This window comes from Pogoniulus pusillus, chromosome 11 (assembly GCF_015220805.1).
Source record: "Pogoniulus pusillus isolate bPogPus1 chromosome 11, bPogPus1.pri, whole genome shotgun sequence".
In the NCBI taxonomy this organism is placed as follows: Eukaryota; Metazoa; Chordata; class Aves; order Piciformes; family Lybiidae; genus Pogoniulus; species Pogoniulus pusillus.
The window spans coordinates 9,811,726-9,951,886 of record NC_087274.1 but is presented as its reverse complement, the minus strand read 5'-3'; the positions used below and the strand labels follow the sequence as shown (position 1 = coordinate 9,951,886).

Sequence of the window (140,161 nt, the reverse complement as noted above, 5' to 3'; positions counted from 1 at the left end):
TTTGTCACTAGTACTTGCTGTGGCAAGAGCTCTCTTTCTTCTTAGCAACTGTAATTGAGCCTGCTCTGCCATTGTTAGACCAAGGTATGAGGTGTCAAATAAATACATTTGCTTTAGCTATATACTAAAGTGATTCTTCCACAAAAATACTATAAAATGTTACTGGGATCCTTTAAGGACTATTTTTGGGTGGTTTCTTGCTCCTTAATTGACTTCAGCTGCAGATCTGTTCATTGTCACGTTAAGTTTTGGGAAGAATTGCTGCATATTCAGACCCTCAGCTCTGAGTAGCTGTTAGGAAAAATTGTCTTTCACCTACAAGAGCTAACAAGAGTCTTAAATATGAGCAGACTAGAAGCAGTGCTGTAACACCTGCTGTGGCTTACACTCAGCTTTTGGCAGAGAAATAATAGTAGCTGTGAAGCCAGCTTGTGCCATCCACTATTCTTGAGTTAAGTTACTTCACAGTGTTGTGTTAACACAAATTAACTAACCTCAGTGCCTCCTGGATGGTTTAGTTCAAGCAGAATGTGAAGCAAGGTAAGAAGGGATGGGAGTCAGTAAGGTTTTGCCTGATTAATCTGCAATTTGGGCTAGTAAGTAGCAGAAAAACAACCATCGATCCAGCTTGGAAAAAAATTGCTGCCATCTGGTGGCTCTTGGCCAATATTGCTGCTTGATGTGGGAAGACAAAAATCCCACGAGGCCAAAATTGCTGGTGGGATTATTAAGACTGCTCAAAGCTCATCTCTTTGAGGCTCTGCAGTTACCATGTTGGGTAACCTAACCTGTGTAGATCAGGGTATAGTATGCTGTATTTTTGCAGTAGCACAGAACAACCACAAAAGCCTGTTTTTTTCCAAGAGCCTCTCTTTGAGCATGGCATTTTGCATTGGTTTAAATGCACTCTCTGTAAAAGAAGTGGCATTTTGATACTGCTGGTTGGTTATAATCTGTTTGACACAGTGTTTGCTCGTGGTAATGGTAGTAGAAAGAAATCTTTAAGCTTTTGAACTGACAGCAGTTGTTTTTTCTCCCTTTCAGTTCAGTATCTATAGTAAAGTTGCAGGCTATTGTGGGAATCTTAGCTCTTTTGGTATCTGGGGATGCAGAGAGGCTCTCAAGAATGCCATAGAGTGATTTGGGTTGAAAGAGACCCTAAAATCATCTAGTTCTAACCCACCTGCCACAGACAGGGATACTTCTTACCTAGAACAGGTTGTTCAAGGCCTCATCCAGCCTAACCTTGAGCACTGCCAGATTTGAAGCCTCCACAGTTTCTCTGGGCAACCCATTCTAGTGCCTCACCACCCTGATGGGGAAGGATTTCTTCCTAATGTCTGATCTACATCCAGCCTGAAACCATTACCCCTTGTCCTGTCACTTCTTGTCTTTGTAAGCAGTCTCTCTCCAGCTCTCTTGTAGCTCTCTTCAGATACTGAAAGGTTGCAATAAGGTCTATTTGGAGCCTTCTTCAGGCTGAACAACCCCACAGCTTGTGTGGAACAAAATAAAACCCTTAGATATGTGACATTCCAGAGTTCCTGAAAAGCAGAAGTCTAAACTATATGTAGGGATTGTCATGAGAAGCAGGACTAAACCCTAGTGCAGTGTCACTTCAATAGAGCTTTTGTGAACTGGCACAGGAGAATATCATCATTAGAGTTTAAAATCTCCTATTTGCTCCTAATATTTGAATGTATGCCTTGAAAAGGTACTTTAGGGAAAGAAAACAACAGCCTTTAGGCATAACTTTTTAATAACTTTGATCTCATCTATCCATTTTGTTTTGTTTCTTCAAAGGTTTGGAGTTAACCTTCTTTTCTGGAGTATATGGAACATGCATTGGTGCTGTGAATAGGTTTGGTAGCGAGGAGAAAAGCCTCATTGGGCTCTCTGGCATTTTTATTGGTGTTGGAGAAATTCTAGGTGAGTCTTATATTTACTACCTTCTAGTCCAAAAAGGGATTAAGATGATGTAGCTATTGGAAATGTTTATATTTCACTCTATAGTGATTTTCAAGCTTCCAGCAATGATTATATGAAGAAAAGAAGAAATGTTGGAAATAAAATTGTCAGTGTGGTTCCTTACTGCACTGTGAGTTATGCTATACCCTGTAAAGAGAATGTGGGCCAAGATGTGAAATAGTGGGGACCATGAATCCTAACATTTTGTGTTCTTTTGGGGTTAGTACAAAGACATAAATAAGATTTAGGGTACAGTGTTGTTAGGGAGCTTTCAGCATTTGCATATCCTGTTTTTAAGTAGCATCTGCTTAGATTTTCGTTAGTTTTTAAGTGGTGCAAGACACTTATTAAATATTACAGTAATGAGTTCTTTTAAAAAAAAGGTTAGGTGGTGTTAAATAAGAACTGATCATTGAACAAAATTGAATGCAAGGAATGTTTACTAAGTAAATGATTCTGGTTTTGTGCCTAAACTTAAGGACTGCGGTGTTTAAAGGCAGCTTGGATCCATAGAGATGCTGGTTTTGTTACTGGCAATTAAGAGCTAAGCACCAGGTCATCCATGTTCACTGAGCACTGTTGCAGTGCTGGAGGAAACAGTGGCTGCTAGGAGAATATTGCAGAAAAGCTGAATATCTTCTGCAGTCATCTGATAAATCTCTTGCCTGCGCTTCTCAGGTGTGTCTGGCAATCCAAAGGTTGTGCTGCTGGCAGCTCAGGCAGAATCATAGAATCAGTCAGGTTGGAAGAGACCTCCAAGATCATCTAGTTCAACCTAGCACCCAGCTCTATCCAATCAACTAGACCATGGCACTAAGTTCCTTAGCCAGGCTCTTCTTGAACACCTCCAGGGATGGTGACTCCACCACCTCCCTGGGCAGCCCATTCCAATGCCAATCACTCTCTCTGTGGAGAACTTCCTCCTAACATCCAGCCTAGACTTCCCCCAGCACAACTTGAGACTGTGTCCCCTTGTTCTGTTGCTGGTTGTCTGGCAGAAGAGACCAACCCCACCTGGCTACAGTCTCCCTTCAGGTAGTTGTAGACAGCAATGAGGTCTGCCCTGAGCCTCCTCTTCTGCAGGCTGCACACCCCCAGCTCCCTCAGCCTCTCCTCATAGGGTTTGTATTCCAGGTCTTTCGCCAGCTTTGTTGCCCTCTGGGCTCCTCTTCCTATCTCTGTCTTTCAGTTAGCCACTATGGGCTTTACAATCAGAGTTTGTCATCTTTCATCTGTTTTTTTTTTTCATTGCAGCATCTTCAGTTTGGTTCTGGACATCTTCACTTCTGATGTAATCATTCAACCTTTTCCACTTGCACAGGTGGAGGCATCTTTGGTTTGCTGAGCAAGAACACTCGTTTTGGCAGGAACCCCATTGTGATGCTGGGCATCGTTGTCCATTTCATAGCCTTTTATTTGATTTTTTTCAACATGCCAAATGATGCCCCCATTGCCCCTATGGAAGGAACAGATGATGTTGCTTACATGATTCCAAGGTATGCAAATGTTTTTCTTCAGTTATAGCAGCCAAAGATGCATGTAAAGAGCTCGTTCCTGCAACAGAAAACTCCTGGAAGCTGTCTTCCTTCTCCATGTAATGACTAATGCCACAGAAAAGGCCTTCAGGAATCCTCTTTATTAAAAGTAGATATTCTAGCAGTGTGCACCCCAATTAGGAGTTTAAATGGCATAAGAATAAAAAGCATGAACCATAGAATCCTAAAATCTAGGGGTTGGAAGGGACCTCTGGAGATTGTCTAGTCCAACCCCACTGCTAAAGCAGGATCACCTAAGGCAGGTAGCACAGGAATGCATCCAGGCAGGTTTTGAAAGTCTCCGGAGGAGACTGCACAACCTTTATGGGTAACCTGCTCCAGGGCTCCAGCACCTTCACAGTGAAGAATGTTCTAATCATGTTGAGGGTGCTCCAGCTTGTACCCATTGTTCCTTGTCCTGTCACTGGGCACCACCAAAAAGAACCTGGCACCTTCATCTTGACAATCACCCCTCAGATATTTATAGGTATTATCCAGATCTCTCAGCCTTCTCTATTCCTAAGTTACCCCAGTTCTCTCAGTCTTTCTTCACAGGAGAGTTGTTCAAATCCCTTTATCATTGTTGGACTCTCTCCAGCAGATCCATCTCTCTTGAGCCCAAAACTGTACAGACTATTACAGGTGTGGTCTCACCAGGGCACAGTAGAGGGGGAGGAGAACCTCCCTAGACCTGCTGGATACTTTTCTTGATGCACCCCAGGTTAAGTTGGTAGCAATTTTGTCCCTGGGAACTGACATTCTTGACATGTAGTGCAGTGGTGAGACCAGGAACTCTTGTGTGCTGGGTGGCAGGAGTTCAGTTTGCTATAAACCAACATTTGGCTTAATTTTACTGCAGCTGGGAGCACCTTGCACTTTCATATTGCTTTCCAAAGTCATTCAATGGTTGTTGCCTGAGTCTACCTGGAGCCATGCTGTGCTTGTCTCACTTAGGCTTGGGGGAAGACTGCAGGGATCTTCATCTCATCATTGCAACTTACTTCTGGGGTGTATTTTCCCAGTTTGTGTGAAATTGCACTTTTGTCACTTTGTGCAGACAGCTGCTGACTTGCAGTTTTGAGCATTTGTGTCTGTGCTGGTGACACTTCTTTAGCTGAAGCATTTTACTGCAAAGTCAGTTGGTGTTGCTGTAACATTCCTGCAGCTTCTATGAACTCCTCCTGTGTTTCATCACTGCCTCGTGAGTGCTGTGGCTCCAAGCACCAAAATGAACTCTCCTAGTGGTTCTAATTCACTGTAGAACTGACTGCAGGTCATAGTTACAGAAGTCTTGGCATTTAAGAAATGAAAATCTGATATAACTCTGCCTTTTGCCAAGCAAAGTGTCTCCAGCTGTTTTCCAGTGAAACTTCTAAGTTTGGTAACTGTCATCCCTTGGAGCTGCCTTCAGTACCTTAAGGAATCCTACAGGAAGGCTGGAGAGGGACTTTTTGTAAGGGTGTCTAACAATAGGACAAGGGAGAATGGTGTGAAGCTGAGGGAGAGCAGGGTTAGACTGGATCTTAGAAAGGCATTCTTTGTTATGAGTAACTCCAGAAGAGGCTGCCCAGAGAGGTTGTGGATGCCTCCTCCCTGCAGGAGGCTGGATGATGTCTTGAGCAGCTGAGTTTAGTTGGGGGATATCCCTGCCCATGGTTATAAGGTTGGAGGAGATGATCTCTAAGGTCCCTTCCAACCTAAACCGTTCTGTGATTCCCTTGTTTCTTTCCAAAGAAGCCTGCCAGAAATATTTTCTTGGTGTGTAAGCTGCTTGAAGTTACATCTTCTAAACTTGATCCACTTTCTCCTCCAGCAAAGAGGTGGCCATATTCTGCAGTTTCCTGCTGGGCCTGGGGGACAGCTGCTTCAACACCCAGCTCCTCAGTATTTTAGGATTCCTCTATTCAGAAGACAGTGCTCCTGCCTTTGCCATCTTCAAGTTTGTGCAGGTAATACAGCTCACAGCCTTTTGAGAGTGACTGTTGGTTTGTTATTGAAGTGCTGCTCTTGTTTTGTTAAGGAGCTAGGAACAATTATGCTTCTGCAAAGGATTTCAGCTTGGTTTTGTCTTTCATGGGAGACAAAAAAGATTTTTAGGTGGGAGTAGCTTGACTGTAGAGCTTGGTGTGGTTATGTAATGAAGCTGCTATTAAGTTTGGAGGGAACTTAGTGGTGGGAATTGTAGTTTTAAAGGCAAAAGTCTAGTCCAGTTAACTGGATTGATTTTATTTAAATCATCATTTACTGAATTTATTTACTCAAGTCTTTATCAGAGGGATGTGAGTTGAAAGGAGACAAGTTGTGTAAACAGTAGTTCACGTGTTTGTGGATGTTGTATCTTATCACTGGGAGTTTCCAGGTGGCTGTGCAGACCCAAGAATTAAATTAGGTGTCTTTCAGCTGTCTGAATGCCAAATTAAAAGCATCTATGGTAGCTCAATGAAAAGTCTTCCTACAACATGAATACAGATGCTGTGTTTTGGATAGATCACTTCACTGACTGGCACTGATCTTGTTTGGTGACTGAACTTTCCAGGTCAAGCTCTGTGTTGATCAGAGGTATGGACACAGAAATGGTGGTGCAAAGCACTCTGTGTGCATGGTCACACCAGCAGCAAGCTGATGCTAGAAGCAGAGCTCAGCTTAAATCTAGTTTAAAAGATGACAGCTGCTTGCCTCAGAAAGCTCTTTTCTTTTCCTTTGTGCACAACTCTGTTTTTATATCATTCTCAGTGCTATGAGGATAGGCTGAGGGAGCTGGAGTTGTTCAGCTTGGAGAAGAGAAGACTCGGGGGAGACCTTAGAGCTGCCTTCCAATACCTGAAGGAATCTTGTAGGAAGGCTGGAGATGGACTTTCATGAGGGTGTCTAGCAGCAGGGCAAGGGGGAAGGAGAGTAGATTTAGACTGGATCTTAGGAAGAAGATCTTCAGTAGGAGGGTGGTGAGACTGAAATAGGTTGCCCATGGAGGTTGTGCATGCTTCCTCCTAGGCAGATGTTCAAGGCCAGGTTGGATGAGGCCTTGAGCAACTGAGTCTTGTTGAGAAGTGTCCCTGCCCAGGGTGGGGAGTTTGGAGCTGATGATCTCTAAGGTCCCTTCCAACCTCAGCTGTTCTGCAGTGATTTGGTGGTGTGTCAGAATCTGAGACAGACATAGAATATCAATATTCTTTAAATGAGTTCTAATGACAAATGTAATTTAAAAGAGAGTAGAATACAAATAAGACCCACTGCTTGTCAAAACCTCCAGCTGTTCTGCTGTGCAGTAGTTTGTGATGCTCTGAAACTGTAAACAGCTTTCTGGGCTTTGTCTTGAAGCCTTCCTTGGTGATTTTGCTTCCAGACAAACTGTTTTCAAATACCAGAGAACTGCACTTGGGATGCTACAAACACTTCTGCGTTCTCATTCTGCAGTGAACACTACTTAAATGAGAAGTAAAAACTACATCTGTTGTGTATCAAAACATATGTTGAGGTTTGAAGATTATTTTATCTCCTAGAAGCTTAGTGCTGAGAGTTGCATATTAAGCTGTAGTAGTACTTGTGGAAATCCCCACTAATAATCTTTTTTATGTGTTTTCCCTCAGTCCATCTGTGCTGCAGTTGCATATTTCTACAGCAACTACTTCCTTCTGCAGTGGCAACTCCTGATCATGGTGGTTGTGGGCTTCTTTGGAACAATTACCTTCTTCATAGTGGAGTGGGAAGCAGCAGCAGCTCTCGCTGCCCGTGGCTCAGACTACAGCAGCATCTGATCTAGACACCATGCCTGGTCCTGTGTAAGGAAAAACACTGTCAAATGATGAGAGATGAAAAGACCAAGTTGCAGCAGAGCTTAAGCTGGAGGGAGCTACTACTAAATCACCATCAATCTAACAATGTGAAGCATGGGAAGAGGAAAAAAAAGAGCCAAATTGGAAAGGCTTTTTTCCCCCTCCTTGCTTTAATCAACTGAACGTGGTGTGCATGTTCTTAAAGCTGTGCTGTGAGAAGTGGAAGGAAACGTAGACATCTGAGTATTGAACAGTTCTCTTCTGAGATGTACCTTTCAGAATGTAATTGCCTAATTTCACTCCACCAGGCACTACAGAATTAGTTTCTTTCTTTCTTTTTTTTTTCCCTCCCTCTTAAATTATTTTTCCTATATTCTCATTCTGCAAGCACTTCAGTTGTGGTATGGAATGAGTGATATTTTTATGAGGCACATGATATCCCAGAGTGTGTCTGCACAACAGAAATCAATTTAGGACATTGGCTTTTTTCAACAATTAGATATGTAGAAGTATTTCTGTGAGGAGTTTTGCTGCCTTATTCTGTACCACCCAGCTCCTGCTTCGTGTGCTTGCATTTTACCAGGTGCAAGGGGGTGGGTTGGTTGGTTGTTGGATTTTTTTTTGGGGGGGTGGGTTTTTTTGCTTGTTTCTTGTTTGTCTTGCTTTGTTTCTGCTTGTTTACAGAAAGGGAATGAGGCTGTATTGTGACAGGAAAGGTTTTGGAGGAATTTAAGGAATTAAGGTGTCTGTGAAGTATTGGTCGTTGAAAACAGCTTCTTGGTTCAGCATCTCAGGATGGAACTGTTGGGATGGCTGCTGAAACTCTCTCAGGGCAGTGCTATATGAAGGATCACAAGTCATGGCTTCCCTCCCAGATTTCAAGGAACTTTTCCTCATAATCTCTGATGAGAGCACTGTCTAAGTACAAGCCAAGTGCAAACCAGATTCAGAATGTGAACTGCAAGGAAATAATCTGAATAATCTTGCAGTGTTTGTTTAACTGCATAGTCTAAAAATACCTGACAGGCTTGATGCAAATGGTTTCATTCAGTGTATTTTGGGAAGCCTGTGCTGTAATCTTATGCTGCCAAATGGCACAGTAATCAGACTTTAATCCAAATATGTTAGAGATGATGTCATTCAGGCAGCAAGTGCAACTCACCTTCATTTTTATGTCTACATGACTCTCTAGGACTTGCAGTTTTGTTTCTGTCTAGTGGGCAAACAAGATGTGACTGGGAGCCGTGGGGACCAGGAGAAGATGGTTGTAGAGACTCCATGTAGCTATTTTCAGAGAAGTTACCACTTGCCAACCTTTTTTTGTGCCCCAGTCAGGGTGTTGATGTCTTATCTTTAAAGACAAGCTAATAAAAGTGGACTCAGTATGCATCAGTATCTCCTGCATGTCAGAGCTACATAGGTGTACTCAAGGTTAAACTTGATGAGGGACCACAGTATCTCCTGTGACATTTGCTGTCACTTCTGCTCTTGCAGGACATGTAACACAGCTCCCAGGAAGCACCACAGCAAAACAGCAGAAAGGGATTATCTTATAGACGTATGGAAAGGGATCTTCACATTCATGGCAGGTTTTTGCTGTGAGGTGTTAATGGGAGGATGAGAGCACACCTGAGCACTTGGCAAGCAAAGAAATCTGTGAGACCAGCCAGGAGGAGAGAGCCTTTGTGTATTCCCAGGAGGTGAAATGAATGATGTAAAAGAGAATGAGACAGAGCACACATTTATCCAGGGGTTACCTGAGCCATTCCAATTTGTCAGGCAAACTGAAAAGGCATTTGGTATTCCATCAATATATATTCAATTAATGTGACTAGCAGCACTCTAATGCATCTCAGCCTCTCCTGTCATCCTCTGACTTGAAGTGTACTGTAAAAAGTGTAGCTGATGGGATGCTGCTAGTGGTTAGCATTCTCTTGTTGCTACACAGGATGTTAGGGGTTGGAAGGGATCTCCAGAGATTGAGTCCAACATTTGTATTTTCACTCCAGTACCCAAAGGGATAAAGAGAATTTAAAAAATATCTGTATTTTTTAAGATAAGGAATTACTGAGTCTTGTCTGCAAAGTCTCTTCCTAGGCCTCATTTTCCCTTAGGTATTCAGTGAGAGAAAGAAGACAGTCAGGAACCTAGAAATGCTTTGAAAACAAAGCCATTTATTTTAGCTAGGTTACAGCTCTTGGGAAGCTGCTTTTTAAAATGGTCATCCTTCCTGCTGAAGCTTTGTGGTGTGGCTTTGTGGTGTGCACAAGCCATGATATCCACTGTTGTGTTAAAAATGAAGTGGCTAAGTTTATGTGGTTTCATCAAGCCTTTTGAGACTGACTTTCAGGGATCCTAATGAACTAGGACTTGTGGATTTTTAGTACCTCTCTGAATCTGGTGCTTTGCAGTTTAGAAGTGTCAGGGCTGGAAAGAACTCTGAGGGTCATCTAGCACCAATCCCCCTGCCATGTGTAGGGACCACCTCACACTAAATCAAGTTGCTCAGAGTCCCATCTCGCCTGGCCTTAAATGCTTCCAAGGATGAGGCTTCTACTTGGTCTGATGATCATCTAATGTTAGAAGGCTGTTTAGAGCTGTTTCTTGAATTGTTAAAGTGAGTTGTTAACTTCTGTGGCAAATTTGGCAGGGAATCATGAAATTCTTCAAATTGCATCATGGATAATCTTTTTTTTACTATTAACTATGTAAGTATTGCTTTGACATCTGCTCTTGAGAGACTGTTCTCAGTTAATCAAGCTGACAATTGCTCATGATTGTTTTTCACTTCCATTTCTTTGATTTGACAGAAGGTGAAGAATCCACCCAGCTGTCCACAACTGTTTGGTCATAGCCAATGCTGACATCCATTTAGGAGTACATCTCTTAATCTTTTTATCAGCATTTACCAGCCCTGAGCCTGCATCCTGTTCATTTCACCTCCCTGGCCTTTGAGCAATCCCATGTTAATCTGAACTGGGAGCTTACTGTTAAATTAAGTGGGATTTGAGAAGTGGCTTTGGCAATATTTGTGATATTGTGGGTTTGGTTTATATTGAGGATTTTTATCTTCATAAGCAAAAAAGACACAGGAAGTTGCTTGGATTTCTTCAAAAGAAGTCTTCATTTTGTTCTGGTTCTTCCTTAATCCTTTCAGGTTATTAAGGTTTAAATCTATCACATCCCAAGATTTTTTTTTCATACAAATGCTAAAGAGGAAATGAAAACTGAGTGCTTCCAGCACTTGAGTGCCAAAAGGATGATGCTCTAAATTAACCTTTAAATGCCTGTCATACTTTAGTCTTGTCAGTTGGCGTTCATTTTGGTATGAATGTACAGAAAGAGGAAACTTCTACAGCTGTGGATCTGGTTCATAATTAAGGGATAGGCTTTTATCTTGTGTTAATTTAATAGATTCATGAAATGGTTTGAGTTGGAAGTGGCCTTGAAGATCATCTAGTTCCAACCCCCTTATACCAAATTGCTTGAGGCCTCATCCAGCCTGGCCTTGGCCACCTCCAGGGTACAATTTCTGTTAGCAAGTTGAGGTGAGGAAGGACCTCCACTTGGAGCATGTCCTTTGTAAATCAGTCTAATCTCTGCATTTCTCCAGAAACAGCTAAAGTCAAACAAGAAGGCTTCTGCTGGTGTAGTTCTTTCAGTTATGACTATTTTAAACTCTACAGGAACACCCCAAAAACTTCCCAGTGAAGTTTGCTGGTGTGATCTAAGTGTAGAAACCCAGAACTCCAGCACTGTGACAGTTAACCAGCCACAGAGAGCTCTGCTTGACTTCAAACTCCACAAGTTTACTGAAGCTGGGGAATGTGGCTCCCTGGACACCAACCAAAGTGCCAGTAATTAATTGCTGCAGAGGTTGCCTAGCAGCTTGCTTCTGCTGGAAGAGTAGGTGGGTATGAAGAGAAACCTCCTTGTTTTCTGGGGCAATGATTAATTGTTTGCTGTCAGTACAAGTAGGAAACAGTGTCGTGAACATCATGCCGGTAGACACAACACTCAACTTTGACTCCAATTGTACAAGTATGTTAATTAAAACAGGACCTCACCATCAGGGTTGTTTGTTTTCTCCTAGGAAAATGTGTTTCCAAAGGCTTCCTACACATCACTGCTTTCCTTGGAAGTCTTGGAGCTCCACTCGTGCTAATTGAATGGCAGCAGTGGTTAATGCCACGTTTTTCCTTGCTCCTTGGTAGGTCTTCTACTGTGCTGGCAGAAATAGGAAATGGGAGTGTTTAAAGCTGGGGATGAAGTTTGAGATTTAGCTGCTTAACAAGGTGCTTGCTGCTCTGATACCACCACTCTGGTTCAGAGGCAGGGTTGAAACTGTTTCTAGCACTTGTCATGGATAAACTCAGAATGATGCTTTAATAAGTTTAACTTCAGGGGTTGTTGGTACCACAGAGAAGCACTAAGGATGTTTGTTCCACTCATTTGAAAGTGCAATAGAGAGCAAATCTGGGACTGAGAAATTTCTCCATGGGGATGTGAGGAGCTGCTGCTGTTGACTCAATTTCTTTCTCTGCTCTCTTGGTTATTTCCGACGTCTCCTCTGCCAAGCTGTCCTTTCTCTTGTTTACATTTTGGCACTGCAGAAGTCCAATTTAAGTGATGAACATTTTCTAACCTTCATGAAAGATGTCTTGGGGTTAGAATTGGTGATAATTGTGAACAGGCTCACGGTGATGATCCTAATGAAAATGCTGATTTCCAGTGAGTGCACCAACTCTCTGCTGCATTTCTTTGCACGGGCACAGCCACGCAAATAAAACTGAATCACAAACAAACAATGCTGTTGTTGCTCTGCTTGTTAAGTTGTCAGAGGTGCTCTTGTTGCTGTTTTCCAAAGCTCCTGTCGTGCCTGTAAAAGAGAAACACATTCCTAACTGATGGATCTCAGAAATGCTTTGCTGGAAAGGCTGATGGAGACGGGGCTGTGCGGCTTGTAGAAGAGGAGGCTCAGGGGTGACATTGCTGTCTACAACTACCTGAAGAGAGGTTATAGCCAGGTGGAGTTGGGCTCTTCTGCCAGGCAACCAGCAACAGAACAAGAGGACACAGTCTCAAGTTGTGGCAGGGGAGGTCTAGGCTGGATGTTAGGAGGAAGTTGTTGGCAGAGAGAATGATTGGCATTGGAATGGGCTGTTCAGGGAGGTGGTGGAGTCACCATTCCTGGAGGTGTTTAAGACTGGATGAGGTACTTAGTGCCATGGTCTAGTTGACTGGATAGGGCTGGGTGCTAGGTTGGACCGGATGATCTTGGAGGTCTCTTCCAACCTGGTTGATTCTATGAAAAGGGAAATGTTTGGTTTAGTGCTGAGCAGCCCTTTTGAAGCACCTAATTGTAGTGGTGGTGTAGGCTAGTGAGATGTCTTGGGGACATCAGTGTGGCTGCTTCTCTCACAGCCTGTTTTCTTTCCCAGTCCTCTTAGCCTGTCTCAAGGAGAAATGTGCCAGTTCTGGGGGGAGCAGAGGAAGGGTGCTTGGGGGTTCTTTCCCTGTTCCTCTCTCAGTGCCCTTCCCTTGACTTTAAATGTGAATGGGCTGCCCAGGGAGGTGGTGGAGTCACCAACCCTGGATGTGTTTAAAATCATTTGGATGTAGTGCTTGGAGTTTAGGGTGCACCTTGTAGAGTAAGATTCCCAGCGGGATTTGGTGATCCTGAGGATCTTTTCCTACCTGAAGATTTCTGTGATTCTCTGAATGGCTTTCTCCTAACCCAAGTGTTGCATTCCTGAAAGACTCCCCAGGAGTTACTCAGAACTGTGAAGTTTTTGGGACCTGGTTAGCTAAAATGAAATGTATGAATGGAGGCTGTTGTCCAGTCGAGCTGCATGCATGGCTAAGAGATGGGATTCAGTCTTGGCTTCACACTGTGATTGAAGGGCAGGGAGTGGCAGGGAGCAGCTTTGCTAGTGGTCATTTGGTTGGATTTTACATGGAAATGTGACTGCAGATCCAAAGATGCTGAGGGCAGGTTGACAAGTGCCTCATGCATTATGGCCAGCACAGACACATTTTGCCTTCTACATATTTCCCCCCCCTCCTTGAGATGTGGTAATTTGCAGATTCATCAAAATCCAGTGTGGTTCCAGTGTGTGGTCTCTGGATGGCCTTGGTGTTCCCATTCCTAAGAGAGACAGTCTGCATTGGATAGCTGACTGTAAAATCCTTCATGGGAACAAATGGAAAAGAACCTGGCAGCATAGCTTTTGCTGTGCACAGCCTTTTGAATCTTGGGATGAAAGGAGGCTTAGGTGTTTGTACTTCAAAGTTAGATCATGGAGGGAGGGGGGGGGGCAGAAATGAGTTTGTACCCTAAATGAAAAGAACAAATCATTAATTCTGTCATATTAAAAGGAAATTGTGATTTGTTGAGGTCATTTAGTGAAATTAGCTCCAATTAAACACCCTCACTAAATGCAGTGGTGACTGCTTATTGTCAGAGCCACTCATCTTGTGGTAATGCCTGACCTGTGAGAGTTTGTTGTGATTATTAATCTTGGTAAAAACCCAATTACACAGATAATGGCCTGCTTCAATGAGCCTCACCACCACACTGCATCTGTTTCGTGTTCACAGGAGTCTAACTGTGGTACAGAGCATTTATTTACCAGCTTCTGTGCTGGGGAGGGAAAGGATTTCCTCTGTGGCGATAAAACAGTGGAGGCTGCCTGAGGCTGGGGACCATGGGGTGGAGGGTGCCCCAGGGCTGTAGGCTCTGCTCCTTTGCCACGGAGTGCTTGAGTGATAAAGCAGGAGGTGAAGAGTCAGAAGTTGCTGGAATGCCTCTGCTTTGTTCAAGCAGCATGCTTTGGTGGAGGAAGAGGCAGGTGGAGGATGGCAGTGAGTGCCTGGCCTGTTCCCTTGCTGAAGTATCTTTCACTCAGAGAGTCATTGTACTTGGAAAAGACCTTTCAGATTGAGTCCAACCATTCTCTAACTCTACCAGGCCTGGTGCTAAGCTGTGTCCCTCAGCACCACATCTCTGTGTGTTTTAAACACCTCCAGGGATGAGGCAATGCTGTTTGGGCAGGGGAAAGGACTTGATGATCTCTGGAGGTCTCTTCCAACCCCTTCTCAGTGGTTCCCAGTGACAGGACAGAGGGCAATGGCATAAACCTGAATATAGGAAGTTCCAACTAAAGATGAGAAGGAAGCTTCACTATGAAGCTGGCAGAACACTGGAGCAGGCTGCTCAGAGAGGTGGTGGAGCCTCCATCTCTGGATACTTTCAAGGCCTGCCTGGAGGTGTTCCTGTGTTAGCTGCTTTTGGTGATTCTGCTCTGGGGATACAGTGGGGCAGGATCAATGTTTAGAAGTCCCCTCCAAGCTCCCCCACTTGGTGATTCACATTCACATGCCACTGGTACCTCAGTGCAGAGCAAAGGAGAGCAGCAATCACTGGCAGCTCCTGATGACATTTATGAATAATTACAATAATTATACTTGTAAGAGCTTAATTCTGCAAATGCTCAGACGTGTGGGGAAGACACAAAGTGCTGCCCTTTCACAGCCCATGGCAGAGGATGGGTCTCAGTGCCCTTGTGGGGGTTGATCCAGAGCCAGCTTGCCACAGCCTGTGCCTGCACTCTGCTTTCGTGCCAGTGCTGCTGGGATTTGATATCCACATCCAAAATGGCTAGAGGGGAAGGAAAGGGCTTTCTGCACACTGGATTTCATGTCATGCAGAAAGCAATTGGATTTAGAAATTTGCTAGCTGGTACTGATGCTGTTCTGCAGCAGACAAACCACCAGACTCAGGGTTTGGAACGTTGCAGTACTGGGAGCTTCATCTTCAGGAGTAAGACACCTTTGTACAGGCTGCACCTTGAATACTGCATTGAGTTTTGGGCCCTACACTACAGGAAGGACATTGAGGTGCTGGAGTGTGTCCAGAGAAGGGCAACAGAACTGGTTGAAGGGGCTGGTGAGGAGCAGATGAGGGAACTGGGGTTGTTTAGCCTGGAGGAGAGGAGACTGAGGGGAGACCTCATTGCTCCCTACAGCTCCCCCAAAGGAGATTAGAGTGAGGTGAGGGTTGGGCTCTTCTCTGGGGTGACCTCATTGCTGTCTACAACTCCCTCAAAGGAGGTTAGAGTGAGGTGAGGGTTGGGCTCTTCTCCCTGGCATCAGGTGATAGAACAAAAGGAAATGGCCTGAAATTGTGCCAGGGCAGGGTTAGGTTGAATACTAGGAAAATTTCTTTGCTGCAAGAGTGGTCAGGGATTGGCACAGGCTGCTCAGGGACGTGGCAAGCTGAGAGTGTCATCACCAGCAAGGACACAGGTCCACAGTGTCCAGAGACAGTAGCCAGAGTCAGCCACAGCCAGCAGTCGCTAGACATCAGTGAGACCTGGTGAGGCTTAGCTGTGGACATGCATCTACTTTGTACCTTAAACAAGGACAAACAGCAACACCCTGAGCTGAAACATGGTTCTAGAGGGGAGCAGGGGATTAATGCAAGGTGGAAACAGCCGTGTGTAGGTGTGCTTACAGCTAGGCTGCAATGTTAAAATGACAGCTGCTTAGGCTGCAGAGGAAAGAGAGAAGGAGTCATAGGACAGTCTGGGTTGGAAGGCACCTCTAAAGGTCATTTAGTTCAACTCCCTCTGCAGCAAGCAGGAGCATCCTCAACTAGATCAAGTTGCCCAGAGCCCTGTTGAGCCTCACTTTGAATATTTCCAGTGATGGGGCCCCAGCCACCTCCCTGTGCAACCTGTTCCAGTGTTCCAGCACCCTCATGGTAAAGAACTTGTTCTAACATCCAATCTAAATTTGCTCTTTAGTTTGAAGCCATTGCCCCATGTCCTGTCACTACATCCCTTTGTGCACAGTCTCTCTCCATCTTTCTTGTAGCTCCTTTCAGGTACTGACAGGCTGCTGTTAGGTCTCCCTCTTCTCCAGTCTGAACACCCCCAGCTCCCTCAGCCCATCCCCATAGCAGAGGTTCTCCAACCCCCTGATCATTTTCCTTGGCTCGCCTCTGGACCTGCTCCATCAGCTCTGTGTCCTTCCTGTATTGAGGGCTCCAAAGCTGGGCACAGCACTCCAGATGAGGTCTCACCAGAGCACAATCCCCTCGATATCCTGGCCACTCTGCTTTTGATGCAGCCCAGGAATACCCTGGTAAGTTCTGAGCAGCTGAAAGCACAGCTTGATGGTCAATATTTCCAGGAGAAGCTATATTTAGCAAGAATGATAATGGCCCTGGGTCACTGGCTGAAACTCTCAAAATGAACTTGTTTGGTCTCTGGTGGAATTACAGGCTTAGGGTATTGATAATGCTGCAATGTGGGAGCCTGCTCAATATTTTCTGCTACAAAGTACTGCTGTGCGATGCTTCATTTGCTTTTCCTCTGCTAATAAATTCCTTTCCTCATCCTTTCCCCCTCCCCCCCCCCAAAAAAAAGAAACAAAAAAAGGCTTTGTGTGTGAGATAAATATTGCAGATCAGGAGAATTTTGAAGCAGAAGAGGAAGTGGTATGCCCAAGGCAGCAGGCATCCTGCATGATGGAGCTGGGCTTAGCAGTTGGCTGCTCCCAACTAATCCTGTTTGCAAATCTGCTGTCAGTGCTGCTGTCCTGGGAGCTGCTTGTAGCTGTGAACTCCTCTTCTCCTTCCAGGATGTAAAATGGTGTCCAAAAACTTCACCCTTCCCCTGGGAACGTCTTTACAGGATGATTAAACAAGGACTGTCTGTGAGGTGCTCAAGGGACTTGCTGGTTTGTGAAGCTGTTGGAGGACCTGCAGCAGCTTATCCCTGGCTGGCTCTCATCCTACTTTTACTGGCCCCTCTACAGGTGAAATGCATGAGCATTCAGCCTGAGCAGGGGAACTGTGTGGTGCAGAGGAGTGCTCTGTCTGCTCTGTTCAGCAGCCTGGGGGAAAACCTCCATGGAAAAATACCTTGAAGAGGGCTTCTGTCTCCAGGTGCTGCAAGGTGCTGGATGTGTGTGTGAGCGGTGTGCTGCCTGCCCTTGGATGTCCTCCTGAGGGCTTGTGGGTGCATGCTGAGTGCAGAGCAAAGCTGGATCCCATTTACCAGGCAGGAGCTGAGGGCCAGCACCAGACTTGGAAGCGTTACATTGTGGTTGGAGTGGATGATGTTGAAGATCTTTTCCAAGAGAAGTCACAGAATAACGGAAGGTTAAGGGGTGGGAGGAACCTCAGAAGCTCATCCAGTCCACCCCCCCTGCCAGAGCAGGGTCACCTAGAGCAGATCACACAGGAAGGCATCCAGGTGGGTCTTGAATCTCTGCAGAGAGGTGGATTCCATGATTCTGAGCAGCCAAGGACTCTCCAGACCTGAAGAACCCAAAGCAAGGGCCTGGCTCTCCTCAGCATAGCTGCAGAGGGTGCTCTCTGCTTGTCTGGCTCCTGTGCTCCTGCCTGCTCTGCAGGCAGCCTCCCAAAGTGTCCTTTCCCTTCTTGCTCCCACAGCCAGCAGCTGCCTTTCAATTAAACCCAGCTCAGGTCAGCTGTTAACAAGCAGCCTCCCTTGTAACTCCAGGAGGTTACCAGACAGCACAATCTTGAAATGCATCTTAAAAAGAGAAAAGATTGGGCTGGGAGCTATGGCTGTTAAATTTCCCTCTCTGAGCACTCTTTCTGCAGAGCTGGGGCTTGGGTAGGAGCCTGTGGGGCCTGGGAGGTGACAGGGCAGGCAGAATGAGTTGTTAGCTGTTGTACCTGCAGCACTTCAGCTGATGGACCCTGATGTCATAATTAATGACCACAGAAGGGCTCTTAGACCTTGTGCTGGGGGATTTAAGCCAAATTCTAACTCCTAGAAACCAGGAAGAGGTTTGAGTGAGGACAGGTTGTCCCCTGTGTTAGTGAAGGGTTTCTTGCAGCCTCCTGAAGCAGTCAGACCATGATGCTCTGAGACTCAGGATGCAGGATACAGCTGCTCTGGTTTCTGCTCCCAAGCAGGTAGTGATAGGAGGAGAGGAAATGGCCTTAAGTGACCACCAGGGAAGGTTTGGGTTGGATATTAGGAAAAAAAAATCTTTGCTGCAAGAGCAGTCAGGGATTGGCACAGGCTGGCCGGGGGGGGGGTGGAGTCAGCATTCCTGGAGGTGTTCAGGAAACCTATGGCCATGGCACATGGGGACTTCCCCTGTACTCAGCACTGGTCAGGCCACACCTTGAGTACTGTGTCCAGTTCTGGGGCCCTCAATTCAAGAGAGATGTTGAGGTGCTGGAATGTGTCCAGAGAAGGGCAATGAAGCTGGTGAGGGGCCTGGAGCACAGCCCTGTGAGGAGAGGCTGAGGGAGCTGGGGGTGTGCAGCCTGCAGAAGAGGAGGCTCAGGGCAGAGCTCATTGCTGTCTACAGCTACCTGAAGGGAGGCTGTAGCCAGGTGGGGTTGGTCTCTTCTGCCAGACAACCAGCAACAGAACAAGGGGACACAGTCTCAAGTTGTGCTGGGGGAGGTCTAGGCTGGATGTTAGGAGGAAGTTCTCCACAGAGAGAGTGATTGGCATTGGAATGGGCTGCCCAGGGAGGTGGTGGAGTCACTGTCCCTGGAGGTGTTGAAGCAAAGCCTGGCTGAGGCACTTAGTGCCATGGTCTAGTTGACTGGATAGGGCTGGGTGCTAGGTTGGACTGGATGATCTTGGAGGTCTCTTCCAACCTGGTTAATGCTATGATTCTATGGTTTAGTGGCTGTGGTGGTGTTGGGTTGACAGCTGGACTTGATCTTAGAGGTCTTCTCCAGCTGGAATGATGTTATGATTGTAAGCCACTCTGATGGTGTTTTTGCATTCCACCTCTGTGGCACTGATCACAGTGAGCCTTCATTACCTGGAGGTGCTCAGTGCTGGAAGATGTTGGGTTTGTCCTCATAACAGAGGCCTCTCTAGGGTGTCATTTACAGAGCAGCAGGGAAGGACTGGAGTGGTGGTGTTTGCTGTGAGGCACTACAGGTGAGCAGCTCCATCCTGCTGCTGTCACAGGGTATACAGCAGGAGCTGCTGATGGCATGGGAGAAGAGCTCCAGCTATGAGTCAGTAGGAGCTGCTGTCCCCACTTGAATGGCTGCAGGTCCTGGGTTTGGAGTCAGCATGTCTTGGAAACCTGCTCCAGAGGAACTGAGAGAGGTGTGGGGCTGACCTCCCGCTCCTCTGGGAAAGACTGGAGGTTTGGAGCAAGTCCTAGCTGTGGAAGAAAGAGGTTTGGAGATGGGGGGGAGTGACACAGGAAAGGATAGGGAACTGTTTGACAGGATGCTGACCTGGATGAGCATTTGAGGATGAGGTTGATCCCAGAAACTTTGCCAGCAGCTTGTGGAGTGGCAGCTTTATCTTGGTTCATGAGGGTGAGATTCTCAGGCTGCTACCTTCCAGGATACTCTGTGGAATGGGAGGCATTTTATGATGCTTCTGTATTCCCTGTGAGTCATCCAAAGCCTGGCTGGGGGCAGGGGGGGCATTTCGTGTGTGACCTCGATAATACTGAGCAAACAGGCTCAGAGAACTGGAGCTGCAGGGTCCATGCTGAGCCTCAGGTGCAGCAGGAAAGGTCCCAGCTCCCTGCCCTGCTTTTGGGTGGAGATGAGTCACAGCTCCCCAGCAGGTGTCAGTCCTGGCCCTGTGGCTCTGTCTCTGCAGAGTGCTTGACCCTTGCAAAGCACCTGCAGATGTGTGGGTGGAAATAAACAGGTGCAAAGAGCCCATGGGGAGCAGAGGAAGCCTCTTCTAGCTGGCTACAGCTGGCAATAAAGTCCTGAGCGTGGCAGCATTTCCCCTCCCCGAGGCATTGCTATTCCACCCACCAAGCTGGAACCTGTAGCTGGGGCAGCCCTTAGGCAGGGTTAGCTGAGCACACAGCACTCAGGGCATCCCCTGCTAGGACTGCTTTGCAGCAGCACCCCCTGGCAGAGTTTGCTGCTGCTCTCTTGGGCACGTACAGCTGCTGACCTGCGTTTGGCTTCCCCTTATCTAGTAGAGAGGCAATTCCAGCCTCTGTAATTAATGATTCGCTCCTGCCAGGGTCTTGGGTGAAGCATCAGCAGAGGAAATTGGCTGGGCTAAGTGGTGTCTATGCTTGGATCCTGCCTGCAAAGGCAGACCTGAGCCAGCTGAGATGAATTGTAGCTTGGCTGCTGAATTCATTTTTCATCCTCAAGCCTGAAGGCAGAGCCGGGAATAGCTCCTGTGTAATCTGAGCGGTGCACTCGCCAGGCTCCTCCTCTGCCTGGAGCCTCATCTGTTGCAAGTGTCTCACACACTGATGGAGAAAGACCAAGGCTCCTTGGTGTGTGTCCCTGGGGGTTACCTGTGCTTGGGTTTTTTGATGGCATTTGAGCACCAGATGGGCCCAGGCTGCTCCCCAGGGAGGTGCCAAGGTATGGGGCTAATTCTCACAGGGCAGCTGGGCTGCTAGGGGACCACACAGCTGCTCTGATCAGTCCAGTACTGCTCCCAGGGAGGTGCCAAGGTATGGGGCTAATTCTCACAGGGCAGCTGGGCTGCTAGGGGACCACACAGCTGCTCTGATCAGTCCAATACTGCTCCTAGGGAGGTGCCAAGGTATGGGGCTAATTCTCACAGAGCCACTGGGCTGCTAGGGGACCACACAGCTGCTCTGATGGGGAGTGCTGGCAAAGAAATTCCAGAGTCCATCCAGGCATGATGTCTGCTTTGTTTCCACCCACTGTGTTTGCTTTGGAAGGGAGTAAGGGTAGAATGTGCTGGCCAGGATGGGGCACACTGAGCAGCAGCAGGCAGCTCAGGACATGGCTTTTAGAGGAGACACATGGCCAGTGCCACATCCTCTTCCTGCTGCTTCTCCAGGAGCTTCTGTGGGAGATGCTGAAGTCTGGGAGAAAGCAGGTTTTTGGCCTGCTTTTTCTTTTCCCCAGAGCCAAATACTCTCCAAATTACCAGGCACAGTGCAGCCTGAGGCCAGACTGGGCTGGCTGGCAGCTTAGGCCATATGGGGCTGCGCTGCTCCACTCGAGAGTGCCACCAGCACCCATGCAGCAGCTCTCTTCTGAGCACCAGTCAAAACTTGTGCCTGCAGAGGAAAGAAGCAAAACCTCCCCTGGTGGATTGGGAGTGATGAAGGTGCAGGTTTCCTCTCTGCTTTCCTCTCTCTCTGCTACTTTTTCTGCTTCTCATCTGCCTCCCCCATCACCTCATCTCTTTCCTTGCTCCTTCTTTCCTCTGTAGCTACTGCTAGCTAGGTTGCTGTGCTCACATGTATCTCAAAGGCTCATCAGTGTCACCTCCTGCCATGGCCATGTGTGGTGCAGATAAGGCAGTCTGATGAGCTACGCTTTGAGCTCAGAGTTTCTAACCCTGGCTCCTTTGCTGGCCTTAAGCAGGTGCCTCAGAGCACATTTTGGCTTGCTCACTTGCAGGGCGAGACCATTGCTAAACCAGCCCACCCCTGGGGCAGCACAAGGAGTGTTTGGTGGATCAAGTTCAACGAAGAGCAGTTTGAAATGAATTATTCACACTTGCTGGCCAGCAACATGCTGCTGGAAGCACATGTTGAGGCTGCATAAGGTAAGTGGAGAGCATCCCCTTTCTCTGTCCGAGCTGAGCTGTGGAGCTGGCCAGCCAGCCCCAGCTCCCAACAACCAGTGAGCATTAAAATCAACCCTTCACAGGACAGCTTTGGAGGTGCTGCCTGTTCCCCAGACCTGGGAAGAGCTGGGCTTCTGCAACCTCTGTTGCAAGAGCAGCCAAGAGGAGTTTGACCCTGTGATGGTGCTGGGGATGCTAGGGGCAAGCCTCCTCTACCTACACCTCCTTCTGCCCTTGGTGCCTAACTTCTAAGGTGCTTGCATTTGCTGTTGTTGGCAGATAAGGGCATTTTGGAGGCTAGACAAGGGCTGCAGCAGCTTCCCATTGCATTGATGAACCTCTGCCAGTCCACTGTGAAGGAAGGAGTAGATCTGCTCAAGTGCCCCGGGGAGGAAAGATGCTGAGTGCCTTCAAACAGGGTTTAAGCCTGTGCCTGTGTGAGAGACAGAGTGTTGTGTAGAAGCAGCTTTTCCTGGCCTTGCAGCTCATCTGGTTAATAAATCTCTTGTAACATCTCCCCACAGAGAGCCCCTCAAGAAATTGGCTAACCAGGAGAAAGTCAAGATCAAAGATAAGCCTCCTAATCTATTCTCAGCAGAGGCAATCAGACTTTCCATCTGCTACCAAAGGCTCCTGCAACAGACAAGCGGGAGCCAGCCCCCTGCCGCCTGCCTGCGCAGCTGCTCGGTGACCGCTGCGCCTCCGCTGCCTCCCTCTGCCTTCAGCCTGGGGTCACTTTAGAGTAGTTGGGCTCACGTTCAAAGCCTGAGCCTCCCCTTGCAAGCAGCCAGGCAGAGCTGATGGGCTGCAGCAGAGGCACACACCTTGGCTGCAGAACAAGCACCAAGTGGTTTGCAGAGCCAGGTTCCGTGGAGCGCTGTGAGCTCTGCTGCGGAGAGAAGAGCCCTTGCAGCCCTTGCTCAGCCAGCCTGCAGGAGGAGGAAAGGGAGAGAAGAGCCCTTGCAGCCCTTGCTCAGCCAGCCTGCAGGAGGAGGAAAGGGAGAGAAGAGCCCTTGCAGCCCTTGCTCAGCCAGCCTGCAGGAGGAGGAAAGGGAGAGAAGAGCCCTTGCAGCCCTTGCTCAGCCAGCCTGCAGGAGGAGGAAAGGGAGAGAAGAGCCCTTGCAGCCCTTGCTCAGCCAGCCTGCAGGAGGAGGAAAGGGAGAGAAGCTCTGATGGTGGGGATTTGTCAGTGGTGTGGCTGGGAGCGTTCAGTTGTCTTTCCCCCTCCCTCTGTATCACAGTATCACAGTATCATCAGGGTTGGAAGAGACCTCACAGATCATCAAGTCCAACCCTTTACCACAGAGCTCAAGGCTAGACCATGGCACCAAGTGCCACGTCCAACCTTGCCTTGAACTGCCCCAGGGACGGCAACTCCACCACCTCCCCGGGCAGCCCATTCCAGTGTCCAATGACTCTCTCAGTGAAGAACTTTCTCCTCACCTTCAGCTTGAGGCTGTGTCCTCTCGTTCTGGTGCTGGCCACCTGAGAGAAGAGAGCAACCTCCTCCTGGCCACAACCACCCCTCAGGTAGTTGCAGACAGCAATAAGGTCTCCCTGAGCCTCCTCTTCTCCAGGCTAACCAATCCCAGCTCCCTCAGCCTCTCCTTGTAGGGCTGTGCTCAAGGCCTCTCACCAGGCTGCCCAGGTGGTGGTGGAGTCACCATCCCTGGAGGGATTGGAAAGGTGTGTGCATGTGGTGCTGAGGGATGTGGGTTAGTGGCAGTGGCTTAGCAGTAGTGGTGGGATTGAGCTCTAGGCAAGCTGTTGGACTTGATGTCTCTTCCAGCCTCAGCAGTTCTGTGATGCTATGATGATGTCTGAGCACAGAGCTGAGACTTGCAGTCAAGGCTGTGGTGTGCAGTGTCACCTTTCCTTCAGGAGCATCTTTCCTGCTCTTTGGGTTGGTCATCACAGAATCCCAGAGTGCCTGAGGTTGGAAGGGACCTCTGGAGGTAATCTGGTCCAACCCCCTAATTAAGCAGGGCCACCCACAGCAGGTTGCCCAGGATTATGTCCAGTTGGCTTTTGGATGTCTTCAACGATGCTCCACTACCTCTCTGGTCCTCAGATGATCAGCATAGTTTGTGGCTGACTCCAAGAACAGCAGGACAATCTCTCCTGGGGGGCTGATCCAGCTGAAGGTGTCCCTGCTCAGTGCAGGGGGGAGTTGGCCCAGATGACCTTTAAAGACTCCTTTCATAGAATCAGTCAGGGTTGGAAGGGACCACAAGGATCATCTAGTTCCAACCCCCCTGCCCTAGATCTGGCTGCCCACAGCCTCATCCAGCCTGGTCTTAAACACCTCCAGGGATGAGGCTTCCAGCACCTCCCTGGACAACCTATTCCAGGCTCTCACCAGCTTCATGGTAAGAACTTCTTAACATGCAGTCTGAATCTACTCATTTCCAGCTTTGTTCCATTTCCCCCAGTCCTGTCACTCCCTGACAGCCTAAAAAGTCCCTCCCCAGCTCTCTTGTAGCCCCCTTCAGATACTGGAAGGCCACAATAAGGTCACCTCAGAGTCCTCTCCAGACTGAACAGCCCCAACTCCCTTAGTCTCTCCTCACAGCAGAGCAGCTCCAGCCCTCTGATCATCCTCGTGGCCCTTCTCTGGACACCTTCCAGCACTTCCATGTCTCTCTTGTAATACCAGAACTGGATGCAGTACTCCAGGTGGGGTCTCACCAGTGCAGACTAGAAGGGGAGGATCACTTCCCTTGCCCTGCTGCCCACACTTCTCCTGATGCAACCCAGGCTCTGGTTGGCTCTCTGGGCTGCAAGAGCACACTGCTGGCTCATATTGAGCTTCTGCCACCAGCACCCCTAAGTCCCTCTCCTCAGGGCTGCTCTCAAGCCAGTCACTGCCCAGCCTGGATTGGTGCCTGGGATTGCATATCTGTGCTTGGGATTCAACTCAAACCATTCTGTGCTTCTACCAAGCCTGGTCCCCAAGCTGCAGAGGCTTTGCCTGCCTTGGTGGTCCTCGTTTGGGTGGCAGTGATGGAGATCTGGAGTGGTGGAGTTGCTGGAGATCTGTCAGCAGTGCAGCAGGTGCCCAGCCACGCAGGCACACTTTGCTCTGTTCCAACCTCATTGCCTTTTCCCCATCAGCTGTACACAAAGGGCTGGGACACCCCACACCATTTCCACCTTCCTGTTCTTACTCCCTTGGAAATATTCCTTATTCTGAGTGGAAAAAAAAAAAAGGAAAAGCCTGTCCCAGGTGATTTCAGCATTCCACTTGCTGCACAAATTGAGCTAAAGAGGGAAAATAACAGCAGGGGAAGAAAGGTTTAATTTAGTAACTGCTTTCCCATGAAGTAATTATTCCTTTAAAAACCTGGGATTCACTACAAACTCTCACAATTGCTGCTCTTTGGTGGTCATTATGGCTACAGAATGGAGCACTCCTTTAATTAGGAAACATTTGGCATGCCTTTAAATAGCTTTTTAATTACATTAAAAGGACACTCTCAAGGTGTCTTGCATCATTTTTTAATAGACCTGGATGGGTTTTTTTACCCCTCGCAGTCAAATGCAACTCTTTGGGTTTGATTGGCTGCTCCAGGCAAAAACTGGAGAAGCTTTTTCCAGTGGCATCCTGGCCTGGATCAGGAACAGTGTGGCCAGCAGGACAAGGGAGGTTATTCTGCTCCTGTACTCAGCACTGGTCAGGCCACACCTTGAGTACTGTGTCCAGTTCTGAGCTCCTCAATTCAAGAGAGATGTTGAGGTATGGGAAAGTGTCCAGATAAGGGCAATGAAGCTGGTGAGGGGCCTGGAGCACAGCCCTGTGAGGAGAGGCTGAGGGAGCTGGGGGTGTGCAGCCTGCAGAAGAGGAGGCTCAGGGCAGACCTCATTGCTGCCTACAACTACCTGAAGGGAGGTTGTAGCCAGGTGGGGTTGGTCTCTTCTCTCAGCCAGCCAGCAACAGAACAAGGGGACACAGTGTGAAGTTGTGCCAGGGGAGGTCTAGGCTGGATGTTAGGAGGAAGTTGTTGTCAGAGAGAGTGATTGGCATTGGAATGGGCTGCCCAGGGAGGTGGTGGAGTCACTGTGCCTGGAGGTGTTGAAGCAAAGCCTGGCTGAGGCACTTAGTGCCATGGTCTGGTTGATTGGACAGGGCTGGGTGCTAGGTTGGGCTGGATGAGCTTGGAGGTCTCTTCTAACCTGCTTGATTCTGTAATCCTAAGAAAATGGGCTGGTTTGGAGCTGAGCTGTAGCCTCTAAGCAGCCTCTGCTCCTCAACTTGTTGGCAGTGGTGCTTGTAGCTGCTTTGCCTCCTGCTGCTGGGCTGTGGGGTGGTGGAGGTGTCCCTCTCTGAGTATTGCCACCCCCAGCTCGTCTCCTGGGGATGCTTTGGGCTTGGTGTCAGTTGGTCCTGACCCAGCCATCCCTAAGGGTCACTGCATGCTGGACACCCTGTGCTGAACCAGCCTCTTTTGCCCCATAAATCACCCCATGGTGATCAGGAGCCTCCCTGGTGCAGCAGATGCCTGTACTACAGCTTTGCAGCTTACAGCTGCTCCAAGGAGTAGCTCTCCTAATAAATCACTGGAGCTCTAACTAAGCTTGATGTGAGCTCCAGGAGGAGATCCAGCTCTGGGCGAGTCCCCAGGCTGCTGTCTGCCTTTGGCCACGCTGCATGCTCCTGCCCCAGGCTGCCAGATGCTGTTGGCAGAGGCCAGATTCGATTAACCCTGGGCAGCGCTGGGGTGCTGCTGGTCCCTCCCTCTCCCCCTCCTGGTGTGGGGGATGTTGGGCATGACCACAGTGCTGGGAGATGATAAATGAGGCTCTGAGCAGCAGTCCCAAGTGTGGCAGAGGTTGTTTTGCCTGCTTCCCCCTGCTCTGCCTCCCAGGAGCTGAGCTCTCTGCCACCCTTTCAGGGGAAGTTTCTCTAATTGAAATAGATGGAAGCTGCTGCAGGCAGAGGCAGCCTGGCTTGAGCAGAGGCCTCCTGGGATGTCCCCAAAGGGAAAGAAATGACAGGAAAAGCCCAGAGCGTGGTGGTGGTGCAGCAGTGCTAATGTGTGACACAGGGTTGGCACAGGGATTCACTGAGGGCATTGTGTTGGTCCTTTCTGCCCTCATCTGAGGCTCTGGTCCTCAGGCCCTTTGCAGGCTGAACAAGCTGACTGAGATGCCTCTTGTTTAATTCCTGTTTGTGTTTCAGACATCATTGCTGCTCCCTGGGGAGCAGGAGCTGCAAGGAATTAGACTCTTCAGTGCCTTTGCATTGTTGACTTTAGAATCATAGAATCAGTCAGGGTTGGAAGGGACCACAAGGATCATCTAGTTCCAACCTCCCTGCCATGGGCAGGGACACCTCACACTAGATCAGGCTGGCCAGAGCCTCATCCAGCCTGGCCTTAAACAGCTCCAGGGATGGGGTTTCCAGCACCTCCCTGGGCAACCCATTCCAGGCTCTCACCACCCTCACGGTGAAGAACTTCTTCCTAACATCCAGTCTGAACCTACCCATTTCTAGCTTCATTCCATTTCCCCCAGTCCTATCACTACCTGAAATAAAATAAAGTCCCTCCCCAGCTTTCCTGTAGCCCCCTTCAGATCCTGGAAGGCCACAATAATGTCACCTGGGAGACTTTTCCTCTCCAGACTGAACAGACTTTCTGCTCTGTTGGGTGTGAGCAGGCTCCCCTGCTACATCCTCTTCCAGCATTCTCTGAGTAACTCTTCTTGGCTTCCTCAGATTTCCTCCTCACTCTCATTTTTTCCTCCTCACTCTCATTTTTTCCTCCTCACTCTCATTTTTTCCTCCTCACTCTCATTTTTTCCTCCTCACTCTCATTTTTTCCTCCTCACTCTCATTTTTTCCTCCTCACTCTCATTTTTTCCTCCTCACTCTCATTTTTTCCTCCTCACTCTCATTTTTTCCTCCTCTGCCTGTCCCTTCCTCCTGCTGTTCCCTCTCAGCTCCCCACAAAGTCCTTTGTTTCTCCTGCAGTGAGTGTCCCTTGCTATGTGGCCCTGAGTTCTGCTGAGCCCGGAGCAGAGGGAGCTGCAGGGTGCTGGGGGGCTGTGGGGCTGCCTCATGCCTGCTCCTGCTCAGCCTCAGCGAGCCAAGCAGCAGAGGAGCTGTGGCCTTCCCTCCATCTCCCTGCTGGGAGCGATGGCTGCACAGCTCATCCATCCACCTCTCCTGAAGGGAAGTGATGCCCTGTCCTGCCTCCCACCTCGGCACTGGCTCCAGTTTCCAGGGAGACAGCCACTGGGAAAGCAGTGGAAGCGCTGGAGCTGCCAGGATTGCACAGCTCAGCATCAGGCAGTGGCTGCCCAGGGGTCCCCTCTTCCACCACCTTCTGGGGGACAGAGGGACCCACTCCCCGGGGAGCACCTCCTGCCTGTTTGTCCTGCTGAGCAAGGCTGTGTGACAGCTTCCTGGGCAGAGGGGACGGTGATGTGGGAGATGACCTTTTCCTGAGTCCCTCCTTGGGGCCATGGAGCCTCTTTGCTTTGCAGGATCGAGCTTGGAGAGGGCTGATGGGACCAGAGCAGTTGTGCTATGTCCATGACTACATCCCCTGTCCCTTCTGCCCTGGAGCTGCTGTGCCCTGGAGGTACTGGAGGAATGGATGCAGGGCTGGAAGGGTAAAGCCCTGGGAATCAGGCTGCCCTGCTGCTGCTCCTTGCCCTGTCTGTAGTGCAAGGGGGAGCCAAAGTCCCCGAGATGTGACCTGCACACGGGCTTTGTCCCCACGCTCACCACTGATGGAGATCCTTGGAAGGGAACAAATGGTGATGAAAAACCACGACGGTGGCTTGGCAAAACTCCCCGTTGAAGAGAGCATCTGCATACATTAGTCAAGCTCAGCAGCGCGGGGGGACATTGCCTCAGCACTTTCACCTCAGCTCCCGGAGCTTGATTGTCCCACCCGCTGGGGAGGTCCTGAGCATCTCAGCTCTCCCAGCTCCTCCCGTGGCTTTCCTTAGATTGCAAACTGTTCTCCCTCCTGCCTCGACGTGCTCCCCACGCCAGCTCCCAGCGCTATTAACACCTCTAATTAGAGCCGCTTATTGATCTGCTGCTGTTTGTCTAAGTGCAGATGATCAAGGCAGAGAAACCGTCCAGCCTCTAAGTGAATCACAGCTGCCTGCCTGGCAGCCTCCACACCAGCAGCCTGCACACCAACATCCTGCACACCCAGCAGCAGCCTCCACACCAACAGCCTGCACACCCAGCAGCAGCCTGCACACCAACATCCTGCACACCCAGCAGCAGCCTGCACACCAACATCCTGCACACCCAGCAGCCTGCACACCAACATCCTGCACACCCAGCAACATCCTGCACACCAACATCCTGCACACTCAGCAGCCTGCACACCAACATCCTGCACACCCAGCAACATCCTGCACACCAACATCCTGCACACCCAGCAGCCTGCACACCAACATCCTGCACACCCAGCAACAGCCTGCACACCAACATCCTGCACACCCAGCAACATCCTGCACACCAACATCCTGCACACTCAGCAGCCTGCACACCAACATCCTGCACACCCAGCAACATCCTGCACACCAACATCCTGCACACCCAGCAGCCTGCACACCAACATCCTGCACACCCAGCAACAGCCTGCACACCAACATCCTGCACACCCAGCAGGCTCCACACCAACATCCTGCACACCCAGCAGCCTGCACACCAACATCCTGCACACCCAGCAACATCCTGCACACCAACATCCTGCACACCCAGCAGGCTCCACACCAACATCCTGCACACCCAGCAACATCCTGCACACCAACATCCTGCACACCCAGCAGGCTCCACACCAACATCCTGCACACCCAGCAGCAGCCTCCACACCAACATCCTGCACACCCAGCAACAGCCTGCACACCAACATCCTGCACACCCAGCAACAGGCTCCACACCAACATCCTGCACACCCAGCAGCAGCCTCCACACCAACATCCTGCACACCCAGCAACAGGCTCCACACCAACATCCTGCACACCTGCAACCTGCACACTCAACAGCCTCCACACCCAGCAGCCTGCAGACCCAGCATGGTGCTTTCTGGGGCTAGGGGAATGGGGAGGCCAGAAGCCAGAGAGGGAAGAAAGGGCAGGACAAGGCTGTGCTGCCACCAGCACGGCCATGCCTCTCTGTGCAAGTGTCTCTGGTTTGCACCAGTGTTTTCCTCTCTGACAGTTGTTGCATGAGTGTGGTGTGAGTGCAGGATCCCTCAGGAGCAAGGTGTTCCTCCTGTTGGTGACTGTGCTCGTTGCTGCTCCTCTGGAACTGCTTTGTGTCAGCAAGAAAAACCCAGTGGTACAGTGGGTGCTGCAGAGAGGAGGTGGTTTCCTCTGGGCACCTGCCCCATGGGAGCTGAGCCCTCAGAAAGCAGTATCAGCATCTAGGGGGTGGAGGGATGGATAGAGAGGTAGGTGGATGAGGGGGTGGGTGAGTGAGTGGGTGGATGGGTGGAGGTGTGGAGGGATGGACGAATGCTCACTGCTGAAGAGCTGTGAACGTGAGGCAGGCCCCGAACTCTCAAAAGCAGCTGGGCATGGGAGTTGCCCTCACAGCTGGGGTGTCAAGCAGCAGGATCCTGCTCTCTCCTCCCGGTGCAGGTAGTGGAGAGGGCCTGAGTGCTTGCACCTGTGTAAAGCTACCAGCAGGTGAGAGTGATTCCTGGTGCCGAGGCAGTGCTGGTGTAAGCAGAGAGAAGGGAAGGATGAACGCAGCACCACCAGGATGTACATTTGTGCTCTCTCTCCTGCCAGTGGCTTGGCAAGAGGCTGTGCAATGACCTGCACATGATGAAACAGACCTCCTGAGCTCCCCACCTCGCTGTGAACTCGGCAGCTCCTTCCAGACTGTGTTCACTGACCAGGAAAGTGGCGTCTGGCTGAGGGGTGAAGCTGCCAGGTGCTGCAGGAGGCAAGGTGCTGGCTGTCCCTAAAGCACGGCAACCTCCTGGCACCTCTGACCACTGGGCATCCTGGGCACAGGCTGAAGAGGACACTGCACTCCAGAAGGAGCATTTCCCTTCCCCCTTGCCATCAGGCTTTATTAATTCCTGGCTTGGTGAAGTCTCTATTAATAATGGCTCCAGGATCTGGCTGGTAAGCTGGGTAATGAGATTCTCTACCTGCTGTTCCTCTGCTGCTGTGATTGTGTTTGGAGGACAAAATTCTATGTGGATTAATTAAAATGAAAAACAAAAGGGGGGGGGGGGGGGAGGTGGTGGGGGAAAGAGCTGGGGGGGCAGGGAGGGGAGAGGAAGATTGTTTGAATTATTTACTAGTTTCCAGGAGACAAAGCAGTAATTGCAAGTGTCTTATTGCAGGTGTTTGGAGAGGGGATGCTCCCTCCTGCAGGCGAGCAGCAAAGTCTGGTTATTTACTGGTGTTGGAGGAGATTTATCAACCCTCAGGAATGCCAAGTGCAGCTCCAATTGCTCCTCGATTTGCTGGTTCTCATTTTCTCCTCTTGGGGTTGGAAATTCAGAAGAGCCTGGCTGCCAGACAGCTTTGGCATGGGAAGGTGTGGGAACAGGCTGTGCCTGCAGGCTGCTCTCCCCTTGTCTGGGAGTAAATCTAAGAGGGAAAGACCCCAAACCTTTGTGCCGTGAGGAGCTGCCTGGGTTTGGTCAGATTCTCACCCCTGCCAGGGCTCCTTTGGGTCGCACAGATGCCACTGCCTGCTCCTCCCAGCCCTCTTTTCAGGATGCCCATCATACTGAGGGATCCTGAGCATGAAGCAAGGGGAATGCCCCTGGCATGGGGATAAGTTCTCTCAGATTTTCTCCCTGATGGACACACCTGGGTTTCTAACCCATGGTTGGATCCAACCCCATGGAAAAGTCACAGGATCACAGGATGCCAGGGGTTGGAAGGGACCCAAAGAGATCATCCAGTCCAACCCCCCCTGCCAGAGCAGGACCATACAGTCTTACTCAGGGCACACAGGAACACATCCAGGCAGGCTTTGAAAGTCTCTGAAGAAGGAGACTCCACAACCTCTCTGGGCAGCCTGTTCCAGTGCTCTGGGAGCCTTACAGTAAAGAAGTTCCCCCTTGTGTTGAGCTGGAACCTCCTGTGCTGCAGCTTCCATCCATTGCTCCTTGTCCTGTCCCACCCCTGTCCTCACCCCCAGCCCAGAGATGTTTATAAACCTTTATTAAACCCCCTCTGAGTCTTCTCTTCTCCAAACTAAACAGCCCCAGGTCCCTCAGCCTCTCCTCACCGGGCATGTGCTACATCCCAGCCTTCCCACTCTGCTGGGCTTTGGTGGCCAGGGTGGCTTGGGCAGTGTGCCCCAGCCCTGCTCTTTCAGTGTGGGCATGAAGGATTGCTCTAAAATCAGGTGTTGAGATCCTGTCTTCATCCACAGGCTCTCTTAGCTGATGGATCAGCAGCGTTTTGGGGAATTGCTCTGTGCTTTTACTGCCCTTTTAACTCAACTGCTTCTCCCCCGATTGCCTCTGTCCACCTGCTTTCAACCGAGCTCCTCCAGAGTTGCCTAATTGACTTCAAAGGGAACGGAGCCCGCTTGAAATTGAGTTTTGCATTCCTCTCAGCCTCTGTTGACTGAGTGCTTGGTGACCTCAGCTCCAGCTCCTGCAGCAGTTTGCCTGCCCTGGTTTGTCTACAGGGTAAGCAAGAAAGGAGAAGGAAGAAAGGGGGGGAAAAGGACTGAAAAGAAAGAAGAGAAAAGAAAGAAAAGAGAGGGGGGAGAGAGGAGGGGAGGAAAGAAAGGGGAAAATAACTGAAAAAAAAGGACAGAAAAGAAAGGAGAGGGGAGAGAGGGGGAGGAGGAAGGGGAGGAATGAGAGTGGAGAAAATAACTGAAAAGAGAACAGAGAAGAAAGAAAGGAGAGGGGAGAGAGGTGGAGAAGGGAGAGGAGGAAAGAAAGAACTGAAAAGAAAGAATAGACAAGAAAGGAGAGGGGAGGGAGGGAAAAGAGGGAGGGGAGGAAAGAAAGGGGGAAATAACTGAAAAGAGAACAGAGAAGAAGGAAAAGAGAGGGGAGAGAGGTGGAGAAGGGAGGGGAGGAAAGAAAGGGAAGAAAAGGACTGAAAAGAAAGAACAGAAAAGAAAGAAAGGAGAGGGAGAGAAGGGAAGGGGAGGAAAGAAAGGGGGAAAAGAACTGAGAGGAAAGAACAGGGAAAAAAGGAGAGGAGAGGAAAGAAGGAGGAAAAAGAGAACTAAGAAGAAAGAACTGAAAAGAAAGGAAGGAGAAGGGTGGAGGGAAAGGGAGAGAGGAGGGGAGGAAAGAAAAGGAAAAACTAGGACTGAAAAGAAAGATGAGAGAGGGGGAGGGGAGGAAAGAAAGGGGGAAAAAAGGACTAGAATGAGAGAACAGAAAAGAAAGACAGGAGAGGGGAGGAGAGAGGGGGAGGGCAGGAAAGAAAAGGAAAAAGAAGAAAGGAAAATGGTGCAAAAAAGTCCATTTGGTAATACATGATGTGATTAATATTCCTTTGTCTTCATAGTCAAGTAGTGAATCCTTCTGAGGAGACACAAGTGGAGGTGCCTCGTTGGAGAGGAGTTAATCTTTAAAGCCAATAAAGGTTTAGGGCAGAGTAATTGCTTTAAGATTTGATACTTCAGACTAGGCAAACTTTGAATTTTTAACCCAAGGACCTTGGCAGTGGAGGTGAATGAAGATGAGGAGTGATGGCATCTCGGCATCCTGAAGAGACTTTCCAGTGGTGCTCTGTGCCCTGGGATGTTCTTCATGCCAGTGGTGCTGCTCTTGGCTCAGTGGTGGTGGAAGATACATGGAAGGGCACCACAGAATCAGTCAGGGTTGGAAGGGACCACAAAGACCATCTAGTTCCAACCCCCCTGCCATGGGCAGGGACACTCTGCCCTAGATCAGGTTGGCCACAGCCTCATCCAACTTGGCCTTAAACACCTCCAGGGATGGAGCCTCAACCACCTTCCTGGGCAGCCCATTCCAGGCTCTCACCACTCTCATGCTCAACAACTTCCTCCTCACCTCCAGTCTGAATCTCCCCACCTGCAGCTTTGTTCCATGTTAGAGCTGGATTCTGTCTGTCCCCAGAAGCTTGAGCAGTGAGTAAAGGCAGTGATGAAGAGCAGGGTGTAGGGTGCCAGACCTATCAGCCTGGGCTTTTTGTGGCTTTGGCTGCTCTAGCAGCCAGCTCCATCTAGAAACACTAACAGGAGAAGCAGTTGGGCAGTCAGGGATTTGGTGTCACCATTTGTTTGTTGTAAACCATGGCACAATTGTCCCTGAGCAAGCAGCTCTGGGCAGTGTCTGCCAGCACCCCCTGTACTTTGTGTCCTGCAGGGATGCTTCCCTACCCTCCAGTTGCTAAGCTCCAACCAGATGAAATAGGGTTTGTTTTGGCTGGGAAATGAGTGTGCTGGTTTGAGCCTAGCTGGGATATTTCAGTGAGAGGAATTAGATGATAGGCTGTGAAAAGGAAACAGTGGTGATGTCTACTTCACTCGTAGGCTTGCTGAGATGTCTGAGAACATGAACACAGATAAGAGAGTCGCTGTCTGGGCTTTGGGCTGAACTTCTTTCTCTCTCTAACCTGACCTGCTTGTGTGACTAATCCCTCTGCTTCCTAACCCCCTTGGCTGACCCTCCAAACTACCTTAAACATAAGGCAAGGGCTGGAGTAAGGGAGAAGGGTGGGAGGAAGGTGGAAGGGGTGGTTGGGAGCCCCTCCTGGGGACTGGTTTCTGGGAGGGCTGAATTCTGTATTACCTTTTAACCTTGTCTCTTTCTGTCTAGAGCTGTATATAGACAGTAAATATCTGCTTGTGTGTTGTGCTAAGCTGTAACCATAAAGCTTCATTCTTTAATTTCCAGCTTGGCTGAGTCCAGTCTGGGTGATTTCCAAAGTGTGGGGGGGAGCAGGTAACACCCAAACCATCACAGTGGGGCAAGGGAAATCAAGGCAGTCCCTCTGAAAACTTATTGGTGTGTGATTGGGGTGGGGGTTTTTTGGGTGTATTTGAGGGGTTTGGGCGTGTTCAGGGTGGGAAGGAGGTTGTGTTTTGGAGTTTTGACCTGCTTTGTGCTCCTTCAGAGGTGATTGCTGGGTCACAACAGGGGCTTGGGACAATAGGATGAGAGGCAATGGTTTTGAGCTGGAAGAGAGGGTATTGAGACTGGAGATTTTCCTGTGTGATCTGGTATAGGTGATCCTGCTCTGTCAGGGGGGGTGGACTGGATGAGCTTTTGAGGTCCCTTCCAGCCCCTGACATTCTGTGGGAAAGAAGATATGAGGAGGTGAAGGAAAATGCAGAGCTTACAGGATTTAGCCAGTTGATGATCTCGAGGGTGGGTTTTGGCAGGCCCAGGTTGTGATGCAGGTCTGCCTGGCTTTAGGAGCTTCCCTTTGCCTCTCTCCCAAGCAGGGATGCTGCCCACTCATTGCCCCTGCTGAACACCCCCTGGTTTGGACCCTGGCTGGTGGGGCATGGGTGGTCCTCTCCTCTCACAGCTTGCATTGGCTTGGCCAGATCCATCATGGGGCATGAGGCTGGAGGAGAAACACTTTTCTCTGTTGTCCATTTTCTCCTTTCTCTGCTGCCCTTGCTGGGGTGAAGGGGCAGGAGCCATCCTGAAGCCAAGCCACCCACCAGAGCAAAGCCAACAAAGCAGCTAATTGCTGATGATGATTCACCAGGTTGGTTACTGGAGTGGGAGCTGGAGGACAGGGCTGCAGTCCTCCAGGTGCCTCACACACATGCAAGGAGTGTTCCCCTCAGCAGTCAGGGGCTGGGAAACATCCCAGGGCATTAGGTACCTCTTCCTAACAACATCTGCCTCTGGGAAGCACGAGCCCTGCCAGGCTTCTGCCTGTGGTCCAGGCAGCTGGAGGGTGGGCAGGAGCAGCCCAGTGTGGGGTGACAGTTCCCCTGGTATCAGCCCAGACTAAAGCACCCTGCTGTGGGTGGGAGTCACAGAGAATGGTCTGGATTGGAAGGGATCTCCAAAGATCATCCAATCCAAACCCCTCTGCAGTCAGCAAGGGCATCCTTAACTAGATTATGTTCCCCAGAGCCCTGTCAAGCCTCACCTTGAATATCTCCAGGGATGGGACCTCAACCTGAGCAACCTGCCCCAGTGTTCCACCACCCTCGTGGTGAAGCCCTTGTGGGAGGTGGGATCTTGCTCCAGGCAGCCTCAAGAAGGCAGCCCAGCCTGAGTGAGGGTCGGCAAAGCACAGCTCCCCCTTACCCTTCCCTGCTGGGAGGGGCAGAATTCAGAATCACAGGAGGGCTCCACTTGCAGGGCACCTTGGAGGTCATTTAGTTCCAACCCCCTTGCCACAGCTAAGGACACCTCCCACTAGCTCAGCTTGCTCAAAGCCTCACCCAGCCTGGTCTTAAACACTTCCAGGGATGAGGAATTAAATCCCAATCGTTTCTGCTGCTGTGATTTTACAGTGTTTGTATGGGAGGGGAGCACATTAGTGATGAGGTAGATCATTATGTGCTTATATTATCAGCAGTAAAGCAAAGCTGCTTTTAATTCCACCATTGTCTGATGCATTTCTCCACTGTTTTCCTTTTCATCCAGGCTTTCCCCCCTCCTCCCTTAGGTCTCCACTAATAGGAATTGCTTTGTTGTTAAACTCAATTTCACTCTTGACTGGATTGAAATATGACCATTTCCTTTCTCAAATAATAACAATAACAAAAATCTGAAGTGATTTGCACTGCTTCTGTATGAAAAGTGGAAGGGTTTTGTCTTTGTGTGGCCCTACCAGGTTGAAATGCCTGCAGGTTTCAGGGCTTTGTTTTGTGATGCTCTAATTGCAGGATCTCAGCTCCTAGCTGGGGGCTTCCCAGTGATTGCTTTGACCTGTTTGGATATATCAGGGCAGGATCTGATTTCTTGGGTGGTTTTGGAATTCTCTTGTGCATGGTGATGCCATCAAGACAGTCAGCTTGTTTGGCTGAGCCGTGGAGGGGGACACACACTGGCCTTGCAGTGTCTGAAGGGGGTCTACAGGAAGGCTGGGAGGGACTATTGACAAGATCTTGTAATGACAGGAGGAGGGGTAATGAGATTAGACTGGCTGAGGGGAGGTTTAGACTAGATGCTGGGAGGGAGTTCCTTACAGTGAAGGTGGTGAGACACTGGCACAGGTTGCCCAGGGAGGTTGTGGCTGCTCCCTCCCTGGAGGTGTTTAAGGCCAGGTTGGATGAGTGACCTGTTCTAGTGGGAGGTGTCCCTGCCTGTGGTGGGGGGTTGGAGCTGGATGATCCTTGAGTTCCCTCCCAACCTAAACCATTCTATGATTCTATGATATCAAATCCTCAGTGGGATTGCTGGGGTGGGGAGGGCAGTGCACACTCCCAGAGACAAAGCTGGTGAGGGGCCTGGAGCACAGCCCTGTGAGGAGAGGCTGAGGCAGCTGGGGGTGTGCAGCCTGAAGAAGAGGAGGCTCAGGGCAGACCTCATTGCTGTCTGCAACTACCTGAAGGGAGGCTGTAGCCAGCTGGGGTTGGTCTCTTCTGCCAGGCAGCCAGCAACAGAACAAGGGGACACAGTCTCAAGCTGTGCCAGGGGATATCTGGCTGGATGTTAGGAGGAAGTTGTTGTCAGAGAGAGTGATTGGCACTGGAATGGGCTGCCCAGGGAGGTGGTGGAGCTGCTGTCCCTGGAGGTGTTGAAGCAAATCCTGGATGAAGCACTGTGATGGTTTGGGGGTTACCCCGCCCCTCCCACACTTTGTATTTGCCCCAGCTAACTCAGACGGACTCTGGGAATATAGATGAAGCAATTTATTTACAGCTAGCAGAATTTACAAGCAGCTATTTACAATATATACAGTTATATACAATTATATACAGAAATATACAAAGGATAAACAATACAAAAGCACAACTCCCCTCCCAGAAACCTGAGTCCCCAGGAGGGGCTCTCAAACCACCCCAACACCTCCCCCCGGCCCTCTCAACCTTACCCCAGTTCTCAGGAAGAAGAGAGGTGCGGCCAAGAGGTTAGGGAGCAAGGTTAGTAGGAGCAGGGTTAATGAGATGTGACCAGGTCTAAGGCAAAAGCAAGAGTGAGAAACAAAATGGAGAATGTTTTCTTCTTCTTCCCAGAGTTCTCAGCGTGACTGTGAGAGAAGTAGACACAATTGTTTTTCATTTCACTGCCCGTTATCTAGTTCTTCTACCAAAACATTCCAGCTTGCTTCAAACTAGCACAATCCACCCCTTGTCTACTTCGCTCAGAGTATCGCTGAGAATTTTCCAATCTAATCTAAACCAATATTTACACTAAAACTATATATACAAGTTCAGTTCACACTTCAATCAGATGTAGGTGATTCAAAAGCTCAGAACAGGGACTCCCAGGTGACGTTGGGTTCGTGCTCACGTACTGTAGATTCTATCGTAGATTCTCTCAGTGTTGGGCGCCGATGTTACCTAGAACAGAAAACTCCTAACAGCTTGAATTTAAACTCTCTCAGCTAAGGTTAGATTTCTCTGTGGAATACACTGGATTTCACCATTCTCCTGCATTACCCAGTATGTATGACCAGGACCTTCAGCAGAAACCACCCCTCGGACAGGTTTCCCTTCGCCCGAAGGAGAAAATACCCAAACAGTTTTCCCTAACAGATTCTTTTCACGTACAACAGGAACTTTATCACCGTCTACTGTTTGGACCAAATCTGATTGTGCAGGTCCTGCTCTGTTTACTGAACCTCTACTATTTACCAACCAGGTAGCTTGTGCTAAATGTTTGTCCCAGTTTTTCAGAGTTCCACCCCCCATGGCCTTTAGGGTGGTTTTCAGCAAACCGTTGTAGCGCTCAATCTTCCCTGAAGCTGGTGCATAGTAGGGTATGTGATAGATCCATTCAATACCATGCTCTTTGGCCCAGTTTTTTACAAGATTGTTCTTGAAATGAGTACCATTGTCTGACTCGATTCTCTCTGGAGTTCCATGTCTCCACAATATCTGTCTCTCCAAACCAACAATAGTGTTATGTGCAGTAGCATGTGGAACTGGATAGGTTTCCAGCCATCCAGTGCTGGCTTCTACCATCGTCAGCACATACTGCTTGCCAGAACGTGATCTAGGTAAAGTGATGTAGTCAATCTGCCAGGCTTCTCCATACTTGTACTTTGACCATCTCTCACCATACCATAAGGGCTTGATTCGCTTAGCCTGCTTAATAGCAGCACAAATGTCACAGTCATAGATGACTTGGGTGATAGCGTCCATGGACAAGTCAATTGACCTATCACGAGCCCATCGGTATGTTCCATCTCTGCCTTGATGTCCAGATGAGTCATGGGCCCACCGAGCTAGGAACAGCTCACCTCGGTGTTTCCAATCAAGGTCAATGTCAAGTTCAGAGTTGGTATCAACTTGAGCAATCTTAGCAGCTTGGTCTGCCTTCTGGTTGTGTTGATGCTCCTCAGTGGCTCTGCTCTTGGGCATGTGTGCATCTACGTGCCGCACCTTCACTGGAGTTCTCTCCAGCCGTGCATCAATGTCCTGCCATAGATCAGCACACCAAATAGGCTTTCCTTTCCTCTGCCAACCATTCTTCTTCCAGTCCTTCAGCCAACCCCATAGAGCATTGGCTACCATCCACGAGTCGGTGTAGAGGTAAAGGATAGGCCAATTCTCACGTTCAGCCACATCAAGAGCAAGTTGAACAGCTTTTACCTCAGCGAACTGACTGGATTCTCCTTCTCCATCTTTCGTTTCGGTAACTCTCCTGGTTGGACTCCAGACCGCTGACTTCCATATTCGCTTGTTCCCAACAAGACGACAGGAACCGTCTGTGAACAAAGCATAGTTCTTTTCCTGATCAGAGAGATCACCATAGGGAGGAGCTTCCTCAGCACGAGTTATTTTCTCCTCTGGAGGTTTGGAACAGTCTGTGCCTTCCGGCCAGTTGGTGATCACCTCCACCAGACCAGGTCGGTCAAGATTACCCATTCGTGCTCGTTGGGTTATCAAAGCCATCCATTTAGACCAGGTTGCATCTGTGGCATGATGTGGTGATGAACCTTTGCCCTTGAACATCCAGTTAAGAACTGGCAGTCTAGGAGCTAAAAGCAATTGTGACTCAGTTCCAATCACTTCAGAAGCTGCTTTCACTCCTTCATAGGCTGCTAGAATCTCTTTCTCTGTTGCAGTATAATTCGTCTCTGAACCTCTGTAACAACGTCCCCAGAAACCAAGTGGACGACCACGTGTCTCATTTGGAGCTCTCTGCCAAAGACTCCAAGTTGGACCATTGTCACTGGCAGCCGTGTACAGAATGTTTTTAATGTCCGGACCAGATCTCACAGGTCCCAGGCCCACTGCATGGACTACTTCTCGCTTGATCTGATCAAAGGCTGCTTGTTGTTCAGGTCCCCACTCAAAATTGTTTCTCTTACGAGTCACATCATGCAGAGGTTTGACAATCTGACTGAAACCAGGAATGTGTAGTCTCCAAAATCCCACCACACCAAGAAAAGAAAGTGTGTCCTTCTTACTGGTGGGAACTGCCATGGTAGAGACCTTGTCAATCACATCCTGAGGAATGTAACGGCGACCATCTTGCCACCGCACTCCCAGAAACTGAATTTCTTTGGCAGGTCCTTTGACCTTGTCTCTCTTAATGGCAAAACCTGCTTGCAACAGAATGTCAATGATTTTGTTACCTTTCTCGAAGACTTCCTCAGCAGTTTGGCCCCACACAATGATGTCGTCGATGTACTGGATGTGCTCTGGAGCTTTACCTTTCTCCAGTGCATTGTGGATGACTGAGTGACAGATGGTTGAGCTGTGTTTCCACCCCTGAGGCAAACGGTTGAACTGATACTGGATTCCTCTCCAGGTGAATGCAAACTGAGGTCTGCACTCCTTTGCTATGGGAATAGAGAAGAAAGCATTAGCAATGTCTATGGTTGCATACCACTTAGCCTCCTTCGATTCCAGCTCGTACTGGAGTTCCAGCATGTCCGGCACAGCTGCACTCATGGGTGGCGTCACCTCGTTGAGGGCACAAAAGTCAACTGTCAGTCTCCAGTCGCCCGTAGGTTTACGCACAGGCCAGATGGGACTGTTGAAAGGTGAATGAGCTTTCTCGATGACAGCCTGACTCTCCAGTTGACGAATCAGCTGATGAATGGGCAACAAAGAGTCACGGTTAGTTCTGTACTGCCTGTGATGAACAGTTTGAGTTGCAATTGGCACTTCCAAGTCCTCTATGTCATGATGTCCCACAACTGCAGATTCATCAGAAAGTTCAGGTCTAATAGACAATTTCAATTTATCATCCTCAATCTCTACAGATGCTATTCCAAAAGCCCATTTGTGACCCTTAGGATCTTTGAAACAGCCTTGTCTCAAAAAGTCAATTCCCAGAATGCAAGGCGCATCAGGACCAGTTACAATAGTATGTATCTTCCACTCTTTACCAGTTAAACTGATCTCAGCCTGTACCTTAGTTAACTCTTGAGATCCACCAGTGATTCCAAAGATAGAAATGGACTCTGTCCCTTTGCAATTTGATGGCAATAAAGTACACTGAGCACCTGTGTCAACTAAAGCCCTGTATTTCCGAACTCTTGAACTGCCAGGCCACCTAATGAATACATTCCAATAGATTCGGTTCTCTCCACTGTCCCTTTCCTCCTCCTGGCTGGAGGCAGGGCACCCCTAATGCTGAACATGGCATGTAGGGTGTACACAGTGATTGGTGTTGTTGCGAGAGGAATTGCAACTGTTGGAACAATTGCAGTTGATCTTGACATTGACTCTTAATTCCCAGAGCTAATTTCCACTCACTGAAATATCTAGCCCCACGTTGGGTGCCAATTAAAAAATGTGATGGTTTGGGGGTTACCCCGCCCCTCCCACACTTTGTATTTGCCCCAGCTAACTCAGACGGACTCTGGGAATATAGATGAAGCAATTTATTTACAGCTAGCAGAATTTACAAGCAGCTATTTACAATATATACAGTTATATACAATTATATACAGAAATATACAAAGGATAAACAATATGAAAGCACAACTCCCCTCCCAGAAACCTGAGTCCCCAGGAGGGGCTCTCAAACCACCCCAACACCTCCCCCCGGCCCTCTCAACCTTACCCCAGTTCTCAGGAAGAAGAGAGGTGCGGCCAAGAGGTTAGGGAGCAAGGTTAGTAGGAGCAGGGTTAATGAGATGTGACCAGGTCTAAGGCAAAAGCAAGAGTGAGAAACAAAATGGAGAATGTTTTCTTCTTCTTCCCAGAGTTCTCAGCGTGACTGTGAGAGAAGTAGACACAATTGTTTTTCATTTCACTGCCCGTTATCTAGTTCTTCTACCAAAACATTCCAACTTGCTTCAAACTAGCACAAGCACTTAGTGCCATGGTCTGGTTGACTGGATAGGGCTGGGCAGCCCATTCCAATGCCAATCACTCTCTCTGCCAGGAAATTCCTCCTAACATCCAGCCTAGACCTCCCCTGGCACAACTTGAGACTGTGTCGTCCCCTTGCTCTATTGCTGCTTACCCTGGGCTGGGTCCCTTCTCTGTTTCCTTTTCCCTGCCTGGGCTGAAGCTGGGCAGGGCTGCCCACTGTTTTCCCTGCAGGATCACGAGTCCTCCCCAGGGGAGCTGCAGCCCTGTTAGTGCACTCCAGCAATTCAAACACACCTCCCCAGCCCTCTGCACAGCTCTCCCTCCCTCTTTAATTTTTAATTGCTGCTCTTGTTTCCTCTGACATCTCCCTTTGCAGCAGGGCAGCCAGGAGACCTTTCTGACTGATAAAGCTGCTTCAGGCTTTCCTTTTACCTCCTGTGTTTTCCTCTTGGTGAAGGCAGGAACATTGCTGGTTTTAATTAACACAGTAAGAAAAATAATCTAATTCCTTCATTTTTTTGTCTTTTTCCAGGAGGAGAAAGGGAAATTCACCTTCTGCTCTCAAAACACACAATCCTGGTGGGAGCTGTGGAGTGATTCTTACCTCTGTTGTTTTCCTTTGCTGTAAATGAATTAGCAGCTAATGGAAGTGGAAAATCCACGGTGCTGACCAGCTTCCAAGGACAGGAGCTTCCCAGATTCCCTGTGCAAGGCCATGCTGACACTGATCTGTGCTAACAGGAGCTGTAGAATCCCATGTTCTACATCTGACCTGGCTGTGCCCCTCCAGCAGGTACCCAGGAGCTCTGTGTCCTGTGCTACCAGCAGTGCTGGGCTCCCAGCTGCCATCCCAGGGAATGACTGGGCAGAGATCAGCATCTGTCTGGGCTTATGTTGCAACCCACCGAGCCTTCAGCTGTGCAGACAAGCCCAAGGACCAGAGAGTAGCCCAAGGGACCATTATGGTAGGTCAAACAGCCACTGGGGTAGTGTCAGGTGCCCTCTTGGAGCTGTCCTCTAGCTGGGCACCACTTGTGGGTTTCCAGCTTTGAAGGGAAATGTTGCATCCTCTGGAGGCTGATAGTCACAAGCCAGTGGATGAATCTTCAACACCTGCAGCCTCAGTGCTCTGGCAGCAGCAAGACCACCTATGCCACTTGCTGCTGGAGGTGTCCCATCAGCCACAGTGCCTCCCAGTTCCCCTTGGTCCTTTTCCTCAGTCTTGGAGATGCATGTGGCTCCTGGGCTCCCTCTGCATGGGGATGCACTTTAGGACACTGCTATTCCCTCCCTGCTCTATACCTGGTGCTCTCTCCACACACAACCTATGAGCGAATTCAGGGCTGGTTTTGCTGCCCCTGGGCAGCAGGGCTGCTTGTGTGAGCATGGCAGCCCCAGCACAAAGATGCAGGCAGCTCTGTGCCAGTGGGGCAGCTGCTGATGCTGGTTGGTACCAGGCTCAAAGCTTTCCTGCCTTGTTGCTACAAAGATGGACAGAGGCAGGAACACAGTAACTGAGGCTGAGCCAGGGATGGAGGTAAGTTGTTTTGTACCAATGAAGAGCAGCCTGTACCCAGCAATGCTGCTGGAGGGGGATGGAGAAGCCACTGTGGCTAAGTGATCTTCTGCCCACAGCTTTTGGCCATTGCAGCTCTTGCAATCAAATTATATTTCTTATCTCAAGGGCAAAACTGTGTGTGAGGAGAACTTGAGAAAGTAGCTTGTCATAGCACATTACAACTCGGTGGTTTGCTGTGATTCTCCTCCTCTGTGATCATTATTTTTCCAGGAAGGCTCAGAAGCTTGAGGCTGGAGAGGAGCTGCCAAGACAAAAACATGGGCAGAGTCTGAGCCCCAGGCTTTGGGAAGCGTGGAGGAGGGATTCTGGTGTGAGGGCTCTTGGGTGGTCCTGGGGTGCCTTTGCAGCCCCAGAAGCACTGAATCATTGCTCCCCAAAAGCTGACGTAAAGGCTGTCACTGTGACTTGTCTGAGGGTATCCATGGGTGTGCTGCCTGCAACCTACAGGTCAGTGCTGACAGTCAGGCTGTGCCCTTTACAGGGATATGATCTTCTGAGCTTCATCATGGTGCTTTACAGCTCACTTTGCACTTCTATCCCCTTTTCTCCAGTTGTGGTGGTTTAAACCATCACGTTCTGCCCAGCAGTGGCTGGGTCAGGGAGCACTGGGACTTGGGGAAGTCTAGGCTGGATGTTAGGAGGAAGTTGTTGGCTGAGAGAGTGATTGGCATTGGAATGGGCTGCCCAGGGAGGTGGTGGCATTGCCATTCCTGGAGGGGTTCAAGAAAAGCCTGGATGAGGCACTTTGTGCCATGGCCTACTTGACTGGATAGGGCTGGGTGCTAGGTTGGCCTGGATGAGCTTGGAGGTCTCTTCCAATCTGGTTGATTCTATGATGATTCTATGAAAGAACAATTCCTCCAGACCAGCTGAAAATTCCTGAGGTCCTATACTGAGCCAGTGGTGCAGGGTGAGGATGCTGCTCTGGTGTCCAAGCTGCAACCATGGTTCTGCCCCAACTTACAAGCAGGACTGTGCTGTGGCTGTCTGGAGCCTGTGCCAGAGATGCTCCATGCCTGCCTCTGGCTGGGCAGGGGATCTAACTGGTGGAAAACTAATTTCTTTCATACCAGTAGACTGCTGAGTTGGTTCTCTCCATTCCCTTCTGCTGCTCAATTTGTAGCAGTAGAATCATAGAATTCTTTTGGTTGGAAAAGACCTTTTAAGCTCATGGAGTCCAATCAGTAACTCAGGTCACCAACAAACCTTATTGCTCAGCACTGTATCTTTTAAAGCTCTCCAGGGATGTGGACTCCAGCACCACCCTGGGCAGCCTGTTCTAGGGCTTGACAACCCTTTTGTGGAAGAAATTGTTTCTCAAGTCCAACCTAAACCTCCCCTGCTACAACTTGAGGATGTTTTGTCCTGTTACTTGTCACCTGGGAGAAGGTACTGACCCCCTCCTCACTCCAGCCTCCTGTCAGGGAGCTGCAGAGAGCAAGAGAGCACACATGGGTGTACAACTTCAGCATATTGATTCCTGGAGCCATTGTTTCTCTGCTGCTGAAGGAGATAATTCCTCACTTTATTACCATCCCTGGATTTTAGATTTATCCCTCCAACCAGACAGCAAACTGGGAGTTAATTAAGCTTTTTGTTTGCAGCAGCACAGGGAAGGGACTGCCAGCCACAGTGCTTCTCCTTGGGGATGACAGCCCCAGGACCCCAGCCAACCTCACCCTACCATCCATGAGGGGGCAGATCCTGCATGGGATGGTGCTGGTAGGAGCTGAGAGCGGCAGAGGTGACTCTGCCTGGCTCCTTGCCCAGCACTGTGGGTGCAGTTGCTCCTTGCTAAACTCCAGCACCCTCCCAGGCTGTGTGTATGGGACTTGTCATTCCCTATCTCCAAACAATCCCTAATGTGGACAAGAGGAAATGGTCTCAAGTTGCTTTAGGGAAGGTTTGGGTTGGATATTAGGCATTGGAACAGGTTGCCCAGGGAGGTGGTGGAGTCACCATCCCTGGAGGTGCTTAAAAACATGTAGATGTGGTAGTTTGGGGCATGGTTTAGTGGGCATGGTGGCACTGGACCTTTGGACTTGATGATCCTAGAGGCATTTTTCTGACCTTAGTAACTCTGTGTGTTGGCTGGAGCCAGGAGAAAACTTGTCCAAGGGGGATTGCCAGGAGCAGATTTCTCCAGTTTCTTCTCTGTTTCTTGCTGCCTGGTGCTGCAGCAGGAGCTTGGAGCAAGCCAAGGTGCCTGAGCTGTCTTCTGCCCACCCAAGAAACAGCCAGGCCCTCAAGGACTGTTTCCATCCCTGAGCCAGTCCTGGAGGGAGACATGAGGTGACCATCATCTCCTCCCTGGTCCCTTCTTCCCCTTATTGAACCTCACCCCTAAGCCTTACAAAATTAACATGCTGTGCCTTGCCATATCCTAGTCTTTTCCTGCTGGGAAGCTGCTGCCACTGACTTCAGGCAGGAGGTGCCACTTGGTACAACCCAGAGCTTGTGGGATGCTCAGAGGGACCTTGGCACTATCCTTACTAAAGGGACAGGAGGTCCCATCCCACTGCAAAACTCGCCCCATGCTGGAACTCTTGTTCCTCTGCACTCCCACTATGGGATGCTCTGTTTTCCTCTCAGCCTCTTGGGAAGGCACAGCCAGCTCCTGGCATATGGGAAGCAGTGATTTGGCTGCTCCATTGACCACTTCATGTTGTGTGTTTATGTGCATTAGGAAGGTTTCCAGCCTCATCACGCTAGGCTGGTCTCAGAACAAAAGGTTCTGCCTCTGGCTGCTTTAGAGAGCAGCAGGTGGGGAAATGCCAGGTTTTAAGGTGGTTTCACAGCTCAGATGGGAACTAAGGAGCTGGGAATGGAGGGGGAGCAGGCAGGAGCAAGGAGATCACAGGTGGCAGGATTCCCACAGCACCTTCCTTAGGCTGTTGCTTCTCTCCCTGCCCATGGGCCAAGTTAAGACCAGCAGGTGGTTTTTCCAGAGAAAGCCAGAGACAGCAGAAAGCTCCCAGCTAGAGCAAGGTGTCTGTCCAGCCCTGGGATCGTGTCCACAAGGTCCCCATGGGATGGGCTTTGGGGAGTGGTGTCCTTGTCAAGGTGTTAGGCTGCCCGTGTTGAAGATCAGGTAGAGATGACCTGAGGGTTTGAATATGGCTTGATGGCTGCTTCTGAGCCACACTTCTGAGCTGCTGCACCTCCTCAGCCTGTGTGTCCATCTGCCTCAGCCTTGTGTTATCCTGGTGCAGCAATAACTCCTGCCCAAGAGGAATGTGGATGAACACAAACATCCTTTTGTGTTTATGAAGACCTTCAGCACATGGGCTTTCTTCTTACTCCTCCTTGGCAGAAAGTGCTGTCTCATGGGCAGAAAGTGCTGGTTTGTGGAAAATTGCCAGCTGTCTCTGGTCTCTGAGCTCTCCTGTGGCTGCTGCTGCTGCTGCAGCATGTGCTACCTGGAGCTCTGCTGACCGAAGCTACACCTGGTTTACATCAGGGAGAAGGAAGAAGAGTGAGTTGCATGGGATCCCTATGGAAATAGGAGTTATGCTATCATGACAGGTACAATCTGGCATTTCCTCTTCATCAGCCTCGTGGGACGGCTCTGGGATTCTGCACCAGCAAAGGAGCCCACGGTTAGTTTACACTGGGGGGTGGTTGGCTGCTTGGTGCTGGGAGGGCAGTGTCACTGAGCAGCACTTGTGGGGCAGGTGGTTGAGCCATGCCAGGTTGGAGCATTTTCTCACCTGGGAAACAAGGATTGGGAAGGATCATGGGAGGAGAGTGAGCGTCCCACCACGGAGAAGGCAAAGGGGCAGCTCTCCCCTTGGTTTTATGGTGACCATGGTGGTATCAAGTGCAAAGAGGGATGGCCAGCAGGGCGTGAAGGGGCCTTGTTTGCACCACAGCCCCTCCGTGCCAGAGCCCAAGGAGGACAGGTTCCTTCCAGCTCTGCAAGTGGGGGCTCGCCCCATGGGCATCGCTTGCCCTCCCTCACCGGCAATGGGGTGTACCCATGCCAGCTGGGCACCCCTGAGCTGGGAACTGGAGATGGGGTGCCTCTGGGCTCTGTGCACGTTCAGGGCCAAGCTTTGAGAAGCTTTTCGTGCCTGTCACCTTTCACACTGAGCTAGAAACACCTCTGCTGAGCTCAGCAGCTGCTCCTTCTGCCTCAGCTCTCATGGCCCCTTCTTTGTCTTCCCAAGGACACTTCCCTGCCTCCTTGCCCCGGCCCCCGCACTCCACCCTGGTCCTCTCGGCAGCAGGCAGGGTGCCTGAAGACGTGATGGGCTGTGACTATGCCCTCCTCCCCGCTGAGACAGCTGGGTGGCGGGGAAGGAAAGCAGGCAGGGGCTGCCAGAGCCAGCCTCCCGCCCCACCTTTTCCCTCGAAGCCGACTCTGCCCTGCTCTTCGCACCCCGCCAAAGCACGCAGCACCCTCGGGGCTTACTCGCTGATTTGACCCCCTCTCTTTTCACAACCAAGGACCATCCCAGCTCCGACAGTCCCCACGCCAGGAGCTGTCCCTCACCTCGGGATGCAACCACTCTCCCAGCTGCAAAACATCCATCCCACTCCCAAAATACCTCCACCCCCACGGGGATCAGCCAGCACCCCCTCGCCCAGGGGAATGCCCCCGCCGGAGACTTCCCCCCCTCCCCATTTCCGAGCCGTGCTGCCGCTAGATGGCATGAAGCGCCCGGCGCAGGCTCCGCGGGGCGGTGCGGGGCAGTGCGGGGCGGAGCTGCCATCCGCGGGGCTGCGCGGAGCGGAACGGAGCGGGGAGCCCCGCACCGGGCTGCGCGGGAGCGGAGCTGACCCGGCAATGGGCTGGGCAGGCAGCGGGTAGGGCCAGGGCGGGCGGGGAGGTGCGGAGCAATCCGCACCCCGCTCCGCACCCCACCATGAGCCCCCGCTGAGCCTCGCTCGCTGGGTCGGTGGGTGGGTGGGGGGCTGTGTGCGGGGGTCTCCCTCTCCCCGCTCCCCCCCGGGTAACTTTGAACGATGCTCACAGTCAACGCGGATGGGAAGATAATGGTCAGAAGATGCCTCGTCACCTTGAGACCCTTTAGGTAAAGTTGAAGGGGTCTTGGCCCTGCTCCCACCTCCCCTCTGCCCTGTGCTGGTCCTGACGGGTGGGAAGCCGTCGTCGGAGCGTATTTTGCGTGGGGGTCTGAGGGGTCGCTGTGAGGAGGAGGATTGAGTCCAGCGGAGGATGCTAGGGAGCCAGGCAAGTTTTGCCCGCAGGTCAGCTCCGGTCCTGCAGCACTGGCTGACTGCTGCCTCCCTCTTCGCTCGCCACGCCGGTACCTTCTGGGGGTCCATTCGCTGCTGTCTGTTTAATACCCTTCTCCCAGGTGTTGGTGCTCGGGGGGAACCGGTTCCTCTGGTTTAAATCTGCTGGTGCTGGTGGGCGTTTGAAATCCTCCCTGAGCTGGCAGTAGGGCTGGGGTTGATACCTGAGCCTGACAGCCCACGGTTCCAGCACCTCCTGCCCACCTCCTGCTCCTTTCTTTCTTTCTTTTTCTTTTTTTTTTTTTTTTTAACTCTCCCCATTTTTACCCCTGTGCATTCGCTCCCCTTCTCCAGCCCTTGCTCTCCAGCTTCCTCGTCTCACCGGAGATGCGCTTTGGTTGCTCCCGGGCTGGAGACACATGGCAGATGCCGGCAATTGCTTGGTTTGTCTATGGGGAGAGGGATCAAAAAGCCGCGGAAGGGGAAGGTGCCGGATGGTGAAGCAAAGGGTGAGGTGAGCCCAGCCTGGTGGTTGCCAGAGCTCCTTGCTGTGTCTGGGAGCTGAGGATCACCGCAGGGATCTATCCGTAGCCTTTTCGCTTAACCCAGGCTGCCGCCCAGAGCTGGGGGGAAGGACGGGGCTGTGAATCCCTCGGCTTTGGGGATGTTGTCTGCTTCTGCCCGGGTGCTGCCTGGCTCTGCACTGCTGCCCTGCGGGGACTCCGCTGCTGGATGCCGCGGCGGTGCCCCCGGGCTGAAGAAGGTGATCAAGGGGGTGTCGGTGGAGCAGAGATGTGTGAGCATCTCCACGGCTCGGGCTTGCTCTGAGCATAGAGTGGAAATGGCTGTGAGAGAAGGACACACGCACCCCGGGGGCCGCTCCTTGCTTGGCTCTTTGCTTTCTGAAGTGGCTTTGAAGTCCGTAGTGAGGAAGCATAGGCTGGATGTTAGGAGAAAGGGCACTTAGTACCGTGGGCTAGTTGACCGTATAGGGCTGGCTGCTAGGTTGGACTGGGTGATCTTGGAGGTCTCTTCCAACCTGGTTGATTCTATGGTTCTAAGTGACTGACCTGAGCATCCCTGTGCCCTGGGCATCACCCCTGGGGCAGGGGAAGCTCATTTTTAACAGTGACATGGGATCAGGCTGGGGGAGCACAGAGAGTGAATCACAAGGTGACCACGAAGTCCCACAGGAGATGAGGACGTGTGGTGATGAAGGGTCTGTGACGGCAGAAGAACACCAGGCTGGAGAATCCCTGATGTTGGGAGCAGAGCTTGTCTGCATGCACTGGGCTGGCTTCTGCTCCCAAACCTGTGCAGACCAGTATGGGTCTCACTGGAACCACTGGGGTTACCCTGTTGTTAACCTGTCAGGCTTTCCCTGCCTAAGAGGAGAAATCCTTGAGGTGCTCTCTGTTGTTCCACAGTGTTCAGCTCTGCACCTTCTCCATATTTGGTGCCATGCTGAGTGTGACCCTTCCAATCATAGTCCTGTGTCACCTTGCTCCTAGCCTAGTCCCTGCTGCCTAATGCCCTGCTCCAGCCATAACCTGTGCACATTGGCACTGCTTCCCAGGAATCAGCACCACACACTCTTAGCTGATGTGAATCAGGGGTGACCTACAGGAGAGGGAGAAGATCCTGGCAGCCAGGATGGGTCCTCTAAAACAGGTGCTGGTTGCTGGCTGGGCAAAGCCTCTCTGCTCTTGGGAAGCCTGTGGTGTGATTCCCTGCCTGATGCAGGCTCCTGGCAGTGGTGCCATCAGCAAACAGGCAACAGGAAACCTGGCCCTTTGCACCAAAACATTTCATTAGCCACACTCCAGGCATGCTGAGCAAAGCAATGCAAAGCCCTCAGCTGGGAAGGTGCCTGCAGCAACTGGGGAGGGGAGAGAGAGAAAATCGGTGGAGCAACCATTGGCAGAATTGTCCAAGGATGGCTCTGACTTCATCTCAGCAGAAAAGGGTGTTTGTGACAGTGCTGGATCTGGGCAAGGATTCACTGTGGAGTCCTGGCCCAGCTCCCCCAGCTCTTGGCTTTGTAGAACATGGGAGTTCAGACAGGTTTGCCAGCTGGAAACCAGAGCCAGGCTTTGTGTGTGTCTGTAACATTGGCCAGTTAGAGAATTCCCTCTGGTCCCCTCTGTGGAGGATGATCCCCATGGCTGAGCATCGCTTCGGCAGCACCGCAATGGTGTCGGGCTCTGAGCAGAACAAGGTCTGCAGGAGAGGGAGCAGATTTTGTTAGCCTGACTGTTAGAAACCATGGCTCAGCTTTTGGGCTCAGGAGATTTGGGTGCTGGAAACATGCTCAATGGAAGGTACTACCTGTCTCTGTAGCCCTTGGTTTCCCTAGGCACCTGTGTAATGTCCTCCCTCTGGGTCCCAGCTGGGTGGTACAGCACCGTGGACAGCCAGTCCCAGTGTCCCAGCCCTGTCCCATGGGTGCTGCTGGACTTCTTCCCTCTGTTGCCTCCAAACTCAGACCCTCCTGGCAGCATCCAGCTTCCAGCCTCATGCAACAACATCTGCAATACTGGGGTGTCACTTTCAATTCTCACTGAAGACTTGGAAAAAAATTGGCTTCCCTCTCTTTTGGGCACCAAGCCAGAACCCAGAACTGTGAACATTTTAGTTTGAGGAGGGTGTGGAGAGACACTTGGCACCAGAGCAGTGCCTGGGTGATGAGTTAAACGTGATGTGGGGTGACAGGCAAAGCCAGCATGCAGAGTGGATGTTACTTGGTCTTTAGAGCTCCATGGTCTTGCTAGACTTAATTTTGGGGGTAGAGGACCCAGTGCATCTGGTGGGTAGCTCTGAAAATCTGGGTTCTGGTATGTTTTACTTGTTTTCTGCATAAGGAGTTTCTGCTCAGTTAAGGCTGGGCCAAGCATTTTTATTCACCTGGACAGCATCAGCACAACATCAAGGAAATGAAAGTGCTTGGACTGAGAGTCCATCCCTGCAACCTCCCTGCACCCTGGGGCACTGCTGCTGGGCTGGATTCACTTCTCTCTTAAGCACAGGAATTAGGCTCTCATCCCCATGTTTATATTATTTTTTAGGGAGAAACTGTTCTGCATCTCCCTACTCTCTCTGTAATCCAGTCAAACTGAAAAAGATCTTGTCTCATATTTCCTTAGTCATTTTTTCCTCTTTCCTTCCTCCTTTTTTTCCTTTCCTTACTCTTTTTCCCCCTTTGCTCCCTCAATTTTTCCTTTTTGCCTCCTCCTTTTTTTTTTTACCTTTTTGCCTCCTCCTTTTTTCCCCCTTTTTGCCTCCTCCTTTTCCCCCCCTTTTTGCCTCCTCCCTTTTTCCCCCCTTTTTGCCTCCTCCTTTTTTTCCCCTTTTTGCCTCCTCCTTTTTTCCCCTTTTTGCCTCCTCCTTTTCCCCCCCTTTTTGCCTCCTCCTTTTTTCCCCCTTTTTGCCTCCTCCTTTTCCTCCCCTTTTTGCCTCCTCCTTTTTCCCCCCTTTTTGCCTCCTCCTTTTTTCCCCCTTTTTTCCTCCTCCTTTTTCCCCCCTTTTTGCCTCCTCCTTTTCCCCCCCTTTTTGCCTCCTCCTTTTTCCCCCCTTTTTGCCTCCTCCTTTTCCCCCCCTTTTTGCCTCCTCCTTTTTTCCCCCTTTTTGCCTCCTCCTTTTTCCCCCCTTTTTGCCTCCTCCTTTTTTTCCCTTTTTGCCTCCTTCTTTTTTTCCCTTTTTGCCTCCTCCTTTTTTTCCCCTTTTTGCCTCCTCCTTTTTGCTCTTTGCTCCCTCCTTTTTTTCTCTTTACATCTTTCCTCTCTCTTTCCTCTTTCTTTCCTCCCCTCCCTCCTTCTCTCCTTCCCTCCCTCCCTCCCTTCCTCCTTTCCTTCCTTCCTTTTCTCTCTTCTCCCTTCCTCCTGTTTGCCTTTATACTGAGTCTTTATCCATCCCTCTTTGCCAGAGTATGATTATGAGGATTAAATTGGGTAAACAAGGTCTTGCATAATGATGAAGATCCTGTCAATAAGAGGGGTGAGAATGAAGAGAAGGATCAGCTCTGATTGTTTCTTTAGGTGACGTTTTGTTAAGGTGCCCTTTGAGGAAGTGGGCAGCTGGCAGCAGGGTGGGAACTTCATATGGGTTTTGTACCCTGACATGCTCCCAAGGGGGACCCCATGACACAGGACTTGGCTTGGCTTTGACCTCCTCCTCCTTCTCCTTTGGCTTGTGCCTTCTCCACTCTGCTGTTCTCCCCTCCTGCCAGGGAGATGCCAGAGCAGACAGTGCCCCTCCTCCTGCTCTAAGGATAAATTCACCCCTCTAGGGCCAAGCTGGGTGCTACAGTCCCCTCTCTCGTGCTCCTGAGAGCCTTTTCCAGATCCAGTGCTGTGTGGCTAGGCACAGGCTATGACAACAGGAATAGTCCAACGTCCCCAGATCACCCCCTCTCCAAGCCACTTGTGGGACACCACATTGCTTCACAGCGTCAGGAATGCTCTGATGCCTCTGCAATCACCTCCCTGCTGGAGCTGGACCGCAGCTCTCTGAAAACCCTTCTCCAAGGTCTGCTTTGGGAGGGGGGCTGAGATCTGTAGTCATCTCTGTGTGCAAGTGCTGCAGCTCGATGATCATCAGCATCTGCTGGAGGGGGGGAGGATGGCTGTGGCTGCTCGTAGGATACAGCAGCCTATGGGCAGGCCTTTAGGGATGGGAGTCTGGAGTGTCTGAGTGCACGATGCTTTTTATAGCCTGTATGGCTGCTTTGCATCCCCCAGGGCAGGCTCATTCAAAAAGAAAAGGGACTCGAGCTGCTTCAGTCCCCTGAGTGCCTGCATAGGGATGTTGGGCAGCTTTATGATGCAGCTCAGCATCCCCTCTCGTGGGTGGGCCAGCTCTCCCGGTGCCTAGCTGCCCTCCCAGTGCCTGGCTGAAGGGTTAGTGCTGGTGCTGAATGTGCTGCTGGCAGAGTTAGTTAATGCTAATGACCCCAAGTGATTTTTTTTTCCTCTTGATTTGGTGGGAGGTGAGAATGGGATGGGAAGCTCATGAGCCCAAAGCCCATGGCCAGGTGACCCTGATCTGCTGGGACCCAGCTGGGGATGGGGCAGGGCTCATCAGTAGTAGTGGGGGTGGATGGGAGTAAATCTCCCTCAAAGCAGGTGGAGGAAACCTTGCACTCTTCATCTTTCCAATGCTGAGAACAAAGCTCCCCTGGGTCTGAAGCTCAGAAGTGTGGTGGCTGTGCAAGAACAGTGTTGGAGCTGGTGGGATGGAGGTAAGGAGCTTGTGGGGTCCCATGAAGGTGCTGTGCCTTGCCTAGGAGCCCCTCTTGCATAGCAAGCCTAGCCATGCTGGGAGATGGAGAACCTGCCCTGAGAGCAACTCCAGTAGATCTCCCTGGGGAGGCCCAGTCCTTCTTGAGCTGCTTGACACTGTACTTCAGCTCTCCACAACATCTCCTGGGCTTAAGGAGTGCTTGGAAGTGAGTTTCTTTGTTTGCCAGCCCTTTCCAGCAACAGATAATTGCAATGCTGGCACTGTGTAGCCCAGACTTAATGTCTGGCTCCTCATCTTTTGACTACACAGTAATGATTAGATGGAAGGCTGTGGTGTTCCCTCTCTAGAGAAAGCCTGATCTGGACGTTGGGTGGCTGTGCTGTGTTTCTGTGTGCAGCTCCTGAGCCCTGCAGGTAATGCTGTGTACTTGTAAAGGGAAGTTGCTGGTTCCTGCCCTTGGTGGTTTGCTCCCCTTTGGCTCAGAGATGCTGAGAAGCAGCAATGCCAGTGGGCATAGAACCACAGAATTGCTTTGGTTGGTCTAAGATCGTTGAGTCCAACCACTGACTTCACACCACCAGGGCTATTAAGCCATGTCCCCAGGTGCCATGTCTACATGCTTTTAGAACACCTTCAGGGATGGAGACTCCTCCACCTCCCTGGGCAGCCTGTTCCAATGCCTGACCACTCTTGCAGCAAAGAAACTTTTCCTAATGCCCAACCCACACCTGCCCTGTGCAACTTGTGCTCATTTTCTTCTGTCCTGTCTCTTGTTCCTTGGGAGAAGAGACTAACTCCCACCTTGCTTCAACCTCCTTCCAGGGAGTTGTAGGGAGCAACGAGGTCTCCTCTCAGCCTCCTCTTCTCCAGATTAATCAACCCCAGTTCCCTCTGTTGCTCCCCATAGGACCTGTTCTCTAGACCCTTCAGCAGCATCCCAAGGGCTTGCTCAGCTCCCTGACCCACAGTCTGTCTGTTTGAAAACAAAGCTGTGGTTTCACCAGGCTGGCTGGCAGGCAGCTGGCTTTTCTCCTTCTCCTCCTTGAAGCCTTCCCTGGGTTTGGCTGGCTGACTTATCCAGTACAGCCACCATTCCCTGAGTGCCTGGCACTGCCTTGCCTCCTGTTGGAGGATGCTGCACCTCCACCTCTGAGCAGTGGAAGGATGCCAGATGCCCACCCCTCAGTGCAGTGTGCTCTGCTTGCACACCAGGGAGAGGGGAAGGCCTGGCTTTCTAGTCCTTGGTGCAACACAACCCTCCTGCTTGCACACAGCTCCTGCCTTCAGCTTCTTCACCACCCCACAATGTTGTTGATCTGGATAAGAGCAGTGCTAAGAACTGCGTCTCTCACAGCTGGGGGTGCCCAAGAGCTCAGCCAGGAGCTGTGCCTGGGTTGGCCTCCTGCCTGGCATATCCTAACAGCCCAGATGAACAAAGTGGTGATAAGGTGGTCCCAGGCTCCCACGTGTGCCACCAGCAGTGGTCTGTCCTCATCCTGCCACACACAAGGCTGCCTGCACCGTGCAGGAGATGCTGGTGGCCTAGTTACAGGGGGAACAAAACACCCTTTAAACAGAACAAAAAGGCTTTTTCTAAGATCCTTTGGGAGGAAGGGAAGGTACAAGGTCTCCCTTTTCTCTGGGCTCTCCCAGGAGGAAAATGAGCATTGTTTATTGTAGTGGTTGCTGTGGTCTGAGTGACTGGGCTGGATCTTGTGGAGCATTGTAAGAGTGATGTGGTCTGGCTCAGCTTTCCCCCTCCAGGTGCAAGTCCTCTGCTCCCTCTCAAGGTCTGCCCATCAGATTTTGGAGGGTGTTCTTAAGCAAACCCTGCCTCTTCAGTGCTAGGCTTTGGGCAGAAGCTTCTCGAGGCTCTCCTTGAAGTGCATGTGGGTCTGGCTTGTGGTTGGGGTGAGGTGCTTGGTGTGCTCTTGGGCTGAGGCTGCAGAGATGCTCCTTGTCCAGGCTGCTTGAAGTGAGCCACGGGGATAGGGGAGAGTTGGGAAGGAGGCGAAAATTATCCCAGCTGCCTCTTCTAGACAGCCCCAAAGAAAGGGTGCGGAGAGGCTGCCCCAGGAGCGAGCTGGTTCCTCCTCACGCCTTGCTACAGCTCTGCTTTCCCTCCCGCAGGATATTCGTGCTGGGCATCGGATTTTTCACCCTGTGCTTCCTGATGACATCGCTGGGGGGACAGTTCTCAGCCAAGCGCCTGGGGGACTCGCCCTTCACCATCAGGACCGAAGGTAGGGCAGCTCCAGGAGCCTCAGCCCAGCTGCCGAGCAGCTGTGCAGGGCTGCGCTGCCAGCGCCTGCCTCGCCGGCCCGGCTGTAGGAGCAGCGCTGCGCTGAGGAGCTGAGCTGCCGCTGGTGCTTAGCCGCTTGCTTTCACTTACACAGCAAGGGGGGGTTGGGAAGCTAGGTCCTGTGATGGTTTTTCCCCAAGCTTTTGGTCTCTTAGGTCTGTAAGTGGCTGAGGCAGGTCCGGCTTTGTTAGAGAGCTCAGACATTCAGTGCGAACCCATTCGTTCAGCCACTCTTGGGTGGGTTTGCCAAGCAGGGGATTGCTTCCAAGCGAATTGCTACTGTTGTGGCTCCTGCTGGGGAGGAGTTGGTTCATTCATGGCTTCACACATGGCTCTGAAACATGCTCTTTCCTCTCTCTCTGGAGGAAAGGTGCCAGTTTGGAAGAAGGTTCTCCCCTCCTGCCAGGGAGATGCCAAAGCAGACAGTTCTTATTTGTCCCTAGGACTTGGCAGGTGCAACCTGAGAGGCTTTTTCTAGCTCCTGAACGTTGGGTTCAGGTGGTTTGGGTTCAGCCTTTCCTGTGATCCTGGTGTGTAGGGACTGGTTGTCCCACGTGGGGATTGTAGCTGGCTCTCAGCAAGGCATCCTGCACACAGCTGCATGGGGTGAGAAACCCTGAGAGCAGAGCAGGACCAAGACTTCAGCACAGTGTACAAGGCTGGGCCTGGACCAGAGCCAGCCAATGTCACCTCAGAGCCCTCTCAGTCATCTCTGAGAGATTTTGGCTGTTGAAAGACTCTCCTAATGCTGGAAAAACTGTCACACTCATGGAAAAGGGCAAGAGGAGCCATGCATACTGTGCATCCTCGGTGATGCCACTGAGAAATGGAGAGTCAAAGCCTCTGGGAATCTGGGCAGGTGGGAAAATGCCATCCTTGGAGGGTTCTAGAACACATCTGGCTCATAGGGGGCTGTGGGCAACTCAGTATAGCCTCCAAGACTACTCTTCCTGGAGCAGGAGGTCGAGGAAGGGAGTCCAGAGGTCCCTCTTGGCTGGGCTGCTGCCGAGCTCACACGGAGAGACACTGAACTCCGGTTGGAGTCAGTGCAGGCTGGTGGGAGGAGGAATGGAAGCACTGCTGATGTGTGCTGCAGAGTCTCAACAGGTCTGTTTGAATAACAAACTGACATTTAATTAACATGCCCCACGAATCCCAGGGAAACCCAAGAAATATTGCTGGCTGTTGTCGTTGCTGTTACAGGCACAATGCTGGGCTGAAGATGAGCTCAAAGGAGCAGGTTCATTTTGCCAGGCTGATTATTAGCTCTTGGTGTGAGTAATGGTGGGAAGTGGGCCAGGATTTCCATAATCCTGGACAGGTTCAGGGTTGTTTGCTTTCAGAGAAATCACAGCATGTCAGGGGTTGGAAGGGACCTTGAAAGCTCATCCCTGCAGAACAACATCACCCAGAGCAGATCGCACAGGAGCACATCCAGGCAGGTTTTGAGTATCTCCAGAGAAGGAGACTCCACAACCCCCCTGGGCAGCCTGTTCCAGTGCTCTGTCACCCTCACAGTGGAAAAAGTTCCTCCTCATGTTTATGTGACACTTCCTATGCCTCAGCTTCCACCATTGACCCTTGCCCTGTCATTGGGCATCACTCAACAGAGCCTGGCTTTGAAGGAGCTGTGTTGTGTGTGTGGCTTCTGGTTGAAGTTCAGGTTTGAATGTCTCCCAGGAACAGGTTCCTACTTGGAACTCTCTGGGGGGGCTTACTGCCTTCAGTTCTGGGTGGTCAGTTTTGGGTGCCCTGAGTTTAAGAGGGAAAGGGATCTGCTGGAGAGGGTCCAGCAGAGGGCTAGAAGGATGATTAGGGGACTGGAGCACTGCCTGGTGAGGAGAGGCTGAGGGAGCTGGGGCTGTTTAGTCTGGAGAAAAGAAGATTCAGAGGGGATTTAATAAAGGTTTATAACTATCTGAGGGCTGGGGGTCAGGAGGGAGGGACAGGCTCTGCTCACTTGCTCCCTGGGATAGGACAAGGAGCAATGAGTGTAAGATGCAGCACAGAAAGTTCCAGCTCAACATAAGGAGGAAATTCATTCCTGTAAGGGTCCCAGAGCACTGGCACAGGCTGCCCAGAGAGGTTGTGGAGTCTCCTTCTCTGGACACTTTCAAGGCCTGGATGTGTTCCTCTGTGATCTGTGCTAGATTGCTTTGGCAGGGAGATTGGACTGGATGACCTCCTTGGATCTCTTCCAACCCCTAGCATCCTGTGAGCCTGTGGTCCAGCCTGGGGAGGGAGCCTGGTCCCTGCTGCTGCTCTTCTCTCCGTGTGGGCTCACCCAAGCGTTGCATTTAATGGGCCCTTTTGAGCATTATTCATGAACTGATTAATCTTGCATGGCAAGCTGACAGCATCCTCCCCCCAGCTCTGGGTGTGGGCTGCTGTACCAGCATAGCTGGTGGGTTCAGCCAGGTGTGGTTGGGGCTATCTCCTGAAGTCCTTCCTGGGGTGATCCTGGCTTTTTGCTTTTTGCTCTGGTTCTTCTTTCCAGTTCTCCTGCCAGGCCGAGCAGTGATGAGCTGCAGTTCAATCTGCCCTTGTGCTCAAATGCTGCAGGGCTGGCTGCAAAGAGCTGGGAATCATAGAACTGGCCAGGCTGGAAGAGACCTCCAAGCTGATCCAGGCCAACCTAGCACCCAGCCCTGTCCAGTCAACTGGACCACGGCACTAAGTGCCTCATCCAGTCTTGAACACCTCCAGGGACTGTGACTCCTCCACCAACCTGGGCAGCCCAGGGAGGTTCAAGCCCAGCACCAACCACTTAAAAATCATTCATTGGCAACAGAGAAATCCTGTTGGGTTATGGAAAAAGCTCTTAGTTCATGGTCCAGTCCAGGCTGGGGGTGTGCCTGTGTCTCCATGGCTGCCCAGCCCAGCACTGAACCTCAGACACTGCAATCCAAAGGAAAGCTTATGAAAATGCCCCAGACTTGCCCAGAGCTTTCTTAGCTTCTGAGCTGTGCAAGCAGCTGCTCAAAACCAGAATGAAGAGAGATGTGAGGCAGAAGCATGAAAAGAAGAAACAGATCATGTCACAGCCCAGGAGTTAATCCCATTTTTAATTTTAGTTTTTATATGTCAATCCCTTTCTCAGAGGCTTTCTCCAATAGCCACACTTCTTGGTGCATGCCAGAAACCATTCCTTGGCTGGATGCTGTGCCTGGATGCAGCAGAGGCTTTGCATCTTAACAACAAATAAAACCACCTTCAGAAGTGCACCTTATTTTACTCTAATCTGCTGCTGTCAAACAAGCCCTGACAAAGGTTCCTTTGGTTTGAAATGGCCACTGAGAGAATTTGTTCTACAAACAAAGATCCAGTTAAAAAAGAGAGAGAGAGAGAGAGAGAAAGAAAGAGAACAGGCAGGTCTATAAATGTGAAATGGGGGAGATCACAGATCACAGGATGCTAGGGGTTGGAAGAGACCCAAGGAGATCATCCAGTCCAAACCCCCTGCCAGAGTAGGACCACACAGTCTAGCAGAGATCACACAGCAACACATCCAGACAGGCCTTGAAAGTGTCCAGAGAAGGAGACTCCACAACCTCTCTGGGCAGCCTGTGCCAGTGCTCTGGGACCCTTACAGGAAAGAAGTTCCCCTTTCTGTTGAGCTGGAACCTCCTGTGCTGCAGCTTACATTCATTGCTCCATGTCCTACCCCAGGGAGCAGTGAGCAGAGCCTGTCCCCACCCCCATCCTGACCCCCAGCCCTCAGATGTTTCTAAACCTTTATTAAATTCCCTCTGAGTCTTCTCTTCTCCAGACTGAACAGCCCCAGCTCCCTCAGCCTCTCCTCACCAGGCAGTGCTCCAGTCCCCTAATCATCCTTCTAGCCCTCTGCTGGACCCTCTCCAGCAGATCCCTTTCCCTCTTAAGCTGGGGGCCCCAAAACTGAAGGCAGTGCTCAAGATGAGGTCTCACTAAGGCAAAGTAGAGGGAGAGGAGAACCTCCCTTGATCTGCTGGACACACTCTGCTTATCACACCCCAGGACCCCATTGGCTCCCTTGGCCACAAGGGCACATTGCTGTGCCATGGGTAACTTGCTACCCACCAGCATTCCCAGAAGCTTAGGGAAGGGCTCTAGGCTCAAGAGATCAACTTTTCTGTGCCCTCTTCTCCACCCCTGTGGAATATAAAAGGTTTGGGCTGTTGTTTTGTTTTCCCCAAGCAATTTCCTTTCCATCTTTGTTTTACTGAGTCAAGCTGTCTTGGGACAGGAGCCTGACCCTGAAGAAGCACCACAGCTGCCACTGTGGTGCTTGTGGTGGGGCTCCATGGGGGTGTTTTGGCCATGGTGCCTCTGCCCTTGGCTGGTTTTGGTGGTGATGGACATCCCACTGGTGGAGCTTGTGGCTGCTGCAGGGGATTAGTGGAGGAAAAATAGGTTATGAAGTGTTAAACCCTGATTAGATGTGACTGCAGCACTGCCTGCAACTGCAGCAGCTCGTTTCAAAAATGGAAAGATTTCTGCTCTCTCGTTCTGTGGCAGGGCATGAAGTGCTGGAGGACCTGTTGGAGCAGGTCCAGTGGAGGTCACAAACATGATGTGAGGGATTAAAGTCCTCTGCTGTGGGGCCAGGCTGAGAGAGAATTGTAGAATCATAGAATCAGACAGGTTGGAAGAGACCTCCAAGCTCATCCAGTCCAACCTATTACCCAGCCCTAGCCAATCAACCAGACCATGGCACTAAGGGCCTCATCCAGGCTTTGCTTCAACACCTCCAGGGATGGTGACTCCACCACCTCCCTGGGCAGCCCATTCCAATGCCAGTCACTCTTTCTGGGAAGAATTTCCTCATAATATCCAGCCTAGACCTCCCCTGGCACAACTTGAGAGTTGAGGTTATTCAGCCTGGAGAAAAGAAAGCTCTGGGGAGAGCTTTTGGTGGCCTTTCAGTACTTAAAGGAGCTGATCAGAAAGCTGGGGGCAGACTTTCTAGCAGGGCCTCTTATGACAGGAGAAGGGGTGGTGGCTTGAGGCTAAAAAAAGAGAGATTCAGACTGGAGAGAAGGAAGAAAGTTTTTACACTGAGAGTGGTGAGAGCCTGGCCCAGGTTGCCCAGAGAGGTAGCAGATGCCTCATCCCTGGAATCATTGCAGGTCAGGTTATCTGGGGCTCTGAGCAACCTGCTCTAGCTGCAGTCATCCCTGCTGACTGCAGCAGGGTTGGACTGGATGACCTTGAAAGTTTGCTTCCAACCCAAACCATTCTGTGACTCTATGGATTTGTTGCAGAAGCAGAGACTCTGCAGGGCAGGTCCTGATGGCCCTGAATGGCTCTGCCATTACTGTGGACTGAGGATTCTTGAGAGAAGACTCTGAGTTTCAGCTGTCCTTGATGGTGCTTTGATACAAGTGCTCTGAGTGGTTCCTACAGATGTCTTGGTGCTTGGGGTTTGTGTACTGCAACAGCAGTTCTCCTGCTGAGCTCCTTGAATCCTGATGCCTTTGGGAGGTGGTGGCTACTGAGCACTGGAGCTGTGTGTTTGCTCTTTCCATAACTGTCTTCTCAGCCAATTTTCAAGTGTTTCCTGCCTGGGTTGGTGCTCAGCTTGAGAGCTCAACACCTGCCTTTTCCCACCCCAAAACGATCTCTCAGAAGCATCTCCAGATGGTTTCCTGTTGGTGACCACAGTCAGGTTCCTGTGTTGTTTCCTCAAGCACTTTGGAAACAATGAGGATGGGGTGAAGGAAGGATAGGGGTGGGGGAGAGCTGGTTTTAGAGCTTGAGCTGGAAGATGCTGGTAAGCAGGGGGGAAGCTCATCCTCTGCAAGGCTGTTGCACACTGACCTAGGTTGCTGAGATGTGTGTTGGAGTCTGGTCTCCTCAGGGCTGCACAATATGGACTGTAACTGAGTATTGCAGAGCCAGAGACTTATCAGTCCCATGTCACTGGGAACATGAAACCTGGCAGGAGGTGAGCAGGGTACTGGTGCCTGTGGGGACTTTTCTTGGCCTGTGACATAGCAGAAGGACAAGTGGCCAGGGTACAGCTTCTGCTCCCAAAGCCTCTGAGATGTGGTCATAGGAAAGGTGGCCAGGGTAGAGCTCTGCTCCCAAAGCCTCTGAGATGTGGTCACAGGAGAGGTGGCCAGGGTGCAGCTCTGCTCCCAAAGCCTCTGAGATGTGGTCACAGGAGAGGTGGCCAGGGTAGAGCTCTGCTCCCAAAGCCTCTGAGATGTGGTCACAGGAGAGGTGGCCAGGGTGCAGCTCTGCTCCCAAAGCCTCTGAGATGTGGTCACAGGAGAGGTGGCCAGGGTGCAGCTCTGCTCCCAAAGCCTCTGAGATGTGGTCACAGGAGAGGTGGCCAGGGTAGAGCTCTGCTCCCAAAGCCTCTGAGATGTGGTCACAGGAGAGGTGGCCAGGGTAGAGCTCTGCTCCCAAAGCCTCTGAGATGTGGTCACAGGAGAGGTGGCCAGGGTGCAGCTCTGCTCCCAAAGCCTCTGAGATGTGGTCATTCACAGGAGAGGTGGCCAGGGTGCAGCTCTGCTCCCAAAGCCTCTGAGATGTGGTCACAGGAGAGGTGGCCAGGGTGCAGCTCTGCTCCCAAAGCCTCTGAGATGTGGTCACAGGAGAGGTGGCCAGGGTACAGCTCTGCTCCCAAAGCCTCTGAGATGTGGTCACAGGAGAGGTGGCCAGGGTACAGCTCTGCTCCCAAAGCCTCTGAGGTGTGGTCATTCACTTTAATTTTGCAGAGAAAGAGAGATAAATGTGGCAGTTATGGAGAATTCCTGCTGGGAAAGGCTCCCTTGCTGGCTTGGGACATCTCCTGGATGTAGACTGAGCAATGCTGCTTCCCTGAGGCATCAGAATGGCTCTGGTTGCCATGCTGGGGGACAAGGGGTTCAGCAGACAAGAGCCAAGGCATGCTGCACTGGAAGTGATCATGGAATGGCTTGAATTAGAAGGGACCTTAAATACCAGCTAGTTCCAGCCCCCCCTGCCATGGGCAGGACACCTTCCACTAGCCCAGGTTGCTCAAAGCCTCATCCAGCCTGGTCTCAAAACACTTTCAAGGTTGAGGCATCCCCAACTTCTCTGGGCAAACTGTTCCAGTGTCCCACCACTCTCACAGTGAAGGACTTCTTCCTAATGTCCAATCTGAATCTGCTTTGCCCTGCTTTCAAACCACTGTCACCTGCCTTGCCCTCCTGTCAGACCATTGTCCTGTCACCACAGGCCCTTACAAGCAGTCCTCCCTCAGTTTTTCTGGTGCTGGATGATGCTTAGCATCCCCTGGCAGGAATCCTGTCCTGCTCTCCCCAGGGCCAGCACTCCTCCTGTGTTCCAGCTACTGCAGTGCTCTCTGCCATGGCTGTTGCTTGCTCCAGTTCATGGAGTCCCCCCTGCTTAAAGGCATTGCTTCCACCGACACACAGAGGAGAAGGAGAGGGCTTGTCTGGGGCTCTGCAGCACAGCTGGGTGCTTCAGTGCCCATGGCTGCTGTTTCTCTGCAGAGCAGAGGTGTGCTGAAGTGAAGGTTGCTTGAGGTTTTGTAGGGCACCTTCCCTGTTCCAGACTCCTGGCACTGTCAAGCAGCAGGACCTTGTGTCACCCAGGCCCTGGAATTGCTCCCTGAGGAGCAGTGCAGAGCCCAGATAGAAACGTGAGAACCTACCTGATCTCCTTGAAAGGGTCCTTTGCCCCTGCTCCCATCTCTGCTGGTTTTCCTTCTGCTCCAGCAGCATCCCAGCCAGATTAGCATGGCCAGGTACCACCACTGCTCTCACAGGAGATGCAGAAAGGTCAAGCTTGGATTTGCCTATGATCAGACTGAGCTTCAGTAACTTTGTCATCCTCCCTCACAGTCCACTGGTGCTGGGAGCTGAGGAGGAGGAGGTTTGTGTGCATGACCCTGCCCCTCTGTGTGCATCTCCTTGTGAGGGAGGACAGCAGAAGGGAGGTGGCTTGGCTCAGCTCTGCTTGTGAGGTCCTGGCTGCAGGGAGATGCTGCTCATGCTGAAGGAGCTGTGAAGCAAAGCACAGATGTGTTCACCCTCCCATCCCAGTTGCCTTTCTCTTGGAAAAAGGTAATTTCTGGACCCATTTGCAGACTTGGGCTGGTGCCACTTGTGACAGATCCCAATCTGCTTCTCAGTTATTTCTTCTCAGCAGAGCACATAGTTCTTCTGACAGAAACCTGAGCTGGGCAGAACACCCAGAAGTTGCTTTGTGGCTTTGACAATCTCTTTTCCCAGCTGACTGGAGACAGAGGCTTGGGCTGCTGCCTTCCTTGTGGCCTGATGCACAGGCATGAAACTGTTTTAGTTGGAAGAGGTCTTTAAGCTCATCATCTCCAACCATTAACCCAGCTCTGCCAGGTCACCACTAAACCATGTCCCTCAGCATCACATTCACAGAGCTTTCAATGCCTTCAGTGCTGGTGACTCCACCACTGCTCTGGGCAGCCTGTTCAGGGCTTCACAGCCTTTTTGGGGGTAGAAATTGTGCCTAATGTCCAACCTAAGCCTCCCCTGGTGCAACTTGAGGCTCTTTGCTCTTGTCCTGTCACTTGTTCTCAGAAGAGTGCTGGTGCTTACACTGCTTTCTAAAGCCACCTGAGTTCCCTGTGTGCTGCTTTTAGTGAATGCCCTGTGCAGGAGCCAGCAGAGCCAGCTGCAAGAGTCATGCAACCAAACGATGGTGACAGCATGAGCAGGGCAAAGGAGGGAGCTGGGCAGGCTCTGCCATGCCAGCTCAGCACTAATTATTCCCAGTTTCTTCCCGAGTGATAATCCTCTCCCAGGCTGCTTGTGTCCTGTTTGGGTGCTGCCTGCTGAGCAGCTCCGGGTACCTGGCTGCAGCAGCTGGTGAGCAGCTTGTCAGGATCCGCAGGCAGCAGCCAGGATGCTCACCCAGGCTGAGGCTGTTCTCAAAAGCTGAATCCAGAATTCCTGATGCAAAACCCTCTCAAAGACTGTGGGAGGCTCCCTTCGCTGATCCCCATTTCCTGCAGTGCCTCGGGGCTGTCAGCTGGAATGTTTCCCCAGGTCCCCATGGAGAGCCTGTGGGGGTGTTAGGTGCATGTCACCTCCCTGGCACCATCGTCGTCCCTGGAGCTGTTCAAGGCAGGATTGGACGTGGCACTTGGTGCCATGGTCTAGCCTTGGGCTCTGTGGTAAAGGGTTGGACTTGATGATCTGTGAGGTCTCTTCCAACCTTGGTGATACTGTGATCTGGGACATCCTGCACGTCCCTAAAGCTTAGGGTTCTTTCCCTGCTACATCCAGAGCTGGATTAGAGCCTCCTGGAGCCTGTGAAGCATTGGAAGTGTTCCAGCCAGGGAAGACCCATGGGGAGGAGTGTGTTGTGCAGCTCCTCGGTGCCTGTAGCTCCTTGCCAGCCTTGCTGCATCCATCCCATCCAAAGCTGCTCCAAGCAGCCTCAGGGGCTGGAGCAGGCAGCTGATGCTGTCAGAAGTGGCCTGGTTGATGCCAAGCCCAACGGCTCAGTACTGGGAGCACCTCCTTAGTGAGAAGCTGTTCTGGGCAAGGTGGGCTTTGGGTTTTTCCTCCTCTGGGAAAAGGCTGAGGTGATGGGGCTGGGTGGCTGGCTCTGCAGCTGGTTCTGAGGTGCTGTGCTCTGGCAGCTCTCACCGGTGGGGATGGTTCTCTGGAATCCTTGTGGGAAGAAAGGGGTTAATGGAGATGCCAAAGCAAAGCAGAACCCAGATGCAGGGTGAGCACTGCCTCCCCCCGGCTCTGTTTCTTGCCACTAAAGAGCAAAAAGAACTCTCTTAAGTGGATAATGCAGCACGTGGCAGCAAAAATAGGGACTTTATCAGCTCCTCCTATTGTGTACAGGAAGGCTTCTTCAGTTAGGAGTTGAAGTGGTGCCTTGTGCTGAGGAACAGGAGTTGGTGATGGGCACTGCTGGCTGTCAGCTGCACCCCATGCAGCACCCTGCAGCCTGTGCCCAGGGGCTTTAATCTGACTGTTTTTGTCACCTGCACCCCATGCAGCACCCTGCAGCCTATGCCCAGAGTCTTTAATCTGCCTGTTTTTGGGAGCAAACCATTGCTTTGCCTGGATGGGGAAAGTGGGAGTTGATTAAAAGCATGTGTCCTGTCCTCCTGCTTCTGGTGTCCCCATGGGCCATCCCGCTTTGGTCCCAGAGCACTGCATCCCCCCCACCTTGGGTTGGGGAATGTGCTTTGAGCTCCCATCTCCTGCCCATGCCTGGAAAGGGAGCTTAAAGTGGAGGTGTAAAACTTGACTGCTCTTCTTAAATGGCTGCTGTGGGCAGGGACAGGAGTGCTGCTGAAAGAAGGAAAATGCTCACAGAACCATTCAGGTTGGAAAAGCCCCCCCAGGATCACCAAGTCCAACTGATATCCCTACTCTACAAGGCTCACCCTAAACCATATTCCCAAGCACCACAGCCAAGCAACTTTTAAACACATCCAGGGTTGGTGACTCCACCACCTCCCTGTACAGCTCATTCCAGTGCCTGACCACTCTTCTGCCAGGCAAGCAGCAACAGAAGAAGGGGACACAGTCTCAAGTTGTGCCAGGGAAGGTCTAGGCTGGATGTTAGGAGGAAGTTGTTGCCAGAGAGAGTGATTGGCATTGGAATGGGCTGCCCAGGGAGGTGGTGGAGTTGCTGTCTCTGGAGGTGTTGAAGCAAAGCCTGGCTGGGGCACTTAGTGCCATGGTCTGGTTGACTGCATAGGGCTGGGTGCTAGGTTGGCCTGGATGATCTTGGAGGTCTCTTTCAACGTGATTGATTCTATGATTCTTGCTGAGGAAAAAATGTTTCCTAATGGCCAGTCTAAACCTCCACAGTGGCACCTTGAGGCCATTCCCTCTTCTTCTATCATAAATGATCTGTGAGGGCTCCAAGTGACACTGCAGGGTTAGTGCCCTCCTCTGCAGGGATGTGCTGGAGTTGGGGGGGAGGGGGAAGGGATGCAGAGTGGTGCTTCTCAGGGCACAAGTGGGATAAGCAGCAGTGTAAGGGCTGCTCTAGTAGCAGGTAAGGCTCAATCCATGCTGAGGACACGTCCCCTGCTGAAGAAGTGCCTGTTTGATACAATCACTGCTCAGAATTGGAACCTGCAGGCTTGAAAGAAAGAATGATGCTACCACTAAACTTCCTGAAAGATGGAAGTGTGGATTCCTGAGCCTTAAGTAGGGGTGAAGCTGTCAGTGCAGGGCTGCTTGCTGGCCACTTTCCTGCTGCCACCACCACCAGTAGCATCCTGCTGGCCACGGCACTCGGTTATCTCTGTAAGCAGTGACTCCCAGGGAATGATTAAACCAATTAATTGATTTTTCTATAGCTCACAAGGAAGTCAAATGGCTTTTTGCAGTGAGGTGTGATAGAGCAAACACCCCACCATAGCCAGCAGGGCTGTTAATGGCTCCTTATGCTTTTATTACCCCTTTTCACTCCTAAATCAAAATTCCTCCTGAGCCCGGGGTGGGGAAGCAGGTACTTGAGAAAGGAAAATGAGCACAGTGGGAACCAAAGCAGCCTCTCTAAAAGCTGGGGGTTTTCCACTGATTTATTTGTTTCTCTGGCCCAAGTGAGGGACCAGGGCTCAGTTTGGCTCAGGCAGAGATTAGCCAAAGTTTGCCCTCTGGCTCTGCCAATGCCTCTACTCCTGCAGGCTTTGCTTTGGGTTCCTGCTCTGCTGTTGCTGGAAGGATCTGATCGCTGCTCTTGGAGGGTGCTGATGGGTTTGGAGGAAAGAAATGATTTACTCAGAGCTGGAAACAGAGTGGCAGGATGCCCAGCACCGTTTGGCCAATCTCTTTGGCTTGAAGGAGCAATGGTAATCATCCTGGAAATGTGAAATTAGAGTTCTGCTGTGTCTGAAACACAATGTTTTGGGGCAGCTGTAAATAAGGCTGCAGGCTCAAGTGCTGGACCTGCAGAGCCAGAGGAGTGATGATGATGCTGAGCCTCCTGAAGCCTTCCTCTGGCTGCTTCTGGGGCAAGCAAATACTGGATTGAACCACAGAATCATTTTGGTTGGAAGAGACTTTCAAGATCACCACATCCAATGGAACCCTTTACTTGAAGCATTTGGGATGATTTCCCCCACTCCTTGAGGCACCAGGTCCTGCTAAGGCAATTTGCCTGAGGTCAGCATTAGGGACCATTAGAGGAACTGGCTGAGATAAATACCAATGCCATTAGAGAGATGCTAACACCCCTCTCACAAAGACCAAGATCCCAAAGGAGAGCAGATGATGGTGAGGGGCCCTGGCCCATGCTGGGTCTGTGGAGCTGCTCTGCCCATGTACCATGGGACTGGTGTGTGCTGCTCATCACCTGGAGCTGAGTTCCTCAGCTGAAAAATCAAAGTCCAGTTTTGCTCCCAGTGCTGACAGCATCCAGCTGGGTGCCCAGACATGCCCCAGGTGTCTCCTGGGTTTTGCTACCTTCAACTGCCTTTAAGCCAGCCCCTTGTTGGAGCTCTTGTGTTCCAGGAAGCAGCTTAAAATCAATGCTGATCTTGTGGTTTGCAAAGCCTTATGCACATTGAGGATCTTAGAGTGCTGCAGAGCAGCTTGAAATGCAACTTAAAATGGTGTGGCTGACAGCAGAGAGGCAACTCAGAGAAGGGGCAGTGGTTGGAAACTCGAGCAGGGTAGGTTTAGGTTGGACATTAGGAAGAAGTTCTCCACTGTGAGGGTGGTGGAACACTGCAAAAAGGTTGCCCAGGGAGGTGGTGGAGGTCATTCAAGGTCAGGCTTGATGGGGCTCTGAGCAATCTAGGTGGGCATGTCCCTGCTCAAGGCAGGGGGGTTGGACTATATGTTTTTTAGAGGCCACTTCCAACCCAAACGTTTCTGTCATTCTAACCTTCTAAAATCAAAGTGAAAGGGGAATGAGGAGGGGGGAAAAGATGAGGTTAACAAATAAAAGCAGAGCTGTAGCTTGTGCTGGAGTTGCTCCTGTTCATCTGCTAGTCCCCAGTCACCTGCCCTCACCTCAGCCCATCTCCTGGCACTGCCCTGCAGAGGAAGAGGGGACCAAGCTCATTTAGCCTGGAAAGTGATGGCTTATGGCAGGACTTGTGTGATTGTCTCCACGTCCCAGAGGGAACATCAGGTCCCTGGTGTGTGTTTGAAGGGTAAGGAGCAGTAGATGTTGCTGGTGCTGTTTGGGTAGCATGCATGCCAGGGCAGAGCCAGCTCTTGCTTTTAGCTGGAGACCGTCCCTCTGCTATGGTATCCCACCCCTAGGCACTGCTGGGCTAGTGGAGAGCTGGGGGGGACCCTCTAGAGCCCACGGCAGGGTTGTGATTGCTGCTGTCACAGGGCTGCATCAGCAGAGCCCTGGGGCAGCTCCTGCCTGCCTTGGTGGGCAGTACATGGCTGCTGGCCCCATGCCGGCTGTAGCAGAGCTTGATGTGGTGAGAGGCAGTGAAAACATCCCTGAGGCTGCACTTTTGCTGCTGATTGCACAGCAGTGGGCAAGGGGATGGCTAAATCCAGGGGGTAGATGACAGCAGGCAGGTGGGACGTGATCTACTTTACTAGCCAGTGACTTAAGGCTGCTTAATTTGGCTGATTACCAGGGAAGTGCTTCATTGCTGGCTGTTTCCAGCTGCTCAGCAGCAGATCAGTGGTGCAGCTGGAGCTGTATTGAAGTGTCCACTTGGTTGGTAGTCCCCAAGCTGCTTTGTGGACTCCTCAAGGTGCAAATTGCTGCTGCTGGCATGACAGCTCCTGGTGTGGCTCTCTGTTCTTTCTGTGTTCAGGACACTGGCTGAGCAGGTCCTTATTGTCTCTGGATTACTTAAAATAACAAACCCACATCAGTCTGATAGCAAATGTGGGTGCAGCTGCTGGAGGCAGCAACTGGTTTGGTGCCCATGTTGGTGAGCAGGTGCCCTTCAGGGATGCAGGTCCATCCTTGGAGCATCATCCCCCAGGGGTGGTGCCAAAGGGCTGGATAAGGGAGGTGGCCATCACTATCAGCCTGAGCCTGGGCTTAGACTTTCTTGTTGCCAGTTAGTACTGGGTCCTTGGGCTGTGACTGTAATGGATTATGTGTCAGGGTTAGCTGGAGCCCTTGGCTAGTTGGCTCTTTGGTCTTTTAATCTGCTTGAATCAAAATCGATAGTGGAAGTAAATAGAGGAGTGTGAGAGGCGGAGAGAAGTGAAGGGCTGGTGCTCTGCTCACCAAGATGTGGGCAGGTGCCAGAATGGGAGTCATTTCGAGAGGATAGGGTCCCCAGGACAGCCCTGGGTACCAACTGGAGTCCCCAGGACAACCAATCAAGAAGATGAGTGATGAGATACTGGAATGTGTCCAGAGAAGGGCAACAAAGCTGGTGAGGGGCCTGGAGCACAGCCCTGTGAGGAGAGGCTGAGGGAGCTGGGGGTGTGCAGCCTGCAGAAGAGGAGGCTCAAGGCAGACCTCATTGCTGTCTACAACTGCCTGAAGGGAGGCTGTAGCCAGGTGGGGTTGGTCTCTTCTGTCAGGCAACCAGCAACAGAACAAGGGGACATAGTCTCAAGTTGTGCTGGGGGAGGTCTAGGTTGGATGTTAGGAGGAAGTTCCTGGCAGAGAGAGTGATTGGCATTGGAATGGGCTGCCCAGGAGGTGGTGGAGTCACCGTCCCTGGAGGTGTTGAAGCAAAGCCTGACTGGGGCACTTAGTGCCATGGTCTGGTTGACTGGATAGGGCTGGGTGCTAGGTTGGGCTGGATGATCTTGGAGGTCTCTTCCAACCTGGCTGCTTCTACGAGTCTGGCTCTATGAAGTCTCTGTCCAGCTGTGCCACAGCAAGAATCTTCCAGTTTCTTCCTCGAGAAATCCTTCAAGAGCACATTGTCCTTTTGAGGGGTTTAAGCAGCCTGGACTTGTCCTTTAAAGGAGCAAAACAAAGCCAAGCCAATGATGCTTTAGATTGAAATTAATTCCGCTGGTATTTTCAATGGACATAAGTAATATCTCACCATCTCTGAGCAAATTCCCTTCTCGTGGCGGAGCGTTCAGCTGTTGCGAGGCAGCCGGGCAGGGATATGACTTATGTCTGAGAAGGGGGAGAGAAAAAATCAACAACAAACCAGCCATGTTATGAGCAGCAGGGAGATATATTCTGGGATTGCATTTTTAAATGTCAGGAGGCTGTTGTGGTGGTGTTCACACTGGCCTGCGGAGATGTGGGTCCAGGCTTTGCCTTGGTCTCCCCTGGTGTGGTCAGCAATGAGCTTGTGGGGGCTGCTCTGCTCGGGAGACTTTAGCTGCCCCTGGAACTGGAATGGGGTTTGGGTTGAAAAGCTACATGTAAGTACCAAGGCAAGGTGCAGCTATGGGGTGCTACAGGAGTCCTGCACCTGCTAGGCAGGAAAGACAGGGGATGTATAGGGCTGAGTGCTGGCTCAAAAGCCACTCCCCCTACATGTTTCTCTTTTCCCATCTGCTTGGCACCAAGCTGGCACTGAGCAGTGTGAGGGACCCCCCCCCTCCAAGATGGAGCTTCCATCTGGGTCCAGCAGCTACACAGGGTAAGGAGTTTTGAATCAGTTCAGGTAGCTAAAGGAAATATGCCCCTAGAACTCATTTGGGTTTCTTTTTCTCTCCCAAGAGCTTTCATCTCTCTTTGAAAACCTCAGTGCAAGTGTGCTAGAGCCACACACAAGCAGTGAGATGGGCTGGCATCCTGGGTACCTTCCCTGTGCTTGCAAGTGCTGGGCAAAGCTGGCTCCCAGTGTGAGCATTGGTGAGCTGGGGAGGATGCTCAGGATCCCAAAACATGAAGCCTGAGCACAGGAACTCCTCCTTCCTGTGTGCTCCTCCTCATGCGGTACAACCTGGGCTCTGCCAGTGCCGCTTCACACCACTGCTGCTGGTCCCAGCCCCGTGCTGGGTTGGCCGGCAGGGAGGGCTCTGCACAGTGGCCTTGCTGGAGATGCTCACCAAACACTGCTTTCTCAGCTGCTCTCTGCTCTTGCATGGCTGCCCTAAGGCATCTAGAATCATAGAATCAGCCAGGCTTGGATGGGACCACAAGGATCATCTAGTTCCAATCCTCCTGCCACGGGCAGAGACGCCCTACCCTAGATCAGACTGGCCAGAGCCTCATCCAGCCTGGCACTGAACTTCACCCTCCCACCCAAGGGCAGTCTGCACATGCAGCTAAACTCACCCAACCTGGCTCCTGCTCCTGGGCCATTTCAGTGGCAGGTGATGGCAGGGGCTGAGGCAAGTGCCCAGAGATGTGTTAAAATCATAGAATCAACCAGTTTGGAAGAGACCTCCAAGATCATTCAGTCCAACCTAGCACCCAGCCCTGTCCAATCAACCAGACCATGGCACTAAGTGCCTCATCCAGGCTTTGCTTCAACACCTCCAGGGACGGTGCCTCCACCACCTCCCTGGGCAGCCCATTCCAATGCCACTCACTCTCTCTGCCAACAACTTCCTCCTAACATCCAGCCTATACTTCTACTACTGTTCACTCCAAGAAGGCATTTTGAAGACAAGTGAACTCCCCAGGTTTTTGACCCTATCCATACACGAGCAGATTGGCTGCTGACTATATAGGCTGGATATTGGGAAGAAGTTCTTCACAGAGAGAGTGATTTCCCATTGGAATGGGCTGCCCAGGGAGGTGGTGGAGGCACCGTCCCTGGGGGTCTTCAAGAAAAGCCTGGATGAGGCACTTGGTGCCATGGTCTAGTTGACTGGATAGGGCTGGGTGCTAGGTTGGACTGGATGATGTTGGAGGTCTCTTCCAACCTGGTTGATTCTATGATTCTATTCCACTGGCTTCACAGAGATGCTGTTTCTTCTTCCACTAGATATCACCCTTGGAGGGAAGGAGGGGGATGCTTGGGTTGTTATTTTTTGGCCTTGATTTCATCCAATTACTTAGCTGCACGCTCTTCTGAAGCACCATAAATAATTCTCCTCCTTCTGCTGTGTTTACCAGCATGTCTGGTGAAATCCAGTGAGATGTGATTGATTGCAATCATTATTTCCTAGTGCTGCTACGCAAACCTCTGTCAGGTTCAGTGATTGCCTTTAAAGAGTGGCTGCCACTCAGGAAAGCTGTCAAAAAAGCCTGTCATACTTTAGCAAACTTTGATTAATCTGTTGAGCACTTTTACTTGTATTTACTTCCCCATCATTGCTGATTATCAAGGGTAATTAGAATATTCCCCCCCCCCCCCCTGCTGCTTTGTAATCAGCAGCTTACTTGTTTCAAAGCAGGGAAAGTGGCTGGCAGAGTTGGGTCCTGTGTCCAGTTCTGGGCCCATCGATTTAAGAAGGATATTGAGGTACTTCAATGTGTCCAGAGAAGGGCATCAAGGCTGGTGAGGAGGCTGCAGCACAGCTCTGTGAGGAGAGGCTGAGGGAGCTGGGGATGTGCACCCTGGGGAAGAGGAGGCTCAGGGCAGACCTTGTTGCTCTCTACAACTACCTGAAGGGTAGCCAGGTGGAGTTGGTCTCTTCTGCCAGGTGCCCAGCAACAGAGCAAGCTGCAATCTCAAGCTGCAACAGGGCAGGTTTAGGGTGGATGTTAGGAGGAAGTTCTTCACACAAAGAGTGATTGGCACTGGGATGGGATGCTCAGGGAGGTGGTGGAGTCACCATCCCTGGAGGTGTTTAAAAGGAGATTGGATGTGGCACTCGTAGTACCATAGAATGGTTTAGGTTGGAAGGGGCATCCAATATCATCCAGTTCCAACCCCCTCTCATAGGCAGGGACACCTCCCACTAGAATAGGTCACTCAAGGCCTCATCCAACCTGGCCTTGAACATCTCTGGGGAGGAAGCAGCCACAACCTCCCTGGGCAACCTGTGCCAGTGTCTCACCACCCTCACTGCAAAGAACTTCTTCCTAACATCCAGTTTAAATTTCCTCTCTTCCAGTTTAAACCCATTACTCCTTGTCCTGTCATTGCAAGACCTGGTCAATAGTCCCTCCCCAGCCTTCCTGTAGGTCTCCTTCAGATACTGGAAGGCCACTCCAAGGTCTTCTTGAAGCCTTCTTCAGGCTGAAGAGCCCCAACTCTTGTCCTCATAGCAGAGCTGCTGCAGCCCTCTGAGCATCTTTGTGGCCACCTCTGGACTTGCTCCAACTGTTCCATGTCCTCCTTGTGTTGGAGGCTCCAGAACTGTACACTTAGTGCCAGGGTTTAGTTAATTAGAAGGTATTGGGTGATAGATTTGACTTAATGATCTCAGAGATCTTTTCCAACCTGGCTGATTCTGTAATCTTTACTGGGGTTTCATGCTGTGGACTCAGGTTTGGGTTTCTCCTGTCTTGCTCCAGCACTGCTTGCAAGTCCCTTGGGGATGCTGCTGGCTGGTGGAAGGGAGAAGCTGGAGGTGCTGGGTACCAGCCTGTCCTCCATCCTCCGAATCACTGGCATGCAGGGTTGGCAGCCGAGCAGACGTTCAGCAAGTGTCTGGGTCTCTGCTTCAGGTTAACAAATTAATCTTGGCTCTTGCATTTTGAAAAGAGTCACTTCAGCACTTTTTTCCTCCTTTCCTTTGGTTTTAATGAGACACACTTTCCAAGAGATGGAATAATCATTGCCAAGAGTGTCAACTAGCTCTTGTTATCCTCCTTAAGCTTCTGGAACAACAACAACAAAAGACTCATGAACAGAAAAAAAGAGAGGTGTTGAGGAAGGGCTTCAGCTTCATCTCCAAGAGCCAGGGGAGGACTGGGATGAGGGGAGAGATGTGCCCTGTGACAGCTCTGCTTTCTGGCAGGGCACCCAAAACTGCAACCCAGTGAAGGCTAAGATGTATTCATTTTTTTTTCTTACTACATTTTCTCTTGGGTTTGGGCTGAGTTTTTATTTCTTTACTGGTGATGGAATATCTCCTCTCACTGTTGACAGCACAGCTCAGAGCTTTGCTGTTGAAAACCACCCTGGAATCACTTGAAAACAGCTGGGAGATTGGGTGGTGGCAGTGACACCAGGGGAAATATCCAATCTGAGGGGGCTGGGGCCTGTAGCTCTGCGTGATGCTGGGTTCTGCAGGATCCAGGGGGAAATGGTTTCATTCCCCAGTGGGAATATCCTCATTCCTCCTCAGGGATTTTGGAACAAGGCTGTGCTTCTGCAGTGAGGATTCAAAAGAGGCTTCCTCAGCTGGGGTCCCTGGAGTGTGGATGCATCCTGATCAGCAGGACATCTCCATCTCTCCTCCTGCTTCAGCATGGGGTGATCCCCAGGAGCTCAGCCCAGGCAGTGGAGATGTGGATCTGAGCACCTCTGTGCGTCCAGCAGGGACATCAGCTCACCGCTGCCTGCTAGAAAGGTCAGCCCTGTGTAGCTCTGTGCCTCAGTTTCTTTTGTGCCCCTGCCCAGGGCAGGATTAGGCTCCCTTTGCAGGGCTGGAGAGGCTTCCAGGACCCATCTCAACCCCCTCAGAAAAGGGCTTTTTTTTCCCAGGTTACTTCTGCAGGGATGAGCTCTCTGAGTGTGTCTGGGTTTTAATCAGGGGCCAGAGCTGTTTCCCTGCCTGAGCTTTTCGAGCAGCCATTTAAATTTCAAATGAGCTGCACCACTAAGCAGGTTTTTTGTCATTAAATGAATGGATTCTGACTACAAACTGGGGTGACAGCCCAGCTCAGAGTGCCAAAGGCAGCAGTGGCTCTCAGTCATCGCCACTGCCTTCCCAGATGTGACCCTTGAATTTTCCTGGTGAGCCAGCATGACCTGACCCTTCTTCAAACAGACAAGCTGGGATCCAAATCCTTGGGCTAGGGGCACCACTCCAGCTGTGGAAATGTGGTGGTTGTGGTTTAAGCCCTCCTGGCCAGCTGAAGGGCTTGTACTGGGTTCTTTTTCTGACTTCCAGACTCACAGGGATGCCTAAGAAGGATGCCCCAAAAACCTGAGTTCAGAGTTTAAGCTCCAACCCAATGGCAATGCTGGAAAGTTGAAGCAGAAGTAAATCCTGAGTGCAAATGCCTGTTATGGGAATGGTCTGTCCTGGAAGCTGCCTAGGACAGGTGGGTAGAGGCTGCTGGGCTCTGTGAGCCATGAGCACATCTCAGCTGTGGGAGGGATGTCACCAGAGTGGGCTCAGTCAGATGGGGAAATAACTGAGGTGGATTTTCTGACTTCAGCCTAGCTCAGAGCTTTGCTGTTTTTCTTGGCCATCTCTTTGCCCAGTTTGCTCAGCTGTGTTTGGGGAGGTTCTTGTACAAACTGAGCTCCAAGTTTCCAAATTTTGTCCCCCATAGCATCTTTTAACTTCAAGTTCCTTTGCACTTCTACCCTGTTAATGGGCCAGGTTGTGACTGGGGCACTGGGAGACCTTCCTGGTGGGACGGGTAAAGGTGACTCCTGCCTTTCCTGACCCCTCCAGAGAGACCTGGAGCTCAGGCTCCCACTGATTAAGCCAGAACTCACCAACTTCTTGCTGTGGGAGTGCAGGCAGTGTTTGGAGAAGAGCCTGGTTTCAATCTCCACGAAAGGCATTTTTCCCTTGGGTTTTGGGGTTGAGGAATTGCTTTTGCTCTCCATTTTTCTTCTGGTTTGTTAGATAGTGTCAGGAGGAATAATGTGCCGCTGATAATCTCAGCCAGGCGTGGCAGACAGCCTTCGGTGAGGTCTAGCTGGCCTGGAGTCAGCTTCTCAGAGGGGTTAGGGGTTGGCTGGTAACCCCTTGTTCACATGCCCAGCAGCGACAAGCAGCTGCAGCGCAGCTCCCTTTGTGCTCGCTGGGGCGAGAGCCTGGCAGGGCCCCCAGCTTTGGCTGTGGTGATGCTGCAGCCCTCCTCCACCAGGGCTGGAGAACTGTCCTCTGGCAGCTATGGCTCCAGTGCTGCAACATCTGGAGCTGTGAGTTACTGGGTGATTTACTCTGCCCAGGGAGGTGGTGGAGTCTCCCTCTCTGGAGATACTCAAGACCCATCTGGATGAGTTCCAGTGTGATCTGCCCTGGGTGCTCTTGCTCTGGCAGGGGGGGCTGCATCAGATGATCTTTTGAGGTCCCTTCCAGCTCCCAACACTCTATGATTCTACTGGGGGAGCAGTGGGGAGGAACTGAGGCTGCATCTCCACAGCAGCAGGAGCTGTTGTGCTGAGCTGGTTCCCCCCACAGCCATGCACACCACTCCTATCTGTTACCCAAACCACCCAGACCTTCTGTTCAGGCCAGGCTCTGTGCTGCCTGATGCACACAGCAGCTTGGCCAGCTCCTGCAGGGAGGAGAAGCCCATGTCAGGGCTGTCCCTGGCAGGTGATCATAGAATCAGCCAGGTTGGAAGAGACCTCCAAGATCATCCAGTCCAACCTAGCACCCAGCCCTGTCCAATCAACTAAGCCATAGCACTAAGTGCCTCATCCAGTCTCTTCTTGAACACCTCCAGGGATGGTGACTCCACCACCCTGGGCAGCCCATTCCAATGCCCATCACTCTCTCTGGCAAGAACCTCCTCCTAGAATCCAGTCTATATTGAGGCCACCCCTGAGCCTCCTTTTCTGCAGGCTGCACACCCCCAGCTCCCTCAGCCTCTCCTCACAAGGCTGTGCTCCAGGCCCCTCACCAGCTTCATTGCCCTTCTCTGGACATGTTCCAGTACCTCAACTTCTCTCTTGAATTGAGGAGCCCAGAACTGGACACAGCACTCAAGGTGTGGCCTGACCAGTGCTGAGTCCAGGGGCAGAAAAACCTCCCTTGTCCAACTGGCCACACTGTTCCTGATGCAGGCCAGGATGCCATTGGCTCTCTTGGCCACCTTGGGGAGGTCTAGGCTGGATGTTAGGAGGAAGTTGTTGCCAGAGAGAGTGATTGGCATTGGAATGGGCTGCCCAGGTAGGTTTCTGACACAGGCCAGCTCCATCTCACCGCTGGGGCTGGGCTGGGTGTGGGATGCTGTGTGATAGCTCCAGAGGATGCAGCAGCACAGCACAACCTCTGGCTGTGCCAGACCCCTTCTTGCATCTGCCTTCAAATGCATGAGGTGTCCACAAATCCCAGGAGCCACCCAGGGTGTCCAGCAGCTACTCAGCTCCCCAGCACAGCCTGCCTGGCTCCTGCTGCTCCCCAAATTAAGTCTGTGCTGCCTTCTGAAGGGCACATGTGAGTGGAGCGGTGGAGATAAGCTAAATGGGAGAAGTTGAGGGGATTAGGCACTGATTAAGTTATTACTAATGTGAAATGAGCTGCACTGAGATGAAACAGGAGCTTTATTTTCTGTTCCCTGGCTCCAGGCTCGGGGCTGCTTGTCACCAGGCAGCAGATCAAACTAGGAGCCAGGAGTTGGCTTGTCCCCTGGTGCTGTCAGCACAGCAGCAGGTCGGTGCTCTGCAACCCCTTAGGAAGCAGAGCATTAAATGGGGCTGGGACCTGGGGTGGTTCTGTGCTGGGGAGGGTCTGCTGGGATGTAGTGCTTGAGGCAGAGGTGTTTCAGTGCTGGCACATCCACCCTGTGGTAGATTGCACAGGAGCATAGAGTTGCTTTGGTAGGAAAAGACCTCCAAGATCATCAAGTCCAACACCACAGTGCCCACTAAACCACGTCCCAAAGTGCCATGTCCATGCATCTTTGAACACCCCCAAGGATGGTGACTCCACCACCTTCCTGGGCAGCCCATTCCAATCCCTGACCACCTCCAGTAAAGAAATTACAGAATCACAGGATTGTCAGGGTTGGAAGGGACCTCAAAGGGCATCCAGTTCCAACTCCCCTGCCATGGGCAGAGATGCCTCACTCTAAATCAGGTTGGTTCTCTCTAATATCCAACCTAAACCTTCCCTGGTGCAATGTCAGGCCATTTCCCCTCATTCTTCACCTGGTATGAGGGAGAAGAGGCTGACCCCCACCTCCCTGCAACCTCCTTTCAGGGAGTTGTACAGAGCAATGAGATCTCCCTTCAGCTTTCTCTTCTCCTCACTAAACAGTCCCAGTTCCCTCATCTGCTCATCATAAGACCTGTTCTAGGGGCCTTTGAGTAGAAAAAGTGTTTTTTCTCTGCAACAAGAAAATCTGATGCTGCAGAGAGGATGTGTTGGGAGAGAACTACCTATTTGCTCTCTTTCCCATGCTTCTCCTGAAGCCAAAAGCAGGATGCTGGGCTAGGTGGGTCTTGGAGGGTGGAAAATAAAAGTGCAAAATGAAAGGTTAGTTGGTTGCACAGGGAGTCACTGTCCCTGGAGGTGTTCAAGCAACGTGTGAACATAGCACTCTGGGCCATGGCTAATCATAGAATCAGTCAGGGTTGGAAGGGACCACAAGGATCATCAAGTTTCAACCCCCCTGACATGGGCAGGGACACCCTACCCTAGAGCAGGCTGCCCACAGCCTCATCCAGTCTGGCCTTAAACACCTCCAGCCATGGGGCCTCAAACACCTCCCTGGGCAACCCATTCCAGGCTCTCACCACTCTCATGCTGAAACATTTCCTCCTCACATCCAGTCTGAACCTACCCACCTCCAGCTTTGCTCCATTCCCCTCACTCCTGTCACTCCTGATAGCCTAAAAGGTCCCTCCCCAGATTTTTTGTAGGCCCCCTTTAGGTCCTGGAAGGCCACAAGAAAGTCACCTGGGAGCCTCCTCTTCTCCAGACTCAACAGCCCTAACTCTTTCAGTCTGTCCTCATAGCAGAGCTGCTGCAGCCCTCTGAGCATCCTCGTGGCCCTTCTCTGGGCACACTCCAGCATCTCCACATCTCTCTTGTAACAGGGGCTCCAGAACTGGATGCAGTACTCCAGGTGGGGTCTCAGCAGATCAGAGTAGAGGGGGAGAATCACCTCCCTGGCCCTGCTGGCCACACTTCTCCCCATGCAGCCCAGGCTCTGCTTGGCTTTCTGGGCTGCAAGTTCACACTGCTGGCTCATGTTGAGCTTCTTGTCCACCAGCACCCCCAAGTCCCTCTCCTCAGGGATGCTCTCCAGCCACTCACTGCCCAGCCTGGATTTGTGATTGGGATTGCCCTGACCCAAATGCAGGACACTGCACTTGGTCTTGTTGAACCTCATGAAGTTGGCTTGTACCCACCTCTCCAGTCTGTCCAGGTCCCTCTGGATGGCCATGGCCATGTCTGCTCTAGGGTATAGTGTCTCTGCCCATGGCAGGGGGGGTGGAACTAGATGATCCTTGTGGTCCTTTCCAACCCTAACTGATTCTGTGGCAGTGTTGAGTTGATGGTTGGACTGGGTAGTCTTAGAGGTCTTTTCCAGCTAAAACTTAAGCTTGTTGCACATCTTAAGTTAAACTGAATGAGGTGGACAAGTTGGGAGTTTATGTCCAGAGAGGCTGGATCAGGGTTGGTAAAAGCACTGCTTGTCTCAGTTCTAAATTCCCCAGAGACTCAAATATACTTAATAGAACCAATGACAACTTATAGGATGCCTTTCCCTCTTCCCCTCCTCCTTTTTTCAAAGAAAAGGAATTAGATGTAGAGAGGAAAAGGCAAAATACACCCACATAAATGATCTCACTTTGATTTGGAAGTTAGAAGAGGAAAACTTGAACAATAAATAAAAGGTATTTGAGGTAGGGGGTTTGCAAAAGAGGTACAGGGAAGGGAAAACAAGATACAAAATACACATATATACAACCAGATTGATGGCATTGGGCTTGCCCATCTCATGGACTGATGGCATTGGGTTTGCCCATCTCGTGGACTCACAGCCACATGGTAAGCAAAGAGCAACAGGAACAGGAGAGGGATGCTGTCAGGCAGAGAGGCAGGGCAAGAGAGAACAAAATAGGAAGTTCTTCTGTTCTTATAGGGAGCTAGACAGGGAGTGAGCTAACCGCTACACCTGGAGTAAGGTTCAGACTCAACCAAGTGGTGTTGGACTTGATTTATCGTGCCAGAAGCAGGGGCGTGTGGAAACGCTGCCCGCGGAGCTTGGTGTTTGTCTGTGCTGTGTTGGTGGTGCTTCTCCAAATCACAGTGTGAGGCTGGCTGCTGGCATCAGCAAAGCTGCTCTTGGCCAGAGCTGTATAACCTGTGTCTACAGGCTGGGGTCGGAGTGGCTGGAGAGCAGCCAGACAGAGAGGGATCTGGGGGTGCTGATTGATACCCGCCTGAACATGAGCCAGCAGTGTGCCCAGGTGGCCAAGAGAGCCAGTGGCATCCTGGCCTGCATCAGGAATGGTGTGGCCAGCAGGAGCAGGGAGGTCATTCTGCCCCTGTACTCTGCACTGGTTAGACCACACCTTGAGTGCTGTGTTCAGTTCTGGGCCCCCCAGTTTAGGAGGGACACTGAGATGCTTGAGCGTGTCCAGAGAAGGGCGACGAGGCTGGGGAGAGGCCTTGAGCACAGCCCTACGAGGAGAGGCTGAGGGAGCTGGGATTGGTTAGCCTGGAGAAGAGGAGGCTCAGGGGTGACCTTATTGCTGTCTGCAACTACCTGAGGGGTGGTTGTGGCCAGGAGGAGGTTGCTCTCTTCTCTCAGGTGGCCAGCACCAGAACAAGAGGACACAGCCTCAGGCTGTGCCAGGGGAAATTTAGGCTTGAGGTGAGGAGAAAGTTCTTCACTGAGAGAGTCATTGGACACTGGAATGGGCTGCCCGGGGAGGTGGTGGAGTCGCCGTCCCTGGAGCTGTTCAAGGCAGGACTGGACGTGGCACTTGGTGCCATGGTCTGGCCTTGAGCTCTGTGGTAAAGGGTTGGACTCGATGATCTGTGAGGTCTCTTCCAACCTTGGTGATACTGTGATGAGGCAGTTCCCGGACCAGCCAGCCCGCCAGCGGGGCCGGGAGGCGCAGGACCGAGGGCAGCCTTGGCGCTGGAGCCGTGGGCAGGGGGATGGTCTGGGTGCCACTGCCCATGACCGTGTCTCCTCTGTGTGTGCCTGCAGTGATGGGCGCCCTGGAGTCCCGAGGCGTGCTGCGGCGCATGAGCGACATGCTGGAGATGCTGATGAAGAGGATGGACATCCTGGCCAGGCTGGAGAATAGCACTGACTTCCACAAAGGGGATGAAGCACGATTCCCTCTGGACAGGTCAGTCAGCCGTGCTGAGGCCCCACGGAGAGCACTGGGCACAGTGGCTACAGGAGCAAAGAATCCCCTGTGGGCGCTTTGATGCGGGGCTGAGCTGCTGCGTGGGGGTGGTGGAGCTCACCAGGGCATGGGGCTGGGGAAGAGCTTCTGCAGTCTTACTGTTTGCCATTGCTGGGACCCTTTCCTTCTGGGGTCTCTGCAACGGCTGTGGTGTTGGGGGTTACCTGCAGCACCTTTTCCACTTGCAGTGCCTCTCCACTGCTGTGCTGTGGTGGAACTGGAGGTGGGACTCGGCGGTGGCTGGAGCAGTGCCTAGTGCGTGGGCTGTGCTCCCTCTTCCATGAAATCCCAGAGCCAGCTCAGGCAGTTTCTTTGTGTCCATATCCCTCAGGTAGCTGTCAAAATGATTGTTTGAAATCCAGGGCTGATCTGCTCAGCCTTGGAGCTGAGCAAGGCTTAAAACGAAGCAGGAGGAAGCTGTTGGGCCCCAAAGCACTGGCACAGAGCTGGTGCCCTGGCTCCCTGCAATGCATGCACTGCACCCATCCTGGCTGGCAGCTGGAGAGGTCCCATCAGACCTTCCCAGCATGATGTGCTGAGGAGACATGTCCCTTTGCTTTGGGAACCTTCCAGCAGTTACTAATGCTCATTCAGCTGTCACACCAGGGCCTGCAAGAGTGCTAACTAAACCAACTGCAACACAAAAGGGGAGAGATGAGAAACCCAGGAGCTGCTCTTGGGGCAAATGCTGGAGTCAGAGGAGACAGGTAGGTGGCAGGGATGGGCTCATGCAGCAGCCCCTCCTGAGCAATCCCTCTGGAGGTTTTCAAAACCTACCTGGACTTGTTCCTGTGCAACCTGACATAGGTGAACCTGTGTTGGTAGGGGTTTTGGACTTAGATGATCTCTGGATGTCCCTTCTGGCCCCTATCATGACTGTGGTCATGGTATTCTATGCCTGGAGGAGGCCAGAGAGGATATGGACTCAGCACATCAAAACAGCCTTGGGTTTTGTACCTGTGCTGAGATGGGCTTGAGCAGTTGAGATTAGAGAGGTCTTCATTTTCAGGAGGAGAAAATGAGGGACAACTTTTGCTCCTTATAAACTGCCCCTCAGGAGCAATCATAGAATCAACCAGATTGGAATAGACCTCCAAGATCATCCAGTCCAACCTAGCACCCAGCCCTGGCCAATCAACCAGACCATGGCACTGATTGCCTCATCCAGGCTTTGCTTCAACACCTCCAGGGATGGTGACTCCACCACCTCCCTGGGCAGCCCATTCCAATGCCAATCACTCTCTCTGCCAACAACTTCCTCCTAACATCCAGCCTAGACCTCCCCAAGGTGACCAAGAGAGCCAATGGCATCCTGGCCTGCATCAGGACCAGTGTGGCCAGCAGGACAAGGGAGGTTATTCTGTCCCTGTACTCAGCACTGCTCAGGCCACACCTTGAGTGCTGTGTCCAGTTCTGGGCTCCTGAATTCAAGAGAGATGTTGAGGTGCTGCAATGTGTCCAGAGAAGGGCAATGAAGCTGGTGAGGGGCCTGGAACACAGCCCTGTGAGGAGAGGCTGAGGGAGCTGGGGGTGTGCAGCCTGCAGAAGAGGAGGCTCAGGGCAGACCTCATTGCTGTCTACAACTACCTGAAGGGAGGCTGTAGGCAGGTTGGGTTGGTCTCTTCTGTCAGGCAACCAGCAACAGAACAAGGGACACAGCCTGGGGCTGTGCTGGGAGAGGTCTAGGCTGGATGTTAGGAGGAAGTTGTTGTCAGAGAGAGTGATTGGCATTGGAATGGGCTGCCCAGGGAGGTGGTGGAGTTGCTGTCCCTGGAGGTGTCGAAGCAAAGCCTGGATGAGACACTTAGTGCCATGGTCTGGTTGACTGGCCAGGGCTGGGTAATAGGTTGGACTGGATGATCTTGGAGGTCTCTTCCAACCTGCTTGATTCTATGATTCTGTGACTTAATCTGCTGTGAAACCTGGGCTGAGATCCCATGGAATGAGGGTGCTGAGGTCCCACTCTCTTTGGGGGCACCCAGCTGCAACCCCTAGGGACCCTCTGTGCCATGGGAGAATGGGCACCACTAATCACTCCAGGACTAAGTGGTGTATGCTGAATCCACCCAGGTCAGCACCATGGCTCTGGAGGTGTCCTGCTGCTGTTTGTTAATTATGATCCTGGGACTCTACCAGGGGCTTTTTTCTGCCTTCCCTCCTTGTCTCTGTCTCTTTGATCACCAGTGACCGACTTGAAGCTGTCAGCAGAAGATAATACAATTAAAGGGTGACAATTTCAAAGGGGATTTATCCTTTAAAGCGTCTCTGGTGGCCTCCTTCATCTCCTCCTCTGCTCAGCAAAGCTGCCAGAGAGGGCTCTGTGATTGCACCTGCGCAAAGGGGATGTGTCCTGGTTTGTACCTAGTGCTGTCCTGCTTAATGCTGCATCCCCAGCAAGATCAGCAGGGCTTGGTGTTTGCAGAGCCCCAGAGAAGAGGAAGGGGCTGAAAGCTTCAGCAGGCTTTATGGGATAGCCTGTGAGCACTGCCCCTCTCCAGCACTTCTCCAGTGGAGGGCAGGGTTGGCTTTGCCCCTTGGGAAGTACAAAGAGGAATTGAAGTATATGAGGTGTAGTTAATGGCCTGCCTTGGAAAGCCCTCCAGCAGCTTTCTGTGGCTGAAAGTTGCTCCAAGCTCTTTCTTGCTCCCTAGGTGCTGACTGAATACTCTGTAGGAGCCCTCTAGCCTCTTGCAATGCTTTGGATTAGACTCTTGGAACCCCTAAACACCCAACATCCTCAAAAGAACTGATCAGGGGGGTTGAGGGACGTCACACTAGGGTAAGGTGGCACAGGCTGCACCCACGACTCAGCCTGCTGTGGCCCTGGGCATTGCTGGATCCCTTCTCCTGCCGTCCCTGGGCTCCCCCTGGTTTGTGCTGGGAAGGTAAGGGATGAGTTCCCTAAGGAGGATGAGCAGCAGCCTGCCAGTCAGCTGCAGAAAAAATCAATACTGCTGTTAATTGAATGCAAGCCTCCTAAATCAGCAGAGGGGAGGAAATTAGAGGTACTTATGGAAGCCTCCTGGAGAGTTATTTACTGGGCAAGGGAAATAGTAGTTTGTAATGGAAGTGTTGGTCCCCTGCTGGAAAGCGCCTGGGAGGGAAAGAGGCAGCCCAAAGAGGCTGGTCCAAGCTGGTACTGTAACTGGACAGTGCTGTGGCTCAGAGAAGGCCTTTCCCAGGAGTTTGTCGCTCCTGCCCACCCCATGCCCACAGAGAAGTGGCAGTTGGGAGGGCTGGGGTCAGTGCTGGCATCCCTGGTTGTCCATCCTCCCCTCCCCACCGGTGGTTAGCCTGCAAAGGCTGTTATTTGCTAACGGCTGATTAATCTTCAAGCTTAATTACTGGCAAGGCTCAGTTAATTTCCACACACTTTAAGTATTTGTTCTTGTAATCATTACATGAGTCCATATTCCCCCAGTAATTAAAAGTCTCACAATATGACACTAAATGGGTGATGTTCCAGCATCCTGCCAGCCTGCCTCTATTAATTCCTGAGTTGTTGCCCTTGATGAGTTGGCTTTAGTGAAACCACTGCCAGCTGCTGGGGTCCTCTGTTATGCAGGTGAGCTCAGACAGGTCACAGACCCTTCCATGTATTTTCTTCTCAGCATGCAGTGGGGTTCAGAGGCCATCTGCAAGGTGAGGCTGGTGCTACGTGGTGTGAGAGCTGTCTGGAACAGCAGCCTATGGGGGAGGTAAAACTCATCCTGTGATCCAGCTCAGCATTGCTGGGTGGTGATTTTGGTGAGCAGAGCTCAGCCACAGGAGCAGCATCAGCAGAGCTCAGCAGCCAGCTCTGCAGGAACCTTCCTCCCCAGTGCTCTCTTTCTTCACAGGTTTCACAACTCATTTCATTCTAGCTAAGGCAGTTCCTTTCTAGCTCCTGGGAAGCTCTCCAGCCTGGTCCTGGATGCTGTCAGTGTTTGCTTGGAGAGGCTGGGAACAGTGCAGAAGGTTGCTAAGGACTCCTCAGTCTGGGGTCCCCATCAGGGTTGGGGAAGGAGTTGTATGGGGAAGTCCATGCCTGGGCAGCTGAGATCAGTGGCTTTGCTCTCTCGGGTAGAGTGGAGAGGTGGCTGTGTGCCCAGGGAGCTGGGTCAATCCACGTGCCCCCACCTTACCCAAGGGGTTTTGGGCTTGTTGGGAGAGATCACCAGTATGGTGGGAGGATGGAGGTGCCCATGTGAGTCCAGATCATTCACACTTTCCCCTCCAAGCTCCCAGGCTTCACTTCCAGCTCAGTTTGCTGAAGCTGATTCTCCTTTGCTTTCTGTTTCTTTTGTGCCTTTCTGCCCCAAAACATCACTGAATCAGCCAGCTTGGAAGAGACCTCCAAGATCATCCAGTCCAACCTAGCAAACCAGCCCTATCCAATCAACCAGACCATGGCACTAAGTGCCTCATCCAGGCTTTGCTTCAACACCTCCAGGGATGGTGACTCCACCACCTCCCTGGGCAGCCCATTCCAATGGCAAATCTCTCTGTGAAGAACTTCCTCCTAATCTCCAGCTTATACCTTCCCTGGCACAACTTGAGACTGTGTCCCCTCATTCTGTGCTAGAGGCTGCCTCACCACTGGGCTTGCAAATGTGGCTTCTTGATGCATCAACACATGGAGGCAAAGTGCTGCTGCTGGTGGTTTGTGCTGCTGCTACCCAGATATGTGGGTCAAGCCTGCTCTGAGGTTCAGGAGGATAGTGAAGGTTTGGGCATGTGGATTCATCTTAGTGTCCTGCCTGGGGAAGGATCTCAGAGCACTTTATTGCATTCTTAATATATTTTAGTTAATGATCTTGGTTATACATTACTGGGAAGTTCTTCCTATGCTGACAAGCTCCTGGCTTTGATGGAAAAGTTGATTTTATACCTATTTCTATCTATCTATTTAAATGAAATTTACTAAATGTCAGCATCTTCCCTTGGAGTATTCAGCCAGGGGCTTTGGGTTAGCTCAGGGTCCGGTCCTTTAAAGGCATTGGTGTGAAAAACACCACCAGAGTAAAGGGAGATTAAAATAAATGGAAGCACTTTGGTGAGTTGTGGAGTCTCCTTCTCTGGAGACTTTCAAGGCCTGTCTGGATGTGTTCCTCTGTGATCTGTGTTAGTATTGTCCTGCTCTGGCAGGGGGGTTGGATTCGATGATCTCCTTGGGTCCCTTCCAGCCCCTAACATCCTGAGAGCCTGTGAGTATCTGTAAAGTGATTTATGGCACAAGTTGGTGTTGGGGGATGTCAGGAAGGACTCTGCCTCTGCATCATCCCATGTTTGCTTTGGATGAGTTTCCAAGGAGCTTTTCCCATCCTGAAACAAGTTCTCTGGGGTATTTGCTCAGGCTGAATTCTCAGTGGGCACACAGCCAAAACAAGCTCCCACCTTTGTTCAGGTGCTCATGAAAAGAAGACTGAGCTGTCTCTCTCAGCTCTGAGGTATAAAGGCTGTGGGATCACCTCTGGGATTTCAGCTCCCTGTGCTGCAAAGCCTTCATGGAGCTGAATATCAGGCTGAGATTCATGTCCCCAGAGCAGGGAAGCAGATAAAGCCCAGCACTATCCCTGGACACTCTTCCTGGCTGTTTTCTTCTGAGCCTTGGGGATTTCTCTTGAGGAGGAAAAAAAAATCCCCAAAACATCTGTAAGGAGGCAAATGGCATCACAGATGCTGTAATAAGCAAGTTGAAACCTCTTGGTAAACTGCTCTGTGCAGTTTGATGTTTTATCTTCAGAGCATCTGCTCCGCTCCGTCTGCATCAGGCTTCCCAAAGCCCCTGCTTCCACCAGTTAATGGCAAGAAATATCAGATGAGGAAGCAAATATGTTTTAAGGCTTGTATTATGAAGACAGCACGGAAAAAAGGAAGAGATTCATCTTTTCATAATGCCACTTCTGTGAGAGGCAATAAAAACACAGCTCCTTGTAAAGGGATAAACGAGCTGGGGCTGAGCCGCTGCGGCGGGGCTGGGGCCAAGAGGCAAAGCGAAGGGAACCAAATTAATGGGTGGAGGGGAAAAAAAAAATAAGGAAGTGAAGGTAAAGTCAAGCTCTGGCTATATAATGTGGCAAATGGTCTGCCAGTTGGGAAAGATACATCTTAATAGCAGCTTTTGAGAAGGGATGACTATGGGATGCGGTGCGTTACGAGGCACCGGTGTGATCCGAATCTTTAATCGGCGTGGGAGAAGTATAAATCTGCAAGTGATAAAGGCAAAATCGATGTGGATGGTTAGGAGGAAAAAGTCCTGTGTTTGCTGGAGTAAATGGTTTTAAGGTCCCAGGGGAAAAAAAAACAAAAAACATGGCTCTAGAAAAGGCAGAGTAATTAAAAAAGCTGGGGAGGGACTTTTTAGGCTATCAGGGAGGGACAGGACTGGGGGGAATGGAGCAAAGCTGGAGATGGGTAGGTTCAGGCTGGATGTGAGGAGGAAGTTGTTGAGCATGAGAGTGGTGAGAGCCTGGAATGGGTTGCCCAGGGAGGTGGTTGAGGCTCCATCCCTGGAGGTGTTTAAGGCCAGGCTGGATGAGGCTGTGGGCAGCCTGCTCTAGGGTAGGGTGTCCCTGCCCATGTCAGGGGAGCTGGAACTAGATGATCCTTGTGGTCCCTTCCAATCCTGACTGAGTCTATGATTCTAATTCATTGGAGTCTCACTGGCTGGAGCAGCCCCTGCTGCATTTTACTGGAGTTTGTGTGGTGCTGTGGGAAAATCTGAAAGCATCAAGGGGACAAAAAGAAACCTTGAAAGCTGATTGATGCTCCCTGTGAAGAGGTAGGGTTGGAAGCAAGTTTTTCTTCCTTCTGGGCTGGTGAGGCCAGGCTGGCATGGCAGATCAGCTGGGGAGGTGTAGCTGGATGTTGAATTGATGCTTACAGAATTGCAGACTGGTGATCGTAGAACCAGTCAGAGTTGGAAGGGACCACAAAGGTCATCTAGTTCCAACCCCTCTGCTATGGGCAGGGACAACCCACCCTAGATCAGCCTGGCCTTAAACACCTCCAGGAGTGGGCCCCCAACCACCTCCCTGGGCAACCCATTCCAGGCTCTCACCACTCTCATGATGAAAAACTTCCTCCTCACATCCAGTCTGAACCTATCCACCTCCAGCTTTGCTCCTTGTGTTGGAACAGATCTCTGGAGATCATCGAGTCCAACCCCTCTGCTAGAGCAGGTTTGCCTAGATCAAGTGGCACAGGAACACATCCAAGTGGGTGTGGAATCTCTCCAGAGAAGGAGGCTCCACAGCCTCTGTGGGCAGCCTGCTCCAGGGCTCTGGTGCCCTCAAAGTAAAGAAGTTTGTCTTAAGTTGAAGTGAAGCCTCCTGTGTTCTGGTTTGCAGCTGTCACACCTTGTCATAGAACCATAGAATGCTAAGGGTCCTCCAGAGATCATTGAGTCCACCACCTGCAAAGTAGGACCACCTAAGGCAGGTCACACAGGAATGCTTCTAGATGAGTTTTGAAGATGTCCAGAGAAGGAGGCTCCAGAACCTCTCTGAGCAGCTTGTTCCAGGGCTCTGTTACCCTCACAGCAAAAAAGTTTTTTCTTGTGTTGAGATGGAATTTCCTCTGACTGAGTTTATGTCCACTGCCCCTCATCCTGTCACTGGGTACCACTGAGAAGAATCTGGCCCCATCCTCATGATCTCCACTCTTCAGTTATTGATGTGCACTGCTAAGATCCTCTCTCAGGCTGCTCTTTTCCAGGCTGAAGCCCCCCAGGTCTCTCAGCCTCTCCTCTGAAGAGCTGTCACTGAGCAGAACAAGCCACTCAGCTTGTCCTTCCCAGTGTCTCCAGTTACTAAGAATAAGGCATCAGACTCTGATGAGCTACAGAAAACCTTTCTGCCTTTGAGGTGGTTTTAAATGTCTTATTTTCTTGTCCTCTGCCCAGGTGGCAAAGCCCTCTAATGATAGGTGATGTAACTCACACTTAACCTTCCTGTCATCGCTTAACACATTAAGTGGAATTTGCTGCTCAAGTGTTGTTCTTGTTGCCCAGCAGATAAAGCCACCCCCACAGAGGGTGGATCCTTATTTTTGAGGGATGCTTCCTACTGTTTTTCCATCTTCTTAATGTGTACCAAGAACCATGGTGGGTATTTTTCTGTGTGTTGCTCATAGAATCAACCAGGTTGGAAGAGACCTCCTCTGTGTTTTGGGGAAAGCCTTGCAGGGCTCATACAAAGCAGCTGCCTTGCTTGTGAGAACTGGAAGTGCTGTCTGAGGGGGATGATCTGACAACAAGGGGCTCTGAGCTGAAAGCTTGTATTTGGGGAGCAGCTGTAGCTTGCAAGATATGAGCAAGCTGGTGAAGATGCTGGGCCAGACCCATCACCCAGACAAAACCACTGCTGTGGCTGGAGCTCCAGCAGGACTCAACTGGTTGCAAGGCTGAGCTAGAAGAAAGTCATGTCATTAGGGCAGTGATCCTGATGTCTGTTTCCATTTCTTCCTGGGTGCCCAGTGCTCAGCTCTGGCTGAGCTGAGGTCACCAGAGAAGGGGATTGAGGTTGCCATTGACTTTTGCACTTCACCTAATTATTTAGGAAGTGAGTTTGAAGCCAGGTGACAAGCAGGAGAGCTGCTGGAAGGAGGCAGAAGTTGAGTTATGGGAAATCTGGCTGCTCTGAAGTGTGGGATCAGGGCTGCTCTGCTTGTCCTCTCTTCTTGAGATGGAGAAAGCTGAGGAGCATCTCCACCAAGCCCAAGTCCCTCTCTTGTTGTTGGAGCTGGAGACTGGGTTTGCTGGCTCTAAATCCACTGCATCCTTGTGACATTTGCTCCTCAGCTGTCCCTCCCAGCTGTTCTCTGGGCTCTATCCCCTGCATGCTCTAATAGCTGCTTGCCGGTGGAAACACAGGTCACAGAGATGGAGAGTTCACAGACTCCCAAGGCTGGCTGAGCTTTGCAAACCTCAGACTGAGAGCCTTTTATCTCCTCAGAGCCACACTGAGAAGCAGAGCTTATCACAGGTCATTTCTGTGCCCATATTGTGCAGAGCCTCACGAACAGCCTCCCTGACGCAGCGGCGACAGTTGCTGGCAGGGCACCTGGGGTTTATTCTCTGCAAAGGTCGAGAGGTACTTGGGGGCAATGGAGTCCTCTGCATTTAATTGTTATTTCTTAAAAGTCTGGGCTGTGTGGCTCCCTGTGGAGGTATGCAGGCTGCATATTGATGGTCATAAACCACGCCAGGAGGAAAAATGTGGGCTGCTCTCTGCTGGAGAATGGACTTTAAATCAACAAGCGATGCAGTAGCGGTTCATAAAACTGGGATTTTTTTTTAGCCTCGAGGACACAGGTACTTTAAATCCCAGCCTTCAGGTTCACTGAGCTGCTGGAGAACAAGCATAAAACTTCACCAGCAAGGATCTGACATCAGCACTTTTTTACTTCTCTTCCCACCCCTCCCCCGGTGCCAGGAGTATTCAAGGTAGCTCTTTTGGTTTTGCTCACTGCCTGTGACATATCCTTGTATTCTAATGAGCTTGGCAGCAGCAGGAGCTAAAACTTATGACCCAGCTGCTGCAGAAGGGGAAATTATTTATTGTGATAACTGTGCTCGTCAAGATGTGGTTTTTGTTTGTGGTGGAAGCAGCAGGAGAGGGGTTGGAGGTGAAGAGCTTGCTCCTTGTCGAGCCTGGCAGGACACCACTGCTGATGGATGGAACTCTCTTGCCCTGTGTTAGAATACACCAGTGTGATGGTTTGGGTGTAACATCCCCACCTCAACCCCCCCAGTTGTGAAAATCACCCAGATTAGACTCAGCTGAGCTGGAAATTAAAGAATGAAGCTTTGTAGTTACAGCTTAGCACAATATGTAAGCAGATATTTACAATCTATATACAGCTACAGACAGAAATAGGCAAGTTAAAAAGACAATACAGAAACACAGCAGCCCCCCCCCGAAACCAGAGTCCCCAGGAGGGGCTCCAAATCACCCTTCCACCTTCCTACCACCCCTCAACCTTATCCCAGACTTTGCCTTACATTCAAGGTGAGTTTGGAGAGCTGGCCAGGGGGGTTAGGGAGCAGATGGATTAGTTAGCAAGTTAGGGAGAGAAGTGCAGGCAGCCAGAGAGAGCAAATCCATAATCTATATTCATATTCTTGTTTTTAAACATCTCAGCAGGCCTAGGAGTGAAGTAGACATCACCACTGTTTCTTTTTCACAGCCTGTCATCTAATTCTTCTCACTTAAATATCCCAGCTAGGCTCAAACTAGCACAACGAGGTTTTGACTGATGCTCAGCTCTTCACAGGGCTCTCTCGCTCTGTCTACACAATGTAGATGGGTTTAATGGTGCTGTTCACCCAGGTTTAGTGCTTGGACTGCTGGAATCTCATCTCAAGAAGGTGCTCCTGGGCTGCAGTATGCAGGTCAGCCTTGGTTCATGTGGTGCTGCTGATGCTGATCGTGGCAGCCTGTCTGGACACCCTGCCACAGAATCACAGAATGGTTCATACTGGAAGGAACTTTTAAGACATTTAGTTCCAACCTCCCTGCCATGGACAGGGACATTCCCCTCTAGATCAGGTTGCTTCCAAGCCTCACCCAGCCTGGTTTTAAACACTTCCAGGGATGAGGCATCCACAACTTCTCTGGGCAACTCGTTTCAGTGTTCCACCACCCTCACAGTAAAGAACTTCTTCCTGATGTCCAATCTGAATCTACCCTGCTCTAGTTTCAAACCACATGGCCTTGTGTATTCCCTGTACCCTGTCCCCACCCTCACAGTAAAGAACTTCTTCCTGATGTCCAATCTGAATCTACCCTGCTCTAGTTTCAAACCACATCCCTGTCCCAAATCCCTGCTCCTCACCAGATACCTGGAAATCCTTTCACTTGCATCTCCAGTGGAGGGGCTGGCTCAGGCCATCCACATGTCCTACCTGTCTTGCAGCTGTCTGCATTCTGCTCCAGACCCATGAGCATCCTCAGCCCTCCTCCAGCTTTGTCTGCCTTTCTTTGTACTTCTTCTTTCTCTCTCTCTTTTATTTTCTTCTTCCCTCAGCAGGGCTCCCTCCGTGCACCGTGAGGCCAATGATCACCGCAGAGGATTTTTCAAACCGAGCACATCTGAAATTAGAAGAACAATTTTTTTTCCCCAGCCTATTTAATGCTTCCCTGTGTAAAATGCACAGATGTAGCTGTGTTTTTTTTTTCAGCAGAACATGGCAGAATGCTGAGTTCTGTAGGCTTTTATTAAACCTCCTGGAAGGCAGCGACTTCTGTGCCTGGTACACACCAAACCAGGTCATGGAATCATTGAATGTTAGGGGTTGGAAGGGACCTCCAGAGATCATCCAGTCCAACCCCCTTGCCAAAGCAGGATCACCCAGGGCAGGTCACACAGTATTGCACATCCAGGTGGGTCTTAAAAGTCTCCAGAAAGGAGGACTCCACAACCTCTCTGGGCAGTCTGTTCCAGGGCTCCAGAAGGGTCACAGCTTTCCCTCATGTTCAGCTGGAACTTTCTGTGCTCCAGTTTGTGACCATTGCCCCTGGTCCTATCACAGGGCACCACTGAAAGAGTCTGGCACCTTATTCTTGGCACTTAACCCTTCACATATTTGTAAACCTTGATAAGATCCCCTTTCAGTCTTGTCTTTTCCAGTCTAAAGAGCCCCAGGTCTCTCAGCCTTTCCTTCCTCATCAGACATGCTCCAGTCCCTTCATTATCCTCCATTGGATACTCTCCAATACATCCCTGTCCCTCTTGAACATCAGAGTACTCTGATGCGGTCTCACTAGAGCATGTCCCCATATTGCATCCTGCAGCCAACATCAATCTGCTGGAATCTTCCAAGGATGGCAAGTTTGCTATAAGCACCCTTGGGTGTCACCATAGGGAGACATCAAGTTACCAGGGTCTGTTTTTCTTCTCAGGTTCCAGCCAGCTGCTGGGTTGATGGAGAGGATCCAAGCTATAGCTCAAAACGTCTCAGACATCGCAATAAAGGTTGACCAGATCCTCCGGAACAGCCTCCTGAACGGGAAAGGTGAGTGTGCCCCCCAGGTTCCTGTGCTCCAAACCTCCTGTGGCTTCTGCAGTGGCAGTGGGCAGGCCCAGCCAAGCCTACCCTGGAAAACTGGTGAAAATGCAGGAGGATGGATGTGGATCTGAGGTTACTCAGCTTGCTCCTGTCTTCAGGACTAGCAGGGCACCCTGAAGCTCTTTGGCAGATCTCCTAGGGCTGTTTGTGTCCAATTGTGTGCTGAACCAGCACATGGTCACACATTCTCTTTGAGGAGAGGAGGTCCTGAGTGTGGTCTGAACCTCCTCAGAGGTTTCTAGGACTCTCACCTTGCTATTACAGCCAGGAAGGCTGCATGGGGAACCACCTTCAGGGTCCCTGACAGCAGTAATGTCCTAAAAGCGCTGCCTTGCTTAGCCCAGGAGGATCTGAGCAGGGAAGATCAATCTGCAGAGGAGCAAGAGCTAGAAAACTCAGGCAGGAATGGTGACAAGTGTGGATTGCTGACAGAAGTAAATGGCACCCAATTAAATGCAGAGTTAAAGAGGAGAAGCAGGGCCAGCACAAACACCGGGATAGAAATGTGTGGTGCTTTGAATCCAAAGCCCAGCAACTCGGATCCAGTGCCTGGAGAGTCACTTCCATCCCACTCTGGCAGTGCTGGGGGGGCACTTGGGCTCCACAGACATTTTTCCAGAGACAGCTGCACGGTTCCCAGGATCTGGGCTGGCATCATCAAGTAGGAGATGCTTCCATTGTCTCTTCCACCTCATGCTCTTCAGCTTCAGGCAAAGGAAGGTTACGGTAGGGATGGTGTCTTCTGTTAGTCCACCCAGAGAGGAACAAAGGATCCTGTTACCTTTTCATCTACATTTGTGACCTATTCTGGGGCTGACCCTGGGGGCTGAGTCTTCTCTTGGCAGCTCAGCAGGACAGTTTTCACTGTAAATTCACAGTGTAAAGGCTGGCAAGTTGCTTCCTTATATCACCAGCCTGGTCCAGACCCCAGGTCCTGTTAATCACCTACAAGCAAGCTGCTTTGAGCCCTTCTCAGCAGCTTCTATCCCAGACAGCTGTACCCTTGACTTGTGGAATTGAGGGAAGGAAACTCTGCTCTCAGCACTGAAGCAGGGCTGTGGTGGATTTTCTCTGTTTCCTCCCTGACCTTGGGGAAGATGCTTCACATTTTGGTGCCCTGGTCCATCAAGTGGGATAAGGCTGTCTGCTGACCCAGCCATGGTCCCTATGAATGTACTTAGGGGTTGATAGTCCCATCCTATCCCAGCCTATCACATCAGCCCATCCCATTGTTTATAACTGCTCTGCCAGCATGTTCTGACTGTCCTCATACCCCAATTGTCTTTCTGCAGTGGTGGAAGGCAGGAGGGACCAGTGTGAGGTGCCCAGGGACCCCAAGTACCCTGACTGTGCTGGGAAAGTGGAGGTGAGTCAGAATTTTCTGTCCTGGGGAGGGTCTCAACTTGGGATAGAAGCTGCTGGGAAGGGTGCAAAGCAGTGATCCTGGATGGTGAAGTGGGGAGGAGGGTGCTTTAAAATGGGAAAGGTGTGCCAAAGGAGAAGCAGAGCCAAAGATGTGGAAAGCAAAGCACACATGTGCTGTAAGAAGGCCACACATGGGAGATAGGCAACCTCCTCTGGGAGCCTTTGCTATACAAGTGGAACTGTTCTCCCCCATAATAAGTCACACACCTCCAGTTTTAGCTTGATTTTTGTGTCTAGTGGCAGAAGTGTGGAGAGGAGAAAGCACTGTCACCTCCTCTTTAACTATCTGGAGTGTTTGCTGGTGTTAGGGGAGTAATCTCAGCATGGTATGGATGAGCATCTCATTAAGGTGGCCGGGACCTCCATCTCCAATAGGGCATCCTGCCTGATCCAGCCTGCTCTTTATACCTGAACACAGGCTGGCATGTGGCCCAGGGCATGATTGCTGTGCCAGAGAGCATGTTTACATGTGCCAGAGGTGGTATAAGCTGGATATTGGGAGGAAGTTCTTCACAGAGGGAATGATTTGCCATTGGAATGGGCTGCCCAGGAAGGTGGTGGAGTTGCCATCCCTGGAGGTGTTCAAGAAAAGACTGGATGAGGCACTTAGTGCCATGGTCTGGTTGATTTAACAGGGCTGGCTGATAGGCTGGCCTGGATGATCTTGAAGGTCTCTTCCAACCTAATTGATTCTATGATTCTAATTCATCATAGAGTCATAGAATGGTTTGGGTTGGAAGGGGCCTTAAAGATCATCTAGTTTCACCCCACCCGTGCCATGGGCAGGAACACCTCCCACTAGACCAGGTTGCTCAAACCTCCATCCAACCTAGCCTAGAACACTCCAAGGGATGCCCAGGGGCATCCACAACTTCCTTGGGCAGCCTGTTCCAGTATCCCACCACCTTCACTGTAATTTAAAAGCATCTCCCTCTTCCTTCCCATTTCCAGCCTCTCATTTCCAATTCTGGCTTCTGCAGGGACAAGTCTCCCTGAAAAGATGTTGAAGGGCTCCTTAAAATGATACTGGGGGTTTGTGTTTTCCTCTTTCCCTTGATGCCAGCTATCCTTTTCTTCCATGATTTGAGTAAACTGGGAATGGAATGTAGTTGTGGAAGGCTGTGATTTGACCTCTTCTTGGGGTGATTGCTGCCTTCTACATCTTGGACACAGTGACTTGTCTGCAAAGGAGGTTTGGTTTTGGGGTTGAATTAGGAAGATGCTGGCAAGAGCTATTGTGGAGGATAAGTTGCTGCTCCAGTTGCTGGTTACTCTCCTTCATGTGAAATCATCCCTGGAGACTGCTGGGGAATCTGTCTCCTTGCCTCACTGTGCCCCCCAAGGCAATGAGCAGCAGCAGCTCCCCTCAATCCCCAGCAAAGCTAATGAGAGCACAAGCCTGTAGAGTACCATTTCCTAGAGACTAATGGCTGTTCCCCCAGGGAAGACACTTGTCTGATGCTGGAACCAGTGCTAGAAATCCCAGGAGCCCCCTGCAAACTCTCCTGGCTCTTTCTCTGCTCCAATTGGCACTGGAGGCACAAGGCAGGCAAACAAACATCTGGTGCCGGCTGTGTGCTGTTTTGCAGCCCTTTCCCCACCATCTGCCCTTCATTTCTGGCTCCCAGCCAGAGGAGGTGATGGAGAGCAGAGACTGCCCATTGCAGAGGCAGCTCTCAGGGTGGCTTCCTCCCTTCCCAGCTGCAGAATGAGCCCCACGTGTTTCTTTGCCCCCTTGCAGTGGATGAGGGCCAGGTGGACCTCGGACCCCTGCTATGCATTTTTCGGCGTGGATGGCACCGAGTGCTCGTTCCTCATCTACCTCAGCGAAGTGGAGTGGTTCTGCCCTCCCCTGCCCTGGAGAAACCGGACAGAGCCTTTGCCTTCCCCACCACCACTGCCCCGGGGGCAGGTAAGGTGGGGGCAGTCAGCGTCCTGCTGGCCCCGGGGGACTAAAGGGGAAGATGATGGCTTCATGGCTGCTGGAAAGTAGATGTGCCCAGCACCAGCAGGGCCAGGATGCCCCACAAGGGTTGTCATAGAATCAGAGAATGGTTTGGGTTGAGAGGGACCCTTCGGTGTCATCTAGTCCAGCCCTCACAGAGTGAGCAGGAGCATCTACAACTCAAGCAGATTGCCCCAGACAACCAGACCTGAAGTGGTCCCAGAGGTGGAGCTTCTCCCATCTCGGCCAGGCTCTCACCACCCTCAGTATAAAAATGTTTTTCCTTCTCTCTAGTCTAAATCTCTCTCTTTTAGTTTCAAACCATCACCCTTTGTCCTGTCACAACAGGCCCTGCTAAAAACTACCCCCAGCTTTCTGACTGGATCATTTAAACACTGAAAGGCTGCAGAAGCTCTCCCTGGAGCCTTCTCTTCTCCAGGCTGAACAACCCAAACTCTCTCAGCCTGTCCTCACAGCAGAACGCTCCCAGCCCTCGGTTCATTTTTGTGGCTTCTTCTGGCCCTGCTCCAACAGGTCCACGTCTCTCCTCTGCTGAGGCATTTGGGATGCCACAAGGCGATCTGGTGCACCAGGGTCCCTGGGATCCGGTGCGTTAGGCAGAGGTCTGGTGGCTCCAGGGGAGGCTGTGCTGCCAGGAAGGACCCGCAGCATCCCAGCTGCGATGGGCGAACCTCTGCGGGCCCCTGCGGCAGGCAGCCCGGTGCCTTTCCTGGCACTGCAGAGGCAAAGCGTGCTCCTTTCCCAGGCAGCTGTCCGGAGCGACCTGTCCCCCCTGCTGGAGCTGATCGGCACAGGCAAGGAGTCGCTCAGCTTCATGAAGAAGAGGATCCGGCACCTGGGCCAGCAGTGGCTGCGGGCGGCTCGGCGCCTCCAGCAGAAGCTGAAGGGCAGGCAGCGGGACCTGAAACACGTAGGAGCGAACGGCATGGGGGGAGCTGGGGCGGGGGAGATGCAGCAGCTGAGCTGTTGGGAACACCGCGAACGGAGACAGCTGGGCTGTGAGAGAGCCGGGAGGAAAACTCGTGTGGGTCTGCAGGAGCGACTCTGTGTGCCCTCGGCATCTCGCAGGACTGGTGCTGCGGAAGAACGGAGCGGGGTTTGGAGGTCCTGGTGGGCGAGAGGCAGCATACATCCCTGCAGCACGCAGGGAGGCTGGCACAGCTTCTCTGGAGAAGCCCTGGAGGTGCTACAGCTCCCGTTTGTGCTTTCGTGGTGCCTTGCCTTTGGGTTCGTGTGTGCCAGGACGTCTGGCTGAACCCCGTGGGATGGACAGTGTTGTCCATCAGGAGTGTGAGTCTGGTCCCAGGATACAGGGCTGGTAAACTGGCTAGGGGATCCTTCCTAATTGGGCATAGATCAGCTGGCTTTATGCCCAGCTGATTTCCCTAAGTAATTAGAGTGCTGAAAAGGACTTGGAGAGAATCAGAGAAATAAGTCAGTTTGGGCTGGAAAACCCAGATTGTCCCTTCCCCTCCAGCACTGACCCCTCTCCTTATCTCTCCAGATCCTGATCCACATTGGCTTCCTGACAGAGGAGTCGGGAGATGTTTTCAGTCCACGCGTGCTGAAGGGAGGTCCGCTGGGGGAGATGGTGCAGTGGGCTGACATCCTGGCTGTGCTCTTCCTCCTGGGACACAGCCTGAGGGTCACCGTCTCCCTGAAGGAGCTGCAGGGGTGAGTGCTGCGGTGCTGCAGGTGCACAGTTCCCCCAAGAGCCTCTGTCCCCTGCACGTGTGTGGGTTACACTGGGGTGCTGCAGGTCCAGAGAAGGGCAATGACACTGATGAGTGATCTGAAGAACAGATCTTGTGAGGAACGCCTGGGGAAACTGGGGTTGTTCAGCCTGGAAAAGAGGAGGCTGAGGGGAGACCTTCTCACTCTCCACAATTCCCTGAAATGAGGTTGCAGCCAGGTGGGGATGAGCCTCTTCTGCCAAGGAACAAGCGACAGGGCAAGAGGAAAGAGCCTCAAGCTGCACCAGGGGAGGTTTATGTTGGCCATGTAGAACAATTTCTTTCCTGAAAGTGTTGTCAAATCCTGGAATAGGCTGCCCAGGGCAGTGCTGGAGTCACAATCCCTGGAGGTATTTGAGAGATGTGTGGATATGGTGCTTGGGGGACGTGGTTTAGTGACAGTAGCCTAGCAGTAGTTGTGGGATTGCAAGCTCAAGGTGAGCTGCTGGACTCGATGATCTCAAAGGTTTCTTCCAACCACAACAGTTCTATGAGTTCTATCACCATGTGCTGTGATCCTCTCTGCTGATGGAGCTCTGTAACTGCTTGGCTGATGCTGCTGCCTCCTGTAACCTCTCTCCTGTGAGATCTCTCAAGTGGAGGCCAAGTGTTAGGGAAAATGCAAACTAGGATGGGCTATAAATCAAGAAAAGCCTCAAGCTGCCGTGGGGCCTGGGCAGGTTTTGGGTGCTGCTGAGCCAGCCTCAGCCTCGCAGTAAGCTTCTCTGAAAAGGGAGTGGGAAAAAAAAATATCCCCCAAATCCTGGACAAAACCAAAGCAACAAACCAAACCACCACCATCAAAAGACTGAACCGAATCCAGCCCCTGCAGATTCAGAATGAATGAAAGGAATTAGCTCCCGACTAATTAACTCAAAAAAAAAAAGAGGGGAGAAATAAATGAAATGATCCTGGTCCTAAGGCAGAAGGCAGCAGCAGCCTCTCCCGGAGGCGGGCGTGCAGCAGGGCGATCTCCCTGCGGCTTGCTGAGCTAAATTGACAGCGCTAAATAATAGCTCTGCGCTCAAGGATGAAAGGAGTTAATGGCTGGGAGGGTTCTGTTGTTGATGCTGTGCGGTTCTTGTTTGTGCTTTTCAATGAGGAGCCTCATGGTGGACGTTTAATGAGGGGAAGGAGCTGGCTGAGCCTTATGGGGAGGTTTATGGCATCCCTGTGCCTCTGATGGAAGGCTGGAGTGGCGCTGGAGTGAGCTGCCTGGCTGCCTGTGGTGTTCCAGCTCGGTCAGAAGTGGAGGAGCTTCGAGATCCGTATTGCAGTGAGCAGACCTCCTCTGCTGACGTGGATTTGGATGTGTCTTCTAGGATGCCTGAGAATAGCAGCTCTGCCTCTTCCCCTTTGCAGCTGTGATGGGGAGTGAAGAGAGCCAGGCTGGGATTGCAGAGCTCCATGATAGAAACCATCCTCACTTCCTTGAGTGTGTTCTTTGCCTGGCTTTGATGGCATTTTGAATGATGGACTCACATCATAAGTCCATCCCCACATGGGGGATGGGGTGAGCAGAGACAGGACATAGAGATATAGCTGGGTCTTGTCTGTCCCTCTGTGTTCACTGTGACCCTCCTGTAGCCCTTCAAGAGATGGATTAAAGCAAGTTTTGGTGAGGAGCAGAGGTTGCCCTGAGCAGTGCCAGCAGTCCTGCTCCTGGGGCTGGTGGATCTCTCAATGACATCCCTGCCCTCAGGCTGGTGTAACATTAGCAGTGGCTGTGGGGAGAGCTGAGATAAGCCTCGGCTTGAGCAGAAGGCTCGGTAGAAACATGTAATTAATCCTGAGCTGTGCTAATAGTTAATCTTGGGTTCCTTGTCACAGCCTGCAGAGGACCACACCTGTAGCTGCAGTTTTAGGCAGGGTTTATGTGGTGGTGTGAGGGGTTCCAGGTTATCCCAGAGAGCAGTGGGATGTGCAAGAGGCTGGAGCTGGGATGTGAGGAGAAGCAAAGCTTATGTCAGCATGGAAGGGTGAGCCCAGGTACTGTGATTTCTCTTCTCTTCTATCCTGTGTAACCTCCTGAAGCAGTAAAGCTTTGCTCCACTGACAGACTGTGGCTAAATTTGCCCTCTCCTGTCCCAGGTGTCTCTTGCTGAGCTTGCTGCAGGGCAAGCAGCAGCATCAGGTCAGAGTTGAGAATATTTTCCTCCAGCAATGTGAAATGTTGAGTTCACTCACTGTTTATTTTCCTATGGCACTCCCCTTGCTCCTTTCATGGCTCAGAGCTGTAGCTGCTCGTGCCCAGCACAGCAGCCACAGAGCAAAAACTGGTGGTGCCCATAAATTATTCAGCACAGAATAACTCTCTCTCTCTCTCTCCTGGTTTGGGTTTATTTTTTGTCTCTTCAAATTTCTGAGCTGATTTTTCTATGTGTATTGATCATTGGCAAGGGATCAGTGGAAGGTTTGCCTGCACACACTCCATCCAGGAGTTTGCTGAGAGCTGTTTGTTATTAGCATCTCTTATTGATTACAATGCAGCAGCACCCACAGGCCATGGTCAGGATTGGGTCTAAAATGCTGGGTTCCAGGCAAATGAGGAAGAGAAGTAAGTCTCTGGTCCAGAAAATTGATGATGGAGGTCTGGGGATGAAAACAGGTTGGGAGTGTGATCATAGAATCATAGAATCAGACAAGGTTGGAAGGGACCACAAGGATCATCTAGTTCCAACCTCCCTGCCATGGGCAGGGACACCCTACCCTAGAGCAGGCTGCCCACAGCCTCATCCAGCCTGGCCTTAAACACCTCCAGCCATGGGGCCTCAACCACCTCCCTGGGCAACCCATTCCAGGCTCTCACCACTCTCATGCTGAACAACTTCCTCACATCCAGTCTGAACTTACCCATCTCCAGCTTTGCTCCATTCCCCCTAGACCATGTTGTGGCAGGCACCTTTGCATAGTGGGGACTGCAATGGGGAGAATAGCAGATGCCAAGGAATTAATAGCTGCAATGTGAAATTGTTCTTTTCCTTGTCTGGGGAGCAGTTCTAATCTGGAATGGAGCCAAGGAGCTCTGGGCATGTGCAGGTGTGCTCAGCTAGGCACTGTCCAAATGCCCATGGGACATCTGAGTCTGAAGCCATGGAGCTCAGCCCTGGTTTTCCCTATCTACCTTATCTTTTACCCACTGTAGACCTTGAACACCTGGGAATCCCACTGCTGTGTCCTATCAGAGACTAATTTTTCTCCTGTAGTTGGACTCAGAGGAGGTGTTTTGTCCTCTTTTACATGTCCAAGTGGATTTTGTGAGCTGCTTCTAATGCAACTTGACAGGTGAGGGGTGAAATATAGGACAATGTGTTGGTTGGTGCAAAGCATTGCTGAGCATCTGCAGCTCCCCAGGAGGAAGGCAAAGCATCAGGGTGGAGCAGGGAGTCAGGAGCTGGGTTCCACCTAAGGTTTGTCCTAGGTGGGTAGGGGCAATGGATAGAGCTGAAAGAATTTTGAACCCTGTCTCAAAGCAGGGAGGGAAGAACCATCTCAAACCTGAGTACAAACCCTTCACTCCTGATGAAGCCCACCTTGTGCTGCTTTGGTAGCCAAAATCTGCTTCCAGGGAGGTGGGAATTGAGGTTGGTTTGTGTGCCTGTGTGTCTTGCTTGGTAGGGGAGGAGGGGGAAGTACCTGAAGGGCCTGAGCTGGGTTGGTAATAAGGCAGCTTCTGGGTAGAGGCTGGAAAACCACAAGCAGTGCCTGAGAGCAGAGGCTACACCTGTGCAGAAGCTGCAATAAGCCAAGGCTCCTCCTCTGGAGCACCCACGCTCCAGGGGCAGGCTGGAGGGGTGAGCTCAGCCTTTCCTCCCAGGAAAGGGGCTCAGTGGGAGATGTGGGGACCTCCAGCTCCTACCCCTGCCCTTAGGTCGTGGTCATGGTCATACTGACATCTCCAGCTGCTTTTGCAGTGCTATAGGAGGGGCTTGGGGAGATTGGGGGTGCAGTGCTGGCAGCTACTCGGAGCCATGAGGAGGATTGATCTCAGCAATGCTCAAAGGTACTTTTCACAGTGATCCTCATGAAATCAACTGCTCAGGAGACAGGATAGAAAGTTGAAGAAAACAGGACTTGAAGCCTGCTGGGGTCAGAACACAACAAAGTGTTCTTGGAGCTGAGCTGGTCCAGTGTCAAGTCCTGGACTCCCAATGCTGGTCATTGCAGGGCACTTAATTTAAGCAGGTGCCTGTGTCCCATACTGGCAGCTCTTGTTTTGCCCAGCAGCAGCTGTGGCCAAGGCAGCAAGGACATATTGTCTAGTTCCCCAGTCCACGAGGGACAAGCATATATTGGAGAGTGTCCAAGGGATGCTACAGGGGTGATGAAGGACCTGGAACATTTGTCTGATGAGGGAAGGCTGACAGACCTGGGGCTGTTTAGCCTGCAGAAGAGAAGGTTGAGAGGAGATCTTACTTAATGTTTAAAGCCATCTAAAGGGTGGATGTCAAGAAGGGGACAGTCTCTTTTCAGCGGTGCCCCAATGATAGACTGAGGACAAACTGGAACATGGAAAGCTCCACCTCAATATGAGCACTTTGCTGTGAGAGCGACAGAGTCCCAGAGCAGGCTGCCCAAAGAAGCTATGAAGATTCTTTCTCTAGAGACTTGGATGTGTTCCTCTGTCACCTGCCCTAGATGATCCTCCTTTGCTAGGGAGGATGGACCTTCAGAAGTCCCTTCCAACCCCTCCCATTCTATGGTTCCACAAAGAGATGCAGCAGAGCCAACACCACAGCAGAGCTGGCACCAGGTTGCGGCGAGGCTCAACGCCTGCAGCCGCCGCTCTCCTCTCAGTGCCTGGCACTTGCCTGCAGCTGCTGTTTCCCTGCTCTCTCCCCAGCCACTGAGGTGCACTCAGACTGCAGAGAGGGCCCTTCAAAGGGAAGCAGGATGCCCAGACAGCAGCATTTCTAATTATTTTCTGGCAGATAAAAGCCATGTTTCTGTCTTGCATCTGTTCAGATGCAGACCTGTGTGATGCCCAGGCTCCAGGCTTCACCTTCCCTTGCCAGTTGGCAATCACAGCCCTACCGTTGTGCAGGCCAGCCAGGAGCTGCCTGTAGAAACAGCCAGAGGTGAGCAGTTTCTTGTGGTCCTGAGGGAGGTGCGTGATGTGGCTGTGAGACTTATGAGCTCCACACTGCTGGGGAGGAAAGTGGAGCCTCAGGTGTTCCCATCAGTTGAAAGCAAGTGTTTCTGTAAGCTCTTAGAGCTACTGGGTTGTGCTTCTTCTGGCCCAGCTTTTGAAGTTCATGCTGGGACACGGTGGTGTGAAGGATGTTGTGGGCTTTGGGAAGGCTGGATGTTTGATTTCAGATCTTGGTGAGAGCTGAAGCAGATCCCCACAATTGTGAGTATTTGATCAGTGCAAACCCCTGCAAGGGCAGAGATGATGAAGGCTGAACCAAGGGGTGAGATGAATGCTGGTCACACCACTGCATGTCAGAGCTTTATTGGGTACTCCAGTCTGTAGCTGGGACACGTTTCCAGCAAACATATCTTAGCTGAAGGGTGAGGAGAGGCTGGGGGAGATGGGGTTGTTTAGCCTGGAGAAGAGGACGATCAGGGGTGACCTCATTGCTGTCTACAACTACCTGATGGGATGTCAGTGAGTAGAGACTGGCCTTGCTTAAGATTTGCCTGTCCCTTCATCCTGAGCTGCTGCAGGAGACAGCTGTCTGTCTGTCTGTCCAGGCAATGTGAGCATGTGAGTGCTCAGCTGCTACTGCTGCCTGCATGAGCCCAAACATTTATTTCCCTGTACTGGGAAGTTTCTTCACCAGTTTGCTGAATTTCTGACCAGAAAGAGCTATTTGCTCTGGCATCTTCCTGTGCATCTCCAGTGTCTGACTCTGCCTGTCTGGAATTCTGTTCTCACTAGAGGATGGTGGCTCCCATCAGCTCTCCTGCTGCTCCTCCTCTCTTCAGCTGGGTACTGCTGCCTGCAGAGTTCCAGCTGTGTGAATCCACAAGTAAAAGTTGGGTACATCAAAATAAGAGGACAAAAGCCATGGCATCCTGGCCTGGATCAGGAATAGTATGGCCAGAAGGACAAGGGAGGTTATTCTGCCCCTGGACTCAGCACTGCTCAGGCCACACCTTGAGTGCTGTGTCCAGTTCTGGGCTCCTCAATTCAAGAGAGATGTTGAGGTGCTGGAATGTGTCCAGAGAAGGGCAACAAAGCTGGTGAGGGGCCTGGAGCACAGCCCTGTGAGGAGAGGCTGAGGGAGCTGGGGGTGTGCAGCCTGGAGAAGAGAAGGCTCAGGGCAGACCTCATTGCTGTCTATAACTACCTGAAGGGAGGCTGTAGCCAGGTGGAGTTGGTCTCTTCTCTCAGGCAACCAGCAACAGAACAAGGGGACACAGTCTCAAGCTGTGCCAGGGGAGGTCTAGGCTGGGTGTCAGGAGGAAGTTGTTGGCAGAGAGAGTGATTGGCATTGGAATGGGCTGCCCAGGGAGGTGGTGGAGTCGCTGTCCCTGGAGGTGTTGAAGCAAAGCCTGGCTGAGGCACTTAGTGCCATGGCAATTGGGCCAGGGCAGGGTGATAAGCTCTCCCCCATTTCTCCAGCTGCTGTCCGCCTTGCTGATGCCAGCAGATGCAGGCAGAGAAGATGCAATTAAATGCAGTGTAGGCCATTGACCCAGCCTGCCAACAGATGCCCAGGAGAGCCATTTAGTGCTGGACTTTTCAGCCCCAGAAGTGATAAGACAGAAGGAAATATTGGGTTAATCTGAAAATAGGTCAGCAGGATGCAAAGATAACCTCACAGTCATCTGACTGCAGAGAGTCAGGAAGGGAACGTGGCCCCCACTTGATTAAAGAGCCTACAAGGGGAACATCACAGGACACAAGAAGATGCTGTAGGTTTATTCTGGAGTGGGCACAGCTGGTGGAGGCAGCTGGCAGAGAGGCGAGCTCGGCACTTGCATCCGCTTGGATCGAAGCTGCTTCAGCTGCTCTCTGCCAGAGAGGAGCGTGGGGCTGATGTGGAGGTGTCTGGGGCAGGGTTCTGAGCTTTGGTCCTGATGCTGGAGCTGAGCAGCATTAGTCCCCTGCTGTCACAGCACAGCAGCACTTGTGTCCCCCAATACGTGCATGGAGCTGGGAATGGGAGAGGCTCTCTTTCACATCCTGTTCCCCAGGGACGCTCTGCAGGGCTGGTGGCCATGTGGCTGCAGGATGCAAGTGCCCTGCAAGTTGCCAGCTCTTCCTGCCATGCATGGCTGCACTCAAACCCTGTGTCTGCACTGGTGGGGCAGTGACTGCTCTCTTCTTTCTGAGGGGTGGGTGTCAAGGTGAAGGTGACAGTATGTTTTCAGTGGTGCTCAGTAATGAGACAAGGAGCAACAAGTATAGGCTGGAGGACAGGAATTTCCACCACAACATGTGGAGGAACCTCTGTACTGTGAGGGTGGCCCAGCACTGGAACAGGTTGCTCAGAGAGGTTGTGGAGTCATCTCCTCTGGAGGCTTTCCAAACCCACCTGGATGCATTTGTGTGTGGTTTGTCCTGAGTGATCCTGCTTTGGCAGTGGGGTTAAACTCAATGATCTCTGGAGGTCGTTTCCAACCCTTAACATTCTATGATTCCTTCCCATCAGCTGAGCTGATGCACTGATCACAGGCTCTCAGGATGTTAGGGGCTGGAAGGGACCCAAGGAGATCATCCAGTCCAACCCCACTGCCAGAGCAGGACAATACTAACACAGATCACAGGGGAACACATCTAGACAAGCCTTGAAAGTGTCCAGAGAAGGAGACTCCACAACCTCTCTGGGCAGCCTGTGCCAGTGCTCTGGGCCCCTTACAGTTAAGAAGTTCCCTCTTGTGTTGAGGGGGAACCTCTTTTGCTGCGACTTGCACCCATTGCTCCTTGTCCTATCACAGGGAGCAGTGAGCAGAGCCTGTCCCCCCCTCTCCTGGCAGCCTTCAGATACTTATAAATATCAAATCCCCTCTGAGTCTTCTCTTCCCCAGACTAAACAGCCCCAGGCCCTTCAGCCTCTCCTCATAAGGCAGTGCCCTTCAGTCCCCTCATCATCCTCCTATCCCTCTACTGGACCCTCTCCAGCAGATCCTTGTCTCTCTTAAACTGAGGAGCCTAAAACTGAACATAGTACTCAAGATGAGGTCTCAGCAGGGCAGAGTAGAGGGGGAGGAGAACCTCCCTTGATCTGCTGGACACACTCCTCCTAATACACCCCAGGATCACATTGGCCTTCTTGGCCACAAGGGCAGTAATCCACTAATCCTGGATGTGAAAATGGGACAAGCCATTAGGTCACCTGCTGGGGCTTCAGAGATGCTTCTTGGCCAGTCTGGGAGGGGAATTTTCTCCAGGAGCTTGGATCAAGCAGTTTTCCAAGACAAAGCTGTTGGCTGTGCTGGCTGAGGAGGAGGCACTCACACTCATCAATTTTATCTGCATAATTTCAAGCACCATTAATAGTACCATGGCACAAGGAAAAATCAGGGAAATTTCACTCCAGCCATGAGTGAAATTGGGTTTAGTAGAAAATTAGTTGACTTAACTGGCAAGTGATGAAAGCTTGAATAAAGAATGCTTAAATAAGGAGGAATAGGGGGAAAAAAAATCCACCCTACCCCACTCCCCCACCCCTGATTCCCATCTCAGAAGTGCAGCCTGGATTAGCATGATTGGAATATTAAAATCAGTGGTTAGAAAGTTGTTAGGAAGGATAAAAGAGGATAAATGAAAGGGATGCTCTGCCTCAAAGATACTGCTCCTGCTTTTAGAATCATGGAATTGTTTTGGTTGGAAGATGATCTCAAGCACAAATCCAGGCTGGGCAGTGAGTGGCTGGAGAGAAGTCCTGAGGAGAGGGACTTGGGGGTGCTGGTGGATCAGAAGCTCAACATGAGCCAGCAGTGTGCACTTGAAGCCCAGAAAGCCAAGCAGAGCCTGGGCTGCATGGGGAGAAGTGTGGCCAGCAGGGCCAGGGAGGTGATTCTCCCACTCTGATCTGGTGAGACCCCACCTGGAGTACTGCACCCAGTTCTGGAGCTCCTATTACAAGAGGGATGTGGAGATGCTGGAGTGTGTCCAGAGAAGGGCCCTGAGGATGCTCAGAGGGCTGCAGCAGCTCTGCTGCGAGGACAGGCTGAAAGAGTTGGGGCTGTTGAGTCTGGAGAAGAGGAGGCTCCCAGGTGACCTTCTTGTGGCCTTCCAGGATCTGAAGGGGGCCTGCAAAAGAGCTGGGGAGGGACTTTTTAGGCTATCAAGGAGTGCCAGGACTGAGGAGAATGGAGCAAAGCTGGAGGTGGGGAGAGCCAGGCTGGATGTGAGGAAGAAGTTGTTCAGTATGAGAGTGATGAGAGCCTGGAATGGGTTGCCCAGGGAGGTGTTTGAGGCCTCATCCCTAGAGGTGTTTAAGGCCAGGCTGGATGAGGCTGTGGGCAGCCTGCTCTAGGGTAGGGTGTCTCTGCCCATGGCAGGGGAGTTGGAACTAGATGATCCTTATAGTCCCTTCCAACTCTGTGTTATGGCCAGGAGCAAACAGGAGCTCTTCCTCCTCCTAGAAGGTAGAGGATGACCTCAAAAGCAAGGTTTATCAAACCATTGCAGGATGCTTCTCAAGCCTCCTGCACTGGTTTTACTTTTACAACGTGCATCTGGACTGCTTCTCTGACCCTTCCTCCATTCCATATGGCACAGCCCTACCCACCTGGGGGGTGATGTTCAGCAACCTACTTATTGGCTTCCAAAGTTCATCAGAGCCCTGTCATGGCAGGACAGAGCATTTGCAGGAAACCTTTGCAGCACCTCCCTACGAGGCAGCTAAAGATTTTGCTGCTGCTCTGATTAGCAGCAGCAGCAGCAGCAGCAGCTTCAGAAGTTCCTTTATCAGCTGTATAATGGCCAGCAAATGTCACTGCCTACAAAAGGGACCTATGAGAAAGCTGGGGAGGGACTTTTGACAAGGGCTTGTAGCACTAGGACAGAGGGACAATGGTTTGAGACTAGAGCAGGGCAGATTTAGTTTGGACATCAGGAAGAAGGTTTTTGTCTATGAGAGTGGTGAAACACTGGAACAGGTTGTCCAGGCAGGTAGTGGAGGGTCCATCCCTGGAGACATTCAAGGGTCAGGCTTATAGGGACTCTGAGCACCCTGATCTGGTTGGGAATGTCCCTGCTCACTGCAGGAGGGTTGGACAAGGTGGTCTCTAAAGATGGCTTCCAACCAGTGCATTCTCTGATTCTATGGGACCTCTTCTGATGTTGAAGGCTGGTGAGAGGTTGGAGAGGAAATGCTGGTGATAACTGTATCAGTTGGCTGTTCCCTGGGCAGAAGAGTCTTTGGTTTCCTCTGCAAGGAGCCACAGGATTGACAAATTAGATGCTGTGCATAGTCGCAGGTGTGGACAAAGGATGAGGACCTCGTGTAAGTGCTCCTCAGAGGATGGACCTTTGGGCTGTGTGTCTGTTCAAGATTCAACTGAACCACAGATAAAACTTAGGTAGGGCTGAAAGGAGATTCTCAGGTTCAAAAGGGGAAATGCAGAGAAATTAGGAGAGCAAATAAGAGAGGCCACATAGAGGGAAACTGCAAATCCTGGGAGTATAAATCCTGTCTGGACCTTTTCTTCCTAAGAAAAGGGAAAATACTGACAAGGATGCCCAGGATAAGTTCCCATCTCCAAATAGGTGCCAGGAATAAGTGAAGGAAGAAGCAAACACAGACATCTTGGCAGGCAGGGGGGTAAGGGTGAGGTTTCACACAGTCTGAGCTCAGACTCACAGAGTAAACCAGGAGTTCCTCATCCCTGTTGGGAGGATCGAGAACAAAACTGGGCAGCTGTGTGCTGGGAGTGGGGCAGAGCTGGGCTGAACAGATCAGCTCAATGTTTTGGGTTCCCACGAGGGTGTTGCTGTTGCTCTTAGGCTGTGAGCTGGGTTGTGAGGGTGAGGGAACACTGTCTTTAGGAGGGGAAAAAAAAAAGGCACAGGGACACTGGAACCGAAGTATTGATCTGTTGTGCTTCTGAGCAAGCTGGCGCTTGGAAATCACAAGTACATGTAGCAGAGCTTGAGAAAGCTGCTGGAGCTGGAAGGTGTCACAGCTTGCTGCTTTTTTTTTTTTTCCTGAGAAGGAGGAAACATGGTCCAGACAAGCAGATGGGCTGTCAGGCTGATAGCAGTCGCACACTTAGTGGAACAGCTTTGGAGAGAGGGATTCATCAGTGCACAGAGGTAATTGAAAATGGAAGGAGACATGCCGCAGGTTTACCAGCCTTGTATCACACCAGATTAATCACATATCACCCTGGCAGCAAGGTAACTGATGGTCCTGATAAAGAGATTGCAGCTGATCTGGCTTATCTGGGCTTTCATGCTGCATTTTATCTGCCAGGGGAAGAGCGAGGGGCTGAGCATGGCTGAAAATGCACTGAGAGACAGCCCAGGTCCAGCTGCCCAGCATTTGTTGAACTACTGAATCACAGAATCACAAACTGGTTTGGGTTGATCTTAAAACCCATCCAGTTTCAACCTCACTGCTATGGGCAGGGCCACCTTCCACTAGACTGGGCTGCTCAAAGCCCTGTCCAACCTGGCCTTGAACACTTCCAGGGATGGAGCATCCACAACCTCTCTGGGCAACCTGTGTCAGCATCTCACTGTAGAATAGAATCACAGAATCAGTCAGGGTTGGAAGGGACCACAAGGATCATCTAGTCCCAACTCCCCTGACATGGGCAGGGACACCCTACCCTAGAGCAGGCTGCCCACAGCCTCATCCAGCCTGGCCTTAAACACCTCCAGCCATGGGGCCTTAACCACCCACCTGGGCAACCCATTCCAGGCTCTCACCACTCTCATGCTCACATCCAGCCTGAACCTACCCATCTCCAGCTTTGCTCCATTCCCCCCAGTCCTGTCACTCCCTAATATCCTGAAAAGTCCTTTCCCAGCTTTTTGTAGGTCCCCTTTCAGATCCTGGAAGGCCACAATAAGGCCACCTGGGAGCCTCTTCACCACCCTCAGAGTGAAGAATTTCTTCCTACTATCTAATCTAAATCTATCCTCTTTCAGTTTAAAGCTGTCACCCTTGTCTTATCACTAGACCTCTAATGAAGAGTCCCTCTCCATCTTTCTGAATAGGACAAATAGTGATCCCAGCACCCCCAGAGTCAAGGAGAAGCTGAGTGTACTCTGGGATGTGTGATGGGAGACTGGAGTAAGAGAAGTAGTGTGTGGTGTCTGCTGGGAGAGACCTGGGGCTGGCAATGGAGTCAAGCTAAGCTGGGAGCCTTGCAGATGGGGAGGAGGGGAAAGATGTGGCTTTATAGATCTGTCACTGGTGAGATTGCAATGAAACCAAACCAAATCTGGTGTCACTGACAAGGGAGGTCCAGAGGAGTGTGAGTGCTGAAACAGGTGCTGGTGAGACCTGGCTAAGAACCACAGGATTGTGTTGTTTGGAAGAGACTTTTAAGATAGTCAAATCCAATTATTAACCCAGCACTGCCAGGTCACCACTGAACCATGCTCCTCAGCACCACCTCTATGTGGCTCTGCAAAAGCCTCTTCGTCCATGTGGCCAGGAGCAAGAGCACAGCTGGAGCAAGTGCAGAGCTGGGGAAGGACCAGGAGCAAGAGCTCAGCTGGAGCAAGTGCAGAGCTGGGGAAGGACCAGGAGTCCAAGCTCAGCTGGAGCAAGTGCAGAGCTGGGGAAGGGCCAGGAGTCCAAGTTCAGCTGGAGCAAGTGCAGAGCTGGGGAAGGACCAGGAGCAAGAGCTCAGCTGGAGCAAGTGCAGAGCTGGGGAAGGACCAGGAGCAAGAGCTCAGCTGGAGCAAGTGCAGAGCTGGGGAAGGACCAGGAGCAAGAGCTCAGCTGGAGCAAGTGCAGAGCTGGGGAAGGACCAGGAGCAAGAGCTCAGCTGGAGCAAGTGCAGAGCTGGGGAAGGACCAGGAGCAAGAGCTCAGCTGGAGCAAGTGCAGAGCTGGGGAAGGACCAGGAGCAAGAGCTCAGCTGGAGCAAGTGCAGAGCTGGGGAAGGACCAGGAGTCCAAGCTCAGCTGGAGCAAGTGCAGAGCTGGGGAAGGACCAGGAGCAAGAGCTCAGCTGGAGCAAGTGCAGAGCTGGGGAAGGACCAGGAGCAAGAGCTCAGCTGGAGCAAGTGCAGAGCTGGGGAAGGACCAGGAGTCCAAGCTCAGCTGGAACAAATGCACAGCTGGGGAAGGACCAGGAGTCCAAGTTCAGCTGGAGCAAGTGCACAGGTGGGGAAGGACCAGGAGTCCAAGCTCAGCTGGAACAAATGCACAGCTGGGGAAGGACCAAGAGTGCCCAGACCCTCAGACTTTTTGGCTGAGAAGTAAAGGCTGGGAGGAGGAGAAGGAATTTCCTTCTACTCCCTCCACTGGGCAAGCTGGTTGCTGGCCCCTGTTAAACGCTGTGCAGGGAAATGAATGTTTGTGTTGCAGAGCTCTGGTGGTGACAGGGGCTGATCAGTTCCTCCTGCTTCTCTCCAGTCACTTAGGGGTGCCACCAGGCCGGGGGAACTGCCCCTTGACCAGTCCTTTGCCTTTTGACCTGATTTACACTGACTACCATGGCCTCCAGCAGATGAAGCAGCACATGGGGCTCTCCTTTAAGAAATACAGGTATGCAAAGCCATTCCCTCTCTTACTCTCCAGTTCATTAATTAGCAAGCAAAGAGTCACACTGATGACCCTGAGGGATGGCTCCCAGGTCCAAGGAGTCAGACCTTTGGGTTCCACCTTTGATTTTTGGCTCTGCCAGCTGGTGCCTTGCCATGCATCCTGCTGCCATGGCACGAAGTGACCTGTTCTCTCTGGATCCTCAGGTTCCAAAGCTAAAACTCCAACAGAAAAGACTGACTTGGGAAAGAAAAAAAACACCCAAACAACCCACCCTGTATGTGCCTGGGGGGTGTGTATGTGTGTGTTGCTCCGAGCACCAAGCCTGCAGGCGACGGTGACCGCAGCACAGCGTTGAACCTTTTGTGTTTTCAAGAAACCCTATCTCTGGCTCCTTCAGCACCAAGACAAATGTCATTGTCCTCTGGTACATCACCCGGCAGGAAAATATGCAATTTAATTTAGTGCTGATAGTCCTGCTATTTATTATGTTTTCTCCTATCTCTTCCACTACCCTCCACAATTTTATTAGAGAGAAAAATGACAAGCAGGGTTATTGCTTTTATTATAAATGCATTTGCTCTCACATTCTGCTTGTTTTGCTCTCCCCTTGCTCGATGCTCCCCTTCTCTCCTCGGTCTTGTGCTGCTAATGCCTGCCTCAGCATTCCCAGGATATTGGGAAAAACATTAACAAGTCATCAGGAGATGCATCATTCTCGTACCCATCAGGGAGAAGAAAAGCCCTGAGCGGGGAAATTGCTGCTTACAGGAGGGAGCAGTGGGGTGGAAAGGGCTGCTCAGGGTGTTCCTGCGCCCTCTGCTCAGGGAGCAGACAGGAGACGAGCTGCCTGGGGACACCAGATGTCCCTGGCAGCGGGGCTGACTCAGAGGACTCAGGCTGTGTCTTCTCTGCCAGGTGCCGTGTCCGGGTCATCGATACCTTCGGGACGGAGCCGGCGTACAACCACGAGGAGTATGCCACTCTGCGCGGCTACCGCACCAACTGGGGCTACTGGAACCTGCAGCCCGCCCAGTTCATGACCATGTTCCGTAAGTGGGGGCCAGGAGCACAGTGGAGCAGGCTTAGGGACTTGCAGAAGCAGGACTCATCTCCTCCAGGAGATGATGCACAGGGAGTGCCATGCTCCCTGCCTCTGCTGCTGCTGCTTCCCCCTGCCCGCAAGGAGCTCCCACATCTGCTTGGCCATCTTGGGCTGCAGATATGCTCTGAGAAGAGAGACCTGGCACCTTCCCTCATGCTGGCTCCAGCACAGATAGGGCCAAACACAAGGCACAGCCAGAGACTTCCAGGTCCTGGGATGGGAAGCCTGCTCCCAAAGCTTGGTTTTGTTTCAAGTGGGGTTCTAAAAGTGAGAGGCAGTGATTGGGGTGTGCCTGTGGTGTGGCAAGGAGATGTGCTTGTCTGAAAGGAGCCTGGTGACCTGTTGAGCACTGGGTGACTCAAGTGTTGCTTTTTCCTGGCTGGACAAAGCCTATCTGGCAACCTTAAACCTTGTCATGTGCTTTACGAGCTGCTTGGGTGGAGTTCTTCATACCATTTCCCTTGGAGGCATCTCAGCCCCCCTGCTGCAATGGAGCTGGGTCTCCAGTCCTGGGGGAGTTCTAGAAAGCATTTGTCCAGCCACATCATGTCCAGCTCTTCTCCCCTTGGTGTGCCCCCAGCTCACACCCCGGACAACTCCTTCATGGGCTTCGTGTCGGAGGAGCTCAACGAGACCGAGAGGCAGTTCATCAAGTCCAACAAAGTGAGCAGCATGGCAGTGGTGTATGGGAAGGAGGCCAGCATCTGGAAGGTGGGTGTCCTGGGCATGGTGGGTGTCCTGGGCATGGTGGGTGTCCTGGGCACAGTGGGCACGGACAGCCATAGGCACTGCTCCAAGGTTGCAGCAGCCTCTAGTTCTTATCCTGAGCTTTTGAAGCCCAAGATCTTGTTGTACTTGTAGAGAAGCATCTTTGCTGCATTCAAAGAGGGGAAGCTGAGGTGATGTGAAGGTGCAGCACCTGCAAGCAAAGAGCAGAGGGTGCTGAGACCCCCACCCACAGCTCTTTGCTCTTGGGGGTGCTTCCTCCCACCAGGCTGCTTAGGCTGAGGATTACATATCAGTGATTTTAGGTCATTAATTACAGTCATTGCTGTGAGGTGATTCCCTGTGCCATGCTGAGGGTGGTTTGGTTCTGCTTTCAAGTACTCTGAGAAAGGAAGTTGTGCACTGCCCATGCCTGGAATGCCAGGGGGACCCTCAAACTCCCCAAACATCCCTCCCCTGCATCTCTTACAGCAGCAAGGGGTTGTGTGTGCTCCTTGCTGTCTTGTCCCAGCTGCTTTTCCTTCCAGGGCTTAAAAAAAGGAGCTGACTCTCTCTGTCCCTTGCTTTAATTCCATTTTTTTCTCTTTGTGTGCTGCCTGGGGCTGTTCCAGCTGCAGGTACTGTACCACACCAGCTGCTGCTGGGCTTTACTGGGTGCATCTTACCAGAGAAAAGGTTTTGCTGGAGTTGGCTTTGCCTCATTGTGGGCACAGTTTAAGAAAGACAGGAAACTACCAGAGAGAAACCAGTGGAGGCTCTGAAGTTGTTGAGAGGCTTGGAACATCTCTGTGAGGACAAAAGCCTGGGAGACCTGGGGCTGTTTATTAGGATCTAAAGGATGGGGGGCAAGAGAATGGGGCCAGACTCTTTTCAGTGGTGCTCAGCAACAGGATAAAGGGTAATGGGCACAAACTGGAACCCAGGAGGTTCCATCTCCACAGGAGGAAAAAAAATTCTTAGTTGTGAAGGTGCTGGAGGCCTGGAGTAGGCTGCCCAGAGTGGCTGTGGAGTCTTCTTCTCTGCAGAGATTCCAAACCTGCCTGGGTATTATGATCCTGGGCAGCCTGCTGTGGGTGAGCCTGCTTTAGCAGAGGGTTTGGGTTAGATCTCCAGAGGTCCCTTCTGACTTCTGTGGTCCTGTGTGACTGACTTTGAGTTCTAAGAAGGAAAAGAACACTTCCATCTTCTGCAGTGTCTATTTACAAGCCTTGTAACAAACACCATCTTCAGAGCAGGACTTTTATGACCTGTAGAAACATTACACTAAACCTACCTCTGTGTTTTTAGTCATATTCCACCTCTCTGAACTTCTTGTAAAGCAAATGAAGTTTTGATGACCTTGCAAAGGCTGTTTTCATCAGGCTGCTGCCCGACTTCCATGGGTTAAAGAAGCTCATGGTGTAGGATGAGAGGGTCTCCCATGCCAAGCTCACGCTGTGCAGGGCAATTGGACTCCCCTGATGATGTTCAGTGATGCCAGGCAGTACCCAGGGACTATGAGCAGTGCTTCACTGCCATCTCCCTAAGCTCTGTGTGTTAGGGAACTGGTATCACAATGGTGCTGATCTGGGTGCTAGCAGCACTGTGAGCAATACTTAGAATCATAGAATCAACCAGGTTGGAAGAGACCTCCAAGATCATCCAGTCCAACCTAGCACCCAGCCCTATCCAGTCAACTAGACCATGGCACTAAGTGCCTCATCCAGGCTTTTCTTGAACACCTCCAGGGACGGTGCCTCCACTACCTCCCTGGGCAGCCCATTCCAATGCCAATCACTCTCCCTGTGAAGAACTTCCTCCTAACATCCAGCCTAGACCTCCCCCGGCACAACTTGAGACTGTGTCCCCTTGTTCTGTTGCTGGTTGCCTGGGAGAAGAGGCCACCCCCCACCTGGCTACAGCCTCCCTTCAGGTAGCTGTAGACAGTAATAAGATCACCCCTGAGCCTCCTCTTCTCCAGGCTGCACACCCCCAGCTCCCTCAGCCTCTCCTCACAGGGTTTGTGTTCCAGGCCCCTCACCAGCTTTATTGCCCTTCTCTGGACATGCTCCAGCACCTCAACACCTTTCTTGAATTGAGGGGCCCAGAACTGGACACAATACTTCACTGCCATCTCCCTAAGCTCTGTGTGTTAGGGAACTGGTGTCACAATGGTGCTGATCTGGGTGCTAGCAGCACTGTGACCAGGCTGTCACCAAATCATTAAGGCTGGAAAAGACCTCTAAGATCATCAAGTCCAAAAGTCAACCCATTACCACCATGGCCACTGAAACATGTCCCAGAGTGCCACATCCACAGGTTTTCAAATGCCTCTAGGGATGGTGACTCCACCACCTCCCTGGGCAGCCTGTGCCAATGCCTGACCACTCTTTCAGTAAAGAATTTTTTCCTAATATCCACTCCAATCTGAATTTCACTCTGCAGCCTCATCCCACCAAAAGCACTTGTTTGAGCCATAGATGAGTCCAGGGATATGTGGCTGAGGGCAGATGCTCAGAGAGGCTTTAAGGCAACATATGGAATTCTTTCAAATTCCCTCTTTATCCTCCTTCAAGCTCTCCCAGTCTCTGCTCTTTCAGGGCCTTATGGCTGCACTGGCAGAGGCTGAAAATGCAGCATCCAGAGGATGTCCCTGGGTGGCTTTTCCAAGCAAAAAAAAAAAAAAATCCATGATAGAAAAATTGTTAAAATAGAAGGCTGCTTTGGAGAGAAAAAGGAAGAAAGCCTCCAAAAGTGGAAAGCTGCTGACCCCCTGGATTTTTCCTCGTGGTAATACAGGATTGAATCTGAGTGTGGAAATCCTGGGGACTTATTACTTGAAATAAGAGATGGTTAGCAATTGCTGCTCTCTGCAAAATTCCTTCTTAATCCCCTGACACCTTGAATTCAGCAGCTCTAAAGTGCAAGCTGCCCATGGAAGTGGCAAGGAAGGCAGAGGACTGAGATGCCCATGTTCAAGGTGATGGATCTCATAGCTGTCTGAGCTCACTGGGAGCCTGATGTGGTCTAAGACACACCTGGGAGATGAGGAGAGAGGGTTCCAGGTTTTACACTGCTGCAGGTTGGGCTGAAGCATTGCAGGTGTACCAGGAGAGTGGTTTGAGAGCTAAATCACAGAATCCCAGAATGGTAGGGGTTGGGAGGGAGCTCTGAAGATCCAACACCCAATGTTCCCCTTAAAAAACCCTGCCCCTATAAAAATCTGCCCCTATAACCACGGAGGGCTCCAGCCCACCTTCTGGTGTGGTTCACACCTCTGCTTGCCTTCCCAGGGCAAGGAGAAGTTCCTGGCCATCCTCAACAAGTACATGGAGATCCACGGCACGGTTTACTACGAGACGCAGCGGCCGCCCGAGGTACCAGCGTTCGTCAAGAACCACGGGCTGCTGCCACAGCACGACTTCCAGCAGCTGCTGAGGAAGGCAAAGGTGAGTCCCTGGCACCCCTAGCCCTGCTAACCAGCCAGCACTGAGATCTCAGCTGCCTTGAGAAAGAAAATCTAATTAAAGAAGGAGGAGGAGGAGGAGAGGGAAGAGGAGGAGTTGTTGCTGTGATGCTCCTCCCAGGCTCACAGACGCTACCGGCAGGGCTTAATTAAAGCGGGAGCCGAGCAGGGCACATCATTTCGAATCAAGATGCGTCTGATGGGTTTCTCCTTGCAGGCTGTCTGCAGATGGAGCAGAGAGTTTCCTGATTAATTAATTTATTGCTAAGCAGGGCGGATTTCCCCCCATTCAGCACCAGGATAAAAATAACGGGAATCTCGGAGCGGCTGTGCCAGGTGCAGGCACAATCCCAGGCACCTTCGGTCGGTGTCTGGGGGAAATGCTGTTGGTTCTCCCAGCACAAATGGCTTTGGCAAATCAATATTTCTCCATACAGGGCCGGTATGATGCTCATAGCTACAGTGGGGGAATTTGCAGCTCCTGAAGGCCCTGCTGCTTTGCACACAGTGGGCTGAGAGCCAGGGTGCAGGGCAGGGGTTAGCACATTTGAGCTCTGAGTTGTTGCCCACATGGAGCTGCCTTAGAGACTTGATGTGCAGGAGCAGAGCAGCAAAGAGGGATGTGTGCTGGGCTGCAGCAAGAGAAGTGTGGCCAGCAGGGCAAGGGAGGGGATTCTCTCCCTTTCACTCTGCTTTTGTTAGACCCCACCTGGAGTACTGTGTGCAGTTCTGGAGCCCTCAACACAGGAAGGACATGGAACTGTTGGTGCAAGTCCAGAGGAGGACACAAAGATGCTCAGAGGGCTGCAGCAGCTCTGCTCTGAGGACAGGCTATGAGAATTTGGGGTCTGCAACCTGAGGAAAGAGAAGGCTTTTAGGAGACCTTGGAGTGGCCTTCCAGTATCTGAGGGGGGGCCCTATAGGAGGGCTGGGGAGGGACTATTGACAAGGTCTTGTAATGACAGGACAAGGAGTAATGGATTTAAGCTGGAAAAGGGGAGATTTAAACTGGATGTTAGGAAGAAGTTCTTTGTAGTGAGGGTGGTGAGACACTGGCAAAGGTTGTGGATGCTCCCTCCCTGGAGGTGTTCAAGGCCTTGAGCCTTGTTCTAGTGGGATGTGTCTCTATCTGTGGCAGGAGGCTGGAAATGGATGATCTTTGAGATCCCTTCCAACCTAAACCATTCACGGTACTATGTTGGTGAGTTATTTGGGAGAGCTCCCATGGGACTGGCTGTGTTTGCTCACCAGCACATGGATTTCTCCCCTGCAGCTGTTCATTGGCTTTTGGGTTCCCCTACGAGGGTCCTGCCCCGCTGGAGGCGATCGCTAACGGCTGCGTGTTCCTGCAGGCGCGCTTCAACCCCCCCCCACAGCTCCCTCAACCATGAGTTCTTCCGTGGGAAGCCCACCTCCAGAGAGGTGAGTCTGGCTGGATGGGGGACACCCCCTTTACCTTGGACTTCAGACCAGGCTGTGGGACAGCAGTCTCTCAACTGAGATCATTTTAGGGGGCACAGAACTTCCTCCAAAGGCAGAAGCGTGGATAGCTGCTGATGGGGTCCTCACTCCCATCCTCACACTGTCTCCACCCAGATTCCTTGGATTCAAGGGTCATGGCTGATGTGTTTGGGGTTGCAAAGGAGGTGCAGGAAACTTCTACAGACCACAAGCCCTCAGCTCCTTCCCCCATCAGCCCAGATTCACACACATACCCCGCACCCCTGCTCCCAAACCTACTGTAATGCTGTGCTGTTCATCCTTTTGAACACCCAGGTGGGCACCAGGACCTCTGTGGTGTTGCAGGGGTATGAAATCTCCCACCCCCAGGCTTGCCCACCGCTGGGAATTCAATCTAAGTGAAGCAGGAACTCTTTAAAAGTTAAAGGCTTGAGAAAATTGCCTCTTTTATTATTAATAAAGTGAATAATGCTGTGCACCTCCTGCTGAGAAGGGCTTTGCTGGGGGCCATGGGGCTCAGCCTTGCAGCAGCTCGACTTGGTGGCACCCATCACACAGTGTGGGGCACTGGGCTGTCCTGTAGCCCTATGTCTATCCCACCTACCCCTTGTCTATCCCACTCACCCATCCTGGTGGGTGCTGTGGCTGTGCTTCAGCCCAGAGCCAGGAGCACTGTGAACTGCCCCAGGGTGTTTATATGCCGGAGGGGAAGGAGGACTCAATCTGTCAGCAAAAAACCATAGGAAAGGGCAGCAAGCTGGAGAATTAAATATGGGTTATGATGGTTGGACTTGATGATCTTTTCCAACTGAAACGATTCTGGGATTCTGTGCACTGCTCTCCTCCAGCTGGCAGGTTTTCAGACCCCACTGCAACACTTTGCTATGCCCCCAAAACACCTCCTCTTCTCACAGGAAGAGAATCCTCTCTCCCTCCCTTCCTGAGAGGAGAGCTGGGCTTTGGCTGCCTTGCAACTGCATGGGGCTAAAAAGGCACCCCAGGGACTAAAACAAAAGAGGCAAAGCCACCAAAACTGCCTGGTGAGAGGTGGGTGGCTGTGGAGGATCATTGCTTTGTCTCAGTGCCAGACTGCTCCAGCCTTTGGTAGTGATGGATTTTCTCTTTGCCTTGTTTCTGGGTCTGGCAAACCTGGGAGATGTGATTGTTTCACAAGCCTATTTGGTCTGTTTTTGTCACTCCTGACCGGAAAATGGCTCAGGTCAAGGTTCAGTTGCACCTCTGCTACGGAGATGGAGATATTCAGGGCTGCAGAGGTGATCTTGGTGTTGATGGGAATGGGGCATTCCAAACCAGTGGCAATCTTAAAGCATCAGCCTGATGTCAGGGGGCAGCTTGGTTCAGAGGAACTCTTCTTTTCCCAGCACAGCTTTATGTGCAATGGATCAAGCCACAACATGTCTGTGCCCGAGCCTGCTGCTCCTTTCTGCCATCGCGGCTGTGAGCAGCCCTTCTGGCAGGGACTGCAGGAACCAGCTCAAGCTGCTGTGTTTTAGGTGTCCTCCCAACACCCATATGCTGAAGACTTCATTGGGAAGCCACACGTGTGGACTGTGGACTACAACAACTCCGAAGAGTTTGAAGCTGCTATCAAAACCATCATGAGGACCCAGGTACTGCTCTGAGGAGGTGTGGTGGGGATGATCTCCCTGCTGCTGGGTTTGCAGGGATAATAGCAGCCGTGGCTGCTGATGCCTGGCTTTCCCTTTTGAGTGTTAATTGCTTCTCCTTCCTTGCATCCCTATAATTATAATTACAGCAGAAATCCTCCCACCCCTGCAGTTTCAAGGAGACTCATGGTATCGCCTTGCTTTGGTACCAAGCACCTCAGGGGTTTGCCCCAGGGCAGTGCTGTGCATAAGGGATCCCCTGAGCATCCTTCAGGCAGAGGCCAGAATTGAGGGGAAGCTGAGATAAGGGAGATGAGGTTTGGGAACAGGAGGTTGATGCTGTTAGAGATGTGCATCAGTGCTGGGACCTAGTGTGAAGTAAAGATAAACCCAAGGGACCGTCTCTCTGCATGTACCTTGAGAGCTCCCTGACCTCTGTGCCTGCCATTCCCCACTGCACTGCTCATCCTTATCATTCCAATTGAGCAAGTCAGTAGGAATAGCTCCCAGAAGTTTGCCCAGCATGAAGGATATTAAGAGGAGGGGCATGTGGGGACCCCCCCCAGGAAGGCAGCACTCCCACTGAGCCTGCCCTGGAAATGCTCCCTCATGAATATTTACCTCCTGCCCCGTGGCAGGAGCCTTTCAAGTTGTCCAAATTATTAAAGTCAATTTTCCTGGAGAGGAGAGAAGTGCTGATCTCCATTTTGCTTGCAATTTGCTTTGCTTGGGATGAGCCTTCCCTGGTGAGGACAGCCGATGGGCTGTGGAAACCGGGACTGTGGCAGGCTAGCGGCGGGGCCTGAGGGTCGCGGTGCTGACCAGAGAAGTGTCCTCCTTGCTGTTCCCTGCATAGAGGCTGCAGAGCTGGGTTGGCTGCGACAGTTGGGGACTCCATTCAGCTGCTGTGGCCACGCTGCCCGCCCAGCTCTCCCCCTTGCGTGGGCGAGGGGCACAGCTCCTCCCCTCACGCTGATCTCTGCCGCTTTGCAAAGACCGAGCAAAGGGCGGCTTGCAAAAACAGTGGCTGCTTTGCACCTCCGTTCTGCTATCTTGATGAGAATTACGTTAAAACGGATTCTATCCCTGCTGCTCCGTGCTGGGCCCAGCTGTCAGTGCTTGACCCTCTGCCATCTGGGCTGGAGAGATGGCCCCAAGCAAAGGCAGTGCCATGGGTGGGCAGCCGGGAGCTGCTGCTCTCTGCTTCAGCAGGCAGAAGGGAATCTTCAGTTTTTTCCAGGAAGGAGAAAGAAAATAGTGAAGCCCTGATGCTGCTGTGCTGTTCAGACACTTAAAAAAGCTGCTGGAGAATTAAGGAGGGGGGAAAAGGGCTCTGAGCAGCTGTGTTGTGCTGAATGTGCACCAGGTCATTTAGATGCTTAATGGTAACTTCTGCACAAAAATAAAAGAAGAATAAAGAAGTTTAGGGGAGGATTTGGCACTGGGCAGGGGGAGCTGGTGTGGACACTCACTGTCTCTGGCACCAGGCACTAGCCCACCATGTGCTGCCACTGTGCCCACCCCTGTTTGCCCAAAGATGAGCTCCTGTCTCTGCCCCCTTCTCCTTATTCCCACTCTTCATGTCAATGCAGTTGTGTTGCAGTCACAACACGTCCTGCCTCCCCTCCTTAATGGACATCTCTTCGGTTGCTGAACAGCTGATGGGGAAGTGAGCAAGAAAAAGGGTGGCTGTAACTGGCACAGCATGTGGGCAGGAGCCATGGGCAGGCATCCCCAAGGCAAGCTGCTCTCTGTTTTCCATCCCAGCATGACAAACACGTATGGCTGGATAGATTTCTGTTTCCTTGGGACTCTGGGGAAGTTAAAGCTGCCATCCATTGCTGGGCTTAGCCTGGAGAAGAAAGAGGAGGCAAGGGGGAGACCCTCAAGGCTCTCCACATCTCTCTGAAAGGAGATTGGAGTGAGGTGGGGGTTGGTCTCTTCCCTCTAGCATCAAGAAACAGGACCAAAAGGAAATGGCTCTGAAACTGTGCCAGGGGAAGTCTAGGTTGGAGATGAGGAAAAAATTCTTTCCTGTATATAAGTGGTCAGGGATTGAAAGAAGCTGCCCAGGGAGGTGATGGAGTCACCATTCCTGGAGGTGTTCAAGGAATGTGTGGACCTGGCACCTGGGAATGTGACTTAATGGTTATGGTCAACCTAGGTCAGTGGTTGGACTCGATGATCTTAAGAGGTCATAGAATCAACCAGGTTGGAAAAGACCTCCCAAGATCATCCCAGTCCAACCTAGCACCCAGCCCTAGCCACTCAACTAGACCATGGCACCAAGTGCCTCATCCAGGCTTTTCTTCAGCACCTCCCAGGGACCAGTGATTCCACCACCTCCCTGGGCAGCCCATTCCCAATGGCCAATCACTCTCTCTGTGAAGAACTTCCTCCTAACATCCAGCCTAGACCTCCCCCAGCACAACTTGAGGACTGTGTCCTCTTGTTCTGTCCTGGCTGCCTGGCAGAAGAGACCAACCCCACCTGCCTACAGCCTCCCATCAGGTAGTTGTAGGCAGCAATGAGCTCTGCCCTGAGCCTCCATCTTCTGCAGGCTGCACACCCCCAGCTCCCTCCAGCCTCTCTTGATAGGGTTTGTGTTTCCAGGCTCCTCATCAGCTTTGTTGCCCTTCTCTGGACACATTCCAGCACCTCAACATCTCTCTTGAATTGAGGGGCCCAGAACTGGACACAGCACTCAAGGTGTGGCCTGACCAGTGCTGAGTCCTTCAAGACATACATATACAATGCATCCTGGCCTGCAATCAGGAACAGTGTGGCCAGCAGGACAAGGGAGGTTATTCTGCCCCTGTACTCAGCACTGGTCCCCCACTCTGAAGGGCCCCCCCCCACCATTGTCCTCTCATTCTTCTTCCTCCCAGCTGAGGAGATCCCCTGAGCTCCTGGGCATGAGGAGCAGCACTAACAAAGTAGCTGTCAAGAGGAAGCCAAGCCTGCCAGATTTTAATTAAACAATTAGCTCCTTGAAATTGGCATTTTCTATCAGTGCACGAGCTGAATCCTGACGAGGGAGCAGGGAGGAAATAGAGACTTTGAGGGAACCCCCAGAATTAAAAGGGGCACATGGAGATGATTGGGGTAGAGGAGTGGGGGGTGTAGCAGTCTCCAGCCACAGTCTCTTGGTGTTCTTGGGTGCAATGAAGGTCCTGGGAGCTTGGGGGAAGGTGGGATTGAGCCCAGAGCATCAGCCTCAGGTATACAATCAGGAGCAAGGATGTTTTCTGCCTCCACCCCATTGTGGATGTGCTGCATCCCAACAGGTACCACAGCAGAGCTTCTGGGGAAAGAGGCTAATTTACAGAATTACATCTGCACCTTGCCTGGCATAGCAGGGCACTGGGAGGAGCCCCCAGCATCGTGGCCATCAAAGCAGGGCTAAGATGAGCCCCACCACTGGTGATGCTGACCCAAGGGGTGGTTTATCTCCCTCAAATCAATGCCCTGGTGGGCCCCAAGCCCCAGCTTTGTGCAACCGAGGTCAGCAGTTTTGCTTTGTGGAGAACTCTTGCCCTGGTTAAACTGGGAGCCCCATCAGCAATTCAGAGGCAAGAGCAGTGCCTGTCGCTGCGTCAGCCCTGATTAGCGTCGTGCACATCTGTAATTAGATGGAGCAGCTGTCATCTCCAGCCTGGCTGAGATCTCAGGTGGGTATTTATGGCAGGGAGATGCTTGGAGGGATCTTCTCAGCCTTTGAGCTTGGGTTTGACAGGTACTTCAAAAGGAGACAGCTATTTTGGAGATACAGAGCTGAGAAAATAGAAGAATCAGTGTTTCCCAGTGTGAACGTCTCTTTGCTTGTCACCCTTCTTCGGCGTGAAGCTTGGCAGAGGTGTACAGGGGAGCTGAGGAGTCCCAGGGCCAGCCCCTTTCCATGCAGCAGTGTCCTGCAGCTCATCCAACAACTCTCTGGAAAATTAAGGCACACAGAAAATAAATTCTGTCCTCCCCTGGGCAGAATTTGTTCTGGAGGGAAGGGGCATCAGTGCCACAGCCCCTGTGGCAGCTCTGGTCCCGTGGAGAATGTTGGAATGCAGGTCAAAGACCTGCAGGCTGGCCCATGTGGTGGGGTACAGAGGTCAGATGCCTCCTTCTGCCTGTTTCTGCCTGCTTGCCCTGGAGCCTGTGTGCTGCTGTGCCAGGGTTCATTCTCGTTTGGGGGGATGCTGCTGACCCAGTCCCCAGGGTGACTCCCTGGAGGTGTTCAAGAAAGGACTGGATGAGGCATTTAGTGCCATGGTTAGATGACTGGATAGGGCTGGGTGACAGGTTGGACTGGATGATCTTGGAGGTCTCTTCCAACCTGGTCGATTCTATGATTCCCAGGACAGGGAGATGTGATGTTGGGAAGTGAGTGCAGGCAGAAGTCTCTTGAAGATCAACAACGTTTCATAACTCACTCTAAAAATACTACCTGCTGGTTCTAGTGCTGCTGCCTCTGTATAAATAGCAGGGAGCGACGTGGGGGTGCAGCAACAGCACCAGCAGCAACGTGGGCACTCCATGCTTGCTCTGCCCCAGAGCTCTGAGCAATCTGGGGCTGGGAGAGGGATCAGTTTCCAGCCCATCCGAGCAATCCACCCCCAGCAAAGCGGCTGTGGGCAAAAGGAGATGTTTTCTCCCTGTGTTGTGTCAGTCCCAGCCACAAGCTCTTCACCAGCCAGTTTGGTGGGTTCTAGCCTGGACCTTCCTGTCTGGAGCAGCAGAGTTGTACTGAGATTGCAGCAGGTAGGACCAGAGGATGCTAGAGCAGAAGGTGCTAGAGCAGACCCCTCTTGCTCCGGATTTGCTCAGCATCTTTACCAGACCTAAGCCTCCCTTGTGTTTTAAAATGCCCTATTCCTTTGCCTACAGCTGCCAGAGTTCCTTGGGCTGAAAGCAGTTTGTACTTTAATTGGCTGTGACCCTATTGCATGAAAAGTGGTTTTTATTTTAGGGCTTACGAAAATGAAGAAAAGCAAGACTGAAATAGAACAGGGTGACTTCATTTTCACCAGTGCATGAGATGAACTCAAATTAATCCCTCAGCCTCTTTCTTAGCCCTTTATGGCTTGCAAAGCTTTTCCAGCTCTACTTTTCTGCCCTGCTTGCTCCAGTAGACAGACCCAAAGATGTGGGGGTTCAGTGGGTGAGGACAGCCACTGCCCAGGGCCCTGCTGTCCCAGGCCCAGGGGGAGGACAAGGCTGTCCCTGCTTGCTGCCTATGCTCTGCTCTCTTTTCCCCTCCACAGGTGGGACCCTTACCTGCCTTACGAGTACACCTGTGAGGGGATGCTGGAGCGGATCCCATGCCTACATTCAGCACCAGGTTGGGGAGCATCCCTGTCTTCCCCCCTGGGGGGAGCATCCATGTTATCCCTGCCATCCAGCCATGTTCTCCCTAAAGAGCCACCCCATGTCCTCCCTATAGGATAACTTCTGCTCCTGCTCACCCCAGTTCAGACGTCCATTGAGGGATGCCAGAACGTAACCATATGCAGGCAGTGGCCTGATGGCAGAATGGACCAGGCTAGGGGTGGGGATTTGTCATAAAAGTAAAGGTGCTGGGTGGTTGGCTGGGGAGTGGCTGAGGGAGTGGGGTTGGGTCAAGTCTCTCTACTGCAGAGAACAAGGCAGCGTTGGGAGAAGAAGGAGGGGCTGGTGCCTTATCTCCCACAGCAAGAGAGGCCACCCATGCATGCAGGCGAGCTCACCCTGAGGAGCAAACTCAGCAGCCCAAGAGCTCTCCTGTCCCACCAGCAACCTCCCTTCCCCATCCCCAGCATCTCACCCTGTCCCCCCGGGGTACCGACTCATTGTCTTCTCTCCCACTAGGATTTCTGCATACACTACTCTCTCCTCTGCCTCCCAAGGCCAAGAGTCCTGCTATGCAAAGCTCTCCGAGCCCTCTGGCCCTGTCCCCAACTCGACCCACCTGGTGTGGTCCCCCAGCGCCGTCGGGACCCCCGCGCCTGGCCGCCGGTGGACTCGCTGCAGGTGTGGGGTGTCGGAGCTCAGCACTCCTGCACCGAGACGTGCGGCGGCACGGGCTGGTCTGCGAAGCCACCTTCTTCAGGTTCCTCAACAAGAAGGAGGTGTTTCCTCCAGTGAGTTGTGACCTCTCGGGGAGCTGTGGTAGAGGCCCATCAGCCAAATGATGCTCCCTTCACTTCTCCATTCCTAGCGCCCATCATTCTTCCTCACGCCCTACCCAACACCCCTGCCTGAGGTACCTTCGTGCCACAGGCAGGGTGTGCTGCATGCAGCGTGGCTCATTGCTCTGCATGTGTTGGCCTGGACCAACGAGACTGGACTTGGCAGTGCTGGGTTAATGCTTGGACTTGATCACAACAGGTCTCTTCCTGACCCTAACAATTCTATGATTCTACGACCCAGCTTCACACTTTCACAGAAGCAGTGACAGCCTTCCAGGACGTTTCCACCTCTCTCCCATCCTGTTCCTCTCCACCTCCTCCACGCTCTCTCCTCTCTCTCCCTTCTCCTTCTCTAATGTCCTTTCTCTACAAAGCAGCCTTTTTGAGCACACAGAGGGACATTTTGATGGAGTCTAATCTGCCACGGGCTCCGTGCTGCTCTGTGGGCAATTAAACACTGAGCGCTGGCACCACTCTCTTGCTGGTCACGGCTGATGCTGAGAGTCCTGCTGACATATTCTATCTGATAAACGAGAGCTGGAGCTTGGATTTCACTCTGTTCCCTCCATGATGCCCTCCAAACTTGAATTGCCTTGGGGACTCTTCAGCTGAGTGGTGGGAGGGTGATGCAGTGCTGCTTCGGAGCAGATGGATCTGCAGATGCGGGCACAGGTGGGAGGAGAGGAATGCTAGAGATCACACTGGGCATTTCTGCTGCTCCTCATGTGTCTGCTGATGCCCATTCCTGCTTTTGCTGGATGATCTCAGCTAGCAGGGACACGTGGCTGTTGAACTCATGTGCCCCTCCAATGGGACCACCAGCTGGGGGGTGCCCACAGAGAGTGGACAGACTTGGTGGTCAGTGAGGGAATATGAAAGACGTGGGTGGATTTTTCAGTGCATGATTTCCTGAGCCAATCCACAGCTCAGGATGTGCCCCTTGGGGGGGCTGGGGCAGTCTCCGGGCTGCAGGACCTTTGACATGCAAGGGTCACCCCTTGCTGCGTGGTGCATGGGGCTGGTGACAAGCATTGGCTTCTGGACAAGGGCTGCCAAACGCAGCGCTTACAGTCCCCAGCGCGACCAGCAAAGATCCCGTCCCAGCGCTTAGCAAAGGATCCTCCCCGGGAAGGAGGACACTAAAAACCTTTTGGTGAAAGCCCGGGCAGCCCTCCTGACGCACCCCACCCCACCTCTGTCTTTGTTGCTAGGCTCAGCATCACCTGCGACAGCACCGAGTACGAGATGAACCACCTTTACCCAGCGGTGGCTGAGAAGGTCCGCGAGTGCTACCTCCAGAAGGAGGCTCTGCTCTTCAGCTGTGCGGGCTACAACACCAAGTACCGGCGCCCTCTGCCCCTGCCGTGACTACCGCAAAGGACAAAGTGGCGCTGTGCAGGATGCTTGTGACCTGCCGTGTCCCCTCGGCGTGCTTGCGACGCACAGCTGTGCGAGGAGCGGCTTCGTCTTCAAAGCTTCTGCGGTAGCCGAGGGAGGTGGGACAGGTCACTTCCCCTAGCCGGAGTTGGCAGGCTCTGGGGGGGGTTCGTTTCGTCCTCCAAGTCAACTGTGAATGGCCACGTCCTGCCCTTTGGTTCCATTTCTTCTCGAGGAGCATCATCCGAACCCACCTGGACCCTGGTGGCCTGGGATGGGGTAGGGTGGAGAGGAGGGGACCCGGGGGCACCCATTCCCCTCCTCTGGCGATGGGACCAAGCCACCAGCAGACTGCAGTTTCAGGGTGTTCATCCTCTCCTGGCATCCCGAGGTTGTTTTATTTATTGATGATTATTTTTTTTCTTTTTTCTTTTTTCTTTTTTTACCCCCCTCCCCTCCTGATGAGTGGAAAATTAAAGGGGAAGCAACACCCAGTCCTTCTGTGGGAGTTATTGGGTAGAGCTGCCTTGGGGGGGAGCTGCTGATGCCTGTCTTGGCTGGAGAGCTGAGTGGGGGAAAGGCCAGAGGAGAGTGGCTGAGGTGGGTGGGACTCGGTAGAGGCTGTACCCACAAATGCCCCCAGGAAGAGCTAACCAGAGCTGATGGCCTCCAGGCTGTCCTTGGGATTAAAGCAGGATGGGACTGGGAGAGGCTCCCAGGAAGGATGCTGGTCCCCGGAGCGATGCCTCTGGCAGGGTGGAGGCGCCTGAATTGAGTGCCCCAGGAGCTGCACATCCCTCCAGGGACCAAGGCATCGGTGGCAGCAGTGGGGGCCATGGAGTGCTTTGGGTTTGGATGAAAAGGCAGGAGTGGAGAAGGCTCTGCAGCAGCCCAAAGGAATTGCCAGTGGGCACAGGACCGTGCCCAGGGGAGAAGGGGCAACACAGCAGCAGCCTGTTCTCTGTGTGCTCCAGATGTCACAGCCGTGAGCTGCAAGCAACAACCTTCCATGTGTGGTCTTCCCTTCCCTGGCATTTCCTCATGCCATTCATCCTCCACTTCAGAGGAGCTGTCACTGCTGCTGGTATTTCTCCTCCTGGCGCAAGCACTTGCTGGGCTGTGCTGGGTTTGGGTTGGTTAGGGTCGCTCACTGGAGCAAGCCTGCAAGTTTGTCCACTGTAAGGTTGGTGCTCAGCACTCCTGTCACTTGCATGCCATGAATACTTGTGACTGGAAAGTTATGGGCTGGAAACTCCCTCCCAAGCCTTCTCTGCATGGAAGAGGCCTCCTGGCCTGTGGGGTGAGGGGAGGCTGCTGGGCTGGCAGCCTGTCCTGCTGGTGTCACCACAGCATCCTAGGCCCTGCTGGGTTTTGTGTTCCCTGGATCAAGGTGACCCAACAGGACCACAGAATGACAGGGGCTGGACCCACTGGAGGGCATCTACTTGGCCCCTCTGCCAGAGCAAGTTCATCTAGAGCAGATTGCACAGGGATGGCATCCAGGTGGGTTTGAAATCTCTCCAGAGATGGAGATTCTACCACTCCTCTGGGCAGCTTGCCCCAGCACTCTACCTCCCCTAAAGAAAGCTCCTCCTCACGTTTAGGACGAATTTCCTGTGTCCAAGTTTGTGCCCATTACCTCTTGTCTTGTCACTGGGCACCACTAAAAATAGACTGGGATGAGTGTTGTGAGGGGTCCCTGGTGACTCAGTCACTTGCTGGAGCTGTGCCCACACCAGCCTCACCACCTCTAACTTCTCCCTCCTGCAGCTCAGTGTCTCGCAGCTGAGTTTGAGGGGAAAAACAATCCATGCCTCCAAGCTGAGCAACAGCAACAGGCAGAGCCCAGCTCTTCCCTAGCTCCTCTTGGCAGCTCTCTGCTTGGCCCTGGGAATTGGCGCTGCACCACGCTTGTGCTCTCTGAGCATCCCCCTAGCCAAGCTGGCATGTGTGCCATGCTGAGGTGGGCACATCTGAGCAGGAGTGGAGACGCTGCCCTTATCTCCAGCCGTTTGTCATCTGCACTGCAGAGTCCTGTGGGCAGCCTTCATCATGCCTGCGAGGCCAGGACAAGGGGAGGATTGATTCAGTGCTGGTTGTGTCTTGGAAGCCAGCATGTGTACAAATAAAAGCAGCCACAAGCCTGCCTCACAGAGCTGAACAAGAATGCCTTCTGCCTTCCTAGGGCAGCTTCCAGCTCGCTCTCAGGGCTTTGGCAAGCCTTCCCTGTGAGACTGGGTAGGCAGGGAGCTGGTCAGGCAAGACATGGCAGGGGAACTGCAAACAGGAGCCCACCAACAATTCACTTCCCAGGGTTGTGAGGACCAGATAAAAACCTGGGTTTTGAGTCGTTAGAATTGTTTGACTTGGAAAAGACCTCCAGGATGGTTGAGTCCAACCATCGACCAACAGCACCATGCCACAACTAAACTGTCCCCAGGAGCGTGTCTGGGCATATCTTGACAACTTTGCAGAGATGGTGGCTCCACCACCTCCCTGGGCACGCTTCTTTCAATCCCTGACCACCTCATACAGGAATGAATGTTCTCCTCGTCTCCAACCTAATCTTCCCCTGGCACAGTTTCAGGCCATTTCCTTTTGTCCTAATACCCTGATGCTAGAGGGAAGAGACAACCCCCACCCTCACTCCAATCTCCCTTCAGGGAGGTGTAGAGAGCACTGAGGTCTCCCTTAGCCTCCTCTGCTCCAGACTAAGCATGACCTGACCACCGTTTCAGTAAAGAAATTTTTCCCCAACTAACCTCCCCTGCTGCAATTTGAGGCTCTTTCCCCTAAGCAAGATTTTGCAGCCAAGAGGCTGGGCATGCCTCTTGAAGCACTGCTGCTTGCACCTCAGATCTATGGGCAGCTTTTCCCCACTGCTCTCTGAAACAGCCTTCACCTTTCAGCAACCCAGCACCTGTTGCAGAGCCCAGATGAGCCCCTGGCAGGGCCATTTTTTTCTCCAAGCAGAAATAAAAGGCAGCTGGTTCACCTTCACTGCTGCCATGGGAAATAATGAGCTGTCTGGAACCCTGCTGGACCGAGCCAGCCTGTAAATTTGGGTGAAGGCACTGAGTAATCATTGAATCAGTCAGGGTTGGAAGGGATCACAAGGATCATCCAGTTCCAACCCCTCTGCCATACCCAGGGACACCCTACCCTAGAGCAGGCTGCCCACAGCACCATCCAGCCTGGCCTTAAACACCTCCAGGGATGAGGCCTCAACCACCTCCCTGGGCAACCCATTCCAGCCTCTCACCACTCTCATGCTCAACAACTTCCTCCTCACCTCCAGTCTGAATCTCCCCACCTCCAGCTTTGCTCCATTCCCCCCAGTCCTGTCACTCCCTGATAGCTTAAAAAGTCCCTCCCCAGCTTTTTTTGCAGGCTCCCTTCAGATGCTGGAAGGCCACAAGAAGGTCACCTGGGAGCCTCCTCTTCTCCAGACTCAACAGCCCAACTCTTTCAGTCTGGCCTCATAGCAGAGCTGCTCCAGACCTCTGAGCATCCTCAGGGCCCTCCTCTGGACACACTCCAGCATCTCCACATCCTTCTTGTAATAGGAGCTCCAGAACTGGATGCAGTACTCCAGGTGGGGTCTCACCAGAGCAGAGTGGGAGAATCACCTTCCTGGCCCTGCTGGCCACATTTCTGCTGCTGCAGCCCAGGCTCTGCTTGGCTTTCTGGGCTGCAAGTGCACACTGCTGGCTCATGTTGAGCTTCTGATCCACCAGCACCCTCAAGTCCCTCTCCTCAGGGCTGCTCTCCAGCCACTCACTGCCCAGCCTGGATTTGTGCCTGGGTGTGTATGAATGGATTGTGTTAATGCTCTGGTCCTACTTGTTGTGTCCCTGTCCTATCAGCTGGCACCAAGTCCTGCTCTCAGTGCTGCCTGTGGAAAAGCCTTTCTTGATGGCACATGGCTTGTGGATGTTGGGTGTAGCAGGGACTGGAGTGTGGGTGCTCAGAGCAGCCTCTCCTGCCCCATTCCTCCTGAAGCCCCAGATGCTAGGACCAGAGGAATGCCTTGGGCTGAAAAAATCCTTGTAGGGGTGAGGTGGGGTCTTGGCTGGTTTGGTAACCCCAGTGCTGGGTACTAGTGGTGGCTTTGGGTGCAGAACTGGCACTGAAGGGTTTGTTTTGTTTGGGGACTGTGCTGGGACTGTGGGGCACAGGGACTCCCACAGCACTGCTGGACCTGGGCACCCAAAGGAAGAGATCATAGAATCACAGGATCCTAGAATGGGGGTGGTGAGACACCAGAACAGTTTCCCCAGAGAGTTTGTGCATGACTCCTCCCTGGGAGGGGTTGAAGGCCAGGTTGGATGAGGCCTTGGGCAACCTGGTCTAGTAGGAGGTGCCCCTGCCCATAGCAGATAGGTTGGAACTAGGTGATCCTTAAGTTCCCTTCTAACCCAAACCCTTCTATGAATCTGGTGATCTAGTTCCAACCCCCAACCAGCCACGGGTAGGGACATGTTCTGCTAGACCTGGTTGCTCAAAGCCTGATGAAGCTGCTAAGTTGGCTCCTGGAGGAGCTGGCATGAAAGTGAAGGGATTCTGTCACCTGGAAATGCTTTTTCTCTGCCAATGTCTGGCCCTGGCTATGCCCAAGTAGCCATTGGAGCATCCCACTGCCTTCCCAAGCTCTTTCCCCAGCAGATCTCCAGCAGTGGTCCCAGTCACCCCAGCCAGGACACGTTTCCATCTGGAAGGGACATCTGAGGATGATGGGGACATGAAATTCACTTTTTATTAAGTAGGGGCATGAAAGAGATCTAATGGGGAGCTGAGGCAATGGCATACAAAAGATGCTCTAATGGCCACAGCTAATTACAAAGAACAAATCCCAGGCTGGGAGAGGGGGGGAAAGAGCAGGAAATGCTGTCAAAACCCTGACCAAAACAGAAGCAGGAGCTGTCAGCTGCACTCTCAATTTATTTAACAGCAGAGCACTGTGTGAGGAGCCCTGGGGGCATCTTGGGGCAGAGGGGTACAGAACTTTTGATGGCATCTCTGGTGGCACTGCAGCAGGCAGAGCCTCATGGAAGCTTTTGGGGTTTTTTTAAACCTGTTTTTCTCTTCTGGCAGCTGTGAAACCAGGACAGGCGTGGCAAAAGGATGAGGTTGTTCTGGAAATCCATTCTCTCTACCTAGAAATGGAGCCAGGGGCAATCTTTGTTTCTCAGCCTTGCTCTTCTTAGTATTTCCAGTCAGAACTTTCTTTCTGGAGTTTGTTTTTAACTCCTGTTTTTAAAGTGGATGGCATCAAAAGCTTCCCTTATTGGTGCTGTGGAAGGGGTCTGGTTCTCACTGGGAAAACAATGTGTCCTTGTAGCCAAGAAGGCCAATGGTGTCGTGGAAGTGCACTAGAAATTGTGTCTCCAGCAGGTCAAGGGAGGATCTCCTCCACTTCTCTGCCCTAGTGAGACCACTTCTGGAGTATTGTGTCCACTTTTGGGCTCCCCAGTTCAGGAAGGATCTGCTGGAGGGAATGCAAGGAAGGCTAAGAGGATGATGAAGAGACTGGAGCATCTGTCTGACGAGGAAAGGCTGAGACCTGGGGCTGGTTAGCCTGGAGAGGGCTGAGATCTCCTCAGTGGTCATGCATGTCTGAAGGGTGGGTGTCAAGAGAAGGGGCCCAGACCCTTCTCAGTGGTGTCCTGTGATAGAACCAGGGACAGTGGCCACAAACTGGAACACAGCAGCTTCCACCTGAATGTGGGGAAGAGCTTTGCTGTGAGGGTGCTGGAACACTGGAGCAGGCTGCCAGAGAGGTTGTGGAGGCTTCTTCTCTGGAGACTTTCAAGACCCATCTGGACATGTTCCTGTCTCACCTTCTCTAGGTCACCCTGCTTTGGCAGGGGGACTTGGACTCAATGATCCCTGGAGGTCCCTTCCAACCTCACTGTGCTGTGATTCCATGATTTTAGAGCAAGAGGGCAGATGGCTCCACCACACATCCCTTTGCAGCATCCCACTGCTGCCTGAGGATCCCTCCCTACGCCAGCATCCTCCTGGCAGAGACTGAGCACTGTTGGTTCCAGGAGCTGTAAATCCCAGCAGAGGGAGGCAACAACTCTGCCCCACACTTCTCTGGGCCTTTATTAGGGAATCGTTAAGTGGCTTTCTCCTCCTGATCCTCTGTTTACCAGCAGCAGGGTGAAATGGCAAATTGCATCCCAGCCAGGCAGAGCCCAGGCAAGAGAAGCTCATTTATTTCCCCTAACGGGTTTATCGCTAGATCAAGGAGCTGCTGAAGATGTAAGCACCGAGGGTTATTTTCCCAGGTGATGGATCTGGCTGCCACACAGCCTCCTGTAAGCAAAGCTCACTGCCTGACAGGGGTGGCTGATGGAGCCTGGCTGGCACTGCTGGCTCCTGCATTTCAAGGTTTTGCTTTAATTGAGTCCTGTCTCTCTGCTGCCATAGGTTGTTGGGGGTTTTTTTTAGTCCTCTTTATTATTATTCTACTTCCACCCCCCCTTTAAAAAAGACTTCCTGAAGTAAACTCATGTCTTTAATCTCCTGTCCCCTTCCTTCATCTCCCACTCCCTTTGGTGAAGCCAGAGCCAGAAAGTGAGCAAATTGAAAATCTGCCCTGAGACTCATTGAGTGAAAAGAGCAGTGAAAGCTTTTGCCTTTCTCTCTCTCCCTCTCTCTCTTTCCCTCTCTCCTCCTCTCTCCCTCTCTCTTTCCCTCTCTCCCTCTCTTCTTTTCTTCATTTTCTTTCTTTCTTTCTTTTCTTTCTTTCTTTCTTTCTTTCTTTCTTTCTTTCTTTCTTTTCTTTCTTTCTTTCTTTCTTTTCTTCTTTCTTTCTTTCTTTCTTTCTTTCTTCTTCTTTCTTTTCTTTCTTTCTTCTTTCTTTCTTTCTTTCTTTCTTTCTTTTTCCTTCTTTCTTTCCTTCCTTCCTTCCTTCCTTCCTTCCTTCCTTCCTTCCTTCCTTCCTTCCTTCCTTCCTTCCTTCCTTCCTTCCTTCCTTCCTTCCTTCCCTTCCTTCCTTCCTTCCTTCTCTTCTCTCTTCCTCTCTCTCTCTCTCCTCTCTTCCTCTCTCTCTCCTCTCTCTCTTCCTCTCTCTCTTCCTCTCTCTCTTCCTCTCTCCCTTTCTTTCTTTCTTTCTTTCTTTCTTTCTTTTTCTTTCTTTTTTCTTTCTTTCTTTCTTTCTTTTCTTTCTTTCTTCTTTTTCTTTCTTTCTTCTTTCTTTTCTTTCTTTCTCTTTCTTTCTTCTTCTTTCTTTCTTTCTTTCTTTCTTTCCCTTCCTTCTTCCTTCCTTCCTTCCTTCCTTCCTTCCTTCCTTCCTTCCTTCCTTCCTTCCTTCCTTCCTTCCTTCCTTCCTTCCTTCCTTCCTTCCTTCCTTCCTTCCTTCCTTCCTTCCTCCTTCTCCTTCTCTCTTTCTCTCTCTCTTCCTCTCTCTCTTCCTCTCTTCCTCTCTCTCTTCCTCTCTCTCTTCCTCTCTCTCTTCCTCTCTCCCTTTCTTTCTTTCTTTTTTCTTTCTTTCTTCTTTCTTTCTTTCTTCTTTCTCTTTCTTTCTTTCTTTTTTTTCTTCTTTCTTTCTCTTCTTTCCTTTTCTTTCTTTCTTTCTCTTTCTTTCTTCTTTCATTCTCTCTTTCTTTCTGTCTTTCTTCCTTTCTCTCTTTCTTCTTTCATTCTCTCTTTCTCTCTGTCTTTCTTCCTTTCTCTCTTTCTTTCTTTCTTTCTTCTTTCTTTCTTTCTTTCTTTCTTTCTTTCTTTCTTTCTTTCTTTCTTTCTTTCTTTCTTTCTTTCTTTCTTTCTTTCTTTCTCTTTCTTTCTTTCTTTCTTTTTTTCTTTCTTTCTTTCTTTCTTTCTTTCTTTCTTTCTTTCTTTTCTTTTCTTTCTTTCTTTCTTCTTTCTTCTCCCCTCTTCTGGTAGAAAGGACTTGGAGGAAAGGAGGGGGGGAGTGAAAACACCTTTCAAAGCTGTGGGGCTGTTTCCCATCAGCTGCAGAGGTGATGCTCAAGGACACTCATTGTGACTCGTCAGTGGAAAGCCATGAAGTCTGGGGATGGATGTCTTCTCAGGAGAGATGGAGTTCTTTATTCCTCAGGCAAACAGAGAAATATCATAGGCCATCCATGCAGCTTCTCTCACTGGCAACCAACAGGGCAACAGGGTGTCCCTTTGCCTGAGGGAGCTGAGCCAGGATCTGGCCATTAGTATCCAGGTCCTCTGGAAAAGAGGGAAAAAAATCAAGGCTGAATGGGAGAGAATCATAGAATCAACCAGGTTGGAAGAGACCTCCAACATCATCCAGCCCAACCTAGCACCCAGCTCTGTCCAATCAACTAAACCATGGCTTTGCTTCAACCCCTCCAGGGACAGCGACTCCACCACCTCCCTGGGCAGCCCATTCCAATGCCAATCACTCTCTCTGCCAGGAACTTCCTCCTAACATCCAGCAGAGACCTCCCCCAGCACAGCTTGAGACTGTGTCCCCTTCTTCTGTTGCTGGTTGCCTGGGAACGTTTGGGGTCAGGTGTCTTTGGGGTGGCTTAGATGCCTTTGTGGGGATGGATTCCCTGCAGCAGCCCCTGGGTGGAGTTGCTGCTAGTGCCTGCAAAGGACCCCAGGAGGGCAAAGATATATTTTCTTCTATCTAAATAATAAAATATCCAACATCTGGCTGCTGGCTTTGGGAAGCTTGGAGGAAAAGGGGTGGTGGGATGTGCAGCCCCATGTGGCTGCTGGCTTTGGGAAGCCTGGAGGAAAAGGGCTGGTGGGATGTGCAGCCCCATCTGGCTGCTGGCTTTGGGAAGCCTGGAGGAAAAGGGCTGGTGGGATGTGCAACCCCATGTGGCTGCTGGCTTTGGGAAGCCTGGAGGAAAAGGGCTGGTGGGATGTGCAGCCCCATCTGGCTGCTGGCTTTGGGAAGCCTGGAGGAAAAGGGCTGGTGGGATGTGAAGCCTCATCTGGCTGCTGGCTTTGGGAAGGATGGAGGAAAAGGGGTGGTGGGATGTGCAGCCCCTCTCCTCCCCAGCTATTAGAGGGCTCCCAGCCACCAGCAGCTCTCACCCTCTGGAACTCAGCTCCCAGTAGAAGCCAGTTGGAAACAGGACAGAGGTTTGCTTTGAGCTAGCAGCCATCTCAGCTTCCCTATAAATATAAAGCAGCAAACAGGAAATAACGATCTGCCCTAATTTAGTGCCTTTCATCTGAGGATTCAAAGCATCTGACAGCAGCTCTAAGACACAAGGAGAGGCTTTGCAACCTGCATGGAAATGTGGCTGCTTCCAGAGGGCTCTGTGCAAGGTTTTGCTGAAGGTTCTCTTGCAGCCTTTTGCCGGCCAGCCCCAAATCCTTCCCCAGTCACCCCAATTTAGGAAGGCTCTTCAGAGGGGCCTGGACAGGCTGGATAGATGGGCACAGTCCAATGCCCATAAGATTTAACAAGGCCAAGTGCAGGGTTCTGCTCTTTGGCCACAACCCCAAGCAGCACTACAGGCTGGGACAGAGTGGCTGGGGAGCAGCCAGGCAGAGAGGGACCTGGGACTGCTGTTCAACAGTGACTGACCATGAGCCAGCAGTGTGCCCAGGTGGCCAAGAAGGCCAATGGCATCCTGGCTTGTATCAAGAATAGTGTGGCCAGCAGGACCAGGGAAGTCCTTCTGCCCCTGTACTCAGCAATGGTCAGGCCACACCTTGAGTGCTGTGTCCAGTTCTGGACCCCACCATTTAAAAAAGATGTTGAGGCACTTGAACATATCCAGAGAAGGGCACCAAGGCTGTTGAGGGGCCTGGAGCACAGCCCTGTGAGGAGAGGCTGAGGGAGCTGGGGGTGTGCAGCCTGCAGAAGAGGAGGCTCAGGGCAGACCTCATTGCTGCCTACAACTACCTGGAGGGAGGCTGTAGCCAGGTGGGGTTGGTCTCTTCTCCCAAGCACCCAGTGACAGAACAAGAGGACACAGTCTCAAGCTGTGCCAGGGGAAGGCTCAGGCTGGATGTTAGGAGGAAGTTGTTGGCAGAGAGAGTGATTGGCGTTGGAATGGGCTGCCCAGGGAGGTGGTGGAGTCCCCATCCCTGGAGGTGTTCAAGAGGAGGCTGGATGAGGCACTCAGTGCCATGGTTTAGTTAATCAGAATGTTAGGTGATAGGTTGGACTCGATGATCTTAGAGGTCTTTTCCAAGCTGGCTAATTCAATTCTGTGACTGTGTGTCAGTGAGATCTGGGATTAGGAGCAGGTGATGCTCCTGCAGCTCGATGAGGTGTGCAGCTGGCTCAGTGCCACCGAGCATGGAGGGTTGTTTGTTTAATCAATTAATTGGTTTAATTAATTTTCAGCAGAATGTTGGGCAAAAATACCAGGAAGCAGCAGCAGCAGCCCTGCTGGGTGTGCAGTGGTGGCAGCAGGGACACAGCCTGTGGCAGTGGCTCAGGGGAGCGTGGCGAGCCCAGCCCTGTGGGGCTGGGACAGCTGTGACTCGTAGAAGGGATTGGCTTGGAGAGGACCTTGCAAGCTCATCCAGTCCAACCCTCCTGCAGTCAGCAGGGATATCTGCAGCTAGAGCAGGTTGCTCAGAGCTCCAAACAATCTGCTCTGGCAGGGGGGTTGGACTCAATGATCTCCTTGGGTCCCATCCAACCACTAACATCCTTTGAGCCTGTGACCTGCAATGGTTCTGGGGATGGGACATCTGCCACCACTCTGGGCAACCTGGGCCAGGGTATCACCTCTCTTGGTGTCAAACATTTCTTCTTTTCTCCAATCTAAAGCTACCTCTTTTATTTGAAGCCATCACCCCTCATTCTGTCACAACCAGCCCTGCTAAAAGGTCTGTTCTTGTCTTTCTTGTTGGCTCCCTTAAATATTGAAAGGCCGCCAGAAGGTCTCCCTGGAGCCTTCTCTTCTCCAGGCTGAACAACCCAAACTCTCTCAGCCTGGCCTCACAGCAGAGATATTCCAGCCCTCACATCATTTTTGTGGCCTCCTCTGGATCAGCTTCAACAAGTCCATGTCTCTCAGCTGCAGCCAAGCAGA

General features: G+C 51.6%; 2 protein-coding genes and 1 long non-coding RNA gene across 3 annotated transcripts in view; all 3 read left to right on the top strand.

The window, feature by feature from the left end:
• Window positions 1–12,084, top strand: part of MFSD11 (major facilitator superfamily domain containing 11) — a 24,367-nt gene extending 12,283 nt beyond the window's left edge. Inside the window, exons 11-14 of the mRNA XM_064150934.1 lie at window positions 1,804–1,929; window positions 3,290–3,464; window positions 5,317–5,452; window positions 7,091–12,084. Of these exons, the coding sequence (XP_064007004.1) occupies window positions 1,804–1,929; window positions 3,290–3,464; window positions 5,317–5,452; window positions 7,091–7,258 (605 nt within the window). The 3' untranslated portion in view covers window positions 7,259–12,084. The remainder of the gene's footprint in view (window positions 1–1,803; window positions 1,930–3,289; window positions 3,465–5,316; window positions 5,453–7,090) is intronic.
• Window positions 12,085–30,470: 18,386 nt separating this feature from the next.
• On the top strand, window positions 30,471–31,462 carry LOC135179706 (uncharacterized). Its single transcript, XR_010304083.1, has 2 exons — window positions 30,471–30,936; window positions 31,161–31,462. It is a non-coding gene; the product is annotated as an uncharacterized LOC135179706 (long non-coding RNA).
• A 17,017-nt stretch (window positions 31,463–48,479) lies between these two features.
• Window positions 48,480–129,443, top strand: MGAT5B (alpha-1,6-mannosylglycoprotein 6-beta-N-acetylglucosaminyltransferase B). Its single transcript, XM_064151733.1, is given in 24 exon segments — window positions 48,480–48,796; window positions 56,328–56,440; window positions 82,261–82,405; window positions 94,351–94,463; window positions 95,810–95,883; window positions 97,684–97,854; window positions 98,654–98,818; window positions 99,413–99,582; window positions 113,136–113,267; window positions 114,183–114,316; window positions 114,950–115,080; window positions 118,368–118,523; window positions 119,814–119,825; window positions 119,827–119,901; window positions 119,903–119,962; window positions 121,516–121,637; window positions 126,885–126,939; window positions 126,941–126,961; window positions 127,064–127,119; window positions 127,468–127,586; window positions 127,589–127,669; window positions 127,672–127,731; window positions 128,992–129,137; window positions 129,139–129,443. Coding segments are annotated over 24 exon segments (2,547 nt in total). The 5' UTR covers window positions 48,480–48,728; the 3' UTR covers window positions 129,307–129,443.
• The last annotated feature ends 10,718 nt before the right edge of the window (window positions 129,444–140,161 follow it).